The 144179-nt window shown below is 35.4% G+C and overlaps 3 protein-coding genes across 7 annotated transcripts; all 3 read left to right on the top strand.

The window, feature by feature from the left end:
- Positions 1–25363: 25363 nt before the first annotated feature.
- Positions 25364–82084, top strand: CYL1 (alpha-N-acetylglucosaminidase family / NAGLU family). Of its 4 annotated transcripts, none has more exons than XM_088210939.1 (19): positions 25364–25829; positions 25983–26065; positions 26759–26970; positions 27082–27203; positions 29557–29645; positions 29999–30093; positions 46252–46333; positions 49732–49838; positions 50548–50578; positions 51340–51457; positions 55077–55124; positions 55380–55488; positions 70665–70768; positions 78665–78763; positions 79762–79872; positions 80573–80724; positions 80852–81140; positions 81261–81339; positions 81546–82084. In XM_088210939.1, the coding sequence occupies exons 1-19, from the start codon at positions 25611–25613 to the stop codon at positions 81806–81808; spliced, it is 2412 nt and encodes an 803-aa protein (XP_088067065.1). In that variant the 5' UTR covers positions 25364–25610; the 3' UTR covers positions 81809–82084. The 4 variants fall into 4 exon arrangements, with proteins under 4 accessions (XP_088067065.1, XP_088067067.1, XP_088067066.1 ...); XM_088210941.1 differs by having other exon boundaries at positions 25365–25829; positions 80903–81140; XM_088210938.1 differs by having other exon boundaries at positions 25367–25829; positions 80573–80805; positions 80903–81140.
- Positions 82085–100567: 18483 nt separating this feature from the next.
- Positions 100568–101168, top strand: LOC110826036 (CDP-diacylglycerol-glycerol-3-phosphate 3-phosphatidyltransferase). The gene has a single exon (XM_022056618.2). The coding sequence runs from the start codon at positions 100756–100758 to the stop codon at positions 100996–100998; it is 243 nt and encodes an 80-aa protein (XP_021912310.1). The 5' UTR covers positions 100568–100755; the 3' UTR covers positions 100999–101168.
- Positions 101169–127404: 26236 nt separating this feature from the next.
- ALDH10A9 (aldehyde dehydrogenase 10A9) lies at positions 127405–141095 on the top strand. Of its 2 annotated transcripts, XM_088210641.1 has the most exons (16): positions 127405–127638; positions 128155–128297; positions 128447–128527; positions 128603–128751; positions 130410–130502; positions 130587–130710; positions 130843–130908; positions 131007–131073; positions 131273–131349; positions 131423–131503; positions 137634–137747; positions 139714–139791; positions 139877–140028; positions 140181–140241; positions 140367–140473; positions 140746–141095. In XM_088210641.1, exons 1-16 carry the CDS (start codon positions 127530–127532, stop codon positions 140834–140836), a joined length of 1593 nt encoding a protein of 530 aa, XP_088066767.1. In that variant the 5' UTR covers positions 127405–127529; the 3' UTR covers positions 140837–141095. The 2 variants fall into 2 exon arrangements, with proteins under 2 accessions (XP_088066767.1, XP_088066768.1); XM_088210642.1 differs by lacking the exon at positions 131423–131503 and having other exon boundaries at positions 127410–127638.
- Positions 141096–144179: the final 3084 nt, after the last annotated feature.

The raw sequence follows: 144179 nt of genomic DNA on the forward strand, positions 1-144179 counted from the left end.
ATCTACCTATACTACCCCCAATTTATCGGCTTTCTTTATGCAATGTTGAAGCAAGATTATAGAAATATAATTTAAAAATTAAACGTGGATAATGTGTAGAATGAAAACAAAAGTTTTTGCTCGCACCCATTAGGTGAGTTACTCTACCTTCAATTTCTCAAAGGATTTCTAAATACTAATCAGGCAGTTATTCTACTTTTTTCATGCAAAATGCAAACAACATGTCAATTGCTTGTGGGGTATAATTGGGATATTTTTGTAATTTTGATATATATAATTTTTTCAATAATAAACACAAACCACTTGAATTGAACGAATAGATATGAATTCAAAAGGGATGCAGTACGAATTAAAAAATCAAAATTTAATTTGAATTGTTAATTAAAGAACAAAATGTTGGAAGCAATAAAGATAGATTTGGGTTTTAAGAGTCAAGCTTTGATACCAGATGATGTGGGAGGATATGGAGAGGATCGAAATAACTCCTATAACCTACTCAACATTATGCAATATCGAAACTTAACCGCCTAAAAAATTCCTCCCTCTAATTGAATCTATAATCCTAAAAGGAATGCAAAAAAAAAGACTAAGTAAATAAAACAAGGAAAGAAAAAAGCCACTAACTTACAGATAAGTTGATCCCCGTTTTTTAGCTCAACAAAATTTCTGAAGACTCCTGCTCCTCAAAGAACTTGAAGAAGCTAAATTAGCAAAAATACTAATTGAAGAAAAGTCTAAGCTTTCAAAAATTTCTCTCAAATTGATTGTAGTTGGTGTCTTTACAACTTATGGACAAATGTCTATTTATAGCCTTCCCCGGGATAATTCTATATAATTACAATCTCTTGAAGAAATTAATAAAATAATATCCTAGATAAAATTTTATCTAATTCTAAGGATAATTACATAATAAAATCTTTATTTTATCCCATCTAAATACAAAATAATTAATTAAATAATTGTAGGGATAGAATTTACATTAAATAATAATTAAAATAAGATAAGGCTATCCCATGTGATTTTTATTTAAAACACTTGGGGAAATTAAGTTGGACATATGGGAATTTATTTAAAAGCATGGAAAATTAAATGTTGGATCCAAAAGCCTTAAAAATAATAAAATATTAATTAATTAAAAGGTAGAGGATGAGCCTGCCGGGTTCGGGCAACACGAACAAGACAAACTAGCTGGTCTGCATAGGCTGCGAAAAACAGGCCCGTGGGTTGGGCTAGGGGTCGCATGTGCGGCTGTTTCTGCGCATAAGCCTAACAGTCGCGAGCATGGGTGCTACTGTGTGCTCATGCCAGCAGTCCGCACTAGCATGCATGCGTGTGCACGTGCGTGGGGCATGCAAGTTGAGCCACACGCTCGATGCACAAGCGAGTCACCTCAATCGTGCATGGACCTTCGTGTCCATGAGTCGAGGAATTTGCCTGCCTCTGGTTTTCCTATGGGGTATAAGGTCACTTCTTGGTTCATCACAGGACCTTGAAACACTGGTGGACATGGTGGTCAAGTATCCTGTATGTGCATAGCAGCACATGTGTACCCTATGGGCACCTATACCCATACTATATTTAGGCTTTCTTTTTTTTTTTGGAATTTTTGGTTGAGTTGTTCCTTAGTCGTGAGGCCCATTACCCTTCGAGTTTCTAGCACCTTTTGGTGTCTTTTCTTCCTAGGCCGAGATTTCTCTTTGCTGGATTCAATCTTGTTGTTTGATACTTGATCAAGGATAGAGTAACGTGAAGTACTATTACTTCGTAATTATTTCCTTTCGCTTCCTAGAAGTCGTCATTACTAGCCCATTTCTTACCTTCCACTAGTTTAGGTTTGTTATCAGCGATTATTGCATCAGTTAATTTTTAAAAAAAAGTCAAAGCTTTTATTTTATTGATAACTTGAAATGTGATTACACCCTAAGCACTATGACCTTTATATAGATCTTTATTTTCTAATCTGACATGAAGTAGGATCACATAATTCTATTTGAAATCTTATATTTTTTTTACTAATGAAGGATAACAACGATTACTTGAATTAGAATAGATAGTATTAATTCGAGTGGGATGCGAACAAACGAATTAGTAATAGGATGATTTAGTTGTTAATTTATGCAAAAACAAGAATGCTAAAGCAATTTAACATAGTAGGCTCACTAGGAGTTTAGCTCTGATACCAACTAACATGGGAAAGACTTGGAAGGATGGTAATATTCTTGAAACCTTACACCATATATGATCATAAGACTTTACCGCCTAATTAATCCTCCCTACTTGGATTTTACACCCACCTATATGGCATGCAAAAACAAGATAATCGGGAATAAAAATTAATAAATAAAAGATGTTACAATTTACCCGATAAGTAGATTCTTGATTCTCCAACTCAATAAGACTTTTGAAGCTCCCTATCTTGAAGCACTTGAAGAGCTCTCATGAAATTAGCAAAAATAATTTTCAAAGAAAAGCCGAAGTTTAAATTTTATTGATAACTTGAAATGTGATTACAACCTAAGCATTAAGGTCTTTATAAAGACCTTTATTTTCTTATCTGACATGAAGTAGGATTATATAATTCTCCTTGAAATCTTGAATAGGAATCTACCTAAACATTAATTAATTAAAGAATCCTAATCTAAAACTCAAATAAAGTTCAAGAAAAATAATTAAATAATATTTATTTATTTGAAGAAGGCTTCTTCTACTTGTAGCACCTCTCTTCAACTTCTTTTATGCTTGAAATCTCCTAGATTTTGAATGGTAATTAGAGTATAAATTATATTGAAAAAAGGAAAACCAAGAGGAGTCCAAGTCGAACTCAATGGGGAGTAGACAGCCTGTCTACTAAAATATTTGAAGGCTCAATAATATTCTATTAACAAAGGTGAATATTTATACAAGAGTGTCATAGTAGAAGTAGGAAAATATAGATCTAGTATTTTCCAAAAATATATAAATTATCATAATAGAGTTTAACTAAAATACTACAATTATCATTATAGTGTTTTTCTAAAATACTACAACTATCATAATGGAATTACATTCCTTATCACTCTCCCGCAAGTTGAGTGGGTTTAGCCAACACCGTTAACTTGTCACACAACCAACGAAAATGGTCTTTAGCTAATGGCTTGGTAAAAACATCAGTTATCTGATTGTGACAACTGATGTGTTTAACTTGCAACAACTTATTCTACATCTAATCACAAAGTAAAAATCTATCTCCACATGCTTGGTGCGATGATGAAATACAGGATTAACAGTCAGATACATGGCACTCAAATTATCACACCATATAATAGGAGCAACGTGAAGCGATAGGCCAATCTCATGTAACAACAAACGAAGCCATGTGATCTTATAAGTTTGGGGAAGCAAGATCTCTTTATTCAGCTTCAGTAAAGGACTGAGATACAGAGGGTTGCTTGCGAGAGACCTAATAGATTATATTGGAACCCAAATAAATTGTAAAACTAGTAGTAGACTTCTAATCATCAATTGAACCTACCTAATCTACATCATTATATCCATGTAATAGAAAATTTGACTGGCTACTCAAGAAAAATCTATAATTTATAGTGTGGTAAAGATATTGTAAAATTCTTTTAACAGTGCTCCAATAAACATCAGATGGACAATGCATAAATTGAGAGACTTTATTAACAGTAATGACAATATCGGGATGAGCGAAAGTAAAATACTGTAGGCCACCTACAATACTTCTAAATAGTGTTTCATCATAAAAACCTTTCCATCTCGAGCACTAAGTTTATCTGAAATAAACGTTGAGTATTGATAGGACTATAGGTAGACATTTTTGCTAATGCAAATAAATCTTCAATATATTTACATTGAGTAAGCATTAAGCCATTTGGCTTCTAATTTGGCTTAATACCAAGAAAATAAGAGAGTTGGCCTAGATCCTATAGTGCACATTACTTGTGAAGATAGGCAATCAACTGTTGAATAAGAATATCATTCGAACTAATAACAAGAATGTCATCAACATATATCAAACCAAAAATAACATCAGCTCCACGAGAGTAATAAGAAAGAGATGGATCAATTTTGGACCCAAAGAAGCCAAACTGACATAAAATATTTGTGAGCCTTTTAGTCCACATCCTAGGTGTCTGTTTTAAGCCATAAAGAGACTATTTGAGAAAAAGGCATGATCTTTTCATTGTCGATCTACAAAACTTGGAAGTTGAGACATATAAACTTTTTCTTCTAAGAACCCATGGAAAAAATCATTAAAAATATCAATCTGAGTAATTTTTCATCCTCGAGAGACAACAATGGAAAGAAGAAATTGAATTGTAGCGGGCATGACAACTGGACTGAAGGTGTCTGAAAAATTAATGCCATGATGCTAAGTGTACCCTTTGGTAACTAAACGAGCTTTATACCGCTCAACAAAACCATCAAGCTTTCAATTGGTTCTATAAACCCATTTACACCCAACAATATTTTATTTTGGATAAGGAGGAACTAACTACCATGTACCATTTCCCATGAGTGCATTATACTCATTTTGCATTACTTCATGCCAATGAGGATATTTTATTGTCTAAGAGTAAGAAGTAGGATCAGCTATAGAAGTAGTTGTTGCATTAAAAGAAGATGAAATCTTTGGCTTTAAATTTATAGTTTGAGATTGAGTAACCATATAATGGTGACGACCAATATTGTTATCTGAGATGGTCAAATAGAATAAGAGGTAAAGAACTAGGTTGCTCAACATTAATATCATCAGATATCTGTGGAGAATCAGTGTGAGTAGAAGTGTCAACACTATCATGTGTTGAGGAGTCTGTATAGTATTAGTCGTGCCCACATCTTGCTGGCCAGAGTTATAGTCACCCAAATCTCCAGGTGCAGAGATAGTCATGCCCATAGCTTGGACATTAGAGGAATGTTCAGTACCTAGGATCTTATCCATGTAAACTAAACTCGAATGAGGCAAGGCAAAAATGGGAGGTAGATTAGTCATGGAGAATGTAGTGGTATCCACACCATCATACTTGGCAAAAGGAAAAATCTATTCATTGAACACAACATGGTGCGAAATATAAAATTTATTAGACTGGGATCAAAATATTTATAACCTTTATGGCTTCTGCTATAACCCAAAAAAACACAAGGATGAGAGCGAGGGGATAATTTATTGGCGGAATAAGGACACAGCCGTGGATAACACAAGCAACCAAAATTTTGAAGAGCATTATAATCTGGTTTTTCATTGAATAATTTTTGAAAATGAGACATTTTGTTCAAAACTAGAGTTGGTAAATGATTGTGTATATTATATTTTACAAACTTTTAGCCTCAGTAATATAAAATTTGGAACTTAAATTTTATTTTATAAGAGATTTTTAATATTTATTTCACTGCATATAATTATTTTTAATGCACTCGTAATATGTTTTTGTATCTGGCTCCCTTATACTATATTTTAGTATTTGGGTTGTCACAAGAGTCATGCTAGTTTTTATAATATGTCTATGTTTGCATTCAGCACAACAATCTTGTTCAGGGGCATATGAGCAAGAAACACATTGAGATATTCCATTTTCACACAGATATTCGGTTAAAGATTGGAATTCACCACCCTAATCAGCCTGAAAAAATTTAATTGGTCTCCCAAAAAATTTCTCTAGTAGAGTATGAAATTGTTTGAAAATAGAGAGAACTTCATATTTATAATGCAAAAAATAAATCCATGTATATTTAGAATAATGATCATAAAAAATAACATAAAACCAAAATCCATTATTTGAAATGACTGAAAAAGGTTCCCACAAATCCGCACAAACCAAATCAAAAGGCCCAACGACCGAATAAGATGACAAAGTAAAAAGAGTCTTATGACTTTTTGACACTAAACAAGACTGACATAAAGAAGAAAAACTACAAGAACCTGAAATTGATTGATGATCAATTACCGAATAGTTGGTGCATTGACATGTCCTAATGATGCATGCCAGGTAGAAAGAGATGTCGATAGGCTTGAGCAATATAACCCTTGGGCAAGGTAGAGAAAGAATACAGGCCACCATCACTCTCACCTTGGTGCAAGATTTGCTTTATGTCCAAATCCTTGATCAAAAAATGGTCAGCAAAAAATTCCACAGAAATTGGGTTAAAACGTGTAAAGGCATTGGCAAACAAAAAAATTGTTTAGCATTTAGAACTCATAAAATATCATCAAGAGAAAAATTATGATTATTAAGAGTGAAAGAGGAATTTCTTACATTAGATATAAATGATTTAGAACCATTACCTAGAGTAACCTCTTCAAGTCCGATGTACTCAAAATATATTACAAGTTGTCAAGATCAACAGTTAGATGATGTGTGGTACCACTGTTCATCTGTCATACTTTCGTAGGTTGAGATGATGTGTTTACCAGATTCCCAGATGGTTTGGTGGTGGGAGCACAAGTAGCTAAATTATTCACCCTTAGAGAGGGGCATACCCAAAAAATATGACCATTAGCGTTACAATTGTGACACACAATTGTGGAAGTATCCAAAGGCACATATTGAGAATGAACACCATTAAATTGTTGATACCCTCAATTTTGAGAAGGAGAGAAGGAGGATTGATAATTGTTTCAACCACGACAACGAATTCTTCTCCTTCTATCGTGCCTATTATTTGACTGATTGAGAAAAAATTGAGAGAATTGAGCAGATGGTGGGATTATGATTGTCTATTCCTCATGTTTTGTATGTCTTTCTTCTATCAAAAGCATGCCATAAAAATCATCAAAATCATAATCATCAGTATGGAATTCAAGCATTCTAAAGAATAGTTTATAGGGTGGTCCAAGACTAGCAACAATAAATTCAATCAGTTCTTCATTTGAAACATGATATTGTAATGCTACCAATTTATCTGTAATTCCTTTGGCACACATTAAATAGCTCTCTATAAAGGGATTTTCATCCTTCAGGTTGTGCAATTGTGCACGTAACTCTTCGATTTGAGCCTTTAATCTGGAGGCATAGGTGGATACAAGTTTGTTCCACGCTGCTGGAGTTGACAATCAATTGACGCAGGATCCCTTCAGAAACTGAAACAACAGTCTAGCTAAGAACAATCTAATCATGTCATTTCCAAAATTGAAAGGCAGGATTTGGTGTACCATCTTCAAACATTAGTGATGGAATCAGCTCACTTGGATTAAGATGACATTCTAAACCGCAACCAGTTACCATGGGTAAAAACTACATTTTTCATAGTAAGAAATTTGTAGTGGTAAGTTTAACCATTAATTGATGTGAAATATTGGGTGATATTCAAAAAAGAGGAAAAAAAGTTGGCATTGATATAGCTGCAATAGCCATGGAGGCATCACTATTAATGGTTTGGCTTTGAGTGGAAGACATGGTGCGACTAGGGTTTCTACTCTGATACCATAAAAGATTTAGAGGCTCAATAATATTATATTAACAATGGTAAATATTTATAAAAGATTGTCATAGTAGAAATAAAAAAATATAGATATAGGATTTTTCTAAAATATAGAAATTATCATAATAAATTTTACCTAAAATACTATAATTATCGTAATAGTATTTTCCTAAAATACTACAATTATCATAACGAAATCACATTCCTTATCATTCGTGAGTGTCTACCATCTGTGGGCCTCGTGCAAAAGCTTCTTGTGCTTACGCGATGCTTGTGTGCATATAGTAGGAACTTCTAAAACATGTGCGACTGAGTGTAGGGCTTGTTGGGCATGTGGCACATACATATGCCTAGGGTGTGCGGCTATCCAACCTGTACATGCACCCCCACCTGTGCATATCTAGGTGATGCACGCGCATACTACTATGCTCCTTTTGTGCATACAATCGTCCTTCTCTCACACGTTCTCTGTGCTTGCTTGCACAGGTGATCTTCCTACATGTGTGGGTTCCCTTGCTTGCACATGTTGCAGTCCACACATGTGCACTCGATGGGTACCTAAACCCAACATAACATTTTGGGATTCTTCTTGGGCTGGGATTTTGGGCCCGAGCTACTCTTTTGTTGTGAGGCGTGTTATCTTCTGGGTTTCAATTCTCCTTCAGTTTCTTCTTTTTCTAGCTCTTGGCTTCTGTTGGCCCAAGTCCTTTAATGTCCTGTTTTTCTTTCTTTGGGTCCTTAGCCCTAGATAAACTCTTCGTTGCTACTTTCAGTTCATATGTACTTCTTGAAGTGTCCTGCAGATACACTACTATATGGTCGTTTCCTCCCTTCTATTATTGCACAAGTTTCTTGCTTGTTGTTAAATTCTCCTTCACTTATTAACACATCACCCATCATGCTCATTTTAAATTTAACTTGTATGCTTTTTGAAAAATCTATAGATATATTTCCACTAGTAGCACTAAAGATTACATCATCCAAATAGATTCAAACAATAAAAATATCTTCTTTATTAATTTTTATGATTAATATTTTGTCAATTTTTTTGTGAACCCTTTTTCTGTTAAGAATTTACTAAGATGTTCAAATTCAGCTCTTGGAGCTTGTTTTTTCTACTATACAAACCTTTAGTGAGTTTGTAGATATAATTAGGAAAGTGCAGTCTATAAAATTATATGGTTGCTCTTCATATACCTCACTTTTATAAATCTATTTGAAAAGACACTTTTCACTTCCATTTGGAAAAGCTTAATGTCATTTTTACATGTATAAGTTAGTAGACTTCTAATAGCTTTCATTGTAACTAGGAGACAAAAGTTTCACTAAAACCAATTCTTTCTTCTTAATTATACCCATTAGTAACTAGTTTGGCTTTGTTTCTAGTTACAAGTCCATTATCATCTATCTTATTTCTAAATGCCCATTTAGTTTTAATAATAATTTTATTCTTGGGCCTAGCTATTTGAATTCTTTTTCATTTTGGACTTTCTTATAAAAATTAGTGAAAGCATAAACTATCTCATCTTTGTAAGAAATAAAAAATTACTCAAGAGTATCTTGAGTAATCGTCTATTATTACATAGATATATTGATGACCTCCAATACTAATGGTACTAATTAGTCTAAATAAGTACATGTGAAACAACTCTAGTGGTCTAGTGGTAATGACAACATTTTTATATTTAAAAGATGTTCTAGTTTATTTTCTTAGTTGATATGTCTTACAAACTTTTTCTTTCTCAAAGTTTATCTTTGGAAGCCTCCTAATCAATTTATTTTTAGAGAGCTTCTAAATTAGATCCATGTTGACATGAGCTAACCTTCTACAACATAACTAATAATCATCATCCAAATTAATTAAACAAATTATCAAGGCAAATAACATATATATTATCATGTATATGACCAACAAATCTAGTCAAGTTGTCTTTAATTCCAGCAACAAGGCAATTGGATTGAAAGACAACTCTATGCCTTTTTTCACACAACGAATTAATACTTAGTAAATTGTGTTTAAGACATTCCAAAAACAAAAACATTTTCAATACAAGTAGATTTATTACCTACTTATCAGTCTCAATTATCTTGCATTTATTATTGTCCCTAAAAGTTATTTTGCCTCCTTTCTTTGGCCTTAGCTCTTTCAGGGCATCATCATTTTTTACCATGTTATAGATAACAACTTCTTTTTACCTTGGAGGTTTTAAATCATGCTTACAAGAAGGTATATTCATCTTGTGACATCCTAAGTGCTAATCAAGGCAAATGGGTGTCAAATAAAAAAACAGAAGAACGAGTGCATGATAAAAGTTTATGTAGCAGAACCAATTAATACAAATCCCTTATAAATATACGTAAGTTCCAATTATATACATATAACTGAGGGCAGAAGTGGCTACAATTACAAAATCAAAACATAAAAGAAGGTCACTTCTTTCACTATACTATTGGACTCATCAGAGTGCAGGAATAGTCATGCACTTAAGTTTTATGGATCTAGGGATCCTCATAGACTTCTAGAAGTAGGTCAGCCTGTGGTTCCTCATTTTCTTCCTTATCTTGGGGGTGGAGCATAGAAAGAGTGAGTTCCATATACTCAGTAAGGAAAGCAGTATTTAAATAGCATCGTAAGGTTTCAAAGATAAATTATTTTAATAAAAATACTTACTATTTGGCTACTTTGTAGATCTATCTTATACTATGAAAATAATTTATTTATTAAGAAAACAGGATGTTAACATAATTAAAACAGACACACATCAAACCAGATAATAGAAAAAAATCAAATAAATCATGAAATACTCATATTTTTGTGTCATGCTTAGCGAAGTCGTTACCCATGTGGAATGATTAGATCAGATACAGATAACAATAATTTGCTCAGGCACAATTCTGGCTGGCCAAACCATGGTACGATCTATGATCACAGTCGTACCAATCATAGTGGTCCTATTAGATATCTACTGTCACGACAGTATTTAGCCAAACGTGACCCATAATAAATATTCGCGTCACTATTCTCGTCAGAGAGTATTTCGTCATCCACAGTGAGCGGTCCTCTTATGTCTTTTCGGACCAGATGGGGAAGGGAGACACAGATACCCCAGATGAGGCTAGGAAAACAGATAATCCTCAGAGATAAAAAGCTTAACGAGACACTTGATGCATTATGCATGTCAATACAAATACATACTTCGAACCATTCATGCTTCATTCCAATTTTTCTTTTTTTTTTTGTTTTTTATCTCTCCAGATAACAATACTAAGTTCATATTATTTTTATTAAATGCAAAACATCAAATGTCTATAAATCACATAGCATGCTTGAAAACAAGAACAGTTCAGCTTAAAAGACCTACAAACACACAAGCACGCAAAATAGGCAAAGTCATAATTATTATAATTTAATAATTTTTTTCTTTATCTAAAAATACTCCTTAAGACGTCAAAAAAAGTATTAAATTCCTTACTGAAACCTTAATATTTCCTTCCTCACCGTTCTTCTTTTCTTTCCCTTCTTCTCTCTCTTTCTTTCCTTCTAAGTCTTGAAAAATGGAAGCGTGGGGAAGAGTGGAAGAGAAGACCTATTTATAGAAATTTAGAACCATTGGATTTGTGTCAAGTGGTAAAATCTGATAAAAGAGAGAGAAAAAAGATGTTCAACACGAAAAATGAGGAAAAAATGTCTCCTCTGCCGGTGGCAGCGACATGCCGCCCAAGGCAACAACAGCGCACTGCCCGATGTGCCAATGACACGCTCAACGCACTATAGGCTAGTCTGCAAGCGCACAGGCCACTTGTAGCGCAGGGTCTAACCCCGTACCACGCGTGCGAATGGGACATGCGCGTTGTGCGCACATCTCGCGTCTATTGTGCGCACGTGCGCGCGCACACAAAGTGCATAGGGATCCTGCGTGGGCAGCTTTCCTTCCCTGCAGGATTTTCACCCCAGGAATTTTTTCCCATTTTGCTATTTTTTCCTAATTTTTTACTAAAATAAAATAAATAATAGAAATATAATTAAATTAAAATTAAATAAAAATAATTAAAAATGAGTAGTTCTAATCAGATTTGTAATATGAATACCTTTACGCTTTGCGGAGATATAAGGTGCCATTCTAGGATTCCATTTTCTAGTACCATGACCAAAATGAACTCCTGCTTCCATCATCTCTTCCAAATTGATGTTCCAATATCTTTTTTACCATTTCTCCTCACACTTCCTTTGAAAAAAGAGAGACGAGGTACCCTGAAATAAATAATTATTTTAATGGAACCTTCTCTTCTACCGAAGATTGGTCGTTTATACACGACCCAAGCCATTATTTTTATTCGTTATTATCTTTATTACTTTTAATAAATTAACAAATCAAATGACTACAATAAACAAGAAATAGTCAAGTTAAAACGATGAATTCGCTCTTAGGAATCATTTAATCCTATAAAAGATCATTCGGATGTATTATGTAAATTCTTTGAAATGCAAGAGTCAAATAATTCTCTGTGATGGAAGAAAATATCTCTCATTTCCCCCTCGAATAAATATAAATTCTTTTTTTTTGTTTCCAAAAGAATGCTGGTATGTTGCCTTGAACAGTGGACTAATCCTTTGAATCCAGTACCCGCGGGAATCATCCCCCCAGAACAATGTTAGAAATCGAATGGATTCGATCTTATACATACACGAGGAAGGTAATCAAAAAAGAAAGAAGATGAGTTCTTCTAATAATATTAAATAAAATCAAAATAATAAAAAATCAGCATGATTCACTTTTTATGATAAATAATATGTAGAGTAAATTAAATGAGTTCAATATGGCCTAATGGCCTGGATAAATAGGATTTTTCAAATTAATTAAGTACAGTGACGAGCGGGGTGTTACACATCTAGTTGATTTAGTACCAGATCTTTTCAGATCCATGAATATTTGAGGAAATTGTTCCTTTTGGAACACAAATTTTTTCCATACTATAAGATTTATTTTTCTTAATGGAGCATGAATGTGAGATATGCCCTTTTCTACTATAAAAATTTGTAAGTAATAAAGGGACTACTTGAGTTGGTATGTATTATAAAAGAGTTTCTAAAAAAAATTTGTTTTTTAGAGGAATCATATTTAGTTCGACCTTATCATACACACTGCTTTAATTTGCCAACAATATATCTAATATTTCTCTTCCTTGTACAAACTTGACAAGTATGTTATTTAATTCTTTAATTTTTTTTTCAAGGAAAAATTCTCATCCTTTAAGTTTATTATTCAGATTCAACTACTTTTATTTTTAGTTCATTATTTTTCTTTATACAGTTTTCTTCTCTTTAAAAAGGGAGGATACATGTTTCTTTAGCTCAATATTCTTTACCTTAGTTTTACTAATTCATTATTAAGTTCTTAAAATGCATCTTGCAATTCATCATAAGAGTAATAAAGATTATAATATACCTTATCTTTTTTTTTCATTTATGATCATTAGATAGAAGTTTGCAACTCCATTTTCTTCATCATCTTTAAAGTTGTTTTTCTCACTATCACTTCATGTAGCTAAATATAGCCTTATTTTTTAACTTTTGGAGGTTCTCTTAGCTTGACAACAATAAGTTATTATGTGTTCCGATTTGTTACACCCATAGCAAACTGCAAGTTCTTTCTTGCTTGAATCTCCTTTAAGTGATAGCTTCCTTCAACTAAACTTTTTTCTTTTCATGAAGCTTTTGAATTTTTTCATGATAAGCACTAATTCTTTGTCATCTTGATTTTACTCATCATTATTTTCACTTGGAGTAAATGTTTTTAATGTTACAACTTTCTTTTTCTTGTTTTCTTGATCTTCTCTTCTTTTCATTATAAGTTTATATGTGAGAAGTTATCCTATGGGTTCATCAAGACTCAATTTGTTAAGATCCTTACTTTTTGAATGACGATCACCTTGATATCCCATGATATTATTTAGACATTTAGGAAGCTTTCTTACCAATTCATCATTAGCATAAATTTTTTCAAGAGACTCTAAACTATTATTAATGTCATTGAATCTAATAAACATGTCTATGATAGATATTATCATGCATTCTAAGAGATCTATAGTTATATGTTTATATTAAACACCTTTACTTGGTGCGTTCTCTCATAATCTACTTATAATTTGTCCCAATTTTTTTTAGTAGACTTACAAGTTGATATCTTATTATATCATTGACATAAAGTCTACAATATAAAAGGTTCATTGCTTTAGTATTTAATTGGACAAATCTTTTATTATTTTCATCCAACTCATCTTTTAGTTTTACTACTATTTAATCTCCTACATTTCTAGATCGAATATGAAGTCTTTTTATAATGAATTTTTAAAGGCCATAGTTTAAGACTTGAATAAATATCTTCATTTTATTTTTCTAATTGTTGGTACTAACTTCCATTAGATGACAGAGGTCTATTAGAAAATTGATCTTCGCTCAATTGGGTTACTCAATGTGATTTTTACATAGATAATTAAGTTAAGAAAAAGAGACGTGACTCAAATACTAATAATTGGGCCAAATTCTAAGATAACTTAAGGGATGAATTGGCCTTTAAAAATTTTTAAGTTTTACTTTTTTTATATGTAATATTTACCCTAAATTAGAGAGATTTCTTATGAGAATATTTTTATTAATCAATACATGTAGAATATATATGTAATTGCAAAAATCTCACTTTTTAATCAAGTTTTTAAGGATGATAGTGATTATATGAATAAGTAATAATAAAGTGTTCGACTTTGTAAACAAATCCTTAAGTATGTTTGTTGAATGTGAGCTAGAATGAGATATCAAATTATATTAAACAATGTATCAAAAATAGACTATAAAAGGGAAGAGAATAGAGTTCAAACTCTTCTATTAGTTTCGACTATGATACTTATGCCTACATCCTCTCTCTCAAGCCAACTACTTGAGTTTTCACTATTTTTTTAATCTCTTACAATATGCTAATTATTTTTGGTACCTAACTCACCAACTACCTGTATATCTTTAATATAAGAACTTTCAAATGTTTTGTCAAAACTTTCTTATAATATGCAAGTAGTTCTTAGTGCCCAACTAACCAGACACTTTTATATTCTCAAAATAGAAACTCCAAAGAGCTTCTCAAACCTTTATTATAATGTTGCAAAAATATAGGAAAAAAGATTAGAATCTTCTCTCTCAAAGAGTTTATTTATAAGTGAAAAGTATATTTAGAGCTCACTAAATGCAAGATGAGTGAAGAAGATTTTCTTTTGATTTTCAAATTTGATTTTGAGAAAGTTATATAAAATATGTTAAAGGGAAGTATTTATATGCCTGAAGTCAAAAAGGGTAGTTGGAGACTTTTAGAAACCACATCTGACACTTTAAAAAGCTACAAACACATTGTCAAAAAATATAGAATTTTTCATATGTCGTGATTCTACAGATAAGATGTTCTAGAATACTTACTTTAAAAAGGTAGTTTTTTTAGATGTATTTTTTTTTACTTGATTTGCTAAAATTATTTTCTCTAGCATCTTTAACGCCAGTAAAAATAATTTGACTTGAAAGCTCTATAATTTATGATATGATATGAAAAACTTACGTGACCAATTACACCTAACATTAAAACATTATCTCTAGGTGCTTGAGAAGTGTTTTATTTAATCACTTTTCATGACACACTAGCCACTTAAGAAAATATCCTATATGTTCAAGAAGTGATTCTTATAATCACATATGTTAACACATAAATAAATATTTTCCTAAATAAATTCATTTATTTGGAGTTTTTTCCATATATAAATATCATTAAAAATAATTAAAAAAACATCTTTAACAAGTTAGTTATTTTTAAAAAAATGACGAAAAATTATTTTTAAGAACAATAAATTTTTTGAAGAAATTTTCATGAGTAAAATAAAATTTAAGAAAAATATTTTTAAGCCTTTAACGATAAATTATCTAATTTACATAGAAGATGAACAAAGCTAAAGGAAATTTACACTTGGTATTCAATTTGTTTCTCTTCTTGTTAATGCTCTTGCAATCTTTCTTAATTTGTTCTACTTTCTTAAGATTAGTCTTGCCTTTTAACTTAAAAACTTAATTGACATCGTTAGTACAGAAATAAGTTTATACTACTTATCGAAATCAATTATTTTTTTTCAACAGTTAGTAATTGGAGCTTTAAATCTCACTCCACTAATTCAATACTAGTTGAGGATCTAAGCTTCTAAAAGTTCACATTTGTTACTAAATTCTCAGGAATCAAGCTTAACATTGATAACTCATTGCATTCATTATTTAATTATAAAGAACATTTTTAAAAATCCAAAGCAATACCGATTTAAAAAGGGAAAAAAACTACAGTAAAAGCTTTCATTTGCTCTTTCATCTCACCAAAGCTTCCCAAATCATTAACTTCACTCTTAGGCCTTGACATCTAAAGATCATAAATTTTTGTTTCTCCCTCTTTTTTTGTTTGATTCTTAATCTAAAATCACAAAAAAGATCCCAACAACTCCTCTTTTTTACTCACTTTGCCGTTTGCTCTTCAAAATAAAACCCATTTATCTCCAAGCTAAGGCTCTACTTATTTTCTCTTATTCCCTTAAATTAAATGAAAAGATAAGAAACTTCACATTCTATTTTTTGTTTTTGCACTTGACCCATACTTAAAGTCCATAAAAAAGGCCTTTATCCTTCATTATCCTCCCTTATTGCTCAAATGTAAAATATCCCCCCCCTCCTTCCTTTTAAATTATTTCTCTACATTCAATTTCCCAACCCAAAAGCTTTTTTAGGTCTTATATCACTCACATTTGTCTACCACCAAAGAATGATAGTCTAAGGTTTTCTGGTCACAAATATATACTCACACTTTCTTGTACGACATTAATGATGCAAGACATGAGGTATCACAAGCTCTTTTTTCTAGAGGGATCACATTCCTACAATCTCAAATAAATAAAACTAAAGAAAAAATTATAATCCAAATAGAACTCACAGATCCAATATGAATGAGTTTGGAATCGGGTATGGTACTTTTTGAAAATAACAAATCTAGCACAAATTTTCTATCACTCAAAAGTGTTAGCTATTTGGTTCTTTCAAGTTATTTATGTTATATATATGTGCGTGTGAGTGTGTGTGTGACATTTTCCTCAATAACACTACTAATGTAGATATGGATTTTTGTGTAAAGGCCCAAAACTTAAGGAAATAGAAATATTAAATTAAGAAAATATAAGCAGAAACAATTAAAAGTTCAGGGTCGTCCAAAATACCCCAAAAAGGCCAAAATAAGTATTTTTAAATTTTTTGGTTGGTATTATTTGGGGAATCAATCTGGGTCGTTCGATCGAAGATGCGTGGACCGTCTGATCCTGCTTATCTAGGAAATCAATTTGAACTGTTTGTGCATGCAGGAGTAAGCACGAGCCGTTGGATAGCCCAGGCACGCAAATTGCCCGCATGGCTCTTGCGTGGAACCCGTGCCAGTGTGTTCGCTATGCGGCACGTTCTAACTCACCGTGCTGCTGATGTGGTCATCCCACGTGGCCCCTATTTCTCTTTTTTGTGATTTGATCCCTTGTTTTCAACTTTCTTTTAAATACACCCCCTTTTATTCACAGTTTCACCCTGTTTTCGAAAATTAATTTCAATTTCATCCAAAATCCATATTTCTTCAAAAATTAACAAAAAAAATTAAAAACTAAATTATTTTAATTATTATTCTTATTAATATTAAATTATCTTTGGCAAAATTTTCGGGCCTGAGTGTTACAACTCTCTCCCATTTAAGAAGAAATTTGGTCCCTCAAATTTGTCGCTCTCCCACTAATCAAATAATTAAAGGTATTGGGCTTTGAAGTCTGATTTTAGCTCCCAAGTGGCCTTGTCCTTCGAGTGATTTTCTCATAAGACCTTGACATAGGGAATTTCTCTGTTGTGAAGCACTCTGCTCTTTCGGTCCAAAATACCTATCAGTACTTTCTCATAGGATAGATCCTCTTGGAGTAGAAGTGGCTCATGAGATAATACATATGAGGGATCTGAGTTGTACTTGCGTAGCATAGACACATGAAATACATTATGGACCCTAGATAGCTCTGAAGGTAGGGTTAGTCTGTAGGTGGATGTACCAATCTTGTCTAAGATCTCAAACGATCTGATGAACTGGGAATTTAACTTTATCTTCTTTTCAACCTTGCTAATACAGTTAAAAAGGGCGATCTTAAGAAACACTTGATTGCCCTTCTTAAATTCCAAATCTCTCATTTGGGTGTTCGCATAGCTCTTCTGCCTACTCTAGGCTGTTTGAATGTTCTTCTTAATTTTAACTATCTTCACTGTGGTCTCATCTACAAGGTCTGGGCCAATCAATTTCCTATCACCCACCTCTTCCCAATAGATCGACGATCTATAGGGTTAGTCGTATAATGCCTCATACAAAGTCATACCAATACTTTCTTGATAATTGTTATTATAGGTGAACTCTACCAGGGGTAGGTGATCGTCTCAATGCTCTCCGAAGTCTAGAACACAGGACCTGAGCATATTCTTCAGTATGCAAATGGTTCCTTCTGATTGTCCATTTATTTGAGGGTGGAATATTGTGCTAAGGGATAGTTTCGTTCCCATTGTTTGCTGAATACTTGACCAAAATTGAGAGGTGACCTAGGGTCCTTATTTGATACCATTGTCACCAGAACTCCATATAGTCTGACTATCTACCGAATATAGATCCTTGCTGACTTGTCTAAAGGGTTGGTCATTCTAATGGCCAAGAAGTGAGAGGACTTGGTGAGTCGGTCAACAATTACCCAGATTGCATCATGCCTCGAGCGTGCCTTAGACAACCCTGTTATAAAATTCATAGTGATATATTCCCATTTCCACTTTGATATCAGTAATGAATGAAATAGCTCGCCTGGTTGTTGATGCTCTACCTTAACCTGCTGACATACAAGGCACTTAGAGACAAAATTAGCAATTTTTATTTTCATCTTGCTCCACCAAAATTGAGATCGCATGCTTTGATACATTTTAGTACTTTCAGAATATATGGTAAACTTTGAACTGTGAGTCTCTGTAATGATATCGTTTTTTAGTTCACTGTCATTTAGAACACACACTCTGTCCTGGAACTTGAGCAATCCATCAGTAGAGACTCGAAATTCTAAGTTTATGCCTTGTTCTGTATCCTTTCTGAAAGATATTAGGGTGGAATCAACCAGTTAGGCTTCTTTTATTCTCTGAATCAGTTCGAGTTGAACAGTTAGATGGGCCAATCATGCGGCCCTTTTTAAATTTTGAAGCTGTATCTGTTGCGCAACCCTTATTACCCTACATTCAGAAACCATTATGTGAGCTAACATACGTGCACTTTTCTCCATGAGTGTGTTAGCTACCACATTACCCTTACTTAGGTGATACAAGATCTTAAAATTGTAGTCCTTCAGGAGCTCTATCCAATACCTCTTATGCATGTTAAGATCCTTCTGGGTGAATATATGCTTCAAGTTCTTATGGTCTGTATAAATATCAGAAGTCTCTCCATATAAGTAGTGGCGCCAAGTCTTCAAGGCGTGGATAATAGCGGCAAGTTCCAAGTCATGAGTGGGGTCATTCTTTTCATGACTTTTCAACTGCCTGGACCCATAGGCTATGACTTTTTCGTGCTGTGTCAAAACACAACTCAACCCTAGGTAGGAGGCGTCACTGTACACTGTGAATCTACATGTCCTAGCAGAGATAAAACTTGTGCGGTAGTCAATCACTTTTTGAGTTTTGTAAAATTCCTTTCATAGTCATTATTCCACTCAAACTTAACGTTCTTTTCCGTAAGCTAGGTCAAGAGGATGGCTAGGCTCGAAAACCCTTCCACAAACCTATTGTAATAACCTGTCATCCTTAAAAAACTACGAATCTCCTTAACCGAACTCAATTTCTTCCAATCAATTACTGCCTCAACCTTCTTGGGATTCACTAACAACTCATCCTTTGATATTATGTGCCCTAGGAAGGTAGTTTGCTCAAGCCAAAACCCACAGTTGCTCAGTTTTGCATAAAGCTTCTTTTCCCTGCGAACCTGTAAAAGTTGAGTCAGGTGCTGAGTGTGTTCCTCTTTGCTATTTGAATAGACCAGGATATCATCGATAAACACTATAACAAACTAATCTAAGAACTGCCTAAAGACTCTATTCATCAAGTCCATAAAATGGCTAATGCATTGGTTAACCCAAATGGCATGACCAAGAACTCATAGTACTCATGTCGGATTCTGAAGGCCATGTTGGGGATGTCCTCTGTCCTGATTTTTACCTGATGGTAACCTGAACACAAGTAAATCTTAGAGAAAACCTGAGCACCCTGTAACTGATCGAAAAGATCATCAATCCTGGGGAGGGGGTATTTGTTCTTGATTGTGACCATGTTCAATTATCGATAGTCAATACACAACCTTAGAGACTCATTCCCTTTTCTTGCAAACATGACTCCAGCACCCTAGGGAGATATACTGTGTCGGATGAACCCATTATCCTGTAATTTTTTAATCTGTTTCCTCAGTTCTTCCATCTCAATATGACTCATACGATAAGGGGCAACTGAAATGGGCTGGGTGCCAGACTGAAGATCTATGGTAAATTCAACTTTCTTATCCACCGGCAGTTCGGGTAGTTCATTAGGGAATATATCCAGAAATTCTCAAACAACAGGAATCTTTTAAATGGAAATTTCTTTCTTAGGCTTGGATAACATAAAAAGAACAACTGAGTTAAAGCATCATATAAATAATGTAGTTACCATAAGGGAATAACGTCTAAAACTTTTATTAATTTCTAAAAAACTCTTTATAAGGAAGATTGAATATAAGCTTCTTATAAAAATAATCTATGATGGTATGATACGTCGCTAACCAATTCATCCCCAGAATTACATCAAAATCTCCCGTGTTTAGTACTATCAGGTCTACAATCAATTTTTTATATATTATTTTTATGATACAAGCTTTGTGTATGGCATTTTCTAGTAGTGTCCAATTCTTAGGAGTAGACACAAACAGCACAGAATCAAAATTTTTAGGTAACATATTCAATTTTTTTACAAAGGCATGTGAAACAAAAGAATGTGAAACACCAGTATCAATTAAAATATGTGCAAGGTGATTACAGATAGTGTACGTACTCCGTATCACATTCGGGTTGGCTTTAACATTCTACTCGGTGAGGGTGTAGGCTTTACCCTAGATTGGAGGTCTGACCTGATTTTGATTTCACGAACACTCTCTCGTGCAGTGCTGGGTACTTCCACATATGTGATAGGTATTGTTGAGGCGATATTAGGGTCAGTCCCCATGATCCTTGCCACAGTGCTGGCAAGTCCTACCGCATCCTGTTGGCAGAACTTGAGAAGGAGCTTCAGTCGCAGGCTTAAGTCTCTTGTTCTACTAAATCGGTGTAGTAGGTGATGGCCTATGGTGTGGAGCTAGGGGTCTGGAGTTGTCCACTGCTGGAGAAAAGATGTGAAGGTTCTTTTATATTAGTTATGCCTTGGCTAGAACTACTAAGTAAATGTTGAGTTCGAATACATACAGTTGTTGCCTGATATCAAGATGGAGGCCCCACTCAAACTTTCTTACCTTTCTGCCTTCGTCCATCATGCTATCAGGAGAATATCGGTCCAACTCCAGGAATTTTTGGGTATACTCAGACACTGTCATCTCACCCTAGACTAGTTGTGCAAACTCTATCTCCTTCAAATGTCGAAGACACTCTGAGAGGTACTCTACATTGAAGACTACCAGGAACTATTCCCAAGTGACTGGAGTGGGCAAGGTGGCCTACTTCAGCTGCCACCAATGACTTGCCTCACCTACAAATATGTAGGTAGCAAGTATGACTTCTATTCCATAACCACTCTAAGAGTTACGAAAGTCTTATTTGTCTCTGCTAACTAGTACTTGGCCTCTTCCAAAGTGGATACCCATGTAAAGGTAGATGGATTAAGTCTCTTATACCTTTAAATGTAGTCTGAGTCTATCATGGGCGAAATTGGGTCCTGTTGAAGAGGAACTGCATTATGCTGGGGAGGGGTCGGGTAGCCCTGTGGTGGCACCTAGTTATACGGTGGGGGCACCGAATTATACTGTGGTGGCACCTAGTTATACGGTGGGGGCACCGAATTATACTGTGGTGGTGCCAGATGATACAGTGGAGGAGCAGGGTTATATTGGGGTGGCACTAGATCTTCTCGTTGCAGGGTTGGCTCATCCTGTGGCAGTGGTGGATGGTCAGACAGCTCTCCCATCTCTTCCTGAGCCTGCTGGGTAGAGATAAGTCTCTCTAGTATCTCGAAGAGTCGATCGACATCCTCTCGAAGTGATCCATCCCTGGCTGCTCTGTTTAGTGGCAGCCTTCCTCCCCTCATATCTTTGTACCTGCATTTTACGATAAAGGGTTGTGTGTCGGGTTATATTTGAATTATTAAAATCTTTGTGCAAGCAATGGTTCCGAGGAATGCAGCTCTGATACCAACTGTAAATGTCCAAAACTTAAGAAAATAGAAATATTGAATTAAGAAAATAAAAGTGGAAGTAATTAAGGGTTTAGTGTTTACATTCCTTATACAATGATTCGGGATGCCCAATATGACTGTGGGATGTCCCTTTTAGGAAGTTCTCAATAATGGAACAAATAAATAAAAGAAAATACAACTAAAATTTCTAAAAAGTTAACCTCCACTGGGCAACTCTGATGGGATGCAGGAGGTAGCTTTTATTCCCACTCTTCTTACTTCTCAGGATCTGGGTCTTGGTCTTCTTGATTTAAAATAGTTCAATAAAAGGGATAAACTACACTAGTCCAGTAAGAATATCACGCTTAACACTGATACAGAAAACTAAAAGTTGGTAAAATGCACCAGTACCTCTAGGGGTCCATAGGGTTACCTCTTATGCATGGACCTAATACCTAATTTATCAATTAATTGGCCATCCTCATATCCTGTCCAGTAATGGACGTCAAACATACCACCACCTCAATACCCCGTCCGATATGAAAGTATGAGACTTGTCAGCTCCGTTCGACTGAGGTAATGTCCACGGTAGTATTTTTTCTATGCACCGGGTCTATACACCCTTTCTCAGGGTACCCGATGAGCCTTTCATACGTATATTTACATTATCAACGAATCACACTTACATACTAACATTTCATATGTACAGACCAACAGTAAGTCATGCAAATAGACAGTACGCAAATCAATCAATAGGTAGGGACAAAACGGGTAGATAAACTAATAACGAGAAAGTAATTAAAACTAAAAAATTATAGCACATGATGCAATAGTAAGCATTTTAAGCAATATATGAGAAAATAAACAACAAAGCTAGGACAATCATATATTGACCGTTTCCACCTTCATTGATGACCTGTAATTAATTTTAAAAATTTTTAATTTTTATAAAATACACCATTATTAGTTATTAGATTTTAATTTACTGTAATGGGAGAAAATGGTAAGGGATTCTTACCCTGAATCAGTGTTCAAAACACCATCTTTTTTACTGCGCCTTGTGGTGGTTCTTGGGTTTTCTCGATTTTTTTGCGAAAATAAAAAACACGCATTACCTATTTTAAAATACCCCAAAAAGGCTAAAATAAGCATTTTTAAATTTTTTTCGGTCGGTTTAGGGTTTTGGCACAGTGCCGCTACCATGCTTAAGTGCCGGCTCCACCGCCCACGGTGGTGCTTCCTCTCAGTCTGGCCGTTTTTGGCCGATTATTGCCAGTTTTGATCGGTTTTGCATGAAAACCTACAAAAAACAAGGTTAGGGGTCCTTTATTGGCCGAAAAGGAGAAAACTAAGACCCCTATCGGCAGAGGAATTTTTCAATACGGTAGCTCCACCATTCCTCTCTTACAGTCGGGATTTCTGTTCAACTAACCTGTACCAGAAAGAGACTAGGAACACATTGGTCAAAGAATCGGGGGAAACGAGAACCCAGAAGGGACTCATCGGAGGAGTTTTTAGGTTGCGGCTGCGGTGGCTCGGCCAAGCTCCCTCGCAATTTTCAGCTCACCCTTTGGCTTTTTGGCTCTGATATGAGTGTGGGGAGGTGCGAAATCCAATTCCAAGCGTTTGCAGTGGCTATAGTGCGGCGGTGATGGTGGCTAGTCTCCTTCTCTACCGAGTGGTTCTCTTTTTGCCTGCCCCTCTTCTTTTTCTCCGATCTCCTCTCTTGTGGTTAAGGTTGGGGTTCCCTGTGAAGAGGAGTTAAAATATTCCTCTATATTAAATCTAGGTCGTCCTTTTGAGGAGACATGACCCATCCTCAGCTGTTGGATCGCTCTTATTTAAGGAATCAATCTGGGTTGTTCGATTAAAGATGCATGGGTCGTCTGATCATGCTTATCTAGGAAATCAATCTGGATTGTTCGTGCACGCGGAATTAAGCAAGAGCTGTTGGATCGTCCAGACATGCGGATCACTCGCGTGGAACCCATGCCAGCGTGTCCGCTACGCAGCGCGTTCTAACTCGTCGTGCTGTTGATGTGGTCATCCCACGTGTCCCGTATTTCTCAATTTTTACAATTTGATACCCTATTTTCATCTTTTCATTTAAATACATCCTTTTTTTTCACAGTTTCACCTTGTTTTCCAAAATTAATTTCAATTTCATCCAAAATCCATATTTCTTCAAAAATTAACAAAAAAATTAAGAACTAAATTATTTTAATTATTATTCTTATTAATATTAAATTATTTCAAGCTAAATTTTCGAACACAAGTGTTATATTTTGCACGTCTAATCTCTTATATTTTCTTTGTTTCCTCATTTCTTTCCATGCCTTAACTCTTAACTCTATTTATATAATGACTTAACACCTTAGGCCATACTCCCCCTACTTCTTGATCATAACAACTCCATTGAGCCCCTTCTGTTTCCCTTATCTCTTACTCTCAACAATAGTTTTTCCTTCATCTTGAATTTTATTTTCAACATCCTATCTTTTTTAAAAAAAAAATTGCTCAAACTTTATGATTTAGAATGTCTTGAGCATTCCTCTTTTATTTTTCTATTTTGGACTTCTATTACACACCCTAGTTGCCTTTTGTCTCCTAATTTAATTTCTTTTCTTTTCTTTTGACACTTGTCCATCACCAAAGCTCAAAAAGCTCTCATTTTCTTTTTATTTATGTGTATGACAAATTGAACAAAGAACATATAAAAAGCTTTCAAAATAACATTATCTCTAACTTGCTGAAAGCTGAGTTATGATCACAAGTCGTGTCAATTTTTGGGGTTGGTCTTGGAAGTTAATGGATTAGGTTATGATCATGGTTTTTAAGAGTTGAGTTGTGGTTGATTGGAGGTGGGTTTAAAGGAAACAAAATGGGTTAGGTCTTTGGTGTTGTAAATGAATTAAGTAGATTGAGTTAATAAATTATGTTGAAGTTTAAAGGGTATTTGGGTATTAAATCATGTCTCAAATTCTAAGGATCTAACTATTTGATTTATCTTTATCTTTTTATATCTTACAAGTTAGTAAACTGGAAAAATTATTTTATATTTAAAATGATAATATATGAAAAGTTATTTATTTAATTTTTAAATATATTAAAATAAAAATTGTGTAATAATATACATAATATTTATTTATTTATTTATAAAATGTGATAAAATATTATAATTTTTATTTAAATATTATATATATACAAATAGAATATAAATGAGATTATATTACTATTTCCTTAATTTTCAGTTGCACATATTACAAATATCTACATATATAAATATTTGCATATTGCTCGCGCGGAAAGAGGTATGTCTATATGTGTGCATATATATATATATGTATATGAAATATTGTAAGTACAGGCAAAGCCCATATAACATCAACTACACCAGGCCCATACGACTGGCTACCCGCCCTTTCTAGTACAACAAACAGCTCTCCTTTCCCCAAACTTGCTGGTAAAGCACACAACTACCTCCATTTTCAAATCCAGAAAAAGAGCACTTCTCTCGCATCACTCTCTCTCTCCAGCCGGCCGCGAACTTGTCACGTACTGCACAGGGAATCTCCCAGCTTTCTTCTCCTACCATGCCAATCATCTCCGCTATAAACCAACTTTCTTCTTCTATCTCTCCCCTAGGGTTTCTCTATAACTCACCGGTGCGCCCATGGATTCTCTGTTTCCCGCCATTTTCGTTCTCTCGGTTTTCTCCGTGTTCTCTTTGGCTCAATCATCGACGATCGGCGTCCACCACATATCGAGCATACTGGATATTCAAGACCGCGAGAGAGCTTCTCCTGCAGTCCAATTAGCTGCAGCTCGCGGCGTCCTTAAGCGCCTGCTTCCTTCTCATTCCTTTGCTTTTGAGTTCCATCTCATCTCTAAGGTGTTCGAGTCATAGACATAGATTATTGATTAATATGCTTTCTCTTTTCGTTATTGTTTTCTATTTATGAGCGCTAACAAGTAAGAATTCTGTTTATTATGTAAAAGCGAATGATCCTTTGAACCTCAGTCTCTTAAATACTTAATTTGGCAGGAGCAATGCAGGGGAAAAAGTTGCTTTATCATCAGAAATAATCCCTCCTCCTATCCTTATGAGCATGATGAACCAGAAATTTTGTACGTTATGATTTTCTTATTTCCCTTTTTTGTTTATTTATTTGTTCATTTATTTTTGAGAGGGGTGTTGAGCTTTCTTTAATGTCCGTTTGTAGCATTATTAACTATTTTTTCCTTTAGATGGAGATAACTAGTAAGTGATTATTATGTGGAACTCCTCCAGTTTGTTATTCATTTAATGTTGTGTTCTCTGAGTTATACTCCTGCTTTCTGCTTAATGAGTGAACTTACTTGGTCTCCTTTTCATTTGACCCTTCAGATTAGTTTATTATTTTTTGTTAGTAAACTGATAAAAATAGCTTAAAACATTTCAACTTTTGGTTCAACTTGTTCAGAACTAATATTATACTAGATGAATAAGCTGATTTAATAATTGTATATGAACAACGGATTATGTTTGTGATTTAGCAGTTAGAATAGACCAGGAAATAATGATTTCAGTAGCCACTCCACTTAGCTTGTGGGAGAATAACTTAGTCAAAAACTGACTTATTTCAGAAGCCCATGTACAAGAAACCATTTGTTTCTGGATGATGGGTGAGAGGGATTCCCTTTAACTTCTGTTGATTGTTTTCCTCCTAGTTTGTATGCAACTTTAATGCTTCTTAAGTTTGTTTATAGCTCAACATTTTCTCAAGATAGTTTGCTTTGTATTTATACTTACATATGATAGTTTCAACTGAGTGGACATAGAATTGCTGGCGTCACTGCAGTGGAAGTCTTGGCTGGCCTACACTGGTACTTGAAATATTGGTGCGGTGCACATATATCTTGGGAAAAAACAGGGGGTGTACAACTGTTTTCAGTACCTAAATCAGGATCTCTCCCCAGTGTTCAAGATTCTGGGGTCTTGGTTCAGAGACCTGTTCCTTGGAATTACTACCAGAATGCCGTTACATCTAGTTGTAAGCTTCTATTTGAAGAGTAGTTTTCTCTATAAGATCTTTTTCTTTGAAAGGGTTCAAATTTGAAGTTGTGGTAAATTTTAATTTACTTAATTCTTCTGCCTTTCGAAGATTCTTTTGCTTGGTGGGACTGGAAAAGATGGGAAAAAGAAATTGATTGGATGGCTCTCCAAGGAATCAACTTGCCACTTGCATTTACTGGTCAAGAGGCTATTTGGAAAAAGGTTTTCGAGGTACTAATTTTTCTGGTTCATCTAATTATTATTTTCTTTGTATTCTAAAAGTTACAAATTTTTTCTATCTTTTAAGTTTCTAATTCGGTTATTCCATAAACCGTTCCATTTTGAGAAGAAAATTGAATAACAAGTAATTGGCCTTATACTACAATAGCTAGCCTTTCTGAAAGTTAATCCCCCAATATCCAAACTGCTGCATTTGAAGGACCTGTGTGGTTAAAGGAAAAATGGGCCCTCTTTTTATTTTCTCCATGTTATTGATTTCATGAAATAAGATATGCATAAAGCAGACGATAAGTTAGATCAGATTTGCTTATATGGGTTTCAGTTAACTTCTTTCTACTTATATTTACCTACTTACTGGAGGAAATCAATTTCATTTAAGGTTTCGCCATATTTCTAAATAATTTTTTATATTTAAGGTACAATTTTAATACATCTATAGAAATGGTTTTAGTGCATTTCCTGCTTTTTTCTGCTGGTGGTAAAGTGCTTTAGACCTTAAAATGCACAGGCTGTTGTCCAGAGGAAGATGAGTTGACCAATCAATGACTTCAGGGAATCTGTTATATGGTCAATGTTATGTAGGCATATTTGTGCTGAGCCTCAAAATGGCAGTATTCTTGTTCTAAAAAAATTAGTGAACTGGTTTTCATGATTCATATTGTAAATTCCTCTGTTTTAGCACAATCGATTGCTTTCTTATACTAAATTCGTGTTAGAAATTGTTTAAATATATATAATTGGAGAAGTTTTAGGATTCTACTGTTAAAATCAGTTATTTGCATAATGTATTTGTTAGGGTCCCCACTAATGGATCTTGTTATGGAGCAATGAACCACAAAATCAATCAGAAAGACATTCTTTTTATTTTTTCTACATTTACCTATTTTTAAATTAAATTTAGGAGCTCATTGTAAAGAGAGAACCATGCAATCTCGAAAGTAAGAAAGTACTCTTAAATTCCACTTTCATTCATATACTGTCTTCAAAGAGACAACCTTATTTAAGTAGTTTATAGGAGCCATTAAATTTACAAAAGCAATTAATTTTAGAATTCCATCTCCAGAATTACCTCCTCTAGTCTTTGAGATATTCTTTTATTTAAGAATACCGCCTACACTTCCACATTCACATATAAACTTCTATGCACATGATAGAACCTGCATGATTATAACAATATTTTAATTATTAAGAATGGTTTGATATGTATTTTGTTGAATATCAATGTTTTATATATGTAGATTTTCTAAGACGTAAAAAAAAATAAACAATTAATTATAAAAGATGCTATTTACTCTTATACCCTTCAACCTAGTCCACCATCTCTTGAACATTCCTCAAGCTGGTAAGTAGATATTGTCCATCTCCAACATTCTAATAAGAAGTTGAAATACTGGATTGTTTCACTATTTAATTAACATATCTGCTAGTTAAGAATTAGTTGGCATGTACAGAGTACATTATGTTGTAAAATTTTTCTTTAATAAAATATCTATTGATCTCGATATGTTTAGTCTGATCTTGTTGTATTGAATTGTAAGCGATACTTATTATTGACTAATTATCATAGTATAGATGCATGATGTTTTCCTAGTTGATTCTAAGTTCTTACAAAATTCTTTTTATTCATAATAGTTCACATATCCTTTGTGCCATTGTTCAAAATTATGATTTTGCATTTGATTTCACAACTATTTTTTGTTACTTCTTCAGTAACTAGATTACCCCTGAGGAAAGTATACTAGTCTCTAGTAGATCATAATGTACATCAGTATAGAATTTTAGGTATTGTAGTATTCTGTAGTAGGTTTATAGGTGTACTTCTTTTTGATTGTGCATGAATTGACTCATAATACTTATTGTGTAGATGATATCTGGTCTTGTATAGGACATGTAAATCAATTTCCCAACTAATTTTTGATACATTTCTTTATTTATTGGTGCATCTTCTTTTTCTATTCCTAATTTGTGATTATGCTCAATGAGAGTACTATTCCTAATTTGTTATTAAGACATTGACAAACTAACAATGCAAATCGACTAGCAGTCTCATTGATCATTTATCCAATGTCAGTTTGCCAACCTTTTTAGGGGGAGGAGGTTGGGCTGGGAGTTTGGTCCAAATAAAATATATTACTATAGTGATAATTGATAAATGTTATTATCTCATCATTTATCCAATAAGTAGAAGAGAGAATTAGAGTTTTGTCATTGTCTTGCTACTTCTCAATTTGTTCATTTTTTGTTTGAGCATTTTATACCTGCTAGGAACTGTATTTTTAAAAACTTTTTTTTTTTCTTTTTCACCTCTTAATTTCCTTTTACTTGTTGAATATTTATTCTCTAGGAGAAATTCAATATAACAAGTTCAGAATTGGATGACTTCTTTGGAGGACCAGCATTTCTTGCATGGTCACGAATGGCAAATTTGCATGGGTAAGTTTATAGGTTGGCAATAATCTTGAAACAATTATGCCATGTTCTGATTTAGTCATATTCTGTTTGATGTTTACTTCACCTTGTAGTTTATTAACCAAGTTGACGCGCTAGTTTATGCAATTATTTGTTATTCCAATCATGGTTATGGAATTTATTTAATGCTTTCATAGGTTTGCTAACTAGTTGGTGTAGGGGAATCTATAGAATAAAATTGACCACCATGTTTAGCTGTGTTAACCTTTTTATTGAATGATAAAATTTGTTTAGGTAAAGCTTCCAGCAAGAGAACTCTTCTCACAACCTTCATTATTCTTATTTCCCATCTAAGAGATTTATTTTTTCCATCACAGGTGGGGTGGTCCCCTACCACAAAGTTGGTTTGATCAACAATTAGATCTACAGAAGAAGATTCTTTCCAGAATGTATGAATTGGGAATGACGCCAGGTACTAATTTTATTTTATTTAACCCTTTTTTCTTTTCCCTAAGGGTGGGGAGCTAGGGAACATAGTGAAGTACTTCGGATTGGAATGCCCTTCCTCCTTTTGCCATATGTTCCATATTTCAAGACGTGATATTTGTTTAGTGATTGGCTAATTATCTGATCATACAAATAATATTTCAAATCTAATTTTTAAATTAACTCAAATATCATTTCAACATATTGAGCAACTCTGAGTTTGGGTACTATTTAAAGATTGCCACTCAATGATCAGTGTTAGATCATTATTGTTGGCATGAACTCGATGACAGCCCAAGAGGGGGACGAGTTAGGTGAATTGAGTTATAAAATTTTCAAGATTTTAAGCACACTTCCAACTCTTTCTTTCCTACAACTCTTGGATTAGGATAGACAAGTTTCTTAAAATATATTGTCTTCACTATTTAATTGTATAAGAATGAGAAAGACCTAATGAAGTTTGTTTCTGTTTGTTACAAAATTATAATATACTTTCCTTACATAATACCATAATTATAGGTGATTGACTTTCCATTTATATTAATGTAATTATAGGCAGCAAATTAATAAATTAATTTATGTTAGTTACGTTACATAGATCCCTCTGTATGTATATATATCAAACCTATTAGAATAAAATCATCAAAAAAAATATTCCTATACTTTTCTATTCAATTACATGGTATCAAAGCTGGCTTAGAAAGAGAGACACTATCACCGTCCAGATCTGAAGTGGCGGTGGCATTTGGATTGTGGCGGAGTGTTCAAAGAAGAAGACTCGGCCGGATCACAGAGGATGAAGCTTGGGTCCGGCGGATCGTTTGAAACCAGAAAGGAGCAGGACGAAAGCAGAGGCGGCAGCGACCTGAAGAGACACCAAGAGAGAGGTTGCGGTGGCCGAACAAAAGCACGATCAGATCCGATTCAACCAGATTTACGTGCCAGGAGCCAAATTGACTGGTGGTGAGGAAGTTGAGTGCGAGCAACGGTTCTGTTCAGAAAAGCTAAACGGGTTTGCTCGTTGCATTTTCTGGCGCGAAAACCGTCCTGCGGGCAGTGGAAGAAGCTTGGATACATGTGCAACTTGGAGCAACAGAACCATGCAATGGGAAGAAGATGAAGCGGCATTGGCGATCTGTCCCCAGAATGACTAGATCTGTGCAAAGAAGAGGTGCAGCAGCTATCGGTTGCCTGAAGCTAGATCTGCAGCGTTTTCGGCACGATTCAGGAGATCCATTCTGAATCTGAGCGCGCTGCAGTTCTGTGGTGATTTCCAGACAAAACGCGATGACACATGGTGATTCTGGAGGAGGTGCGTGCGGCAACACGTGGTTTGGCGGCGTATAGTGGCTTCTGGTGCTTACGCGCTGTGGTTTTTTGTGCAGTGGTATTTTCTTGTGTGTGGTTGTTTATTTCTGATAGTAGTAATTCTCTTTATTTGTCTTTTATCTACTTCAGGTGTTTTTGGTTGCTAGATGATGCAGAAATCGAGATCAACAATTCAATCCAAAACTCGACATATAACATTAGTATGCTGAGACATAAATTTCTAAATAAATTCTCCATACTTAACCCATAATCAACTATGTGAAGATGAAATAAGGTGATTGAGATAAATTATATTGATTAGAATACCAAAACAAATATCTTGATAAGTTAAAATCAAGTCAAGAAAAGAGATTGACGAAAATACCATAAGTTATCTTGATAAGTAGACACCAATTCCCCATGCACCAAGAAAAGTGAAGAAACCTCCCTAAAAAGCAATTTAGCCAACGGCTAACTAAAGTTAAAAGTTTAATTTTATTGATCTTAAATTTCAATTTCTTTACAATCAAAGCAATAAGGTCTTTATATCAGCATAAGTTTATTAATTCTACTATAATTTAAAAATTAAATTATAAAAAAATTTTAATTACATTTTTATATAGGATTCTAATAAAATATTAATTTAAAAGCATAAACATAATAAAAAAAAAAAAAAAAATTTCTCTTAAAAAGTGGTGTGGCCGAATTCTCCATGCTTTATTTGACTTGAATTTGGACTTCAATATTTAATTAATTCTTGCTGTAAAAGTTGAGTTGAAGTTGCTTTAAAAGGCTTCCCAATTGGACTAGAAAACAATTCTCCTTTCATGAGAAAATCAAGAAGAAAATATAGGAAACAATCAAAGAAAAAAATCTAGAATTTTCTACCATGAGATGAAGAAGATCGTAATCTCGGCCAGAACTTGTAATAATAGGATTTTTCTTATCTTATCTTGATAAGAACTTTAAATTGACGAAAACTCTCAATTTGATGAAGAAGGGCATAATCTCGGCCAAAACTTGTAATAATAGAATTTTTCTTCTTTTATCTTGATAAGAACTCTAAATTGATGAAAACTCTCAGTTTGATGATGTAGGTCTCTTGAAACCTGATTTTATTTAGTTGGATAAGGATCTTGAATTTATATGAGATTTAATTGAAGTTGAAAACCATTCATGAGGAGAGTTATATTTGGTTAAGATTGTGAAAGAACTAATAATTAAGTGTTTAAGATTTTTACGAGTTTTATTATTTATATGATTAATATGCTCTAAAAGATAGGAGTTTTTCAGTTATGACTCTTTCAATAAGAGTAGACAGATCTCTCATATGAAATACCCAAGAGTCCATGATTGGGAGAACTCTTTTAGTCGTTTGCTTGTAATTATCTTTATTATAGGATTTTAGTGTGAGCTGCTCCCCCTTTTTTTGCATCATTGGATTTTTGTGTGTTTCAGGTGGTTTTTGTCTAACAATTGAATACTCGAATTAAAATAAGTAGTAATATTGTCTATTACTATGGCCATGAGTAAGAGTATACAAAACGGTACTATAAGAAATTAAAGAATCGCAATTAGAGAACACGGTCTGCTAATATTATTGTTGTTATTAATAGCTCATCTTTTGAGAGAATTGTTATGATTTCAGCTGACGAGTATACTAAATTTTCTCAGTATCAGGAATTTTTAAAGAAATTATCTTCTTTTACCGAATCAGATAAAAAATATCTTATCTCCTCCTTAAAAAATAAGTGATTGATTCTAGTGTTACAGATCACATAGCAGGTAATTCTAATATTTTTTCTACCTTTCGATCGCATAAAGCACATTTTTCTATAACCATTGGTAATTGGTCAACTTATAACATTGTGGGCTCTAGGACCATAAAACCAACTTCATTTATTACTTTGTCATGTGTATTAAGTTTACATAAATTTACTCTTAATTTGATTTTTGTGAGTAAACTTACTAAACATTTTAATTGTTGTATCACATTTTTTTCCGATCATTGTCTTCTTCAGCATTTTATGATGAAACAAATAATTTGTAAAAGACATGTATTAGATGGTCTCTACATTCTTGATATTTGGATGTCTCGATCGGTTGCCTACTCTAGTGTTGTCTCTCCATTTGGAGCACATTTTCGATTGGAACATTATTCTCTCCCTGTGTTGAAGAAGTTTTATCCTCATTTTCATAATGTATCTTCATGATTGTAAGTTATGTCAGTTTGGAAAACATCATCATAATTCATCATGTCCAAGAATTAATCGATGGGCTGGGTCTATTTTTTAGTTAATTGATTATAATATTTGGGACCCTTATCTTGTTCCATATAAAACATGATTTATATATTTCGTTATCTTTATGAATAAATTTTTTCGAATGATTTGTATATATTTTATAAAAAAATTGTTTAAAATATTTTTTCACTTTTGTACTTTTTGTACTGAAGTCAAAATCCAACTCAATGTTTCTATACATGTATTGAGAAATGGTAATGTCACAACTAAATGACTTAACAAGGGATTCTTCAGCAGTCTTCTTGTGTTAATTCATCATTTCAAAATGGAGTTGCTAAAAGAAAAAACAAACATTTACTTGAGACTGTTCGAGTCTTTTGTTCCAAACATAAGTCCCTATGCAATTATGGTTGATGCTATTTTCACATCTTGTTTTTTTATTAATTTTCTGTCATCTACAGTACTTGGTGAAGATGTTACTTACAATATTTTTTTCCAGATAAGTCATTATTGTCGGTGAAATTTAAGACATTTGGTAGCTATTCGAGATATACAGTCTAATGTTATCAAGTTGGACCCAAAGACTTTGAAGTGTGTTTTTTGAGATATTCTCGCATAAGAAAGGATATCAGTGTTATTCTCAATATCTCAATAAATATGTAGTATTAATTGATTGGTCTTTTTGGAGAATACACTGTTCTTCTCCTCATCGTCTAATTCTATAAGTCAAGAGAAGGACGATAAGTGACTCATCTAAAAGTTCACACCGAGTGCCTGTAAGCAATCAGATAATAGTCTTTCTCCTAATAATGTGCCACTAGCTTTAGTTGAGCAAGCTAATGATGGTGTTGGTGTGTCTCCAGCTCAAGTACAACCGTCAATTTTTCATGTTTATTTCAGAAGATAACAGACAAATGATACATGTTCTGCACCAGCTTTCTTGTCATCTGATTCGACTGCACATGACCTTGATCTTTTTACTAATCTTTGCAAATGTAAAGATTAGTGCACTATTTCTAAATTTATTTATCCCACTATTAATTTTATTTTATATAGTCACCTGTCTCTTTTGTCTATCTCTTTAGTTGCTTTTATAGATTCAATTTCCATACTCAAGATAGTTAAGAAGACTTTGGACCACCCTGGTTGGTATAATGCAACGCTTGAGAAAATAAATGCTTTCGATGAAAATCATATTTGGGATTTGATAGATTTTCAGTCAAAATGAATACAGATAGCTCTTTCTAAGACTTAAAGCAAGAGTTATACCAAAAGGTTATACTCAGACTTATGGAGTGGATTATTTTGATACCCTCTCTTTAGTGGCCAAACTTATATCTGTCCATTTATTCATCTCTATCGCGGCATCTTGAAATTGGCTCTTACACCATTTGAATATCAAGAATGCATTCTTTTATGGTGATCTCTTATAACAAGTGTATATGAAGCAATTACCTGAGTTTGTTGTTCAAGGAGAGTATAGGAAAGTATGTCATTTAAAGAAATTTTTGTATAGTTTGAAGCAAAGTTCTTGTGTATGATTTGACAAATTTAGTGAAATAGTTTTACAATTTTGGCTGAAAAAGAATAAGTGTGATCACTCAGTTTTTTATAGATAATCTACAACTGAAATATACATTTTTTTTATATTGATGATATTGTCATTAAAGGATATGATTGTGCCAGAATATCTTCTCTTAAATCATTCTTGCATACTAAATTTCACAAAAAAACTTGGTGACATGGTCTCGAATAGGCCAAAATTAATCCCAAAGGTCCAAATAGAATCCTAGGAAGAGATGCTCACATGCGAGAAGAAGAAAACCCGCAAATTGACAGATTCCCGCAAAACATCGGGAACCTGCGGGCAAGTGGCAACCCGTGGGGACGTTGCCTGCACGCATGAAGACAAATGGGAACGGAGCGTTGCGCACACAGTGCACGCGCCCGTAACCAAGAAGCCCACACGCACAAACTAGGGCACAAGCGCTTCCACACACGCTAGGTGCGCCAACACAACATGCATCTGTAGGATCCGCCGGTAAGGGAAACTACCCGCGATAAGGGAGATTCCTTGTCGCAGAAGGACTCCGGCATTTCTCGCTCCATGATGGACTTTGTTTCTGATCTAAAAGGGCTTCCTAGCCCAGCCCAACATTAAGGAAAAGGGCTTAAAACCATAAGAGTATGTCATGGGCTTGGCGGATCGTGTGCAAAGGAAAAAGGTCAAGTTTTGACCTAAAAGGAAGGAGGCTTTGGCCCATTCGGCCATAAGGTATCAAGACCTAAGGGAAGGTCCACGGCAGGCACATACTGTGCATGTGAGCAACTTAACTCATGTGTGGGGCAAGGACATGTGGGGAAAGGGGAACCTGGACATGTGGGATCCTCCCATGTGTGAAGAGAGTCCTCAGGCATCTCAATTCAGCTATGAGAGTCCTTTTAGGACTATGAAGTGCGACAAGTAGAGTGTTGGAGACCGATTGCTTCCTAGAGTCCAAAGAGGAATCATTCTTCAAGAATTAATTAAGATAAAGAAGTTGGAATTAAAGAGGAAAAGAGAAACTTCAAAGTCTATCCTACCCGATTTCACATATAGGAATTATCCAAGGATAGGATTTGTTTCCTACTTAAATTAGGATAATTTTTAGGGACATATTCAACTCAACTTCTTCAACAACAATTAATTAAAGTTTGAAGACCAAATTCAAGATAAAGACAACATGGAGAATTCGGTCACAACACTTCTTTGCTTCAAGAGAGGAGAATTTTAATTCTAATTAAAGTATGCATTTTTAATTAATATTTTAATGTAATTTAGATAAAGACTAGTATTTGGATTACCATTTTAATTAAATTTACATAAAGATAAGATAATTATTAGGATAGATTTTTAGTCTTTGATTTTATTTAGAATACACTCGGTGAAAGCCTATATAAAGGGCCCACCTTAGGCTGTAAATATCAACAATTTAAATAATAGAATTTCAATTTATTCGTTACAATTACCCTTGCTAAATTGTGAGAGTGAGAGTTCTTCAAGTGAGGTTACTTCAACCATTTTGTTGACTTGGGGAATTTGAATCGACTTATCTAATAAGTCATTGCGTCTTTTCTATTCATATTTTATTTTTCAAATACTTTTATTTGAATTCAAATTGTTGAATATGGTTCACATAGGGAGGGTTTAATTGGGCATTTGAGTTTCTACATGCTCATGCATATGTGGGATTCATGATCAAGATATTTTGATCCTGCTTTCCCACGTCATTTAGTATCAGAGTTTAAACTCCTAGTGAACCTACTATCTTTAGATTACTTTGCATATTCGTGTTGCAAAGCACTCATCAAATTAAGTGCTCATTCGTTGTGTTACATCTCACTTGAATAAATTTATCTGTTTGTTCAAGTGATTGTTTATCCCATGGTAAAAAAAAAAAATCAGAAAAATCCAAAAAAAAAAGAGAACTGATTGCACATCATAAGACAATCCAACATTGTGTTTTGCATTCACTAAACAAAGAAAGATTAACCATCTATCAGGTGTGCGAAAAAAATTTTTTCCGGCAAAGGAAGATTACCCCACCCACCAAATGCGTGAAAACCTTTGTTTTCATTATTGCATAAAGTAAAGGACGATTACCTCATCCATAAAAAAAGGTGGGCGAACTGTTGCTTCATATTTAAATTCTAGCATTGCATCTTTAGACATTAAGTAAAGCATCACAACTTCTTCATTCATGTGCTTTAATTTATCACCTTTTAGAGTCAATATTCCTCTAGGATGTTTTGTAAGTGTCTTTAAAACTGACGTATAGGTATCGATTTAGAGGATTCGATTCCGATCGCTCAACTTGAGGGAAGAAGATTGAGTGTTGAGAGGTTATGAAGTAAACACAAAAGATTGCGAAGGAGTGTTATTTTCTACTAACATTTCTTTGAGATTTTTTTTACTATGAGTTTTGCAAAGAACTTGTCGAACTACGGTACGGTGTGCAAAAACTACAATATATGGAGGGAAGTAGTGCGAGAAGCATGAGGGAAGAGATGGATTGGTCATGTCATGATATGATAGAGACCCTCCTAGTTAAGAAGAAGTTCATGCTCTTGCAAAAGTCGAGCATCCTATCATGAAAGATACAAAAGGAGAGAAAATCGGTAGCTCAGATGAACCGTGTTTATTTACAAATTTTTTTGTTTCTAGTGATGATATCTTACAGAACTTCGGAAATTACTCATACGAGCAACCTCGGGCTAAAGATAGTTAAGGTTCGATGACGAATCTTTTTGAAGGAGGTGTGATGTGATCCTAAATAGGCCAAAAATAATCTTAAAGGTTCAAACAAAATCCCGGAAAGAGATGTTCACATGTGGGAAAAAAAAAACCTGTAAATTGATAGATTCCACAAAATGCTGAGAATCCGCAAGCAAGTGGCAGCCTGCAGGGAGGTTGCTTGCGCACATGAAGATGCGCGAGAAAGGAGCGTCGCACGCACAGGGCACACTCGCAAGCCAGCATGCAGCCCAACACGCCAGCATAGTGCGCGCGTGCAGGATCCACAGGTAAGGGAAGCTACCTACGGGAAAAGGGATTCCTTCTCTCGAAAGGACTACTGCAATTCCCACTCCATGATGTACTTGGTTTTTTATCTAAGAGGGCTTCCTAGCCTGGCCAAACAACAAGGAAAATGGCTTAAAACCCGAAGAGTATGTCATGGGCTTGGCAAATCACAGGCAAAGGAAAAAGGACAAGTTTCAACCCAAAAGGAAGGAGGCTTTGGCCCATTCGACCATAAGGTATCAAGGCCTAAGGGAAGGTCCATGGTAGGCACATGTTGTGCATGTGAGCAACTGAGCTCATATGCGTGGGGAAAAGGCGTGGGAAAAGGGGAACCCGCACATGTGTGAGCAACTTAGTTCACATGGGCAGGCACATGCCGCACATGTGTGGGGAAAGGACATGTGGGTAAAGGGGAACCTGTACATGCGGGATCCTCCCATGCATGAGGAGAGTCCTCACACGTCTCCTCACTCCAAATTCGGTTATGAGAGTCCTTTTAGAACTATGAAGTGTGTCAAGTATAGTGTTGGAGACTGATTGCTTCTAGAGTCTAAAGAGGAATCATTTTTCAAGAATTAACTAAGATAAAGGAGTTGGAATTAAAGAGGAAAAGGGAAATTTCAAAATCTATCCTATCTAATTTCACACATGGGAATTATCCAAAAATAGGATTCATTTCCTACTTCAATTAAGATACTTTTCAAAGGCACATTCAACTCAATTTATACAATAAAAATTAATTAAATGTTGATGACCAAATTTAAGATAAAGACAACGTGGAGAATTAGGCCGTAACATTTCTTTGCTTCAAGAGAGGAGAATTTTAATTCTAACTAAAGTATGCATTTTTAATTAATATTTTAGTGTCATTTAGATAAGGACTAGTATTTCGATTATTATTTTTAATTAGGTTTAGATGAGGATAAGGTAAGTATTAGGATAGATTTTTTTCTATGATTTTGTTTAGAATACACTTGATGAAAGCCTATATAAAGAGTTTAAATTAGACTGTAAATATCAAGTTCAATTCAGATAATAAAATTATAGTTTACTTTTAACATTTAGCCTTGCTAAATTGTGAGAGTAAGAGTTCTACAAGTGAGATTATTTCAACTATCTTGTTGAATCTGAGAATTTGAACCAACTTATTAGGTAAGCCGTTATATCTTTTCTATTCCTATTTTATTTTCCAGTTATCTTGATTTGCATTCAAATTGTTGAATGTCATTCAACTAGAGAGTGTTTAGTTAGGCATTTGAGTTTCTCCATGCTCATGCATATGTAGAATTCATGATCAAGGTATTTTGATCCCGACTTCTTGCGTCACTTGAGTAAAGTAAAATACTTTTTAGGAGTAAAAGTAATAAAAAATAAGAAAGAGATTTCTTGTCTCAAAGAAAATATGTACTTGATCTACTTGCAGAAATTGGAAAGCTTGAAGTCAAGCCATGCAGCACATTAATGATGCCAAATGTACATTTTACAAAATATGATGGTGATCCCTTTGATGATCTGGAAAAGTACAGGCGATTAGTTGGGAGATTGAGCTATCTCAGAGTGACTCACCCATATATTGGGTATGCTGTTAATATCGTTTTATGTCTACACCTGCAATCAAATACTGGAAGGCTCTGAAACAGATCCTATGCTACCTAAAAAGAGTTTTGGGACTTGGCATATTGTTTAGCAATCATTGGTATATTCACATTAAATGCTTTACAGATGCTGATCGGGCTGTATCTAAATTGGTAAAAGGTTCACTACATTTTTTGTTGGTGGGAACCTAGTTTTATGGAGAAGTAAGAAGCAAACCACTGTGTTGCGCTTCAATGCAGAGTTTGAGTATAGAGTTATGGTCCAATCCACATGTGAAGTTTTATCGATACAATGCATTTTAGCTGAAATGGGTTTGAATCCCATGTCACCCATAAAACTCTGGTGTGATAATCAAACTGCTCTTTATATTGTTTTAAATCCTATATACAATGAAAGAACTAAATATATCGAGATTAATTATCACGTTGTCTGTGAGAAGATTATACTGTGTATATAAAAACAGGAGAACAATTAGGTGATATATTCACAAAAGTTTTAAATGGAACTCAGATTAAATATCTTCGTATAAGCTGACATGATTAATATTTATACTGCATTTTGAGGGGGAGTGTTACAAGATTACGACATACTTTCCTTAATAGAATAATATAATTATAGGTAGTTGACTTTTCATATAAAGTAGCGTAATCATAAATAACAAACTAATAGGTTATTTATGTTGGTTATACATAGATCCCTTATAGAAATATTGTATAGCTAGTCTTTCCCCATCTTTTTACCATGTTACCATTTCTTCTGTTATTCTCCTTTTTTGTCTTTTTGTGCAGGTGTTGAGTATGGCAGCTGGGGATACCCTCTGCCATTTTACATTTATTCCTTCTATTGAAAAATGTTATTTTTGTTTTATTCTCCTCTATCTGCCTATATAATGGCAACTCGATGAATGAAAGAAATAAGAGAAAATTTTGAGAATTTTTCCATTCTAAAAAACTTCATGGTATCAGAGCATACTTGATCCGAAATCATCATCCCGTTCATACAAAATGGCCACGGATGAGCGGACCTCCTCTCCTCCCGAAGTTCTTTTGGGATCCTACCTTTCTGTGCCGGTAAATCACACCCTGGTTGATCAGACTCCTTTGTTCGTCACTGGGCACAAATTAAATGGAAGCATTTATCTACAATGGTCATCGTCTGTGTTGATGTTCATCCGGGGAAAAGGCATATACGAATACCTCATCGGAGAACTCTTAGCACCTCCTGCCAACGACCCAAATGCTCGTTCATGGAAGGTGGAGAACAGTCTCGTCATATTCTGGTTGGTGAATTCCATGACCACTGAGATTGGAGAGAACTTCTTGCTGTATGAGACAGCGCACGACATCTGAGAAGCCGCTCGTGAATTCTACTCCAGCCGCGACAACACGTCTGCCATCTTCAAGATAGAAACTCATCTCCACAACCTGCGATGGAGAAAGTTGACAGTGACCCAATACTACAACACCCTCACCCGAAACTGGCAACAACTCGACGCTTTCGAAGAACGTCAATGGAGTTGTCCCGAAGATGCCCAACTGTTTAAGACCATCACCGAACAAAAGTGCATCTTCAAATTCTTAATGGGTTTGAATAAGAATTTGGACGAAGTGCGCGATTGTGTTCTGGGCACCAAGCCGCTGCCGAGCATTCGAGAGGCGTTCTCCAAAGTTTGCCGTGAAGAAAGCAGGAAGAAGGTCATGCTGGGAGAAGCTCACTTTGACCCGACAGAGATTGTTTAAGCTCTCACGACTTGGAAGAAAGCAGTAATAGGTGAGCCCCAGTTCAGTGCACACCAAACTGAGACTGCCGTTACTCTTACAACTCGGACGACTGATTTTTAGGGGAGGAAAGGAAGACTTTGGTGCGAAGTTTGCAGAAAACCAGGTCACTATCGTAAGAAATGCTGGAAGCTCCACGGAAAACCAAACGACAAAAAGACCTCAAGGCCGAAACCACATCGGGGCAACCTTGTGATGACGGAGGAATCACCTGTCGCTCCCACAAAAGCTTCTCCTTTCAGCCCCGAGCAGATGGAGGTGTTGCAGAAGTTTTTTTTCCAAAAGCCCCTTGGTAATCCCTCCACTGCACACAAAGGTTTTTGTTTAACTATTTTTTCAGCTTATTCCACAGAAGGGCAAATGTGGATTGTAGACTCTAGGGCATCAGACCATATGACAAGAAATATGTCATTCTTTCAAAATTATAATCAGTGTAAGGAGGATTTCACCATCCGATTGCCGATGAGTCAATTTCTAAAGTGGCAAGGACGAGGTTAATTGTTGTGTCACCATGGTTAACTTTGTATGCAGTACTCTATGTCCCAAACTTGAACAGCAATATTTTATCAGTAAGCAAATTATCTCAAGATTTGCATTGTGTTGATAAGTTTAATTCAAATCTATGTGAATTTCAGGACTTGGATTCAGGAAAGACGAATGGCAATGGTAGGATGGATTCTGGGCTATATCTCCTACAAGCTGATAAAACTCCTACAAGTGGATAAACTCACTATGCAGTTTGTATAAATTTTGAATCTATAAGTCATTTGAACAGTGAAAGTTCCATCATGTTATGGCATTATCGGTTAGAACATCCAAATTTTTTGTATCTGAAAAAGTTATTTCCAGTTTTATTTCGGAATAAAAATCCAACTTCATTCCTGTGTAAGGTGTGTCAATTTTCTAAACACATTCGAAATTCATATCCACATTTGATTTACAAACCTTCAAAACCATTTTTATTAATTTATAGTAATGTATGGGATCCCTCGCGGGTTACGAATATCATCGGAACAAAATGGTTTGTATTCTTTATTGATGATTATACTAGAATTATCTGGATTCTTCTCATGAAAGAAATAGCTGAAGTTGGACCAATTTTTTGACAATTCAACACTATGATTCAAAATCAATTTCATACCAATATACAAGTGTTGAAATCTGATAATAGATATGAGTATGTTGAAACCACATTGAGAAAATACCTTTCTGATTAGGGTATTATTCATCAAAATTCTTGTGTAAACACCCCACAACAAAATAGTGTCGCCGAAAGAAAAAATAGACATATCTTTGAAGTAGCCCGATCAATCATGTTCATTACCCATGTCCCAAAATATCCTTGGGAAGAGGCAGTACTCATAGCCACATACTTAATAAACCGAATGTCCTCCCGTATACTCAATTTTCAATCACCCACTCCTGTGTTTTAAATACCCTTCCTATCAGAGTCTATAACTGTTCGGCCTATGTCCACGTTCATAGTCACCTCAGAGGAAAACTTGACCCAAAATCCCTAAAATGTGTCTTTGTTGGATACTCACCCAATAAGAAAGAATATAAATGTTTTTGTCCGGAAATCTGTCGTTTCTTTAATACTATGAATGTTACATTTTTTGAAAATCAACCTTTCTATCTCACTAGTGATATTCAGGGGGAACATTTTACTCAGCAATATCAATTGTGGGATATGAGTACATTTCCTCTCATGTCCCCTAACATATCACCTCCTTCTGTTGTTCTCGAGTTCCCTACTCTTGAGTTGTCTGAATCTATGAGTGAAACCAGTAACAAAGAGTTTGAGTCTGAACCTGTACTACCTGCAATCAATAAAGAGTTACGTATCTACACTATAAAGAATAAAGCTCCAGTTGGTAAAGTGCCCGAATCAATCACGCACTCTCATGAATCTATTCTTGTACCAAGTAGTGAGAATACAGCAGGTAATGATTCTACAATAATTTCTGATACTATTGCAATATCTGGTCATGACACTGAGTTACTTATTGCTATGCGGAAAGATATTTGATCTTGCACTAAACACCCTATGCAAGATTATGTCTCATTTGATAATTTGTTGTCAAAGTATTATGCATTTGTGAGCAAATTAGACAACAGTCCTACCGAACCAAAAATTGTTCATGAGGCACTCACATTACCAGAATGGAGAGATGCTATTCAAGAAGAAATCAAGGTTCTGGAAAAGAATGAGACATGGGAATTGATAGACTTGCCTCTAGGAAAGTGTAAAGTAGGATGCAAGAGGATCTTTACTACAAAATACAATCCAAATGGGAGTGTGAATCGATACAAGGCTCACCTAGTGACTAAAGACTTCACTCAATCCTATGGGATAGACTATCAGGAGACATTTGCTCCTATGGCTAAGTACAATACTATCCGAGTATTACTTTCACTTGCTTCTAACCTTAATTGGCCTTTCTATCAGCTTGATGTGAAAAACACATTTCTCAATGGCAACTTAGAAGAAGAAGTCTACATGCAAATCTCATTGGGTCTTGAGATGTCATATGACTCACACAAAGTAAGTAAACTCAAAAAATCACTCTCTGGATTAAAATAGTCTTCGAGAGCTTGGTTTGATAGATTCACCAAGGCAATGATATATGTGGGCTACGAGCAGTGCTAGTTTGATCACACCCTATTTGTCAAGCATTGTGCCTCTTGTAAGAAAGCTGTCATATTTGTGTATGTGGATGACATCATTTTAACAGGAGATCACATAGAGGAGATTCATAAACTCAAAGCTTTTCTTGCTACAGAATTTGAGATCAAAGACCTTGGAATATTCAAGTATTTTCTTAAAATGGAATTTGCTCGATCTAAAAAGGGAATATCTATGTCACAGCGGAAATATGCTATTGACCTCCTAAAAGAAACAGGGATGTTTGGGTGTAAACCAGTAGAAACACCTATGGAGCCAACTACCAAACTTGGGTACAAAGTAAACCTGTTGATAAAGAAAGGTATCTAAAACTTGTGAGCAAACTCATCTATTTTGCACACACTAAACTTGACATCAGTTTTACAGTAAATACTATAAGTCAATTTATGAATCAACCCACCGAGGATCACATGAATGCAGTATACAGAATCTTGAAATACCTTAAAAAGACTCCAGGGCAAGGATTACTCTGCCAGAAAACCATGAACAGAGATATTGAAGTTTACACAGATGCAGATTGGGCAGGGTCTGTGACTGACAGGAGATCCACTTCTGGGTATTGTACCTATGTTTGGGGGAACTTAGTTACTTAACATGGCAAGAAACAATCTGTTGTATCACGACGTAGTGCAGAAGTTGAATTATGATCACTTGCTCATGGAATATGTGAAGTGAAGATGTTTGGTTGAAAAGGATTTTGATGGAATTAAAAGTTTTAGTTACTACTCCTATGAAAGTATGGTGCGATAACAAATCAACAATCAGTATGGTTAGAAATCTTGTACATCATGATCGAACTAAGCATGTGGAAATAGATAGGCACTTCATCATAAAAAAGATTGAAGATCATTCCATTACTCTGTTACATATTCCTACTGGACAACAAACAATAGATATTCTCACAAAGGCACTACCAAAGGGATCCTCTACTGAATTAATATCCAATTTAAGTTTACTCAACATTTATGGAAACTAGATTGAGGGGGAGTGTAGAAATATTGTATAACCAGTCTCTCCCCATTTTTTACCATTTTACCCTTTCTTCTGTTATTCTCCTTTTTTGTCTTTTTGTGCAGGTGTCAAGTATGGCAGCTGGGGATGCCCTCTGCCATTTTATGTTTATTCTTTCTGTTGAGGAAGGTTGTTATTTTGTTTTATTCTCCTCCATCTGCCTGTATAATAGCAACCCGATGAATGAAAGAAATAAGAGAAAATTTTTTCATTCTCAAAAACTTCATCCCTCTATATGTATATATATCTTAAACCTATTGGAAGAAAATCATCAAAAAATATTCTTATACTTTTCTGTTCAATTACACTGTTAATTGAGTATGCACAGAAAGTAAAGGTGATGTGCACGAGTGAGTATAACGGAGAGTATATGTGATCAATTCAACATATGTATGTATGATTTAAGCAGTAATGCGATTTTGTGTAATGATAAACAATAGTATAAAGTGTTGATGTCTCCAGCTAGCAATAATAAATATATATTCCAAAAATAATTAAGCTGACTGTAATCCTACCAAATAATCATTTCATAATTAGAATTTACTATGCAACTGGACACTGAGTTGATGTCTTAATAGTATAATATGTTTTAATTGAAAGTTCTGCTAATGAAGTGGTGGTTGTTCCTAGCTGCAATTTCAATCAATATCATTATTCTGAGAGGTAGTGATTTGAGCTATTACTATTTTTTTCCCTTTTATATCCCTTACATGGAAACAATAGAACTCCTTATCAGTTGCTGTGCTTGCAAAGTTCTTTTGTGGTGACTATTGCCTGCAATTGGTTTGTTGAATTAACAAACAACATTTTCTCTCTAAAAAGATTATACTTATCTGAAAAGAATATATCTCGATATCTTTTTTAAACAGTAATCTGGGTGGTTATTCGTGGACCATTCTTTCAATTCCTTTCTTATGTGTTTTTGGACATTGACGTCAGTTATTATGGATCTGCTTTTCAGTTCTGCCTGCATTTTCTGGAGACGTTCCTGCAGCATTTAGTTATAAATTCCCATCTGCAAAAATAACGCGTTTAGGAAATTGGTGAGTACTATTTTATACCAAAATTGACACATTGAAGAAGAAAATATTTCTCTGAATTATGGTTCAGACATTTAACTGGTTTCTCAAACACTATTGTCACTCCTTCGGACAATATATACAATTTGAACTTTCTCCTAGTCTTTTCTTTTTTCTTTTTTTTTGTCCTGCAGTTGATAAAACTATGACATGGTGGATCCATGTTATCTAGTATAGAGGCAAATTGCTATATTTCTTGAAGGAACAAGTTATGAATAAATTTTTTCTTGTGTATTGATGCATAATACGGTGCTGCTGAAAAAACAAGTAGAAGTATTTTACAAGTCTATTAACAAGAGCAATTAGGATTTCAAGAAGTTATAGTGTCGCCTACTGTATTGGAAAACAATTTAATTTAAGTAATAACAATGCATCAAGTTTGGCATTTTCTAGATGCACTAGTCTTAAAGGTCAGTATATATTTTCATGCCTACATGTATTAATGCATATGCATATCATTTAGATTCGCATATTATTAATTGTTAGTGTATGTATAATTAAAATGTCACATACATGTGTCATTAGTTGGTATACTCATTCATATGTTTGATTAACTTCGTCTCATAAAACTGAAACAAGAAGCAAAATATAGGAACTTCAGAAGTTCAACTACTTCCTAAATTTTGAGATTTAGTGTTGAGGTTGAGAAGTACTTGGTTCCTACCAGTTGGTGAAAAATGTTAAGGAGTTATTAGAGTTCTTACACAGTGCGAGTCTCCAACTATATGCAAGAAGCATTATCAAGTCACTTTTTGATATTATTTTCATTCTGGTTTCCTAACAATTTGAGTATCCGTCTACTCCAATAACTGTTGTTGCTACTCTTTTCTTTGTTGCTCCTGATCTCTATGTTATGATGGATTTGCTGGGAATAAAAGATGGAATTTCCTTTGAAGCATCTGATGCAATTTTGTGTTATAGTACATCCTTGTTCTGGAATTCCTTTTAGTCGTAGTGCATGTCTAACATAAATTACTGAAGCTATAACATCAGTATAGAAATGGAATGACAGTGATTATCTCTATCATCAAAACATTCTTAATTTTTTTGAAGGATTCACTGTATGATTAATATTTATAGAAAACTAAGCCTGCCTGGGAGTTTTGGTTTGAAGGCTGTTTATGCTGCTGAACAGTCGAAACCAGTAAGTTCTATGTTAGTGATTACTAAGACTTCTAGGTGATTGATGGAACCTATCCTTAATCAGGTTCAAGATCAATGAAAGATAGTCAATTCCATATGTTCTATTGAATAAACACGGACGAAATTCTTTCATGTTAATATATAATCTTCAAGTTCCCCCAATAACGGAGTGATAATTGCACTAAGCTTATACATGGTATGGAAGATGCTCTCTCAATATGGCGCTATATCACTTGAGGGTTGAGAAGAAGAAAGTGGAAAGCAAAAGTGATATCAGCCCCAAGTTTAGGGCAAAAAGCTTAGCTAATTGGTTAAACACCTAGATTTTTAATTATAGTCATGGCTTCAAGTTCCTATCCTGCACCATTCGCTCTCCAATAGGGGAAGAAAAAAAACAACAAAGATGTTTTTTGTCAAAGATGCCTCAAAACAATGTGATGGAGTGTAATTTTGTCAAGGATGATGCTGATTGATGGCTTGACACTGGTGCTAAGCGGCACACCTTTACCAACAGACGGAAGTTTTCAACTGTGTGTTGCTCAAATTCTGGGTGTCAAATACAAGTATAGATCTAATAATTTCACTTGGTGATTTTCATAATCAAAGGTAAAAGGACTCGGTCAAAAAGAGCCCTTTTGGATATAGGTACCTGGTCTCTCACTTTTCCCTCTGCTGGACTCGGTAAAAAAAAATTGACACAATTTTCTGCTTTCGCTGTGGCAGTTGGATTGTCAATCTCCTTCCCTCTGCTGTAAATTTAATGGACAGAAAGCGGAGCCATTGACATGTGAGATAAGATGCCCAAGAAAAACAAGTAAGAATGATGATTTCAAGATCAGGTAATTTTAAAGTCTAAGCGGTCACTGACGTAGTTCTAATATTTAAGAAAAGAAAAAAGAAAGGTGATTGGACCAAGTACATGAAACACTGAGAACAGGCTGATTGACAGAGATGTAAGATTCTGGAGCTTGATCCATACTAAAGGAAGAAGAAAATGTTAAGTAATGTTTTTTTTTTAAAAACTGAAAATAACATTCATAGATAGAGGAGGTAGAAGATAACTTTAAAGAGATGAGAAAAAATGACCTTATTAATGTTAAAGGAAAAGATGTAGAAATATGTTTAATAATGTTATAGAAGAGAGGAGAAAATGATCTAATTTGACTTTGATACCATGAGCAATTTGTGAATAAATTGTTTCTTTTGCATTGATGTATAATATGGTGCTCTTTATAGCACAAGTACAAGAAGTATATTACAAGTCTAATAACAAGCCACATTAGAATTGCAAGAACTAAGTTTTCTTGTTAAGCACTAAAACGTATTGTTAGGATATTCTCCTACCGAATTTATCTTGTTAAGCACTTATTTCAGTATCATTAATATTTTTATCGCCAATTTATAGTCAGGTGCAGACAAAGGAAAAGGTTGCAGGAAAGAGAGAGGGAGCAGATATGGGATGTAATCTTTCAAAAGATGTTTGCCTAATAAGATAAACATTTTAAAAGAAACTTGCCAATCTTTTCGGATCAATTGTTTTAGGAGATGTTTAGTGTAAAACTGAGGGATGATAACTACACAAAATTGAGGAAATTGAGATAGTATACAAGGAGGATGGACTCCTTTTTTCTGACAACTAGCTCTTTTCCTGGGTTGTGAGTGTTGTGGTTGGTGAGAAATGCTAGAACCTTTAGGGACCTTTTTTTAATCTCTTCTACTTCTCTGATAGATGATGTTCTTCTTGGTGACTCTTTCGGCTGAGATACATGAGCTTATAAACGTATTTCTTTAGCGGTTCCATGGAGAGATTGGATGATGATCAAGTATTGATTTTTGTTTTATCTCTTTTTTTTTCCTTTGCTTTGGAAGATTTCTTGTCCTCCTCTAGTATCTTCATTTTATTCCTCTCTGACATTTCTTTCTTCTATCCCAAAAAAAAAAAGTGGAAGTAGCATGGGCAGTCAGAATTATGGAAAATTGTTGTCTTTCCACCCCTTGCATGTTACATATCTTTCATGAATGTGCTTTTAGAATCAAGTTAATAACATAGGAAAAATGTAGGGAGAAGTTTATGATCTCCAAGGACTTGGAGGATTAGAGTCAAATTGGAATATGACAAAAATTCAACTACCATATCCTTTTTTATAGGCTTCAGAAGGTAAGTATTTTCAGCCGTTTCATTGAGTTAGACATGCTATTCATACTTGTTCATCCTTCAGGTTTTCCGTTAGAAGTGATCCTAGATGGTGCTGCACTTACCTCCTGGATGCCACTGATCCTTTGTTCGTTGAGGTTGGAGGAGCATTTATTGAGCAACAACTCGAAGGTCCACCGATCTGAATTCCTTCCCTCTTTATTATTATTTTATTTTTCCATTTTATGCCTGCAAAATTCACCAGGATAGTACTTTATTCTCTGGTTAAATGAAGAATAAAATGATTTCCAGTAACAAGTTCCTCTAGGTAAGCATACAAAGAGACACAATGACTGGGACATGATTATTTTACCAAATCATGTCTTTTCCTGCTTCTTTTTGTATTGCATTGGCACATAACTTTAATTGATATAACAGGGCCCATAAACAAATAGAAAGGTCAAATTTCCCTTGTCTCTCCCTCATTAGTTGTGCTAAGTAATAGATTGCGACCGATTATCTAAAAGTTTAAACTTATAGGAAACTCTAGATTATTTATATACTAATACATCTTTTCAGGAGCAAACCTACTAGGTCTGCTACACATGGATCAAGCACAGGCTACCTTGTGTTGAAACTAATTAATATAAATAAGGCGACTGCTAGGATTCAAATACTAAACTTTTGGCTGTGATACCATATTAAATGATATATTATGACTGATTATTCTAAAAGTTTAAACCAATAGAAAATTAACTTATCTATCATTTATAGATTAATATGATGGACTTCACAATGCACATCCATCCCACACGCATATTTCTAAAATTACATTCTATTGAAAAAAAATATTACAATTTGCTAAATTGTTGTGATGCTTAATTTCCTGCTGTCTTGGCAGAGTATGGAAGGACTAGCCACATATACAACTGGTATAATCTTACATTCTTTTTCTATGCTTACAATATTTATGAGTCAGTCATGGCTTCTGGCATTTTTTTGATAATTTTAAAATTTAAAAGCATCATGAACATTAGTTGTATATCACTAAACCCTTCAAAAAAATCAATAAGTCAACCACCAAAGGATCCTTGGCATTCACTTGCAAATCCTAAATGATTAGGATACAGGTCATTTGGTCATCAGGTTGAGGCCTCAAATAATTTAGGAACGGCAAAGTTTCTAGGGTGGTTAAATTAGAAAGAATGTCAACTACAAAAGAAGAAAAGAAACAGCATAAGGTCTCTCAAGTTCACTTCCTGCTTGAAGCAAGAAATAGATGGAACTATATCCTAAATAAGACACAAAGTTATATAATTTGGAATAGATATTGATGAGCCGCATTTACCAGGGTGTAGACTATAACAGCCTGACTGTTGAAATTACAGATCTCACTGGGACATTTCAATGAGTTAAGTAAAATTCAAGCCTAGAAGAAGATTAAGATTAGGCAGCCAAAACTGGACAGAAAAAATAATTCTTATAATAGTCAGTGGATTCAATTGAAGATTTATGTGCTTTGGCAGCTATGAAACATTTCTCACTGTTTTTGCTTGTCGAGTTATAGAAAATTTGTGCCAATGCAGTTAAAAATTTAACTATTATCTGTCGTATGTTTTAATATCTTTCTGTTCTGTTTCTTGTGTGTTACCTTTGCCTCAATATTATATAATTATTTGTTGAACCATTACAGTGACACATTTGATGAAAATACTCCACCAGTAGATGATCCAAAGTACATCTCCTCGTTAGGTGCAGCAATCTTTAGAGGGATGCAAAGCGGTGATAATGATAGTGTCTGGCTAATGCAGGTTAAAAAAATAGAAGTTTTTATATCTTAACTCTGCGAAACTATATTTTATCAAGAAGTACTGTTTTCATTGCTAATTTAATGAGTGCTTTTTGCATAATGCAATTCTGGGCGATCATTGCTCCATTTACTGCCCTTTATTATTGTTGAATATGATATTTTATTATCTTATTTTATTATTTAATTAATTAATTATTTAATTAGTTACTATTATGTAATTAGAATTTTATAAGAATAATAATCTCATATTATTAAAATTCTAGTAAAATAAAAATTTTCTTATTAGTATATTAAAAATTTTATAAATATTCAAGTGTAACAAACTAAAAGGTGAAATAAAATTATTTATTTTTCTCCTAAAATTCTACATTGTATCAGAGCCAAATAATATTATTTTAGGGTTCTAATTTTAGGATTATTTCTAAATCATAAAATAGCACAATATGCTAAATACCACCCTTTTATCCATATCTACTTTCATCTCCACCCAAGATGGATTTGAACTCGTTGATGTATTCTATGGTGTTTATGGTGATTTTCGGCGGCGGTTTAGGCGCCAGTAAAAAAGGTGGAGCCGCACTCTAGAGATGTTGATAAAAAGTGCAGCCGCATATTCGCAGGCGACGGTAAAAAGCTATAGCCGCACATTCGCAGGCAACGGTAAAAAACTGAAGCTGCACATCCACAGGTACCAATAAAAAAAGTGCAGTCGCACATCCAAAAGCGTCGGTAAAAATATACAAGTGCACAACCGTAAGCACTAGTAAAAAGTTGCAGTCGCACATCTATAATTGTCAATAAAAAAATGCAATTGCACATCACATGCGCTGATAAAAAGTTACAAACGTACATTTACAGGTACCGGTAAAAAAGACTGTCATTCCATTTTTCCACGCACGTTCAAAGATCTGTCCGACTTCGAGCTATTTTTTGAGCCGAGTTCAAGCCGTTTTAGAGTCAAGTCTGAGCTGTTTTAGAGCCAAACCCGAGCCGTCTTAGAGGCGAAGTCGAGCCGTTTTAGAGACGAGCCGTTTTGAGCCATGTTGAGCCCGGCCAAGCCATTTTAAGCCAAGCTGAATTATTTTGAGCCTAGTCGAGCCGTTTGAGCCGAGTCGAGCGCACATACGCTTTTGGTAAATTGCATGATGACTCTTCAGAACTTGTTCTGCAAGTTGGGCATGTATGATATCCCTGCTCAATTTGAGGGGGGTGTTGAATATGATATTTTATTATTTTAGTTTATTATTTAATTAATTAATTATTTAATTGGTTAGTATTATATAATTAAGATTTTATGAGAATAATAATCTTATATTATTAGAATTCTAGTAAAATAAGAATTTTCTTATTAGTAGATTAAGAATTCTATAAATACCCAGATGTAACAAATTAAAAGGTGAGAAATAAAATTATTTATTTTTTCTTCTAAAATTCTACATAGTATCAGAGTCAAATAATATTATTTTAGGGTTCTAATTTTAGGATTATTTCTAAATTCTAGAATGGTACAATATGCTGGGTTGGTACCCTTTTATCCATTTCTACTTTCATCATCACCCAAGATGGATTTGAACTCGTTGATGTATTCTATGGTGTTTATGGTGCTTTTCGGTTGCAGTTTAGGCTCCGGAAAAAAGGTGCAGCCGCACTCTGGAGGCGTTGGTAAAAAGTGCAGCCGCACTCTTGAAACGCTAGTAAAAAGCTGTAGCTGCACATTCGCAGGCGACGGTAAAAAATTGAAACTGCACATCCACAAGTGCCAGTAAAAAAAGTGCAACCGCACATCCAAAAGCGCCGGTAAAAATATACAACTGCACAACCGTAAGCACTAGTAAAAAGTTGCAGTCACACATCTATAATTGCCAATAAAAAGATGTAGTCGCACGTCATATGCACTGGTAAAAAGTTACAGCCGTACATTTACAGATGCCGATAAAAAAGACTGCATCATTCCATTTTTCCGTGCACGTTCAAAGATCTGTCCGACTTCGAGCTTTTTTTTATCCGAGTTCAAGCCGTTTTAGAGTCAAGTCTGAATTGTTTTAGAGACAAACCCGAGCCGTTTTAGAGGCGAAGCCGAGCCGTTTTAGAGATAAGCCGAGTTGTTTTGAGCCGATTCGAGCCGTTTTGAGCCGGGTCGAGCTGTGTTGAGCCCAGCCAAGCCATTTTGAGCCAAGCTGAACTATTTTGAGCCGAGTTGAGCCATTTGAGCCGAGTCAAGCGCGCATACGCTTTTGGTAGATTGCATGATGACTCTTCAGAACTTGTTCTACAACTTGGACATGTGCGATATCCCTGCCCAATTTGAAGGGGGGTGTTGAATATGATATTTTATTATTTTAATTTATTATTTAATTAGTTAGTATTATATAATTAAGATTTTATGAGAATAATAATCTCATATTATTAGAATTCTAGTAAAATAAGAATTTTCTTATTAGTAGATTAGAAATTTTATAAATACCTAAATGTAACAAACTAAAAGGTAAGAAATAAAATTATTTATTTTTTTCTTCTAAAATTCTACATGGTGTCAGAGCCAAATAATATTATTTTAGGGTTCTAATTTTAAGGTTATTTCCACATCCTAAAATAGCACAATATGCTGGATTGGTACCCTTTTATCCATTTATACTTTCATCACCACCCAAGATGGATTTGAACTCGTCGATGTATTCTATGGTGTATAAGGTGATTTTCAGCGGCGGTTTAGGCACCAATAAAAAGTGCAGCCACACATTCGCAGGCGACAGTAAAAAACTGAAGCTGCACATCCACAGGTGCCAGTAAAAAAAGTGCAGCTGCACATTCAAAAGCACCGGTAAAATTATACAACTGCACAACCGTAAACACTAGTAAAAAGTTGCAGTTGCACATCTATAATTGCCAATAAAAAGATGCAGTCGCACGTCACATGTGCTAGTAAAAAGTTATAGCTATACATTTACAGGTGCCAGTAAAAAAGACTGCATCATTCCATTTTTCCGCGCACGTTCAAAGATCTGTCCGACTTTGAGCTGTTTTTTGAGCCGAGTTCAAGTCATTTTAGAGTCAAGTCTGAGCTGTTTCAGAGCCAAACCCGAGCTATTTTAGAGGCGAAACGGAGTCGTTTTAGAGATGAGCCGAGTTGTTTTTAGCCGATTCGAGCCGTGTTGAGTCGTGTCGAGCCGTGCTGAGCCCGGCCAAACCATTTTGAGCCAAGCTGAACTATTTTGAGCCGAGTCAAGCGCGCATACGCCTTTGGTAGATTGCATGATGACTCTTCAGAACTTGTTCTGCAACTTGGGCATGTGCGATATCCCTGCCCAATTTGAGAAGGATGTTGAATATGATATTTTATTATTTTAGTTTATTATTTAATTAGTTAGTATTATGTAATTAAGATTTTATGAGAATAATAATCTTATATTACTAGAATTCTAGTAAAATAAGAATTTTTTTATTAGTAGATTAGTAATTCTATAAATACCCAGATGTAACAAATTAAAAGATGAGAAATAAAATTATTTATTTTTTTCTCCTAAAATTCTACAATTATATATAAGTATCTTATCCAGTTGATTTAGTTGTGGTCTTGACTTCTACTTTGTTCTATTATTACTGGTTTATAACTCTTGTAGGGTTGGCTATTTTCATATGATCCATTCTGGAGGCCTCCACAAATGAAGGTATATTTTATTGATGACAGTTATTTCCATGGCCCCCACCCATTCCCAGTTTTTATGTTATTTTATCCGTCATACATCTACGTTTTATCTTTTATATTCTTTGGATATAAGCATTACCATCTTCAGCTTAAATTGAACTTAGTGTGTAAAAGTTGACATGACTTGAAAACTTGGTAGATACTTTAAAGTTTGTGGAATGCTTTATCTTTGCATTAAAACTTCATTGAAGCACACAATATTTATCATTTTCTGCAGGCACTTCTACATTCTGTTCCCAGAGGGAGGCTGGTGGTCCTTGATCTGTTTGCTGAAGTGAAACCCATATGGGTTACTTCAAATCAGTTTTATGGTGTCCCTTACATCTGGAAAGTCATTTTCTTCCTGAGCTCTCTTCCTTTTGATTATTTTATCATTGTGTATTAAAATCTTATTGCCTTTAACACCTTTACTGAATTAGTTTACTGTCATGCATAGTTTAATTTTAAATGCTAGACAGTATCAATGCCCCAGAACCTTTTATTGGCGGATTGGTTCTTAAAGTGCAGAAAACATTTTTCTTCGTTAAAAGAATATTCTGCCATGGCATAATATTCCTGATATTCACTGTTGCCATCAGCATTCCACTTTTCACGTTTGATAATTCTTCAATCTTCGGTCTTAATATTAGGAAATTAATTTTCTTAAAAGTACGGGATACTAATTAAGGAATCATACCGATAAGAAGATTTTATTCAATTTGTTGTAATCAATTTCTTATTTTCTCTTTCTAACAGCTATATATACTGAAGAATGAAAATTTTGTATTTTGCATTGCCTTCGATAATGATAGGAAGATTGTACTTATGATACATAGTTAGTTACCGTATCTACACGAAAGAATCTTCCCAAGTAGTGAAAGGATTCTGTAGAATAAATGACAGACCAAATCAAAGAGATTTGATCATAATATTTCTAATTGGTGAAAGGATTTTCTACAATAAATGACAAAAAATCAACGAGATTTGGTCAACCTTGGTGCCAAATACTCTAAATTAGGAAGTAAATATTTTTTATATAATTGTACATCTATAATTATTTGATTCTCAAGACTTCCCCTCAAGCTAGACTGTAAAAGATGAGTAAGTCTAGCTTGGATCTCATATCTTCAACTTTTTTCTCTGGTAGCAACTTAGTCAGAATATATGCTCTTTGTTAATTAGTAGGAATGTAGGAGATGTTAATTATACCCAAGTGTATCTTCTCCTTGATGAAGTGCTTAACTATTTCCACATGTTATTTTCTTTCATGGTGAACAAGATTCTTTGTATGCTTATAGCAGTTTGGTTATCGCACATCATATTGATGGTATCACTTGAATATTAAGTTTACTGAGTAAGCATTTTGACCACATTTCTTCACATATCCTGTGAACCAGAGCGCTAAACTCTGCTTCACTACTATGTCGAGCGACCATTGTTTGTTTTTTGCTTTGTTAAGTGACTAAATTTTCCACACCTAAGCATAGTATTCTGAAATGGATCTTTGATCATTGACAGATCTTGCTCAATCTGCATCAGTAAACACTTTGGTATCTTTGTTTTTTTAGTCTTCTTGACGTGAAGACCTTCTCCAAGAGTTTATTTTAAGTACCTTAAGATATGATATAGTCAATTCATGTGTTTTATAGGATTATTGAAAGAATTTGAGGGGAATAATTTTTTAATATTATTTTAATACACACACTCAAATGTTTATAAGATGAGTTATTTATACAGTGGAGAATTAACAAAGAAAGGAAAGAGGAATCTCCAATATTAATACGAAATAGTCTACGGGTATTAATATATAATATTCTGATCATTATTTAGCTCTAAATGATCTATCAATTAATTAAAGGAGAAAAAAAGGAAAGAATAATGATTTTGGCAGACCCAAGATTCACAAATTTCGGAATTTAACACTCCTCAAGCTGAAATGTAAATGTTTGTCATTCCCAGCTTATTTACTATATTCTCAAAATTTGACTTGTAAAGACTCTTTATCAAGATGTGACTTATCTGGTATTTGGTTGGAAATATGTCATGCATATGCCTCCATTATCATTTTTTTGTTTGATAAAATATTTGTCAAGATTCTTTATATACTTGCAACAATCTGGTTATCACACATCATATTGATGGTATCAATTAAATATTAAGTTCACTGAGTAAGCATTTTGACCACATTCCTTCACATACCCTGTGACCGAGAGCTCTAAACTCTGCTTCACCACTATATCGAGCAACCATTGTTTGCTTTTTGTTTCGTTAGGTGACCAAATTTTCCACACTTAGGTATAGTATCCTGAAATGGATCTTTGATCATTAACAGATCCTACTCAATCTGTATTAGTAAACACTTTGATATCTTTGTTTTTTTTGTCTTCTTAGAGTGAAAATCTTCTCCAAGAGTTTTTTTCAAGTTCCTTAAGATATGATATAGTCAATTCATGTGTTCTTCGGTATGATTATTGAAAGAATTTGAAAGAAATAATTTTTTGATATTATTTTAATACACACTCAAATGTTTATAAGATAAGCTATTTATACAGTAGAGAATCAACAAAGAAAGGAAAGAAGAATTTCAGATATTAATACGAAATAGTCTACAGGTATTAATATATAATATTCTGATCATTATTTAGCTGTAAATGACCTATCAATTAGTTAAGGGAAAAAAAGGAAAGAAGAACGATTTTGGTAGACCCAATAAAGAAGAATAATTTTGGCAGACCCAAGATTCACAAATTTTGAAATCTAACATTCCTCCTCAAAGTGGAATGTAAATGTTTGTCATTCCCAGCTTATTTACCATATTCTCAAAACTTTACTTATAAAGACTCTTTGTTAAGACGTCACTTGTCTGTTTCTTAATTGAAAATATGTCTTGCATATGCTTCCATTATCAATTTTTTCTTTGATAAAATGTTTGTCAACATTCTTGGTATGCTCATAACAATCTGGTTATTGCACATCATATTGATGGTATCACTTGAATATTAAGTTCACTGATTAAGCATTTTGACTACATTCCTTCACATACCCTGTGAGCCAGAGCTCTAAACTCTGCTTCACCACTATGTCGAGCAACCATTGTTTGCTGTTTGCTTCGTTAGGTGACCAAAATTTCCACACCTAAGTATAATATCCTGAAATAGATCTTTGATCATTAGCATATCCTACTCAATCTGCATTAGTAAACACTTTGATATCTTTGTTTTTTTTAGTTTTCTTGAAGTGAAGACCTTCTCCAGTAATTTTTTTCAAGTTTCTTAAGATATGATGTAATCAATTCATATGTTCTTCCGTAGGATTATTGTAAGAATTTGAGAGAAATAATTTTCTAATACTATTTCAATACATACATTCAAATGTTTATAAGATGAGTTATTTATACAGTGGAGAATCAACAAAGAAAAGGAAGAAAAATCTCTAATATTAATATGAAATAATCTACTGGTATTAATATATAATATTCTGATCATTATTGAGTTATAAATGACTTATCAATTAGTTAAGGGAAAAAAAAGGAAAGAAAAACGATTCTAGTAGACCCAATAAAGAAAAATGATTTTGGCAGATCCAGGATTCACAAATTTTGAAATCTAATGCTCCTACTCAAGCTGGAATGTAAATATTTGTCATTCCCAGCTTATTTACCATATTCTCAAAACTTTACTTGTAAAAACTCTTTGTCAAGACGTCATTTGTCTATTCTTTAGTTTGTAATATGTCATGCATATGCTTCCATTATCAATTTTTTCTTTAATAACATGTTTGTCAAGATTTTTGGTATGCTTATAACAGTCTGGTTATTGCACATTATATTGATGGTATAACCTGAATATTAAGTTCACTAAGTATTTTGACCACATTCCTTCACATACCCTGTGAGACAGAGCTTTAAATTCTACCTGACCACTATGTCGAGCAACCATTGTTTTCTTTTTGTTTTGTTAGGTGACCAAATTTTTCACACCTAAGTATAGTATCTTGAGATGGATCTTTGATCATTAGCAGATCCTGCTCAATCTGCATTAGTAAGCACTTTAATATCTTTGTTTTTTTAGTTTTCTTGAAGTGAAGACCTTCTCCAAGAATTTTTTTCAAGTTTTTTAAGATATGATGTAGTCAATTCATGTGTTCTTCCGTAGGATTATTGAAAGAATTTGAGAGGAATAATTTTCTAATATTATTTTAATACACACAATCAAATGTTTATAAGATTAGTTATTTATACAGTGGAGAATCAACAAAGAAATGGAAGAGGAATCTCTAATATTAATACGAAATAATCTACTGGTATTAATATATGATATTCTTATCATTATTTAGCTGTAAATTACCTATCAATTAGTTAAGGGAAGAAAAAGAAAAGAAGAATGATTTTGGCAACCCGAATAAAGAAGAATTATTTTGGCATGCCCAAGATTCATAAATTTCATATTCTAATACTCCCCCTCAAGTTAGAATGTAAATATTTGTCATTCTCAGCTTATTTACCATTTTCTCAAAACTTGACGTGTGAAGATTTTTTGTCAAAATGTCACTTGTCTGTTCTTTGGTTGGAAATATGTCATGCATATGCATCCATTATCTTTTTTTTTTTTTTTTGATAAAATGTTTGTCAAGATTCTTGGTATGCTTATAACAGTCTGGTTATTGCACATCATATTGATGGTATCACTTGAATATTAAGTTCATTGAATAAGCATTTTGAATACATTCCTTTACATATCCTGTGAGTCAGAGCTCTAAACTCTGCTTCACCACTGTGTCGAGCAATCATTGTTTGCTTTTTGCTTCGTTAGGTGACCAAATTTTCCACACATAAGTATAGTATCTTGAAATGGATCTTTGATCATTAGCAGATCTAGCTCAATCTGCATCTGTAAATACTTTGATATCTTTGTTTTTTTAGTCTTCTTGAAGTAAAGACCTTCTCTAGGAGTTTGTTTCAAGTTTCTTAAGATATGATTTAGTTAATTTATGTGTTCTTCTGTAGGATTATTGAAAGAATTTGAAAGGAATAATTTTTTGATATTATTTTAATACACACACTCGAATGTTTATAAGATGAGTTATTTATACAGTAGAGAATCAACAAAGAAATGAAGGAAGAATCTCTAATATTACTACGAAATAATCTACTGGTATTAATATATAATATTCTAATCATTATTTACTTGTAAATGACCTATCAATTAGTTAAGGGAAAAAAAAGAAAAGAAGAATGATTCTGGCAGACCGAATAAAGAAGAATGATTTTGGCAGACTCAAGATTCACAAATTTCATATTCTAACACTCCCCCTCAAGCTGGAATATAAATGTTTGTCATTCCTAGCTTATTTACCATATTCTCAAAACTTGACGTGTAGAGACTCTTTGCCAAGATGTCACTTGTCTGTTCTTTGATTGGAAATATGTCATGCATATGCTTCCATTATCATTTTTTTTATAAAATGTTGGTCCATTTCCACGTGTTTTGTCCTGTCATGATGAACAGGGTTGTGAGCAATACTAACTGCAGCCTTGTTATCACAATAAAGCATTATCAGAGCATTGCTTAAAATTTTTAATTCTCTCAGTAATCTTTTAAGCAACACCCTTTTATAAATGCCATGGGATACTGCTCAAAATGCGGCCTTGGCACTACTTGCTATTATTGGTTGCTTCTTACTTCTCTAATTTACTAAGTTACCCTATACATATATACAATACCTAGAAGTTGACCGTCTATCTACAGAGAAACCTGCCCAGTCCGCATCTGTATATACTTGCACCATCCTATTAACTCCTTTTTTGATAATTAGTCCTCTTCCTATAATATTTTTTAGATATCTTAATATTCGGTAAACTGCCTCTAAATGTTTCTCCTTTGGTGGGTGCATGAATTGACTAATTATATTCACAGTGAAGGCAATATCTAAATGTTTCTCTAATTTACTAAGTTACCCTATACATACATACAATACCTAGAAGTTGACCGTCTATCTACAGAGAAACCTGCCCAGTCCACATCTGTATATACTTCCACCATCCTATTAACTCCTTTTTTGATAATTAGTCCTCTTCCTGGAATACTTTTTAGATATCTTAATATTCGGTAAACTGCATCTAAATGTTTCTCCTTTGGTGTGTGCATGAATTGACTAATTATATTCACAGCGAAGGCAATATCTAGACGTGTGTGAACCAAGTAAATTAGTTTACCTACCAGTCTATGGTATTGCTCTTTGTTAACCTCCTTTCCTCCTTCAAGTCCGAGTTTTAAGTTGGGTTCCATGGGAGTTTTCATTGGCTTGCACCCCAACATTCCTATGTTTTGGAAAAGATCCAAGATATACTTTCTCTTCGATACCACTATACCAACCTTACTTCGAGCAACTTTCAATCCCAAGAAGTATTTTAGGGTATCTAGATCTTTCAATTCAAATTCTCCTGCTAAATATTTTTTTAACTGCTCCAATTCACTATGATCATCACCTGTGATGATTATATCATTTATATACACAATCAGGATGGCTCTTTTCCCACTTTTAGAATGCTTGTAGAAGAGAGTGTGGTTTGAATAAATTTTTCAAACTACTTTTTGGAGATTGTTTTAAACCATAGAGAGATTTTTTCAACTTGCAGACCAAGTTTTTCTTTTAGTTTGAACCTTGGTGGTGGGTCTATATATACTTCTTCATATAGGTCTCTATTTAGCAATACATTCTTTTCATCTAGCTATTGAAGGGGCCAATCAAGATTGGCCACTAGTGACAAAAGGACTCTAATAGTGTTAAGCTTGACAACTGAAGTAAATGTCTCCTTATAGTCTATCTCATACGTTTGAGTGAAACCTTAGCGACAAGTCTTGCTTTATATCTACTAACACTGCCATCTGCATTAAACTTGATTGGGAAAAACCATTTGCATCCAATTGTAGTTTTTCCTCTCGATAATCTCCCATGTATGATTTGTTTTCAAGGCATTCATTTCTTCTTGAATGACCCTCTTTCATTTCGGATCTACAAGGGCGTCCTAAATGCTTCTCGGTGTCTAAACACTTGTTAAAGTAGTGGTGAAGGCAGAAAATCCTAGAGATAATTTTTCATATGAAAAAAATTTGGAGATTGGGTGCTGAGTACATGATCTCATGTCTTTCCTAATTGTAATAGGAACATGAAGGTCCTCGTGAACTAGAACTTTGTAGGCTCAATTATTCATCAACCACATCATTAGTAGTCTCAGGACTTAGAGCAAGAACAAGATTAGGTTCAGTGTCTAGACTTTGCTGAGAGTCAGTTTTGTCACTACCATGAGGATGCTTCCTGTGTAAATAAACAATGTTCTTTTATCATCCTTCTCCTATTCTAACATGTGGTGACTCAATAGGCTCAGTGGGTTCAAATACTATAAGAGTAGGAAGTGATGAAAGGGATGATGTAGGATTAGACACTTCCGAATCAAACATTTCTCAAGACTCAGTTTGATCTCGATTCTCCCCTTAAAATGAGGATTTGGAAAAGAATGATTGAGTCTCAAAAAATGTGACATCCATGAAAACAAACATTCGATGAAGAGTGGGAGAGTAACGCTTATAACCTCATTGTGTGGATAAGTACCTAATGAAAACACATTTAATGGATTTTGGATCAAGTTTTGAACGATGGTTCCGATAGTCATGGACAAATGCAGTACATCCAAAGGTCTTTAGAGGGATAAATGAGGGGCAACGAAATGCTAGGTAACTTTGGAGGATAACCGACAAGGGTGTTTGGAAATTGAGAACTTTTGATGGCATACAATTTAGAAGGTGACAAGCAGTGAAGACAACTTCCCTCCAAAGATACTTAGAAACTGACATAGTGAACATTAGAGCTCTGGTAATGTCAAGTGTCAATTTTTTCTCTCTACTGTCCCATTTTGTTGTGGAGTATCAATACAGGAACTTTGATGGAGAATATCATTAGTTGTTAGGAAGTCTCCTATGCATACTTTGAAGTATTTAGTTCAATTATCAGTTCTCAAGACTTTCATTGTAGTTTGGAATTGTTTTTTTTTATCATAGCATGAAAGTTTTGAAAGATCCTTGCAAGCTCAGATTTCTTTTTAAAGAGGTAGACCCAACATACTCTTGTATGATCATCAATGAATGTAATAAACCATCTAGTGCCAGTGATATTGTTAATACAAGATGGTCCTCAGACATCACTATGTACTAGAGAAAAGGGATTTGATTCACTGTAAGGTTTGGCTAGAAAAGATGTTCGTGTATATTTAATTAGTTGGCAGATTTCACACTGAAAAATTTTGAGATCTTTATTGATAAATAAATCAGGAAACAAATATTTGTGATGAAGCCACCAATGAACATCAACCTCAATTCTAGCCTTAGCAGCCAAAAGTGTCTTTAGAAGATGCGCTCGCCCAGCTCACAGTCAATACTAATCAGTTTATGGCAAGAACAGATTCTACACTTCAAAGGCAACAAACTAGTATTCAAAGCCAAACAGCATCTATTTAGAATTTAGAGCTTCAATTGGGCCAACTTTATGAAATTCTCACTCAAAGACCGCAAGGTTCTCTACCGAATAACACTGAAAAGAATCAAAAAGATCAAGTGAAAGCTATTACTCTTCGTAGTGGCAAGGAGTTAACGAAGTTGAGTAAAGCAACAGTTAAAACCACATAGCCAGTTGAATTGCAAATAGAGAGACTTTTGGATGATTCGAAAACAAGTCTAGGAGAAGAGGATAAAAAGCCTAAGTCAAAGCTCTTACTAGACAACCCTCCACTATATGTTCCTCCTATTCCATATCCTTGGAGGTTCCATAAGCAGAAATTGGACAAAGAGTTCTCTAAGTTCCTAGATATTTTTAAGAAACTACATATCAACATTCCATTTGCAGATGCTTTGGAGCAAATGCCTAACTATGTTAAGTTTATGAAGGAGATCCTCTCGAACAAGAGAAAGCTAGAGGAATATGAGATAGTTGCACTTACTGAGGAGTGCAGTGCCATTTTGCAAAATAAATTGCCTCGAAGCTTAAGCATCCTGGAAATTTCACCATTCCTTACACTATTGGGAACTCTTATTTTGAAAAAGCTCTTTGTGATTTTGGAGTAAGTATTAATTCGATGCCTCTTTTGGTATACAAGATGTTGGGTCTTGGAGAAACAAAGGCAATAACAGTCTCTTTACAGTTGGTTGATCGATCTATTAAATATCTACGTAAAAAGTGATGTATTTTGTTTTCAATAATTCTATAAAATTACATGTACACAGTTTGGTGCTGAAGTTAAGATTCTGAGAACTGACAATGGTACAAAATATATGAATAATGGGTTTCGTGCCTACTTGGAGTCAAATGGGATAATTAATCAGATAAGTTGTGCCTACATCAGTAAACAAAATGGAGTTGCTGAAAGGAAACACAGACACATACTGGAGGTAGCTTGGTCATTAATGTTCACAATGAATCTACTGAAAAGTTACTAAGCAGATGCAGTTCTCTCAATTGTCTGTCTTATCAATAGAATATCTTTGCAAGTCCTGGATTTTAAAAGCTTTAAGGAGGTTTTACAAGGAAAAAGTTCTTACATTATTCCCCCCAAAAGTATTTGAATGCGTGTACTTTGTTTATGTTAGAAATGTAAATAAGGTAGAACCTAGAGCTCTCAAGTGTGTATTTGTTGGATATTGTTTTACCCAAAAAGGTTACAAGTATTGTCATCCACTGTGTAAAAAATACTTTGTAACTATGAATGTTATCCTTAAGGAAACTGAGTCTTACTTCAACTCAAACTCAACACTTCTTCAGGAGGAGAGTGAGAAGAAAAAAGTGATACTTAATTGGGTAACTATTAAGGGTCATATTCGGGGGGAGAGTTCTATTGCAGAAGGTCTTAGTCAAGAAGATAATGTTGGACATCTGGATAAATCAGACTTGAAAATGTATTAAATGAGATATAAGTCAGAAAAAGTCATCATGCAATCTGTTCCAGGTGAAGAATCTTCTTTGCTTTCAGAAAATACTGGTAAGTTATTTTTCTCTTGTGATTTATCATAAAAATCTATTGTTATTAGAAAGGGAACGAGAGCTTGTACTAAGTATCCTATATCTCATTTTGTTTCCTATGACTCTCTATCTCTCTTTTATAGAGTTTTTGTCTTGTTATTTTCTCTATATCTATTCCATATGATTGAAGAAAGACTCTAGGAGATCCCAAGTGGAAGGAAGGCATGATTAAAAAAAATGAGAGCATTGACAAAAAATGAAACTTGGGAACTTGTTTCACCTCCACAGAAAAAGAAGATAGTTGGTTGCAAATGGGTATTCACCGTAAAACACTAAACAGACGGATCGATCGAAAGGTACAGAAGTCAATTGGTAGTTAAAGGATTTACTCATACCTATGGAATTGACTATCAGGAGACCTTTGTACCTGTTGCGAATATGAACACAATTAGAATACATTTGTCTTGCACAGCTAACCTTAATTGGGATCTATAACAGTTTGATATAAAAAAAATATTTTTTCATAGAGACTTAGAGAAAAAAGTATACATGCAAAGTCCACCTGCATATGAAGATAAGAGGACGCAAGGAAAAATTTACAAATTAAAAAAGGCCTTATACGGATTAAAGTAGTCTCCAAGAGTATTTTGAATGGTTTAAAAGAGTTATGATCTCATTTGGATATCAATAAAATAATGCTGATCATACCCTGTTTATCAAATATCGTGAGGGTAAGGTCACTTTTCTCATTGTTTATATAGATGATATTGTGGTAACTGAAAATGATACAGAAAAGATGACTTGATTGAAGGAACTACTTGCTCAAGAGTTTGAAATAAAGGATTTAGGAAAATTGCAATACCTCTTGGGAGTTGAAGTTGGCAGGTCGAATAAAGGAATCTTCATTTCTCAAAAAAAATATATCTTACACTTACTAGAAAAGACTGGTATGATGGGCTGTAAGCTAGCAGAATTACCTATTGAAAGCAACCAAAAATTACAAACAAGTAGTGATACATCAGTTGACTTGGAAAGATACCAGAGACTAGTTGGACGACTCATTTATCTCTCACATACCATACCTAATATAGCATATGCAGTTAGTCTAGTGAGCCAGTACATGTATGATTCTCGTGATACTCATTTACATGTTGTCTTCCGCATATTATGATACCTGAAGTCTGCACCAAGAAAAAGTCTGCTCTTTTCTAAGTATGATCATTTTAAAATAGAAACATTCACAAATGCCGATTGGATTAAATCTTTAGATGATTGAAGATCAACTACAGGTTACTGCACACTTGGTAGGAGGCAACTTGGTCACATGGAAAAGTAAGAAGTAAAGTGTAGTTGTCTGTTCTAGTGTAGAGACAGAGTATAGAGCAATGGCTTAAGGAGTTTTTGAATTATTATGGTTGCAAAAACTAATAAAGGAATTAAAACTACTTAAAGAGAAGAGACTATCTCTATTTTGTGACAATAAAGCAGCCATTAACACTGCTCATAATTCAGTTCAATATGACAGGACAAAACACATAGAAATTGATTTTCATAAAAGAGAAGGTTGTTAATGACTCTCTATACTTATATCATATATCTTCTGGTGAGTAGATGGCTGATATTTTCACTAAAGAACTATGCAATAAATTCCTCCAAAACCTAGTTTACAAGTTGGACATGTGTGATATTTTTGCACCAACTTGAGAGAGAGTATTGATAAGTATTGATAAGGATTCTATGTTAAGTAGAGTATTAGATTATAGTTAAAGTTCTAATAGTAAAGATATATCATGTAATTAGAGTTTTCTTAAAATAATAATAATTACTATATATATCTCATAAGTGTAAACACAAAAAATATAAGTAATAAAATTAAAAATTTATTTTCTCCAAAATCTTCAATAAGTGTAGCTGATGTGTAGTTCCATTGAATTGATGAGTCATGCCATGACAAGGGCATTGTTGAGTTCCCAATTGGCATAGGATATGTCCGAGACGTCTGGTTGTTTGATTTCGCTCGTGATGTAGCTGAGTTTTCCCCTTCTGCTGATTACGAGCAAAACTGACTGCGACCATTGGAGGAAGTTTTTTCCATCCAGTTGATGATTCTGAGGATGAAGTCTTTGCCTCCTCTGAACTCAGCCTGTTGGAACGAGGAGTTAATAGGCAGAGGAAAAGAAAAAAAGAAACAAAATGGAGGGAACCAAAGGAATTCTTGTTGCGGAGTTTTACCGCTCTGATACCATGAAAGAATTTGAGAGGAATAATTTTCTAATATTGTAATGAGCCAAACCCGCATTCAGAGTTCTAATCATATCCTACTATCTAATAACAAATAATTTATAAAAATGTCTCGCGCAACAAATATTTAAGGATTTAAAAGTGCATCTCTTACACAACTTTGTTTTGAAATATCCAAAATCCATAAGATGTGTCTAAGTTCTAAAATAAATATTTAGTATAAATAAATAAATAATCTTAATTATTGTATAAATTAAAGTAAGATGGAGTGAAACGGTCTCCTAGCAAATCTCTCATCATTCAGGAGCGGCGTCCTAAACGTCTTGATCTGAAAAGGATAATGAATTGGGTGAACTACACTAACTCAATAAAAATATGAAAACCAAACAACGTAATGATCTATCAAAATGTTGTAAAAAACAGTAAAATAGTCGATGGAGCATTTATTTTTATAAAACCAACTTTAAACTTAGAGACATGTTTAATTTCCTCGCTTCAGACTCCTACTCCTCTAATGTAGAGTTTTCATTATTGTTTTTCGTCACTATTTGATTCCCTCTTATAATCACCATCATATTAAATTAAATTTATATTCAACTAACTTGGTTTACATTTACAAATATTGTCAACCATATCAGATATGATTTAGATAGTTTCCATATCAAGTACACACACAAAATATATTAAGCAGACAACCTCATGCATATATGTACATCAAACACACACAACTTATTATTTATATTTAATTATAAACAATCAAATAGAATTTATTTAATAGGAACTTGATTTATGTATATTATATATACTCTAATTATCTCCATATATATATACACGCATTTATATAACACAGCATGCACTCTTTATTTATACACCTACACTAATGCACACATTCTAAGTAGACATATACACCAAAATACACACTCACCACAATACGGATACATAAACCGACATACACACGCACCCCACTCGCACAAACAGCCATGAACGGCCTTTCCCACCATGACATACAAAACCCCAAACAATTAAAACATATATGCATAATCAATCATATACTAATACTACATAAAATCAGTTAAATAATCACCATCGGCATCTTATACAAGTTAAATTCAAAATCGCTATTGATCTTAGGTGATTTAAAGGTTAAATTTCTATTAAACAGTTACGGAGAGGGTTAAGATATCCTTAACTTAAGTTTGGTTGGTAAAGTACTAGAATCCCCACGCGCCACTGCACGCACCATTACCAGAGTCAGTACGGAGAGGGTTAAGATATCCTTACCTGAAGTTTGGTTGGAAAAGTACCAGAATCCCCACACGCCACTGCACGTACCATTACTAGAGTCAGTAGGCGCCGTTGCGAATGAGCATAAATCACCAAGAAAGTCGTGGCATGCCCAGTCCAAAACAGATTAGCCAAAGCTATCGGGATCTGGCTTCCCCGCGATCCAGCCCCTCCTTCCCTGCCGCACACAGCAGTTTCTAGTTTCTTTCTCCCCCATCGCTCTGCGTGCCAAGAGAGGATCTGCCTTCCCGCGTGCAGATCTGTCTTCCCCTCGCCGCGCCGCGCACCAGGAACAAATCTCCCTATCTTGCTGTAGCGTGATTCCTTCTTCCCAGCCCATCACGCAATGATCGCGCGTGAGTCTCCTTCTCCAACCGCCACTTCTTCGCCTCACGTGGATCGGCTGCTCGTCGTGCCTTGCTTTTTCTCTTTCCTCTTCTTCTTCTTCTTTGCCCCTCTCTTCTCCCCCTTAGGGTTTCTTTCTTTTTTTATTTTCTCTTTTTTTTGTCGTTGCAGATGTTATTTTATTACTCACACTCAAATGTTTACAAGAGAATTATTTATACAGTGGAGGATCAGCAAAGAAAGGAAAGAAAAATCTCTGGTATTAATACAAAATAGTCTACTGATATCAATATCAAATATTCTAACCATTATTTAGTTGTAAATGACCTATCAATTAGTCAAGGGAAAAAAGAAAGAAAGAAACCCAATAAGGAGGAGACCAAAAAAAATAAGGGGGCTTTTAGAATCACATGGCCCATTCTTTACTAAATTTTTTTAAGCACTTATACCTCCAACCCGAGGAATCAAGAGATAAACATTACAAATAGTTCCCATTGCTATGGCTAGTCTATGAGAAATTGGAGACAGGAGGGAGTAGGAAAATAGAGAAAGTTTACATGTAAGTATCTCATATTAATTAGCAAAAATACAAATTAGGAGAGGAAACTAGAGATCCAGTTGTAGGCATAGAGATTGTACGAGAAATTGGTTGTTAAAGTTATATATATTGCTTATACAAGGTGAGACATTCCATAAGTTGTGAGTGTGGTTTACATGTAAGTATCTCATATTAATTAGCAAAAATACAAATTAGGAGAGGAAACTAGAGATCCAGTTGTAGGCATAGAGATTGTACGAGAAATTGGTTGTTAAAGTTATATATATTGCTTATACAAGGTGAGACAATCCATAAGTTGTGAGTGTGGTAGTCAATTTATTCATAGGCCAAGAGAAGTTCTCCTTCATACAGTTTACTGGATACTATATTACTTAAGGCCATTCTTAACAAAACAATTATATTCAAAGGGAATACTGGATTAGTATTGAGGCATTACACGAAACAAATTATGCAGGCTCACCAGTTGATTAGGTCAATTTTGTGACCTAAAGGAGTAAAAAACATAGTATAGTCATTACATCCAGTGTAGTTTCGGAGTTCAAAGCGATGGCACAATGACTGAATTATTATAGCTCAAGATAATTTTGGAAGATTTACAAATCATCTGGGAATGCCAATAAAATTATTTTGCCACAATAAATCTACTATTAACATCATTAACAATTCTATGGTATATGACATAATGAAACATATTGACGTAGATACACTTTATAAAAAGAAAAATGGTTGGATAGTGGATCAATGTATATTCCATTTGTCTCAACTAAATGACACTTGCAAATGTGCTAACGAAGGACTCAGCAGTCTAACATTCTAAAGACTTATCTCCAAGATCATATTTAACAACTTCAGGAGTGCTGAAAAATCCCTCAATCTTCCCTTTGTAATACTAGGAAATTAATCTTCCTAAAATTATGGGATACCGGTTAGTGAATCTCATTTTGTGAAAAATTTGTTTTGATTTACTGTAATTGGTTTCCTATTTTTTTCTTTTTGTAACAACTATATATCCCTGTATATGCTCATTCTGAATATACTAAAAATTCAGTTCCTCTTCATGATTTATTATTATTGTTCTGCACTACAGGTGTATGCTGCACAACTTTGCAGGAAACATTGAGATGTATGGAATTTTAGATGCAATAGCTTCTGGTCCAGTTGAAGCACTTTCAAGTGAAAACTCAACAATGGCAAGTTCGAATCTTTCTTGCTCCAAAACATCATCAAATGCATGTTGAATTATAAAAAGATTTGGTAGCCTATCATGAAAGTGTGTTATTCCCATTCAAGATTGTCATTTTTTTTTATTGCTTGAACATCTTTCCCTCACTATACTTTGGCTGGATAATGCCAAAATCCTCTTAAATGTCTTTCACCTCATGCATTCCAAAACTACTAACAGCAGAATTAAAGATAAATCAGGTTTTTTGATGGTGTTTGTTCAGAATCCGATGCAAAGCAAATTCACCTAATCAGAGTCACTAACAAGTACGGTAATGACTGCACTAATTTAGCTAAGCACTAGGATAAAAAGAGAGGGGTACAGGAGAGAAAGGTAGGACTGAAATAGATTTGTTCGGAATATCATAATAATAGTATTTTAAGTAATAAATCATTTTCTTTAATTCCTATCATTTTCATTTCTTTAATTACTAAAATATGTTTAATATCTAGAGCAATGAATTTTTGGTTTCTACTTGATTAAGTAGGAATCAGAGATCCCCTTTGCTAGAATTGAAAGCCAACATTTTATTCTTATTCTAATTTACACTTTATTTGTATGCCTATTCGATGAAAAAATTATTGTGAATCAAACATAGCCTAACTATCTTATACAGGAAAAATGACTAACAAAAATGGCCCAATAGAAAATTCCCTCAAGTTGGCAAATAAGAAGTTGCCTAACTTTGAACCAAACAATAGTTGTCTTAGGAAATAAAGACTATTAAGAAACAAAGTCTCACTTCATCATGTTGCCATTTCTTTTTCTTTTGAAATAAAAGTATAGTATGTTGTATTAATATGGACACCAAGAGGGTGCCAACCCATATACAAAATTATTTATAAGTCAATCAATTTATCGGTTAAGTTCTCTAAATCCTCCAAAGAAGTAGAACTATGATCCATTAAAAAAACTAAGAATATAAAACCATCTATTCTTAAGAATGTCAAAATCATTCACATCTTCAACCCCGTCAAAAGCCCATTTGTTCCTCTCCTTCCACACCGTCCATATTATAAAAAGTGGTGTTAATTCTGCTAGTTTACTCATCTCTTTGATACCCTTCTATACCCAAATGTCATCTCTAAACAAGGCAGTCATTACCCAACTGATGCCTATTAAACCATACACCATAGCACACAGCTAATGCACCACTAGATATCACAACAAAATATGATTACAACTCCCTTCAGCCTTCTTGCAAAAGTAACAAGCATTCACCAAAATCTTCTCGTTTCCTCATATTATCAATAGTTAAGATACATTCTCTGCATGTCTCCCACCAAAAAAAAACGATACATAAGGAGGCACTTTAGTCTTCCATATTTGTATGACCGGGAATCTCAACTCATTACCATCATATTTAAGTAGCTACTTGTAGAAAAATTTATTTGTGAAAGATCAATTCTTTGTTAAAATCTACTGGGGTTTATTGTTGCTACCATTCATCGACACAAACGAAAGTGTGTTCAACAACTATTTGTACTCCTCAATCTCTCAATCATTCAAATTTCTCAATATCAGAACTTGCCAAACCCTTTGCCCCTTTTCTAATCCATAAAAAGGTCAGATATCATTGTGTCTTTCTGCCGAGCTATAACATAAATCTGGAGATACTAATCTTTGAGAGGATCTCCTTCCATCCATTGATCTTTTCAAAATCTTATTCTATTCCTCAAACCAACCTTTGATCAAATGTGTGCCTGAAACTTATCCTTTTCTGCCCCTACCTTCTTTGATAGACTCTTCCTATGAGGTCTAGACATCATCTCTGTAAACCAACATCCATCTTCTGTAACATATTTGCAACAATGATCCTTCTCCAAAATGCACCCTCCTCATGCATGAACCTCCACAACCATTTATCATGCAACGCCTCGTTTGTTTCCATTAATGACTGTAATCCCAAATCCCCAAAGGGTAGTGGTTGCATAATTTCATTCTATGTAAGCAAATGATTTTTTCTACTATCCTCGATATCACTCCAAAGAAATCTACATTGAATAGTTTTCAACTTCTCGGCCACACTTGCCAGAATGGTCAAGGTGACATATAGTAGACAAGCAAGTTACCAAGTGTGCTTCTAATAAGAGTATCTTCCCCATTTGAAAAGGAGGCTACACTTCCAACCAGCAAATCTCTGTTCAGATATGTCTACCACTGGGTCTCATTTCTTCACATCCTTATAACTTGTGCCCAAAGGTAAACTCAAGTATCTAATGGACAAGGTAGTCATGCTACGCTCTAAAGCTCTTGCAAAACTATCCAAATCTCCATCACATCCCAATCTTACCATCTTTGATTTAGTAAGATTTGATATTGAGTCCTGAGACTGCTTGAAAGCCCATCAGTACACATTCAAGATTGAGGATCATACCCTTATCCGGTTCACAAAACAGCATAGCATCATCAATAAAAAATAAATTGGTAGCTTCTTCTATATAATTCTGCGCACCCACTTTTAAATATCTTAACAAACTATGTTCTCTGGCACAAATCAACATTCTATTCAAGACTTCCATGGCCACTATGAATAGCAGCAGAGAGAGTGTCCACTTGCCATAGCCCTCTACTAGGCTAGAAAAAGCCAGGTCTTCCATTCACAATAACACAAAGGAAGCTATGGTGATACATGACTTAACCAACAGATGCCATTTTTTCCCAAAATCCATCCTCATGAGCATGTAATCCACAAAAATCCAATTTATATGATCGTATATCTTCTCCGTATAAAACGTGCATAGCACCCCTTTCCTTCTCCTGTGCACCAACCTATCAACTAGTTCACTACTTATCAAAGCGGCGTCAAGAAACTGTCTTCCTCTATCCCCTCCTCCCCCCTCCCCCCCAACCCAAAGAAGCATGTTGAGACTTTCCAATCAACTTGCCCATGACTTTAGCCATCCTCGTTGCCTGAATCTTGGCGATCAACTTGTAGATACACCCAACAAGGTTTATGAGTCTAAAATCCTTAATGCACTGTGCTCCTCTAAACTTGGCAATGAGCACTAGGAAAGATGCATTAAGAGATTTTACAAATGCTCCACCTTTATGAAACTCTTAGAAAAGCTCAAAACTTCCCCTTTCATTGTATGCCAAAACTCTAACAAGAAATCCATATTAAAACCATCTAGACTCGGTGCCTTGTCCCTCTTGCATGCTATAAGACTTTCGAGAATCTCCTCTTTCGAAAAGTTTCTTTCTAGTTCCCTCTTGTTGGATTCATCAAGGTCTTTAAAAGTAACGTCATCTAGTTTTGATCTCCAGTCAAACTCTTCCTTATACTACCTATAGAAAAGAGTTGTGGAGCTACATTGATGGGGGTACATTTAAATTTCATTTATATGTCATCAGAAAAGAGTTTCATTGATGGTATTATTCCAGCTTCAACAGATGTTATTCAGTTGGCCAAATGGAAGATCAAAGATGCTAGAGCAAAGTCTTGGGTTATTGCTCATGTGGTTCTCAAATTAGTCTTAATTTACATCCATATAAAATTATTCAAACAATGTGGGAATATTTGAAAAAACTTTATAATCAAACGAGTTCAACTGAGAGATGTAAATTGGAGTATGAGATTGCATGTTATACTCAGGAAATCTATCTATTTAGGATAATTTTTCTAGTTTGTAAACTTTATGGGCTGAATTTTCTGATATAGTTTATGCTATAATGTCGAGAGATTCTATTACTAATGTGTTAGTTATTCATGATATTAGCAAAGATGATCATTTTTTGATGAAGTTACAATCAGATCATGAAAATACTTGTACGAATTTGATAAATCACCATCCTCTTCCTGCCTTAGATGTGTGTTTTAGTGAACTGATTCATGAAGAACATCTTCTTACACATACTACTCCTGCACATGAGAAATTGACGACACTCATGGTATTTGGCTCACAGAAAAGGCAAAGGTAGAGAGAGTAAGGCTCTAATGTTTTAGTTGCAAGAATTATGGGCAGATTTGTACAAATTGTACCAAGAAATTTTGCAGTTACTCCAAAACGTTATGACACATCATCAAAGATTGTCCAATTCACTTGAAAATTGTTAGATCACTACTTTTCAAGCATTTTGGGGAATTCTTCTACTAGTCAAATTCAAGTTGGGATCTCAACTAAATTAGTGATCAATCAAAATGCTCAACCAACTATACTTACTCCTAAAATAGTGAAGCAAATTATAGTTTTAGCCTTATCAACTTTGGAGCTCCAAAGTAATGGTAATTCTTCATCCAAGTTTTGGTTTATTGATTTCGGCGCATCAAATCATATAGCTAACTTGCTGAAAAATGTCCACCCATATCATGGTTCTGAACATATTCAAGTTCCTAATGAAAACAATTTCTCTATTATTGTGATTGGTAGAAAGTAACTATGGTGTGCATTTCTCTTGTTATGATGGTTGTTATGTGTAAGATCAAGTGTTGGGGATGATGATTCTAGAGGGGCCTAGAGTTGGACCTTTTTTTCCACTACATATATTTGTTCATGAAATATTACTTTAGCTTGTCTTATTATTGTTAATAAAAGTGAAGTGTGGCATAAACATTTTGATACCCTAATTCTATTATATTATTCATTTGTTGAACTCCGGTTTCTTGGACAATAATGGTCACTTTGTTTCTTCAGTCTTTCTTTTGATTGTTCAACTTGTAGAGTAGAGAAAATAAAATTCTTCTTTTTTCTCATGTTGGTAGCTGTGCAGAAAATGTTTTTAATATTATTCATAGTGATATATAGGGAATTACACATATCTTTTCTCATGAAAAATACAAGTATTTTATGATATTTATTGATAATTATAGTCGATTTACTTAGACTTATTTTCTTCGTTCCAAATCTGAGATCTTTTCGGTTTTAATACTTTTGTTGCATATGCCAAAACTCAATTTTCTATTGTTAATGAAATTCTTTATTCTGATTCTTGTGGAGAATACATGTCTAATGCATTTTATGATATTTTAAATGCAAAAGGTATTCTCTCACAACATTTTTGTCTATATAAATAAAATGGTGTGGCAAAATAGAAGAATAGTTACTTTTTAGCAGTTGGTCACGCTTTGTTACTTGAATCTTCTGTTCCATCTACTTTTTGGATAGAAGCATTATCTACGGCAGTTTATCTCATCAATTGATTGTCTTCTCAAACTGTAAAGTTTTTAATCCCCTTTTTTTGGCTTTACAATCTACATCTTTACTATAAATATTTTTATACATTTGGTTATGCTTTTTTAATTTATTTTCCTTATCATGAATGTCATAAGTTTTTTGCTCAATCTGTTAAATGTGCATTTATGAAAGATATAACACTTGTCACAAAGGTTTCGTTTGCTATAATCTTTGGTTTAAGAAGCTCTGTGTTTCCCAAAATATTGTTTTCTTCAAAAATAATTGTTTCCAATCTATGATCAATCATTTCCTGATGGTGCTATTCTTTCTAATGTTAGTGAATTGCTTTCCTCTAGTAAACGGTTCAAACCTAGGTTTGTGTAGCAAAAATGCCCTTCACCATCGCTCGTTCCTGATAGAAATCCATCATCTTATCCTGCTCCACCTATCTTGAGGCAACTTACCAAAGTCTCCCGTCTTCCCATTGGTTTGACTCTTATCATACATCATTTAGAGCCACTTTGTCTTCTATTTTGGTCTTATCGTATGCACAGGCAATTAAGCATAAATATTGGTAAAAAGCAACGCAAGAAAAACTTCGGCCTTGTCAGGATAATCATATTCGGGACATCGTTCCATGCCCACCAAAAGTCAAGCTTTTTGGGTGTAGAAACTCTTGTCTGATGGAACTTTAAACTGTTATAAGACTAGATTAGTTGCCCTTGGTAATTGAAAAGAGTATGGGGTGGACTATGAGGGATTATTTGCTCTAGTTGTTAAAATGACTATTCTTCTACCAATTCTTATCATGGTTGGCCACTTTTATAGATGAATGTAAAAAATGTTGTTCTCCATGGAGATCTCAAAAAGGATATATGCATGAATCCTGATCTATTTTTTTCTTTTACTTGTTTGTAACTTGGATCTTTTGTTATATGATTTAAAACAAACTCCCCAAGCATGATTTTCAGACGTTTCGATCCACCTTGCTTTAGTTTTAATTTTTACAAAGTCAATATAACTCTTCATTATTTCTTCATAAACTTCTATTGAATTTGTTCTTTTGGTCAATGTTCATGATATTATTATAATGAGAACAGATTCCTATTGATTACTCAACTTAAGCAACATTTTTAAGATTAATTTCATATGAAGGATCTTGGTCATCTTACTTGTTTCTTGGGTTAGGAAGTTTGCACGAAATCTTCTGGTATATTCTTATACAGGAATAAATACACGCAAGATTTGATTACTTTTACTGATCTTCAGGATTCTTCATCAATTGATACTTCTCTTAGAATGAATGTCAAGTATCAAACTGAAAAACAGAGAGCTACTTTTTGAAATGCTTGTTGTATTTACAATTAGTGGGGAGTCTGAATTACTTGACTATTATTATACCTGATATCTCTGTTGTACAACAAGTTAGTCAATTTCTGCACTCTCCATGTCACCTTCACTTGGTTGCATTTTGTCACATCATTTGGTATTTTGGAGGTACTCTTTATTGTTGTTTATTTATTTTCTGCTGAGTCTTCTATGCAATTTAGTACTTATAGCGATGCAAATTGGACTAGTTGTCCCAATACTTTCGTTGCTACTTGTTAGCGCATGTTTTTTAGGGAATCTTTGATATTATGAAAGAGTAAGAAACAAGATCAAGTCTCCAAATCTTCCACTGAATCTGAATGTCGTGCAATGTTTGCTGCATGTTTTGAGGTTACTTGGCTTACGAGATTGTTGATTGAGTTTGGTTTTCCTCAATCTGATTCCCTCCTCTCCATGCAGATAATATAAGTGCTATTTAAATTGCTATTAATCTAGTTTATCATAAGCAAACCAAATATATTGAAATGGGTTATCATTATGTTCGCGAAGATGTGAATGCTCATATTGTTTCCTGTCCAAATGTTTCAACAATTTTGCAAATTGATATATGTGCTTACCAAATCTCTTACAATGACATCAATTTCTTATTGGCAAATTGATGTTTCTTGATCAACCAGCATCAATTTGATTGGGGGGGTTGTTGCCATATATGGCAAGCATTTATGTTATACAACTTATTTATTGTGTATATATATTACCTTTCAGTAATATGAGTGCAGTTGTAATTAGAGAGAAAACATCCTATTATAATTAGAGAGATCAATCTAGATTCACACTATCATAATTAGAGAGAGAATTCAGACTTATCCTATCATAATTAGTGAGAAATCAGCCCAGCTGTAGTTAGAAAGAAATCAGTCCTAGATTATTGTGTATTATTCTATATATTGAATGAGAATCAGAAATAAAGAGCACTCTTCCATTCAATCAAAATTTCCCCAAATTAAAAGCTTATCACATCCTACCCATTGTAAGAAAGATGCCACCTCATCCTAACAACAAAAACTAAGATGCATACATCATCATGCTAATAAAAGCTGAGGCCATATTATCCTACAATAAGGCAAAAAGTGAAAAATGAAAAAGAGGGAAAAAAACATGAAATTACAAATATCCAACTTCTATTTCTAGGCCTACTGCTAGTTCTTAAAGAAAGTTACTATTTTTTGAATGACAGATTATATGTTCACCCCACCATTTGTTTTAAGGCTAGCAAATATGAGATGCTTCTTTCCCCCTAGATAATTATCAGAAAAAATTGATCTCTTTCACTATATGACTATACCACCAATCATCTTGGCTTATCTGCTTTTTATTTAATTTAGATTGTGAATCTGACAGTTATTTATTACTTATTGAAGGTTGGTGTTGGAATGTCAATGGAAGGAATAGAACAGAATCCAATTGTTTATGATCTAATGTCTGAAATGGCATTTCGACATAAAAACATTGATGTCAAGGTAATATTGACTCTTATTCTTTATGTTAAAATTTGCATATTTTCTTCTTCTCAGATTATAAATAATAAATTATGTCATTTTTTATTAATTTAAGCTTTTTCAATAACTAACAAGAATTAATTTTATCATGGTATGAAAATCAAATGTCTTGACTTCTAGATTCCTGTAGCACCTTTGTTTAATTAAATTTCAACCCTAGGTATGAAGTTCATTCATGTATTAAATTTATATTTTCAATCTAGTAAGTTCTTACATACAAAGAGATACTAAGATAAGTAATAGATTGGTCCTATTAGTTTAAGCTTTTGGAATAATTGGCCATGACCAATTATTTCACACTTCTCGAGCTGCTTGCTGTTGTTTAAAATTTTTCTTAACCAAAAAAGAGTTACTAGGTTTTACCTGGATAAAACTCTCCCAATTGTGACAATTTTGTTTAACCTCTAGACATCAGGAATGTTATGCTACATTGTTAATTTTGAATCCCCTTTGAAAGCCTGTGCTTTCTTGCTGGATCGCCACCTAAATTTAATTAGGACCAAAGGTATCTATAACGTGAAAATAGTTCTCGGGTATCTTTTTTAAATAATATTTATATTTCATATAACTCAAGGAACCCATATTAAACTAGTTTGAATCATGGATATGAGCTCTTCTTGGTAAGTCTGGGAACCTGGGTCTCCTTTGTCTCAAATGCATCACTCACAAAAAAGAAATAATTGAATGTGCTTTAAAATAAATATTTCATGCAGATAAACTGAATGTATAGCATGCTAACAACCCATTCCATTTGTCTATGCGGCATTCTGGTGATGGTTTGAGTTGTATTAATTCACAGCTTCTGGCTTGAACTTTATCTTTTAGATTTACTGAATGTTTTGAATAATTCAACATGTTATGTAACTTGCTAGAACTCTTTCTCTCCTTCTATGTTGTAATTGTGTGATGATGGAGGATTAGTAGGAGCAATGATAACCGGGCTTTGGATTTTCTTTCAGGCATGGGTAGGTCTTTACTCAATGAGACGATATGGAAAATCGATTCCTTTGATACAAGATGCTTGGAATATATTATATCACACTGTTTATAATTGCACTGACGGGTCTTATGTAAGTTCTCTAACTTGGTGTTCTATGCATCTTTGACTAGGAGTAATAATCTTACATATTCCAAGCACTGGCTACATCTTATGTTTTTTTATTCTTTTCTGATGTGAATTAAAGCGATTCAATAGTAACATAATGCATAATCATTTTCATGTGAAAACTATTATGTAGCCTTCATCAATTCTCTAACTTGGTCTGCTAATGCAATGAGCTAGACGGGCAATTAAGACTATATGATCTGTTTCAGAACCGAATATAATGCACAATTATCTGTGCATGAACACTGTTGTGCATCATATTGTGACAATGTTAACTGCACCTATATTTAATTAATTATCCTCTTGGTATCCTCTTAAAAATAAAACAGACGTATAATAAAATAATATAATTTGTAAATATTTGTGATAAATTTATATATTTATATTAATATTTCTTTAGAAAAAAAAAACTACTTATTTTTTGTAATTAGCACTTTGTCTAAAAGCATAATTGTTTTTTTTTTTCAAATAAGAATTTACTTACTTTTAAGTAACTTAAAGTACTCCAGCATTTAAGCATACTTCTTTTCACAATTCCAAATATTCCAATGCTCTGCTTCAGCATTGATAGAAGTTCCATTATGCTCAGAACCCATATGTGGAGCTGCTTTTAACTGAAATATTTCTTTATCATCTGAATCTATATGTCCTTGGTATTGGAACAGGACAAAAACAGGGATGTAATAGTTGCATTTCCTGATGTTGATCCATTTTTTATTTCAAGTCCACACAAAATGCATTACTGTTTTGGCAAGCCAATATCAAGAGGAGCATCACTAAGGGAGCAAAAAGATTCACATGATCAGCCTCATTTATGGTATTCATTGTCTGAAGCAATATACGCATTAGAACTATTTATTGCCTGTGGAGAGGAACTAGCGGAAAGTAGCACTTACAGGTTACCATTGTTGAGCATATAAACTCCTCTTCTTTTCTCATTTCAGCTTCCATCTAATCTTATGTACATTTTGTGGCACTTTCTGCACAATACTCAGGTATGACCTAGTTGACCTAACAAGACAAGCTTTAGCAAAATATGCTAACCAGCTGTTCTTAGATGTAATTGAAGCCTATCAGCTAAATGATGTTCAAGAAGTTGCCCTTCTCAGTGAAAGGTTTTTAGAGCTTGTGGATGATTTAGATCTGCTTCTAGCATGCCATGATGGATTTCTTCTAGGACCTTGGTTGGAAAGTGCCAAGCAGCTTGCTCAGGATGAAGAACAAGAGAAACAGGTTGGAAACTCTTTGAATTTCAATCATAATCACAAAAATAGAACCTTTAAAATGATTTTCAAATAAGAATATACACTCCAATGCTCTAAATTTGAAATTGTTATGCTCAAAAAATTACAGTTTGAATGGAATGCAAGAACTCAAGTAACTATGTGGTTTGACAACACAGAGGAAGAAGCCAGTCTGCTTCGGGACTATGGTACGGACAATGTTTATGTCTTTATTGTTGACCTTATTAAACTTTGATATAGACTTTAATACTTTCTTCGGACATTATTAGGCCTCTCTCATAAATTCCCTGTCTCAAATCCAACATAATTTTTATCATATAGCAGGAACCCTGTACTCTTTTATTGCACTATTGCTGCAGTACAGTTATGAAACATTTCTTTTCCTTTATTTTAGGGAACAAATATTGGAGTGGACTTCTACAAGATTACTATGGTCCCCGAGCTGGTCTGTACTTCAAGTATTTGATAGAGAGTTTGGAGAATGGACATGTTTTTCCTTTGAAAGATTGGAGGAGGGAATGGATAAAGCTTACAAATGATTGGCAGAAGAGGAGGAACACATTTCCTGTGGAAAGCGTTGGAGATGCTTTGAGCTTAGCTTGTTTGCTCTATGAGAAGTACTTGCGAAGTCCTGGCATAAACTATTTGGATCACTGATTGGAGCTGTGGCCATGCTGAATCACGACCTAAATCAACTTCTTGGAATGCATATCATAGCACTGGTAATCAGCAAAATATTTATACTTGTATGAATCAGTTTTAAGGTAACTGTAACTACAATTCCTATAAAATTTTAGTAGATCGTCCGGTAAGAAAAATTATTACAAACTATTTGCCCGAAGTGATCTTTTTTGGAGGTATAACAGAAATTTGGAGCTCACAGGCTTATGAAAACATAATCATGTCATATCTTAACATTACTTTCAATTCCAATTGTTATCTCCGTTTTTTTATCAAAGGCGATACCTCTTATTCCACTGTAATAATATTTCAGGATTTATGACGACAACTTGGTATATTTATTATAAAACTATTAACTAAAATAAGTATATGGTTAACAAATTGGCAGACTTGAAGAATAGTCAAAGCCATACTCATTTGAAAAATGATGTTATCTAAACTCATTTGAATGGGAATCGAACTTGGGATTTTAATCCCACAAAAGAGAGAATTGTCAAGGACTCTTAGTTCCAATTTTATCTTGTTAGGTTCATGTGTTGATGGCCATAAATATGGACAGCAATGGCGAAGGACATAGTTATCTACCCAAACTAGTTGAGAGCAATTTTTAGCTGCACCAAACAAGCAGCTTAATTGCTATAATTAATTTATAATGGATGGTTGCCTAATCTTCCGGTATGTTTGTCATCATAATGTTATATCTGTAAAAACCATATTCATTTGGTTTAGGCCTAATAATGTCCATGGAAAATTGACCATAACCAATCTGAATTGCATAATTAAATACTCTTATATTGATAATTTCATTTTGCTTCATAAATTTAAAATTATAACTGAAAGTATAAAATTCAAATACTTAATTTTAGCTTCAACTTTTTTTAAAATATTTAAATTACATTCTGAAATTTTTTTTTTCCCTGTATAAATCAATCTTCTTTTAAAAATGTTTCACGTCATTCCTTTGTCATTAGTAATGACTAATATTAATTCACGTAGATACCACGTAAAGATGTTTGGCATCCATGTGAGCTCACTCAAAAGCAAGGGGCCCCTTCCCATCTCCCTGGCGACCAAGTTTATCCGATCTCCCACCATCTGCTTTCTCGTTGGAATCACCACTGGTTGTTGTTAGGATCTAGCTTTGACATGTGATTCACCAAAATCAGAATTTAAAAATCTATAGAGTTTAAATAATTTTGGGGTAATTTGATATAATCGAAAAGATTGAGGTAAAGTTTGAAATTAAGAAAATAATGTGGGACATAAATTTCAGAAAAGAAAAAAAGATTTTGAAATGAGAGAAGAGAGAGTGTCAGGGAGAGAAAAGAAGAGAGCTTGAGAGAGAGAGAGAGATCTTTAGAGAGAGAAAGAATTAAAGCGAAAGAGTGAGAACATTTTAGAGAGAGAGTGTGTGTTTTGGAGAAAGAAAGAAAGAACGTTTGGGGGAGAGAGTGTGTGTTGTAGAGAGAGGAATAGACTATAGAGAGAAATAAGTTGTTAGAGAGAGAAAAAGAGAGATTGTAAAAGTCTGGAATCTTAAAAGAAATAAATTTATAATTTAAAATATGGAAGTAAATAATAGAGTTAAGGTTTACATTTCTCACTAAATAATTTAGAATGTTCAATAGAGTTACGGGAATATCCATTCTAAAAAATAAATGGTAATTAAAGAAAATAAAGTGAATAAATAAGCATCCTATGACAATCTTCATTAGCACTTAAAGGGAGTACGGGTGGTAAACTACTCACAACCATTTTACTAATCGGGATCTGAATTGTAGTTTTATTGATCTGAAATGGTTAATGAAATGGTGAGCGACACCAACCCAATAAGAATATCACACTAATCATAGATACGGAAAACTAAAAATTGATAAAAATCAGAAAAATAACTAATGGAGCACTTATTTTAATTAAATACATTTAACTTAAAGACGTTTGTTTGATACTTACTGTTACGTATTTTCAAAAAAATAATATATGAACACTCATATACATACCACTTTTCATTTTCATGCATAAGAGAACAAGTGACGACAATTTTTCTTTCTTACTTAGTTACTTACTAGTACCCTTGGGGTCCATAGGGATGTCTCCCTACTCGTGAACTAAATATCCAATTTTAACAATTAATTGATCGTCTCCATACTCCGTCCAGTAATGGGTACCAAACATTCCATCGCCTCGATACCCCGTCCGATATAAGAGTGAACCATATCTCCCAAACTTTTCCGGTATAAAATTTCACAACCTCATTCGACTGAGGTGATATCCACGGTAGGGTTCTCCAGGTACCGGGCCCGTCCACTCTTTCTTTGCGTACCCAATAAGTCTTTCGCATAAAAACTTTCATCAAGCAAATAATCAACAAACACGTACCAATATCTCATATTATATTTCTAGATCAATTAAACGATATTTATGCAAATAATATAACTTATCATAATAAGGGATTGAGTAATCAAATAACCGAGTAAACCAAATAAATCGATAAGACCATTGATACTATAAAGTTAAGAACATGCACAATACTATAACAAACAAGTAGAACAGTACAGAAAAATAAACATAAAATCAGGATAATTGTGAACTAACTAGTTCTGCCTCCACTAGTGACCTGTAATTATTTTTAGGATTTTCTAAATTTTCACAAAATACAAAAATTATACATATTTAAGCCTCAATTTACCATAACGGAGAATAGGGTGAATAATCTTTACCCGGATTGATGTTTCGAGACATCACACTGTCTACCACGTCTCCTACCTGATATTGAATTTCTTGAATTTTTTACCTGCAGAATCCAAAACATTCGTCACATACCTAAAAATATCCCCAAAAATCTAAAATCAGTCTCCAAAACTCTTTCTGGCTAATTTTTTGGTTCCGGTACGACGTTGGCCCTGCCGCTCACGACAATAGTTTGCCTTAGCCTAGTTAGTTTTGACCGATTTTGGACTAATTTTACACGTATCCTTGCAAAAAATATGTTAGGGGACCTCATTGACTGAAAAATCACAGAAAACCGAACCTACTAATGAGGGGGTCTCCGACTGCAGTGACTCTGTCAGTTATCCTTCCTGGCTAGGGTTCCTTCTTCGATTAATCTGCACAGAAAAGAACAATGAACACAATGATTAGAAAATCGAATAAAACAATAAGTGGGAATGAGCTTATCGAATAGATTTTTTGGTTTTGGCCGCCTCGATTTTGCCAGACTTTGCCCACAGTTTTTGGCTCACCCGCCATCCCTCTTGCTCCAATATGGCCACAAGGATGCTCGAAATTGAATTTCGAGCAGGTAGGGGAAAATTTTATCTTTTTTGGCAGTCGGTGGTCGGCCTTCTTCTCCAGCACCTGGTTCTTCTTCTCCGGCGGGGGCTAGCAGCTAAGGTTTGGGTTCCCCTGCAACGCAAGGTATTTATACCTATCCCACATCGATCTAGATTGTTCATCGCGATTGATCTCGTCCGTTTAATCGCGCCTAAGAAGGGAACTAATCTAAACCGTTCATTGTGATTGATCTCGTCTGTCTGATCGCACTTAAGGAGAAAACGAATATAAGCTGTTCACGCGTGCGGGAGTGAACTTAGGCCATCGGATTGCTGGGCATGCAAATTGCCCACGTGGCCTCCCGTGCGGCCCCGATGTCAGCATTTTTTGACACGCGGCGTGTTCCGGTTCGTCAGGGCTACTAACTGGGTCATCCCACGTGGCCGAATTTTCTCTTTTTGCACTTTGACCCTATTATTTTAATTTTTTTTTCAAAAATACCTTCCGAACTCAAAGTTTCACCCATTTTTTCCTAAAATTATTTTCAATCTCGTCTCCAATCCATTTTTTCTCAAAATTTCAATAAAATAAAACTAAAATACATTAATTAATTATTTTAATAAAATAATTTCATAAGAAAATTTATCCCGAATCGCTTTTTGGGTCCAGGTATTACAACTTTTCCCCCTTAAAAAAATTTAGTCCATCAAATTGGTCACTCTCTTACTTAGTCAAACAGTTGGGGATTACTGAACCCTGAAGCTTGATTCCAGTTCCCAATAGGCTTCTTCCTGCGTATGGTTCTGTCATAAGACCTTGACGAATGGAATTTTTTGGTTGCGAAGTACTCTACTCTTTCATTCTACAATGCCTACCGATACCTCCTCATAGGATAAATCTTCTTGGAGTGAAAAGAACTCGTGGGACAAGATATGTGAGAAGTTCGGGTTGTATTTACGTAATATGGATACGTGGAACACATTATGAATCCTGAATAGCTCTGGAGGTAGTATCAGTCTGTAAGTGGTCGTACAAATCCAGTGTAAGATCTCAAATGGTCCGATGAACCGGGAATTTAATTTCTCCTTCTTGCCAAACCTACTGATCCCCTTAAAATGAGTGACCTTAAGAAATAGTCGATCACTTTTTTTAAATTCCAAATCCCTTCTCCGAGTATCTACATAACTCTTCTGCCTATTCTGAGCTGTCTGGATGTTTTTTCTGATCTTAACTATCTTGATTGTAGTCTCCTCCACAAGATCTAGGCTGAATAATTTTCTATCACCCACCTCTTCCCAATAGATCGACGACTTGCAGGGACGGCCATACAATGCCTCGTACGAAGCCATGCTGATACTTGCATGGTAGCTGTTATTGTAGACAAACTCTATTAAAGGTAGGTAATCATCCCAATGGCCCTTGAACTCTAGAACACAAGCTCGGGACATATCCTTCAGTGTGCGAATCATCCTATTTGATTGTCCATCAGTTTGAGAGTGAAATGTAGTATAAAGGGACAGTTTCATTCCCATTGTTTGCTAAAAACTAGATCAAAACCGAGAAGTGAACCTAGGGTCTCTGTTGGATACCATTGTCACTAGAACTCCATGTAACCTGACTATCTCCCAAATATACATTCTTGCTAACTTTTTTAATGGGTTGGTCATCTTGATAGCCAAGAAATGAGAAGACTTGGTGAGTCGGTCAATAATTACCCAAATGACATCATGTCTTGAGCGTGTCTTAGGCAATCTTGTCATGAAATCCATTATGATATGTTCCCACTTCCACTCCGAAATCGGTAATGGTTGAAATAGCCCGTCTGGGCATTGATGCTCTGCCTTAACATGTTGACATTCTAGAGACCTAGAAACAAAGTCGGGTACCTCTCTTTTCATCCCACTCAACCAAAATCGGGGTCGCATACATTGATTCATTTTAGTACTTCTAAAATGCATTGCAAATTTTGAGCTATGTGTCCCTGTTATGATGTCCTTTTTTAGTTCACTGTCATATAGAATACACATGTTATCCTGGAATCTAAGCAACCCATTGGCAGATACTCAGAATTCTGGATTTACTCCCTATTCTGCATCCTTCCTAAGAGTTGTTAAAGTAGAATCGGTGGATTGGGCTTGCTTTATTCTCTAGATCAATTCAAGTTGAACAGTCAGATGGGTCAAGCATGTAACTCTCTTCAAGTCTTGAAGTCTTATCTGTTGTGCAACCCCTATTACCCTGCATTCAGAAACTATTAGGTGAACTAACATACATGCACTTTTTTTGCTGAGTGCGTCGGCTACCACATTGTCCTTACCCGTGTGATACAAAATATTACAATCGTAGTCATTGAGGAGCTTTATCTAATGCCTCTAACGTATGTTGAGATCATTCTGAGTAAATATGTGCTTCAAGTTTTTATGGTCGGTATAAATCTCAAAAGTCTCCTCATACAGGTAGTGGCGCCAAATCTTTAAGGCGTAGATAATGGTGGCAAGTTTTAAGTCGTAGGTGGAGTAGTTTTTCTCATGACTCTTCAACTGTCTGCACTCATAGGCTCTGACCTTCCCATGCTGCATCAAAACACAACTCAACCCTAGGCAGGAAGCATTACTATGAGCGGCATATCTACTTGTCTCACTCGATAAAGTAAATACGGGTGCAGTAGTCAACCACTTCTTTGATTCTGTAAAGCTCATTTCGCAGTTCTCGTTCCATTCAAACTTAACGTTTTTCTTTGTGAACCGAGTCATAGGAGTGGTTAGGCTAGAACATCATTCTACAAACCTGCGATAATAACCTGTTATTCCTAGAATACTATGAATCTCCTTGGCTAAGGTCAATTTCTCCCAACCAAGCACTGTCTCAACTTTTTTGGGGTTCACTGATACTTCATCCATTGATACGGTGTGCCCTAAAAAAGTAGTCTACTTGAACCAAAACTCACACTTACTCAATTTTGCATACAGTTTTTTCTCCCCAAGGACCTGCAAGACCTGAGTTAGGTGGTGAGCATGTTCCTCTCTACTCTTTGAATAGATCAGGATATCATATACACAATTATTCATGTATTTGTTTTTATTAGTTCTGTTCTCATCAATTAATATCTACATAAAACATACACATACACAATTTATACATATTTATATTTACACATATTATTTATAATTTATAAGCACAATATTATGTCTTCGTGTGAAATACACGTAATTCTTACTTACGATGTGATTATAAAAGCTTTAGGAATCCTTTTTGGCTCGTCTACGATCCTTTCAAAAATCCAGATGCTATTTGGATAGTTTTCCTCATTTATAATAGAAAACATACATTAATTTACGAATAATTTTGAAAACTATACACGCAAAAGGATGAACATATTTTACCTTCGGATACGCGATCCCAGTCGCCAGCTTAACAATGGGCCATCACACTTCTATCACTAAAAAGGTCATGCGCTGATGCTGGGATCTGTGCGCATTACCGCATACAGCGTACCAACAGCAGATTCAGTCGTCTCACTCCCTTTTTTCTTCCCCTTTTTTTTCTCTTATTGTTTTTCTTTTCTTTCTCTTTTTTTTTTTCCTTTTCTTTTCTTTCTCTTTTTTTTTTTTTTTTTTTTTTTTTTTTTTTTTTTTTTTTTTTTTCTTTTTTTTTTTTTTTTTTTTTTTTTTTTTTTTTTTTTTTTTTTTCTTCTTTTTTTTTTTTATCTTTTCTTCTTCTTTTTTTTTTCTTTTCTTCTTCCTTTTTCTTTCCTTCTTCTTCTTCCTCATTTCTCACAACTTTTTTTTCTTTCTTTTTTTTTTTCTTTTCTTCTTATTCTTTTTCTTCTTCTTTTTATTTTTCTTCTTTCTTTTTCCTTTCTTCTTCTTCTCTTTCCTTCTTCCTCTTCTTCTTTCTCTCTACCCAACTGCATCTCTTCTCTCCCCTTTTTCTCTCTATAACTAACGACAATTGCTCTCGTCTTTCTTTCTCTTTCAGTTGCAGCGTCACGCGACACCGCGCGACCCTTCTCTCTCTCTCGGTAGTTGACGCTGCTTAACCCTTTCTCTCTTCTCATAGTCGAGTCTCTCGCCTTGCTCTTTCCTCTCTTTCTTCTTTTTTTTTTCTTTTTTTTCCGCTATTTCATTACATGTATATATACAAATATATATACATATTTATGCTTGATCTTGTTCTCTTACTCTCTACATCCTTCTTTTTGTTATTCTTCTTTATTTTTTTTAATTTATAATTAGTTGCATATATATTTTTTATTATATATATTTGTTTCTTTTGTACCCAGCTAGGCACCAGCTGGGTATTACAGTGCCGTTGCGACCCATCTACTTCCCCGCTTGCGCTGTCTTCCTCCTTTGCTAGTAAACTATTTACAAAGCCAAGCTAAGACAATGCTTCAATCTTGAAGCAGCCTCTGTTGTGAGGATCTCTAGTTAGTCGCTGGAGCCATTGATATTTTATATTTTATTGTATGTGTGTGCGGCTACATATATATATATATATACAACTATGTCTTCTTTCTTCCTTTTCTTTTTTGTTATATAATGTATATATCTATATATATATATAAAGAGAGAGAGAGAGAGAGAGAAAAAAAAAAGCTATATTTATACATAAAGAGAGGCTATATATATAGCATAAAGAAGAGAGGTCATATGTATTAGATAAATTACCTATACAATTTTGTTATACGTAGAGAGAGAGGCTATATATATTCTACAAATATGTATATAAAAACCGATGGTGGATGATGAAGGAAGAAGGTTGAGGATGAACAAGTTGGAGAAGATGAATGGGTTTTTAATTGGGTTCCCGCAGACACCAAACTCTGGTGTACGTGATATCTATGTGAATTAAAATATATAATATTACCGTTTACGTATGGTTATATTAGCAGTGTCAATATAAAAAATAATTTGAATATTTTTAAAAGTTAATAATTGATCAAAAGTATATATTAGAGATTTTAATCATGATCATGGTTTTTTTTTTTTTAATATTTTGTTTAAGTTTAAACATTGGTAAATATTAGAAATTTTAGAAAAAAATTATAATCATGATCTAGAATCTTCAGTATTTTATTATATATTATACATTTAAGAGAAATTATTGTAAATTAATTTATTGTAGGAAGCTATTGGAATCTTGAAATGTAATTGAGTGTTTATGTAACACCCACAATTTTCTTTTTGGTAATTAAAAATTAATAAATATAAATTTTTATTATTTTATTTTGTATTATTGTATTTTGTTTTATTTAATTTAGAGTAAAAAATAAAATAAAATATAATGAGGATTTAATTGAAAATAATTTTAGAAAAAATGGGTGAAAGTTTGGATTTTGAGAGTATTTTTGAAAGAAAATTCGAAAAATAGGGGCCAAAATACAATTTTAAAAAGTTTCGCCACGTCAAACGCTGTCAGTAGTCCTGACCAACCAGGACGCGCCAAGTGGCAGAGGCGCTGATGCGAGAGGCCACGCGGGGGGCCACGTGGGCGATCCGTGTGCGCGCAATTGAATGGCTGAGGTTCGTTCCCGCACGCACGGACGACCTGGATGCGCTCCCTCCCAAACGCAATCAAACGGCCAGATTCAAAAGTGATCGGACGACCCAGAGTGAACCGCGATGGACGGTCCAGATTCACTCCTTATTTAATCACAATCAGACGATCCAGATCAAACGTGATGGACAGCCCAGATCAAAAGCGGATGGATATAAATAACCCCCATCCACACTAATCCATAACCCTAGTCACTAGAACCCCTCGCTGGAGAAGATGACCCAACCACCAGGGAGCCGACTCCGCCACCCCCCGCCGCACCGGAACCCTTTCCGACCGCTAAAAAAGGTAAAAACTTTTTCTTTTGCACGAAATTCAATTTTAAACTCACTCATGGCCAAATCAGAGTGAAAAGATTGACTAATTGGCTAAAAATACTAGCAAAGTCCGGCGACGCAACTACGGGAAATTTCACAAACCACCTCCGATGAGCCCCTTCTCGATTCCCATTTCGTGTAATTTTTTCACTGTTGTGATCAATGTTTTCTTCTCTACAAGTTGACTGAAGCGAAACACCCAACTGCAATGTGAGCTAGAGGAGCCGCCGCACCGGAGAGCCCCACCGTTGGTGAGTTTCGATTTTTCGTATTTTTTTGGGTCAACAGAGTCCCTTTAACATACTTGCTCACAGGAATTGATGCAAAATTGGCCGAATTTAGCCAAAAATGGTCGAAAACTGCCGACCCGAGGTAGGTCGCCGCCGTAGGCAGCGGAGCCGCCATCTCCGGAGCACGGCGGAGCCATTGTCCCTGGATTTTTGAAATTGGCCGAGTGGGTTCTAGGACTGATTTTGAGTGTATTTGGAACATTTGTAGGTACTATAAGTGCGTTTCAGTTCCCAGAGAAAAAAATTCAAAGAACCTAGGAACCGCTCGTAGGCGCAATAAACCATTTACCTTTTTGGTGTCAAATCGAGTAAGGATCCCTCACCCTATTCCCTATCATAGAATTGAAGTCTAAATAAATAATAACGTTGTATTTTGTGCGATTTTAGTAAACATGTGGAGTCCGAACCAAAAATTATTCTCTATTAATCTCTGTGGATGTATTTTACAGTCTAAAAGTATGATAGTGTCTTATTGATTTATTTTATGGTTTGAATGCATAAATTGCTACCTTACGTGACTGCTGTTTGATTTAGAATTTGAGACATGATTGTATTACCTGATGCACGTTCATTGCTTATGTGATTATGTTTGATTTGGAAATGGAGACTAAAGGAAAATGGGAAGGTTGTATGATTAAATAAACAGATGGAACAGCAGCTTTACTAAATATTCTTAGAGATGGTGGACAGACCAGATACATAGAGAATCCTGCCATGAACGTTGTCTCGTACTGGAGGGGATATGGAGACTGAATAATTTGGCGCTCATACCGGACAGGGTATGGGGACAGTCCTATAATTGAGATTGTTATAGGAAAGGGTTCACGTGTAGCGGGGACATCCCTATGAACCCCCATGGATAGTAGTAGGCTGGTGAAAAGAGAAACAATTATGGTTCGGTTTATTATTAATGGATATATATTGGACTAGTGTAGCTCATCATTTATTTAACCATTTCAGATCAAGAGCACCAGGTTCTAGAGCCCAATCCGCAAGAAGATTGCGAGTAGATGCTAGATATTTTCTATTTTCTATTTGTTTCCTTATTTCTCATGTTTCTTTCAAAGAATTAATTCTGTAATGTTATTTAGTACTGTTAAGTTATTATGTAAGGAATCTGAACCTTAACCTTTTATTTCACTTCTGCACTTAAATTATTATATATTTTCTTTTGGATTTTCGGGATCGTTACAGTTAGTATCAGAGCTGCGTTCCTCGGACCCATTCCTTACACAATAATCCTTAGAGAAACACCAAAATAATGAATTATCACTCAGCTATTCCTTGTGAAATGCAGGTACAAAGAGATGAGAAGAGGAAGACCTTCACTAAACCAAGCAACCTGGGATGGTTCGCTTAGGGAAGATGTTGACTGAATATTTGAGATGTTGGAGAGACTCATTGTTGCCCAACAGGGCCGAGAGGAGAGGAGGGAGCTACCTGACCCTCCCCTGCTGCCACAAGTTGAGCCACCCCTGCAGTGAGAGGATCCCGAGCCACCCTGGTACGACCCTGCATCTCCACAGTACCACCCGGCACCACCACTGTATAATCTGGTGCCCCCACTGTATCAGCAAGTGCCACCTCAGGGTCCCCCAGTCTATCCTCAGCATGGCCCAGTCCCTCTTTCATGGGACCCAATTCCTCCCATGATTAACCCAGGCTACATACAGAGGTACAAGAGACTAAAACCATCTACTTTTGCAGGGAGATCCTCTTTTGAAGATGTCGAGTACTGGTTAGCAGAGACAAAGAAGGCTTTCAAGACCCTGTGAGTGACTTTCGAATAGAAAGTCACCCTTGCTATCTACATGCTAGTGGGAGAAGCAGACCGCTGGTGGGAACTCAAACAGATGACACTGCCTGTTCCAGTTACTTGGGAACAGTTCCTAGCAGCATTTCATGCACAGTACCCTCCAGAGCATCTTCGACATATGAAGGAGATGAAGTTTGTACAGTTGGTTCAAGGGAACATGACTACGTCAAAATATGTTCGCAAGTTCCTAGAGTTGGGCCGATACTCCCCTGAGACATTGTTGGATGAAAGTAGGAAGGCTAAGAGGTTTGAGTGGGGCCTTCGCCCAAAGATCAGACATCATTTGTTTTTGTTGGAGCTCAGAACTTATTTGGCCGTTCTGGCCAAGGCACAGCAAGTAGAGAGGAGCTTCCGCACCTTCTCTCAAGCAGCAGGGAACCTCAGCCCCTCAGCTCCACCCCGCAAACCAGCACCTACTGTACCTGTTCAACAGAACAAGAGGCCCAAGTCGGTGATCCAAGCTCCCCCTCAGACTCTAGTGGCAGGACGCGGTAAGATCTATCAGCATTGTGGCAAGGATCATGGGGACCGACCCTGCTACCACCTCAACAACACCTGTTACATATGTGGTAGTGTCCAACATTATGCGAGGGAGTGCCCAAGGAACCAAAATCAGGGCAGATCTCCTATCCAGGGCAGAGCTTACAATCTCACCCAGCAGGATGCAGAAGCCAACCCGGACGTGGTACAGGATATGTACACTATTTGTAACTATCTTGCCCATGTTTTAATTGATACTGGTGCATCGCATTCTTTTGTTTCACATGTTTTTGCATCAAAATTTAATGTATTACCTAATAAACTTGATTCTATATTGTTTGTGTCTACTACTGGGAGTATGACACTATTGGAAGAAGTTGTCTACAGAGTTTGTATCATAGATATATCATATAGAAAATTGAGTGTGGACCTGATAGAATTAGACACGGAGAATTTTGATGTAATCTTAGGAATGAATTGGCTAGCGACGTATCATGCCACCATAGATTGTTTTAGCAAGAAAGTTGTATTCAATCCTCCTAATGAGGAGGCATTTACAAATTAATAAAATCATTTAGCATTTATTCCTTCTTGACAATTTTCTTATTTGTTGAGTACTTTAACTCTACTATTTTCTCTAACTAGGCAAACCCAAAAAAGAGAATTATATTCAAGAGATTCCTATAGTCCGAGACTTTCCAGATGTATTTTTGAATGAACTACCCGAACTGCCAATAGACAGGGAAGTCGAATTCACCATAAATCTTCAGCTAGGCACCCAGCCTATTTCGGTTGCTCCTTACCGCATGAGCCGTGTTGAGATGGAAGAACTGAGAAAACAGATCGTTGAATTGCAGGACAATAATTTTATCCGACATAGTGTGTCCCCTTAGGGTGCTGGAGTAACCTTTGCCAGAAAGGGAGATGGGATATTGAGGTTATGTATTGATTACAGAGGGTTGAACAAAGTTACAATCAAGAACAAGTATCCTCTTTCCAAGATTGATGACTTCTTCGATCAGTTATAGGGTGCCCAAGTCTTCTCCAAAATAAACCTGTATTCAGGTTACCATCACGTGAAAATCAGGACAGAAGATATCCCTAAAACAGCCTTTCGAACCAGGTACGGACACTATGAATTCCTGATCATACCATTTGGACTAACCAACGGCCCAGTCATCTTCATGAACTTGATGAACAGGGTCTTCAAACAATTATTGGATCAGTTTATCATTGTGTTCATCAATGACATCCTGGTTTATTCAAAAAGCAGAGAGGAACATGTTCACCATCTAGCTCAGGTTTTGCAGATTCTCATAGAAAAGAAGCTGTATACAAAGTTGAGTAAGTGTGAATTTTGGCTTTAGCAGACCACCTTCCTAGGACATATCATATCAAAGGATGGAGTGTCAGTGAACCCTGAAAAGGTTGAAGCAGTGCTTGGTTGGAAAAAATTGACATCAGTTAAGGAGATCCGTAGCTTTCTGGGGATGGAGGGTTATTATCACAAGTTTATGAAAGGATTTTCTAGTCTCACTGCTCCCCTGACTCAGCTCACAAAGAAGGATATCAAGTTTGAGTGGAATGAAGATTGTGAAAGAAGTTTCTTAGAGCTATTTTTCAGAGCTAAAGAAGTGGCTGACTACTGCATCTGTGTTGGCCTTGCCAAGTGAATCGGGGGGGTATACAGTTTACAGTGATGATTCCTACCTAGGTCTGGGTTGTGTTTTAATTCAGCATGAGAATGTCATAGCCTATAGGTCCAGACAATTAAAGAGTCATGGAAAAAACTATCTCATCCATGACTTAGAGCTTGCTGCAATTATACACGCCTTGAAGACTTGGTGTCATTATTTATATAGAGAGACCTTTCAGATCTATACAAATCACAAGAGTTTGAAACACATATTCACTCAAAAGGATCTCAACATACGTCAGAGAAGGTGGATAGAACTTTTTAAGGCCTATGATTGCGACATCTTGTATCACCGGGGTAAGGGCAACGTGGTAGTCGATGCACTCAGCAGAAAAAGTGCAGGTACATTAGCCCATTTAATGGTTTCAGAATATAGGCATATTGAGGCCACACAACAGGTACGACTTCAGGACTTGAGGAGAGTCACATGTTTGGGTCACCTGACCATTCAACCTGAGTTAATCCAGAGAATAAGGGAAGCTCAGTCCGCCGATTCTACCTTAGTAGCCCTCAAGAGAGATGCAAAACAGGGAATTAGCTCAAAATTTCAAATCTCCGCCGATGGGTTGCTCAGATTCCAAGACAGAGCATGTGTTGTAGCTGATAGTGAGTTAAAGAGAGACATCATAACAGAAGCCCACAGCTCAAAGTTTGTCATGCATCCCGGAAACACTAAAATGTACCAAAGTATGCGATCACGATTTTGGTGGAACGGGATGAAAAGAGATATAGCTGACTTTGTTTTTAAGTGATTGGTATGTCAGCAAGTCAAGACAGAGCATCAACGCCCAAGCAGGCTACTTCAGCCATTACCGATCCCATAATGGAAATGGGAACATATCACTATAGGCTTCGTGATAGGATTACCGAAGGCACACTCATGACATGATGCCATCTGGGTAATTGTTGATCGGCTTACATAGTCTTCTCACTTCTTGGCCATCAGGATGACTGATCCCTAGAATAAGTTAGCAAGAATGTATATCCAAAAAATAGTCAGATTACATGGAGTGCCAGTGACGGTAGTGTCTGACAGGGACCCCAGGTTCACTTTTCAATTTTGAAATAGCTTTCAGCAAGCCATGAGAACGAAGCTGTCCCTTAGTACTGCATTCCACCCTCAAACCGATGGACAATCAGAAAGGACAATCCGTACACTTGATAATATGCTCCAATCTTGTGTCCTTGACTCCAATTGGGATGACCATCTACCCTTGATAGAGTTTGCCTACAACAACAGTTACCAATCGAGTATTGGTATGGCTCCGTATGAGGTGTTATATGGGCGCCCATGCAGATCGCCGATTTGTTGGGAAGAAGTAAGCAATAGAAAACTGTTCTGCCCAGATCTAGTAGAGGAGACTACATCCAAAATAGTTAAGATCAGGAAGAACATTTAGACGGCTCAAAGCAGGCAGAAGAGTTATGCAGACACCTAGAGGAGAGATTTGGAATTTGAGAAATGTGATCGTGTGTTCTTTAAGGTCACTCCTTTTAAGGGAATCAGTAGGTTCGACAAGAGAGAAAAACTGAACCCTCAATTTATTGGACCATTTGAAGTTTTACACAGAATTGGTACCGCCGCCTACAGACTAACATTGCCTCTAGAACTTTCTAAGATTCACAATGTGTTTCATGTGTTCATGTTATGCAAGTACAACCCGGACCCCTCTCATGTCTTGACCCACGAGCATCTTCTACTCTAGGAGGATCTATCCTACGAAGAAGTACCGGTCGACATTGTGGATCGAAAGAGCATATTACTCCGCAACCGAAAAATTTCCTTTATAAATGTCATATGGCAGAACCACACACCGAGGGAGGCTACATGGGAGCTAGAATCAGACTTTAAAATCTAATATCCCCAGCTGTTCGATTGAGAGTGAGAGATAAATTTGAGGGATCAAATATCTTTTAAGGGGGGAGAGTTGTAATACCCACAATTTTTTTTGGTATTAAAAATTAATAAATATAAATTTTTATTATTTTATTTTGTATTATTGTATTTTATTTTATTTTATTTAGAGTAAAAAAATGAAATAAAATGTAAGGAGGATTTAATTGAAAATAATTTTGGGGAAAATGGGTGAAAATTTAGGTTCTAAGGGTATTTTTGAAAAAAAAAATCAGAAAACATGAGCCAAAACGCAATTTTGGGAAGTTTCACCACGTCAGACGCTAAGTCAGCAGCCCTGACAAAACAGAACACGCCAATTGGTAGAGGCACTGACGCGGGAGGCCACGCAGGGTGGGGGGCACGTGGGCGATCCGCGTGCTCGCAATCGAATGGTTGAGGTCCGTTCCCGCACGCACGGACGGCTTGGATGCGCTCCCTCCCAAATGCAATTGAACGGCCATATTCAAAAGTGATTGGACAGGTCAAAGTGAATCGCGATTAATGGCCCAGATTAGATCGTGATGAACGGTTTAGATTTACTCCTTATTTAATCGAGATCGGACGGTCCAGATCAAACGCGACAGACGGTCCAAATCAAAAACGGATTGATATAAATAACCCCATTCGCACCAAACCCTAACCCTAGCTGCCAGAACCCCTCGCTAGAGAAGACGACCCAGTCGTCGGGGAGCCGATTGTCGCTACCCGCTGTCGCACCGGAATCCTTTCCGACCGCCAAAAAAGGTAAAAACTTTTTCTTTTGCATGAAATTCAATTTTAAGCTTACTCATGTCCAAATCAGAGTGAAAAGACAAATCAATTGACCGAAAAATACTAGCGAAGCCCGGTGGCACCGCCGCAGGGAATTTCACAAACTGTCTCTGATGAGACCCTTCTCGATTCCTGTTTCGCATAATTTTTCTACCATTTTCTTCTCTACATGTTGACTAAAGCGAAACACCCAACCGCACTGTGAGGCGAAGGAGCTGCCACACTGGAGAGCCCCGCCGCCGGTGAGATTTGGTTTTTTATTTTTTTTTAGGCCAACCGAGGCCCTTTAACGTGTTTGCTCATAGAAATCTATGCGAAAACGGCCGACTCAATGCAAACCGCCGCCTCGGGTGGCGGTGGCGTCACCGGAGCACAACGGAGCCGCCGTGCCAGATTTTTGAAATTGACCGAGTGAGCCCTAGAACTGATTTTGGGTTTATTTGGAACATTTGCAGGTACTATAAGCGCGTTTCAGTTTTCGGAGAAAAAAATTCAGGGAACCCAGGGACCACCCGTAGGCGCAATAAATCGTGTAGCTTTTCGGCGTGAAATCGAGTAAGAATCCCTCACCCTATTCCCTATCATAGAATTGAAGTCTAAATAAATAATAACGTAGTATTTTGTGCAATTTTAGTAAACATGCATAATTAAGTACTGATTGCTAATGGAGGCTGAACCGAAAATTGTTCTCTGTTAATCTCTGTGGATATATTTTATAGTCTAAAAGCATGATAGTGTCTTATTGATTTATTTTATGGTTTGAATGTATGAATTGCTGCCTTACGTGACTGCTATTTAATTTGAGATTTGAGACATGATTGCATTACCTTATACACGTTCATTGCTTATGTGATTATGTTTGATTTGAAATTTGAGACATGATTGCATTACCTTATGCACGTTCAATTCTTATATGATTATATTTGATTTGGAAATGGAGACTAAAGAAAAATGGGAAGGTTATGTGATTAAATAAACAGACGAAACGACAGCCTTACTAGATATCCTGAGAGATGGTGGACGGACCGGGTACATAGGGAACCCTATCGTGAATGTTGTCTCGTACCATACGGGGTATGAATACTGAATAATTTGGCGCTCATACCGGACGGGGTATGGAGATGGCCCGCTTCTCCCTCATACCGAATGGGGTATTGAGGTTTAATGATTTGACACTCATACCGGACAGGGTATTAGAACGCCCTTGTAATTGAGATTGTTATAGAAAAGAGTTCACGTGTAGCAGAGATATCCCTATGAATCCTCATAGATACTAGTAGGCTGGTGAAAATAGAAACAGTTATTGTTCGGTTTATTGTTAATAGATATGGATTTATAATATGTTCTAGATTGCTGATTGTTCATGAAATTATTATCTATATGGTATTATTGTTTTTACAAGTTGTTTTCATAAATTCCACTATGGTAAGTGAATGAGAAATAATTTTATGATTGATAAATGAATTTACTAAATTTAATGCTCAATTAGTGGTTTTCGATTTTATATTAACTTTTATTTCTGTGCCGGTGATATAGTGTGATATTCTTACTGCGATAGTGTAATTCATCATTTATTTAATCATTTCAGATCAAGAGAACCAAATTCTAGAGTCCGATCCGCAAGAAGATTGCGAGTATATGCTAGATATTTTCTATTTTTCATTTATTTCCTTATTTTTCGTGTTTCTTTTAAAGAATTAATTATGTAATACTGTTTAGTATTTTTAAATTATTGTATAAAAAATATAAATATTAACTTTTTATTTCGCTTCTACACTTAAATTATTATATATTTTATTTTAGATTTCTGGAGTCGTTACAGTTTACGCTGTAATTTAAATATTTTTCAGTAAAATCAGATATTTTAATCAAAATTATAATAGTATCTAATAATATATCATATTATATATTTAAGAGAGATTTTTTATTTGGAAATATTGTAAATTAATATTCTAGAAAGGTGTTGCAATCCGTGCGATGAATGAAATTGGGAGTTTTGATGGTCATTCCAGAACATTAAATTACGCGGTTCCTTAGTCAACAACAACAATAATAATAATAATAATAATAAATGCTACATACGTTACCCTTCTCCAAACTTCCAATTACACGGAAACAAATATCAACATATATGTGTATATATTTATATTACACGGAAAATATAAATTCATTAATATTAACATATATATAGATTACACAGGAAACAATATCAAGATCTACCAATTTCAAAAAATATATATACATACATGTATATATATATTCCTATTACACGTAATATATATATATATATATATTTTCCACTAAAAAATTAGAATAAAAAGGAAGAGATATTCGAAATTGCCTGGACAGATAAACTTGTATATATATATATATATATGTACACACACACATATATATAACACGGAAAAGAAACTTCTCAGGATAAAAGGAAGCCGCATTCTTGTCAACAAACAAAGTTGAAAATACTAAACGTTGAAAAATAGCCACTAAACTTTCTTTAATTTCAAATTGGACCAACCTCTCCATAAAACCCATTCAAATTTCTTTAATTAATTTCTAGCCCCTCGAATTGGACCGAAGTTCTCTATAAAACCCGTAACCAAACAGATCCCATTCAAATTTCTTTAATTAATTTCTAGCCCCTCGAATTGGACCGAGTTCTCTATAAAACCCGTAACCAAACAGATCCCCATTCAAATTTCTTTAATTAATTTCTAGCCCCTCTCCCTATAAAACCTCGTAACCAAACAAATCTCTAATCAAATTTTCTTCAATTAATTTTCAAACCTTTCGCTTTCTTTCTCCCTCCCTCCTCGGATTCGCCATGGCAGGAAACGGCACATCATGGGCTGATCAATGGGATTACAACTCAGATCCATCGCCTTATACCACCAAGAACACCACCGAATCATCCACCGGCGCCGGCAAGTACAAGCAGAAAGTCGGCGAAGGAATCGGGAAGACCAAAGCCGTCGCCTCTTCTGGCTTCAAAAAAGTCAAGGAAGGTACCTCCGTTGGCTTACAGTGGGTCAAAGACAAGTATCATAAAACTACTCAAAAGCACTAGACAAACACACACATACCGAAAGATTTTTAGGTTTCCTGATTATACTTGGATTTATCGATGGATTATTGATTTGTTTTATGTGTTGAATACTTGTTTTTCTTTATTTATTTATTCCTTTTGTTCTTCTTCTGTACATCGATCGGTTTAGAATGGCTTTTTTTTTTTCTTTCTTTGCTTCTTTCTATTTTTTGAGACGGAATTCTTGTTGCTCATGATTTCTGCGTATGAGTTTCTTGATTTGGTTTGGAATTTTGTTAAACTAACATTAGCTGATTATTTATGAGATTGGATTTAATTTGAATATGACATGAAGAACACAAGTTAATATTGAACTTAATATGTGTGATTTACCGGGCTAAGATCTAAAAAGAAAATTCAAATATTAAGTTCAATTGCAAAGAACAATCTTCTAATCAATCAGCTTTCATCAAATATCGGTCTACACAAGATAATACTAATGTTCTATGCATATTCATTCGATGAAGACTCCTACAAAAGTATATAATATATATATACACACACACACACAAAGGAAGTCTAGTTGGATGGCAATAAAACAATATGAATAGGGCTTTTGATTAGATAGAAGAGTTTTCTTATAATCCAGGTGGACCGCCAATGTATAGTGTAAGACTAGAAATTTTCCCTTCTGCCCCTATAAGTTTTTTGCATGTTATTTGCCTATAACCTCAACCAATTGGCACTAAACCCAACCTAAGAGCTTTCATAGTTATTCTTAACTTCTATAGTCGAAGATGAGGTCGAACCATCAATTGAACCAAGTCCGGTCATCGATTTTTTTAATGGAAAATCATGAAATAATTGTATTAGGTAATACAGACGGCAAAAGAATAGTAAAAATAACAGAAAATTTAGTATATGGTTATGTATAAATACCTAATATTATCTTGTAGATATCATTCTAGAAAATTAATGATTGAATGGATGTTTTCTCTCTCTCTCTCTCTCTCTCTCTCTCTCTCTGTTATTCTTTCATTTTCTCTCTCTTTGAATTTGGTCTCTCTATGATTTGATTTTTTTTATAATTCACACACATACCGATAATATCAGAATTATAATCATAGTGCAAGAATGGTAGTATCCGATAATACAAGTCTTTAAACAAGTCAAAAAAATTGAAGAAATAGAAAAACATATGGCAAACTTGAAACATAAAATGGAATAAGAACAAGCAAGACCATGTGTATATATTGGTCCAACCTTACAATCAAACTTGGCTGACAAAAAGATCCAACCAAAAGTTGGATATAATTTACAAAATTCTCTTTCTAATTTTATAAAAAATTGAAAAAATAGCATATAAGTGGTAGTTACGTAGTGGAATTCCATAAGATTCATCGTACTTTTCACATTTCACAATTTAAAAAAAAACACCCTCTCATGTTCCATTACAAGGAGAATCCATTATATCAATAGACCCTCCACAATAACCATTATGCATTCTAGCTAAATGATTAATCAAACAACAAAATCAACTTATGGTCGAATTGCTTATTAAACAGGACAATTTACATCCTATAGAAGCTATATGGGTGAATTCTACAAGTTTCTAACAAATTTTTGAATTTTTTCCTCGAGGACAAGGAATTTGAAAAGGAGTTATTATAACATAGAATCAAAAATTAATTGTATAAGGTAATACAGATGACAAAAGAACAACAAAAATAATAAAAAATATAGTATTAGATTGTGTATAAGTACCTAATATTTTGCTATACAATTTATTCTGAAAAATAATGATTGAACAATTGTCTTCTCTTTAAATCTCTCTCTCTCTCTCTCTCTATTATTCTCTCATTTTCTCTCCTTTTTTAAACTCTTAATGACTTAATTTCTCTTTTTTTTTTATAATTTCCACAGATATCACTATTTTAGCCCTAAATCCTCTCCTCCTTCCAGTCACATCTACATTATTTTTCTTATATCATAATTTCTCTCGATGCACTTACCTCATGCAAACATACCTAACCATTTTTCTTTGTCCTAAATAACTTAAAACCAAATTGGTTGGTTGGAAGAGTATAGCTTTATCCTATGTTGCACGAGTTGTAATGATACAAGTGGCCATCACAATTATGTCCATATACCTTATGTTAGCCTTCCTATTAGCCTAAACCATTATTCACTAAATCATTAAACTAGTTGATGTTTTTAATGAGGTATCCCAGATCATCAGTAGCATGGATTTAACCCATAAGTTGAAATACAGTAACTCTATCTAAACATTTAAAGGGCTTCATTTTCATAAGCTAAAAAGTATATAATTTGGTTCTCTTAGCCAAGCTTGGTTAGACAGTCCTTATTAATCCTCATACCCCTTGGGTGGAACTATTAAAAGCTAAATACCTTAAAGGCACCAGTTGTTCATTTTATACCCTTAAACCTAAAGATTTATATATCTAAAAATGCATGCTACAAGGCAAGGGTATCTTCCTCTAGATCTTTCTGTTGTAGGGGTGGCTCATATTGTGGCATGGGTGGAGGGTCAGACAACTCCCTCCTATTTTCCCAAGCCTATTAAGTAGAGATGAGTCTCTCCAGCATCTCGATGAGCCGATTGACATCCTCTCAAAGCGACCTATCCCAGGCTGCTCTGACCGGTGGGGGCCTTCCTCTCCTCATGTCTTTGTACTTACATTTCACAATGAATGGTTGAGTTTTGGGTTGTATTGAATGTTCTAACTTTTATACAAGGAATAGCTCTGAGGAATGCAACTCTGATACCAACTGTAAAGGCCCAAAACTTTAATGAAAATGAAAATATTGAATTAGTAAAATAATAACATAAGTAATTATTAGTTTAAGGTTTACATTCATTGCACAGTAAATCAGGATGCCCAATAAGGCTATGAGAATGTCCCTTTTAAGGAACTTAAAACAACATAAATAGAAAAGAAACTAAAATCCTATAGGGTTATCCTCCACTAGGCAACTCTGATGGGATGCGAGAAGCAACTTTTAGTCGTAACCTTCTTACGGTTAAGAATTTGAATCTTGGTCTTCCTTATCTAAAATAGTTAAATAAGGGGGATGAACTACATTAGTCTAGTAGAAATATCAACACATAACACCGATACGAAAAATCAAAGGTTGGTAAACATCACAAAATGACCAATGGAGCCATTTTTCCTTTTTTAAATAAATTCATTTAATATAAAATTATCAATTAACCGGTCGTCCCCATACCTCGTCCGGTAATGGGCACCAAATGTATCACTGCATCAATGCCCTGTCCAGTATGAGGAAAAACTATACCTCCAAACCACTTCTAGTATTAGAGTTCTCAGCCCCGTTCGACTGAGGTAATATTCACGGTAGGGTTTGCCCTATGTATCGGGCCTGTACACCCTTTTCTATGATACCTGATAAGCCTTTTATGCACATATTCACATCATTAAACCAATCACCAATTACACGCAATCATTTCATATTTACAGATCAATAGTACGGTATGTAAGCAGACAATATAAATAATTAAAAAATAATATTAGGGCATTTACTTCAAATCAATTGACAGATGAGAATAACAACTAAGCAATCAATAAGTAAGGAAGCAATTAAAATTAATAAATAATAGCAATTTAGGCAGTACAAGAATAAATAGGCAACACAAGTAGGAAAATTACACACTGACCAGTTACCGGCTCCACTGGTGACTTATATTCAATTAGTTAGGGATTTCTAATATTTACAAAAACACATCATTATAAATTATATAATATTAATTTACCATAATAGAATAAAAAGGTGAGGGGAAAAAATTTTACCTTTCTGACGTCGGTGGTGGCTCCGGTGTGGCAACGATGGCAGTTGGTTTTTTTTCCAACCGCTCTTCTTCTTCTCCTTCTTCGACGAGCTCAGGTGCAGGTAGGGTTAGAATTTTGGGGATGCGATACTTATATACCTTATCTGCATCGATCTGGGCCGTCTGTGCAGGGACACGTAGCCCACTTACCGTCGTTGGATCGCTCTTATTTAGAGAAATAATCTAGGTCGTACGATCTGATCAAATCTAGTTGTTCGATCGTACTTAAAGAGAAAGTGGATCTAGGTCATCCGTGCGCGTGGAAGGAGATCTGGGCCGTTGGATCTGTTGGCTCGCAGATCGCTGATGTGGCTTCCTGTGTGGACAGGTGTCCATATGTATGCCACGTGGCACGCGGTGACTGGTCGCGCTGCTAATGTGGTGGTCCATATGGCCAAATATTTATTATTTTTGCTTTTATCCCAGTTTTCTAGATTTCTTTTTAATTAAGTCCTCCCTTATTTCTATTTTAGCCCTGATTTTTGAAAATATTTTCAAATGCATCTAAAATACAATTTTCTTAAAAAATTCAACAAAAAATTAAAATTAATTTTTTTAATTTATTTCATTATTATGATTAAATTATCCCGAGCCTAAATTTCGGCCCCGAATGTTAAAAAAAGTGTTACAAAATTTTTGCCTAAAGTGCGTAAGACATTACGTATCATGTGTTTTGAAAAAAAATTATATAACGTTGATAGCTAACATTAAAAAATAGTTAATTATGAAAATTTATGATATTTTTGTTAAACATTGCATTTTTCTAACAACACAATTATATTTGACTTACAAGTTGAAATCACTTTTTTTCTAACACTTACAACATTAAAAGAGCATTTTGAGTTTGAAAATTTATGTAATTTATATTGAATATGAAATAAAACATCAATCACAAGTAATATTAAAGATCATTTATGTGAGTTATATATAGTGTTATGCTGAATCATTTCTCAAATTATATCAACTGCTTAAGGCGATATTCTTTGTGTACACCAAAATAATTTTTCGAATCACATCAGTTGATACATAAATAAATATTTTCATAAAATCTTTACTTTTAAAATGTAACATCCGGGCTCGAAAATTGATCCGAAATAATTTTATAAATTATAGAATATATAGATATATATAATTAAAAAAATTTATTTTATTTTAATTTGATTGAAATTTTGAGAAAAAATGAATTATGGACAAAATTAAAAATAGTGTTAGGAAAAATGGGTAAAAATTTGAGTTCGGGGGTGTTTTTGAAAGAAAAATTAAAAACAATGGGTTAAAATACAAATAGAGAAAGTTTGACCACGTAGGACCTGCCAGTCACCAGCCTCGAAGAATCGGAGTGTGTCGCATGGCCAAGCGCGCTGACGTCGGTGCCACGCGGGAGGCCACATTGACGATCCGCATGCCCCACGATCAGACGACCTAGGATAGATCCCGCGCGCGTGGGCAATGTGGATCTATTTTCACTTTAGGCGTGATCGGACGGTCGAGATTAATCGTGATGAATGGTACAGATTCGTTTTCTCCTTAGGCTCTATCGAACGGATGAGATCGATCGCGATGGATGGCCAAAATCAACGCATAATAGTTTTAAATACTTTGTATCACACATAAACATAAACCCTATTCGCTAGCCCCAGCCAGAGAAGAAGAACCAAACGCTGGAGAAGGAGGCTGACCGTCAACCGTCGCCGCACCGGAGCCACCGCTGCTGCCAAAAAATGTAAAATTTCCCATTACTCGCTCGGAATTCGATTCTGAGTACCCCTGTGATCAAATTGGAGCAAGAAGAATGGCGGGTGAGCCGAAAACCACGGGCAAAATCCGACAAAGCACTACGGCTAAAACCCTAAAATATCTCCGATGAGCCCCTTTCCGATTCCTGTTTCACGTAATTTTTTTATCATTATGTTCACCATCCTTTTCTGTGCAGGGTAGCTGAAGAAAAAACCTCAATCGCGAAGGAGGACCGGCGGAGCCGCTGCACCGCCGGTAGGTTCGGAGATTTTCTGACCAACCGAGGCTCCTAACGTGTTTTTCTGCAGGAATAAAGCAAAAAGAGTCAAAACTGACCAAAACTGGCAAAAAATGGGCTAGATCAAAGCGAATCACTGTCGTGGGCGATGGAGCTGGTGCCGAAGCATGACGACACCACTGTGCTAGAACCCCAAAAATTGGCCAGAATGAGTTTTAGACACCAGTTTTGAATTTTTGGGATATTTTTATGTCTGTGACGAGTGTTTTGAATTCTACAAGAAAAATTCAGAAAATCCGGTACCCCTTAGGAGGTGTAGTAGACAGCTCGAGATCTCAAAACACTGATCCAGTTAAGGGTCCCTCGCCCTATTCTCTGTTATGGTAAATCAAGGTTTAACGATATATAATTTCATATTTTGTGAAATTTTGAAAAACTCCAAAAATAATTATAAGTCACTAGTGGAGTCAGAACCGGTTAGTTTTACAATTGTCTTGATTTCCTGTTTACTTTCATGTACTGTCCTCTTTGCTTGATTTTCGTATAGCATATGTTCTTAATTTATAGATTCAATGATTTTATCGACTTATCTGGTTATTTTAGTTATATACCATCAGCATTAATGTAGTTAAATTTATCTGTGAATATGATATGAGATATTGGTATGCGTTGTTGGTTGTTAATTGATGAAAATTTGTATATGAAAGACTTACTAGGTACCTAGGAAAAAGGCAGATGGACTCGGTATATAGGGAATTCTACTGTAAACGTTATCTCAATCGAACGGGGCTGGGAAGTCCCTTACCGAGAAAGGTTTGGGAGATATGATTAACTCTCATACTATAAGGGGTATCGAGGCGATAGAATATTTGTCGCTCATTACCAGACGGGGTATGGGGACGGCCGGTTAATTGTTAAAATTGGTTCTTGGGTTCACGAGTAAGGGAGACACCTCTATGGACCCCTTGGGGTACCAGTAAGCAGGTAAGGAAGAAAAGTTATTGTTTATTATTCTCTTATGTGTGAAAGTGAAGAGTGATATGGATATGGGTCTTTATAGGTTGTTTTGAAAAACTTGTTATGGTAAGTTCAGAATAAACGGTCTCAAATTAAGTGCTCCATTTTTACCAATCTTTAGTTTTCTGTATCTGTGATTAGCATGATATTCTTACTAGGTTAGTGTACCTCACCCTTTCATTAACTATTTCAGATCAAGAGAATTAAAATTCAGATCCCAATCAGTAAAAGGGTTTAGAGTAGTTCACTATCCAGACTCCCTTCAAGTGCTAGTGAAGGTTGTTCTAGGATGTTTTGTTATTCATTTTTTGTTTCATTTCTTTAATTTCTGTTTATCTTTTAGAATGGACATTCTCGTAGTCCTATTGGACATTCTAAATTATTGTGTAAGGAATGTAAACTCTAGCTCTATTAATCGCTTCCACATTAAATTTATGAATTTTTTTTTTTAGTTCCGGGTCTCTACAATTAGTACTAAAGTCGCGTTTCTCGGAACCATTCCTTGCACAATGCTTAAAAAAACACCAAATACAAACTATCAGTCAATTTTTTCTTGTGAAATGTAGGTACAAGGAAATGAGGAGAGAAAGACCCCCACTAAATCGAGCAGCCGGGGATGGCTCATTTCGAGAGGATGTTGACCAATTCTTTGAGATGCTGGAGAGACTCATCTCCACCCAGTAAGCCTGGGAGGAAATGAGGGAGTTGTCTGACCCTCCCCCCCCACCACAATTTGAGTCACCCTTGCAGCGGGAAGAACCGGAGCCACTCCGGTACAACCCTGCTCCTCCACCGTACCATCGGCACCACCACAATATAATTTGGTACCTCCACCGCATCATCCAGTACCGCCACATTACAACTCGGTGCCTTCACTGTATCATCTGGCACCGCCACAGGGTCACATGTTCCCTCCCCAACACAATCCAGTTCCTCTTCCACGGGACCCAGTTCCACCCATGATGGATCCAGACTACATTAAAAGATACAAAAGACTAAACCCATCTACCTTTGCAGGTGCATCCTCTTTTGAAGAGGCTGAGTATTGGTTGATTGAGATAGAGAAGGCCTTTACGACTCTTAGGGTAGTTCCCGAACATAAGGTTGTACTTGCCACCTACATGCTTGTAGGAGAGGCAAGCCGTTAGTGACAACTCAAGCAAGCCACCCTACTCGATCCAGTCACTTAGGAATAGTTTCTGATAGCCTTCAATGCAGAGTACCTCTCAGAGCTGATAGGAACATGCTCACCACCTGACTCAAGTTTTACAAGTTATCAGTGAGAAGAAACTGTATGTAAAATTGAGGAAGTGTAGGTTTTGGCTCGAGTAGACTACCTATTTAGGACGCATCATATCAAGGAATAAAGTATCAGCAAACCCCGAAAAAGTTAAAGCAGTGCTTGGATGGGAGAAATTGACCTCGATTAAGGAGATTCATAACTTTTTAGGAATGGCAGGTTATTACCGTAGGTTTCAGCCTAGCCACTCCTTTGACCCGGCTCACAAAAAAGAATGTTAAGTTTGAATAGAACGTAGACTACGAAAAGAGCTTTACAGAACTCAAGAAGCAGTTGACTGCTGCACCCGTGTTGCCTTTACTGAGTGGACAAGTGGATATGCAATGTACAGTGATGTCTCTTACCAGGGATTAGGTTATGTTCTAACGCAGCATGGCAATGTCATAGCCCATAGATCCAGGCAATTGAATAGTCATGAGAAAAATTACCCCACCCACGACTTAGAACTTGCCACCATTATCCACGCCTTGAAGACCTAGCGCCACTACTTGTATGGGGAGACTTTTGAGATTTTTACTGACCATAAGAGCTTGAAGCACATATTCACTCATAAAGATCTGAACATGCATCAGAGGCATTAGATAGACCTCCTCAAGAATTATGATTGTAATGTTTTATATCACCCGAATAAGGGTAATGTAGTAACTAACACGCTTAGCAGAAAAAGTGCAAGTATATTAGCTCACATTATGGTTTCTGAATGCAAGGTAATAGGGGGCCGCACAACTGATACGACTTCAAGACTTAAAGAGAGTTGCATGCTTCTACCTGACTATCCAACCTGAATTGATCCAAAGAATAAGAGAAGCCCAATTAACCGATTCTACCATAGCTGCCCTCAAGAAAACGTAAAACAAGGAGTACATCTAGAATTTCAAGTCTCTGCTGATGAATTACTCTGGTTTCAGGAAGGGGTGTGTGCTCCAAATGATAGTGAACTAAAAAAGGACATCATGAAAGAGGATCATAACTCTAAATTCGCCATACATCCCAGAAGTACAAAAATGTATCAAAGTATGCGACCTTGAGTTTGGTGGAGCGGGATGAAGAGAGAGGTAGCCGACTTTGTTTCCAAGTTTCTAGTATGCCAACAGGTTAAGGCAGAACATCAACATCCAGGCGGGTTACTTCAGCCATTACCGATCCCAGAGTAGAGACGGGAACATATCACAATAGATTTCATAACAAGGTTGCCTAAGGCACGCTTAGGACATGATGTCATTTGGGTAATTGTTGATTAGCTCACCAAGTCTTCTCACTTCTTGGCTATCAAGATGACCGATCCCTTAGACAAACTAGCAAGAATGTATATCCGAGAGATAGTCAGATTACATGAGGTTCTAATTTCAGTAGTATCCGACAAAGATCCCACGTTCATTTATCAATTTTGGTCTACTTTTCAACAAGCCATGGGAACAAAATTGTCCTTTAATACCGCATTCCACTCTCAAACCGATGGATGGACAATCATAGAGAATGATTCGCACACTAGAGCATATACTCTGAGCTTGTGTTCTAGATTTCGGAGTCCATTGAGATGAGCACCTACCTCTAATAGAATTCGCCTACAATAACAACTATCAGGCAAGTATCGACATGGCTCCGTACGAGGCATTATATGATCGTCTGTGTAGATCGTCGATCTGTTGGGAAGAGGTGGGTGATAGAAAATTATTTAGCCCAAATCTTCTGGAGGAGACTACAGCCAAGATAGTTAAGATCAGGAAGAACATTCAGACAGCTCAGAGCAGACAGAAAAGTTATGCGGACTCCCAGAGGAGGGATTTGGAATTTGAAAAAGGTGATCGAATGTTTCTTAAGGTCACTCCTTTCAAAGGGATCAGTAGGTTTAGTAAGAAGAAAAAATTAAATCTCCGATTTATCGGATCATTTGAGATCTTAGACCATATTGGTACGAGTGCTTACAAACTGACACTACCTCCAAAGCTATCCAGGGTTTATAATGTGTTCCATATATCTATGTTATGCAAGTACAATCCAGACCCCTCACATATCCTGTCCTATGAGCCCCTTTTACTCTAGGAGGATCTATCCTATGAGGAGTTACTAGTATGCATTGTGGACCGAAAAAGTAGAGTACTCCGCAACTGAGAAATTCCATTCATCAAGGTCTGATAGCATAACCATACACAAGAAGAGGTCACTTAGGAACTGGAACCAAGCTTCAGGGCCCAATATCCCCAGCTATTTGACTAGTAAAAAAGCAACAAATTTGATGGATCAAATTTCTTTTAAGAGGGGGAGAGTTGTAACACTTAGGCCCAAAAATTAGCCGGGGATAATTTTACGGATTATGGAATATATATTATTAAAAATGTATTTTATTTTAATTTGATTGAAAGTTTGAGAAAAAATAAATTAGGGACAAAATTAAAATAATTTTGGGAAGAATGAGTGAAAATTTGAGTTCGGGGCGTATTTTTAAAAGAAAAATTGAAAATAGGGGGTCAAAGTACAAATAGAGAAAGTTCAGCCACTTAGGACTGTCCAGTCACCAGCATCGACGAATCAGAGCGTGCCATGTGGACAGGCACACTAACATCAGTGCTACTGAGGAGGCCACACTGGTAATCTACGTGCCCCGCAATCGAACAACCCAGGATCAATCCCGTGCGCGTAGACGGCTTAGATCCATGTTCACCTTAGGTGCAATCGGACGGTCAAGATTATTCAAGATTAATGGTGCAAATTTGTTTCTTCCTTAGATGCGATCAGACGGATGAGATCGATCGCGATGGACGATCAAAATTAATGCAGAATAGTTATAAATACTCCACATCACATAAAAACCTAAACGTTTGTCGTCAACCCCCGCCGGAGAAGAAGAACCAGACGCCGGAGAAGGAGGCCGACCGCCAACCCCTGTCGCGCCAGAGCCGCTGCCGTCGCACCAGAGCCACCGTCGACCGCTAAAAAAGGTAAAAAAATTTCCTACCCACTCGGAATTCAATTTCGAGTACCCCTGCGGCCAAATCAAAGTAAGAAGAACGGTGGGTGAGCCAGAAATTGCGAGCAAGTCCTGCCGAAGCCGCAGCAGGTAAAACCCCAAAACCCATTCCCGACTCCTGTTTTATATGATTTTTCGATCATTGTGTTCATTGTCCTTTTCTATGCAGGATAGCTGAAGAAAGAACCTCAACCACGAAGGAGGACCGACAGAGCAACTGTACCCGAAGGTCCCCCTGCCAGTAGGTTCAGTTTTCTTTGAGATTTTCTGACCAAATGAGGCCCCTAATGTGTTTTTCTGCAAGAATATGGCCAAAACCAATTAAAATCGGCCAAAAACTGGCTAGGCCGAGGCGAACCGCCGCTATGGGTGATGGAGCCGGCAACGGAGCATGGCGATGTCGGAGCAGGACGGCGCCGGAGCATGCTGGCACCGCTATGCTGGAACCCCAAAGATTTTTTAGAATGAGTTTTGGACACTGATTTTGGATTTTTTTGGGTATTTTTAGGTGTGTGACGAGTGTTTTGAATTCTACAGGAAAAATTCAGGGAACTCAGTACCCGTTAGGAGGTGTAGTAGATAACTCGACATCTCGAAACATCGATCCGAGTAAGGATCCCTCACTCTATTCTCCATTACTGTAAATTGAGAGTTAATGATATATAATTTCATGTTTTGTAAAAATTTGAAAAGCTCTAAAAATAATTATACGTCACTAGTGGAGCCGAAACCAGTTAGTTTCACAATTATCTTGATTTTCTATTTATTTTTCTGTACTATCCTACTTGCTTGATTTCGTATAGTACATGTTCTTAATTTATAGTTTCAATGGTTTTATCGACTTATCTAGTTATTTTGGTTATATACCGTCAACATGAATGTAGTTCAATTAATCTGTAAATGTGATATGAGATATTGGTATGTGTTGTTGGTTGTTCATTGATAAAAATTTGTATGTAAAAGACTTACTAGGTACTGAGAAAAAAGGCGGACGGGCCCGGTACTTAGGGAACCCTACTGTGAACGTTACCTTAGTCGAACATGACTAGAAACTCCTTTACCGGGAAAGGTTTGAGAGATATTATTCACGCTCATACTATACGAGATATCGAGGCAATGAAATGTTTGGTGTCCATTACTGAACGGAGTATGGGAACGGCCGGTTAATTGTTAAAATTGGTTATTGAGTTCACGAGTAGGGGAGACACTCCTATGGACCCTCTGCAGTACCAATAAGCAGGTAAGGAAGGAAAGTTATTATTTCTTATTCTCTTATATGTGAAAGTGAAGAGTGATATAAATATAAGTCTTCATAAGTTTTTTTGGAAAACTCGTTACGGTAAGTTCAGAATAAACGGTTTTCTTTATATTAAATGAATTTACTCAAATTAAGTGCTCCATTAGTTATTTTATAATTTTTACCAACATTCGATTTTTTGTATATGTGATTAGCGTGATATTTTTACTGTGATAGTGTAGTTCACAATTTCATTAACTATTTCATATCAAAATGATCAAAATTCAGATCTCGATCAACAAGAGTGTTTAGAGTAGTTCACTATCCAAACTCCTTCAAGTGCTATTGAAAGTTGTTCTAGGATGTTTCGTTATTCGTTTTTCATTTTATTTCTTTAATTTCTGTTTATCTTTTAGAATGAACATTCTCGTAGTCTTATTGGGCATTCTAAATTATTGTGTAAGGAATATAAACTTTAACTCTATTAATCGCTTCCGCATTAAAAATATGAATTTATTTCTCTTTTAGTTCCGGGTCTCTACATAAAATTCTCCTAATATATTATTCATATTTCAAAAATAATTTTAGAAGTTATTTTTCATAAAAATGTATCTTTAAAAATAATAAAAAGTTAATTTTAAATTCAATAATACCTATAAAGAATTTAATATATATATATATATATTCTTGAACTTTAAACCACGAGTTCCCTAATTATATAGAAGATAAGCAAATCTAAGATAATTTTATACTTAATCTTTATTAATTTCTTTTCTTATTGATGTCTTTGTAATCTTTAACAATTTGTTCTTTTTTCTTAAGTTATGTGTATCAAAAACTCAAATAGCATCATTAGTACGAAAATAATAATTTATAGCGTTCATCAACATTAATAAATCACTTTACCTTGTTCAACAATCTTAAACAACCTTCTAAGTACTTCAACTTATTTTTTGACTTCATACAAGCCTAAGAGGAACTAAGTAAACTATACCTTGACCAACTAATATATAATATATCTTATTTTTCAAGAAAAAAGTATTTAAATACGTTACTTTTTTGAGTTTTTATTTCAAATATATACATACTAGAAACTATACTAAATTAACATTTTTGTTTGATTTGAAACTTTATATACAAAAACTCATTTAATTATATAAAAGCTATAATAAAGTAACGACATTAATAAGGAAAAAGTTATATAGCCTTCTTTATTTATAATTTACCAAAAATATGGGGAAAAAACCATTTAATTAGTTGCTATTTTTGTAAATATAAATAAAATTTAGACTCTTCCATTTTTTGTAACTTATATACCTCAACAAGAATTTTAAAACAATGTTCATAAATTATCTATATATATTTTTCTTATTTTTAATATTTTTATTTAAATATATTTACAAACCCTACATCAAATTATATTCTCCTCTTAGGAAACTATGATGCGTAGCAACTATGTTGGACTCACCATATTATATATATATATATATATATATATATTATAAAGTCCTTTTCTCATTTTTCAAAATACATATGTAATTAATTTAATGACATTAAACATATCTATTATAAACTATTTTAAAATTATATTGCATAAAAAATCTCTAATAAAATAAAATAGTTTGTTGAATAAAATAATATAAATTAATCACATATATTTCTGTTGTTATGATTCAATTTACCTATTTCCTATCTTATATAAATCAAAACAGCACTAATTATAACATAAATAAAAGAAAATTATACACATTGTATAGTATTAATAATTATATATTTGAATATACATCATTATAAAAATAAATAAAGTTATATAAATTAAAACATATTAGTTACAATAATTTATAATTATCATTATTAAATATTCTATAATTAAGTAAATATATCGTATAAAATGTAAACAGTAACGACCATAAGTTCGCCTTCCCCCATATAATTAAATTATTATTAATTAAAAGAACTTATTTTAATAATTATTAAATATGTAATAATTAAATATATAATACATATTATTTATTTTAATATATTTTAATTGTTTTAAAATAATAACACACAAATAAATTAAATTAATTAGATTTTATGAATATAAAATATGTATTTATTGAATCATATTAATTAAATTAATATTTCTTGATGATTGGCTTGACGTATAACACCAACACTTGAATCTAGACCTCATATATTGATAAAACTAATAATATATTATTAATTTTATGTCATGCAAAAGTATCTCATTCGAATGACACTATTTTTTTATTAGAAATTAACAACTTAAAATTGGATTAATGATTGTAATTGTGAATTTATGATAATTTCAGTTTAAGATTATTACTTCAATTAATTATAAGTTTGATAAAAAAAATAATAATTATAGATTTATTGTTTGTCTTACTAATTTAAACTATTAGAAAAAAATGAAAATATAAGCACAACTGTAACGGTTCCAGAAATTTTAAGAAAATGTATATATTAAAAATTTTAAGTGCGGAAGCGAAATAAAAATTCTGATTAATATTTCTTACACAATAATCAAAACGTATTAAACGTACGAAAGAATAAACTAACTGAAGTAAACACTAGTAATGAATGCTATAAATAAATCTATAAAATTCTTGGTCATCTACTCGCCGTCTTCCTGCGGGACGGGCTCAGGAACTAAGTCCTCCTGATCTGAAATGGTTAAGTAAGGAATAAACTACACTAACCCAGTAAAAACATCACACTATCTCACTGCCACAGGAGTAAAGGTTGGTAGAAAACAAAAACGAGTAATGAAGCATAATTTATAACAAACTCATTTATCAATAATAAAAACTTTTACTGTCCACTTACCTCGGTGAGATTCATGAAAGACAACTTATGAAACATAATAACATCATAAACATCATAAAATCATGCACACTTTGTAACATAACACATATCAAACTCTCGTTTTTAATCTTCAGACAACAATTTTCCTCCTTTATCAGCCTACTAGTATCCATGGGGATCCATAAGGGGTCTCCGCTATACGTGAACCATTCACATTAATAACTTGATTCAAGGGCCGTCCCCATACCCCGTCTGGTATGGGCGCCAAAAAAAACATAAACCTCAATACCCCGTCCGGTATGAGGGTGAAACGGGTCGTCCCCATACCCTGTCCGGTATGGGCGCCAAAACATATAAGGTCTCCATACCCCGTCCGATATGAGAGACCACGTTCCCGGTAGGGTTCCCTACGAACCCGGTCCGTCTACCATCTCCCAGGATATCTAGTTAGGCTATCGACATTATCCATTTATTAATTCACATACCTTTTTCCATTATTCTTGGTCTCAATCATCCAATCAAATATAAACACGTAAACCAGTGATGAACACAAAACAAGACAACAACAGGTTCACAATAATTCAAACCATAATAAATGAAACCGTGATTCATGCATACGAAAACATAAAATAAATAATTCAAAAATCATACTGCATTTAAAACTGTAAAATAGATCAAATAACAACTGACCGAAAAATACATTAGGTTCGGGCTCCATTAGTAACCTTAATTAATTATACACATCTATTAATTCATAAAATACCTGTTTATCATTTATTAAACTTTAATACCATGATAGAAAATATGGTGAGAGATCCTTACTTGTTTCGGAGTCTGAAATCGGGTTCTCACTGCGCTTATGGGCAGTCCTTAGATTCCCTGAATTTTTTTTTTTTGGAACTGAAATACACTTCTGGTACCTACAATTGGTAACAAATACACATTATAAATCCATATTCAATAAATCAAACAACAACTTTTCTTTTTATCGGCCTACTGGTATCCATGGAGTTCATAGGGATGTCCCTGTACGCGTGAACCATTTCCTTCAACATTCTCAATTAAAGGGTCGTCTCATACCCAGTCTGGTATAAGCACCAAACCACTAAACCTCAATACCCCGTCCGATATGAGGGTGAAACGGGCCATCTCGATACCCCGCTTGGTATGAGACAACGTTCACGATAGGGTTCTCTATTGTACCTGATCCATCCATCATCTCCTAGGATATCCAATAAGGCTGTCGTTTCATCCATTCACTTAATCACATAATTTTTTCGTTTTTCCTTAATCTCCATTTTCCAAATCAACCGTACTCACATAAACAAACAAACATGCATCAGGGAATACAATCATATCTCAGTTTTCTAATTTAACAATAGTCACATAAGGCAGTAATATATGCATTTAAATCATAAAATCGATAAATCAGATACTATCATGTATTTAAACTGTAAAATAAATCAAAAGAAATCAACAGAGAATAATTTCTGGTTCTGGCTCCATTAGTAATCCATAATTAATTATAGATATTTTCTAGATTTCACGAAATACCATATTATTTAAAATTAAACCTCAATTCCATAACAGAGAATAGGGTGAGGAGTTCTTACTCAATTTGATGTCCGAAAGACTAAACTGTTGATTGCGCCTACTAGCGATTCCTGAATTTTTTTTCGGAGATTAAAACGCGCTATAAGTACCTATAAATGTCCCAAAAAATACAAAATCAGTCTCAAGACCCAATTTTGGCCAATTCTGAAATTCTAGCATGGTAGAGCAGCTATGGGTCGCCAATTTTACATCAATTCTGAATTCTACTGATTTTACATCAACTTCTGTGAGAAATATGCTAAGGGACCTCGGTTGGTCGAAAAAATGCAAAAAATCTAAACTCACTAGTGGTGGGGCTCTCCGGTGCGGCGGCTCCTTCAGCTCATGTTGTGGTTGGGTGTTTTGCTCTGGTCAACCTATAGAGAAGGAAACGTTGATCACAATGGTAAAAAATTACACCGAACGGGAATCAAGAAGGGCCTCATTGGAGGCATTTTGTGAAATTCCCCGCGGCAGCGCCACTGGGCTTTGCCCGCGATTTTCGGCCAATCAACCCGTCCTTTTACTCTGATTTGGCCATGGGGGTGTCTAAAATTGAATTTCGAGCAAATTAAATTTTTTTAACCTTTTTAGTGATCAAAAATAGCTCCAGCGTGGCGGCGGGTGGCGACGACTCTCCTTCCCAGCAGTTGGGTCTTCTTCTCCGGCAAGAGTGTCTGGCGGCTAGGGTTAGGGTTTGGTGTAAAGAGGGTTATTTATATCCGTCCTCATTTAATATGGACCGTCCATCGCGTTTGATCTGGACCATCCAATCGCGATTAAATATGGAGTGAATCTGGATCGTTCATTGCGATCTAGTCTGAGCCGTTCATCATAATCTAATCTGGACCGTTTGATCACGTTTAAATCTAGTCATCCGATTGCGTTTGGGGAGGGAACGCATCCAGGTCGTCCGTGCATGCGGGAACAAATTTGGACCATTCGATCGCGGGCACGCGGATTGCCCGCGTGGCCTCCTACAAGGCACCACGTCAACGTCCATTGCCACCTGACGCGTTCTGGTTCGTCGAGGCTACTGACCGGGCATCCTACATGGTAAAATTTTTCTAAATTGTATTTTGACCCTGAATTTTCGATTTTTCAAAAATGCCCCAGAACACAAATTTTTACCTTTTTTTTTTCAAAATTGTATTCAATTTCATCCTCTATCACATTTTCTTCAGCAGCCATGGCGAGTCAGAACACACTGCCTGGCGGACACGCTGATATCAGCTTCATGCGGGAGGCCACGCGGGCAATCCGCATGCCTGGGCAATCCAATAATCCAGATCGCATCTTGCGTGCATGAACGACTCAGATCTGTTTCTTCTTCAAACGCAATTGAACAGATGGGATTGATCATGATGAACGGTCCTGATTTGCACACATAATCGGCCTAAATAGGTAACAATTGGATGGTTCTCCTCGCTCTACGTTGACTTGAACGGACGACCTGAATTGAATGGAGATGAGTATTTAAACTCCTCTTCGCAGGGGACCAAAACCCTAGCCAACAGAGGAGTGACTGGAGAAAAAGAAGAAGTACGGCTAGGGAAAAAATCAGATGTCAAAGAAGGAGACTGGTCACCATCATCGCTGCACCGAAACCATCACCAACGCTGAATATATATTTTCCCCCCCTTCTCACTCGAAATTAAATCCTAAATCTCCCTATTCTCATATCGGAGGAGAAAGGTCGACAGGTGAGTAAAAAAATAATAGGGAAGCTAGGCCGAGCTGCCGCAACCAAAATCCAAAATCTTCTTTGGTGACCCCCTTCTTACTTCCCATTTCGCGTGATTTTTTGACCGTTGTGTTCTCCGTCCTTTTCTGATATAGTTTAGCAAAAGAAGAACCTCAGCTGCCAAGGAAGAACAGCAAAGTTGCCATAGCTGGAGACCCTCCCACTAGTAGGGTTTTGGTTTTTGCCTTTTTCGGCCAATAGAGGCCCTTTAACTTGATTTTTTTGCAGGTTTCCATGTAAAACCAGCTAAAACTAACCTAAAACATTCAAAAATAGCCAAGCCGAGAGGAACCACCGTTTTGGACAGTGGAGCCAGCAAACACAACAACACTACTGTGCCGGAATCCTAAATTGGCCGGAAAAGTTTTAAAATATCTATTTTGGCCTTTTGGGGTATTTTTGTATACACGACAGATCTTTTTAATTTTTGCAGGAAAAATTCTAAAAATCGGGGGACCGTTAGGAGGTGCAATGAAAAGTGCAGTATTTTAAACACCGATCTGGGGTAAGAATCCATCACCATTCTCCCTATTATGGTAAATTGAAGCTTAATAATTAGTAACACTATGTTTTATGAAAATTAGAAAATCCTAAAATTAATTTCAGGTCACTAGTAGAACCAGAACCGATCAGTATATTTTTGTCATAGTTTGTTGTTTATTTTCTTCTATACTGCTTGAAATGTTTATTGTTATATCGTATGCTTTAAATTACTGGTTTTAATTACTTTCTCAGTTATTTGGTTTATTGAACTGAATTGTCCTCATTTGTTGATTTAGTTGCAACAAATGTCCAAATCATTTCTCCTTAATTTATGTGTTGTCTAAATTGCATGACTTACTGTGGATTAGTTTACGTGTTGTCTATTGCATGACTTACTGTTGATTGGTAAAATGTGTTGTTGGTGTGTGGATGGTGAGTGTTAATGATGTAAATCTATATACAAAAAGCTTATCGGGTACTCTGGAAAAAGGTGTACAGATTTGGTACATAGGAAAAACCCTACCATGGGCATTATTTCAGTTAAATACGGCTGAGAAGTCCCATACCAGAAGGAATTGGAAGGATAATTCACCCTTATACTAGACGGGGTATTGAGGCAGCGATATATTTGGCATCCATTACCAAACGGGGTATGGGGACGGCAAGTTAATCAATAACTTGGATTTTAAGTCCACACATAGGAGGGATCTCTATGGACCTCCAGAGGTACTGATAAATAGGTAATGAAGTAAGTTGTTATTGTTGTTTATTTGGATATGAAATTGAATGTTATCCGGGTTTTGGAAATTCGTAAGGGTAAGTATGAAACAATAGTTTTTAAGTTAAATGAATTTATTTAAGAAAGTAAATGGCTCCATTGGTGGTTTTATGATTTTTTTAACCAACATTTGGTTTCCTGTATTAGTTATTAATGTGATATTCTTATTAGGATAGTGTGGTTCATCCTCTTATTTAATCATTTCAGATTAAAAAGACCAAGATCCAGATCCTGAACAACAAGAGGGTTGCGAGTAAACGTTATCTCCTAGACCCTATCAAAGTTGCCCAGTGGAGGTTAATCTTATAGGATTTTTATTTCTTTTTCTTAACCATTTATTATATTACTATGAACTGTTGTAAAATAGACATTTCTGTATCCCTATTGGATATCCTAATTTACTATATAAGGAATGTAAACCCTAAATTCTAAATTGCTTTCGCTTATAGTTGCTATAATGCAATGTTTTTCATTTATTTATGCTTTGGGTCTTTAGAGGTGATATTAGAGCCCCATTCCTTAGAACCATTCCTTATACAGAGATTTAAGATACTAAAATACAACCCGACACTCAACCCTCTCTTATGAAATACATATACAAAGATATGAGGAGAGGAAGCCCCCACTAAACCAAGTAGCCCGAGATGAGTCACTTCGAGAGGATGTCGATCGACTCTTCGAGATACTAGAGAGACTTATCTCCACCCAACAGGCCTAGGAAGAGAGGAGGGAGCTGTCTAACCCTCATCCGCTGCCATAGTATGAGCCACCCCTGCAATAAGAAGATCTAGTGACACCTCAATATAGTCATACTCCTCCACCATATCATCTGACACTACCACAGTATGATCCGGTGCCCCCGTCATACAATCGGGTGCTGCCACAGGGCCACTCAGTCCCTCCCCAGAATAATCCAGTCCTTCTTCCACAGGGTCTAGTTCCACCCATAATGGACCCAAGCTACATTGAGAGATACAAGAGACTAAATCCATATATTTTTGTAGGGGCATCCTCATTCGAAGAGGCTGAGTATTGGTTAGCCGAGATAAAGAAGGCATTCACAATTCTTGTGGTGGTTCTCAAACAAAATGTTGTATTTGCCACCTACATGTTTGTGGGTGAGGCAAGTCGCTAGTGGCAGCTGAAGCAAGTCATCCTGCCTATTCCAGTCACTTGAGAACAGTTTCTAGTAGTCTTTAATGTAGAGCACCTCCTAGAGCGTCTTCGGTATTTGAAGGAAATGGAGATTGTACACTTGATCTAGGGTGAGATGACAGTGTCCGAGTATGCTAGGAAGTTCCTAGAGTTAGCTCAGTATTCTCCTGAGAGTATGATTGATGAAGGTAGAAAGGTAAGAAAGTTTGAGTGGGGCCTCCATCTTGAGATCAGGCAACAGCTGTATGTATTCGAGCTCAGCACCTACTCAGCAGTTATGGCCAAGGCACAGTTAATAAAGAGAAACCTCTGCATTTTTCCTTCAACAATGGGAAATTCTAGACCCTCGGTTCCACATTGCAGGCCAGCACCTGCTGCATTGACTCAGTAGAACAAGAAACCTAGGCCTGTGACTCAAGCTCCTACTTAGGCTCTGACACTAGGATGCAGCAGCACTTACCAACATTATGGCAAGGATCATGGGGATCGACTTTGCTATTGTCTCAACAATACATGTTGTATATGTGGAAGTGCTTAGAACTACACGAGAGAGTGCCCGCGAAATCATAATCAGGCCAGACCTCCCATCTAAGGAAGAGCTTACACCCTCACCCACACCCATCATAATGCTAAAGCCAACTTGGACATGATATAGGGTACGTACACTATTTGTAATCACATTGCGTATGTTTTGATTGATACTGGTATTTCTCATTCTTTTGTCTCACATGTTTTTGCAAAAAATTTGAATGTGCTACCTGAAAATCTCTATTCTATACTATTTGTGTCTACTCTTGGGAATGAGACACTACTAGGGGAGGTCATATACAAAGCTTGTATCGTAGAAATAACAGGTAGAAAATTGAGTGTAGACCCGATAGCGATAGACATGGGGGACTTTGATGTAATTTTGGGGATGAATTGGTTAGCAGCATATTACACCACCATAGATTACTTTCATAAGAAACTTGTATTTAATCTTCCTAACGAAGAATCATTCACCAATTAATAAAAGTTTCAGATATTATTCTCTCATGGTAACTGCATTGTTTATATGATACCTTAATTCAATTGTTTTTTTCTACATTAGGCAAACTTAAGAAAAAAAATTGCATCTAAGAGATCCTTGTGGTCTAAGAATTCCTAGATGTATTTTCTTATGAACTACCCAGACTTCCAATGGATAAAAAAGTTGAGTTTATCATAGATCTTTAGCCTGACACCCAACTCATTTCAGTTGCGCCCTTACCGTATTAATCGTATGGAGGTGGAAGAATTGAGAAAACGTATTTAAGAATTGCAAGATAGTGGGTTCATCTAACACAATGTATCTCCTTGGGGTGCTGGAGTCACATTTGCAAGGAAATAAGATGGGTTCCTGAGGTTGTGTATTGACTACAGGGGATTAAATAGAGTCACAATCAATAATAAGTACCCCCACACCAGGATCCATGATTTTTTCAATTAGTTACAGGGTGTGCTCAGGTTTTCTTCAAGATAGACTTGCATTCGGGTTACCATCAAGTAAAGATCAAGGTAGAGAACATTTCCAAGACGGTCTTCAAAACGAGGTACGGACATTATGAGTTCCTGGTCATGTCATTTGGGTTAACCAATGTGCCAACCATTTTTATGAACTTGATAAACAAAGTTTTTAGGTAATTCCTGGATTAGTTCGTCATTGTGTTTATTGATGATATCTTGGTTTATTCAAGGAGTAGAGAAGAATAAGCTCATCACCTAACTTAGGTTTTATAGATTCTTAGGAAAAAGAAACTGTATGCAAAATTGAGCAAGTGTGGGTTCTGACTCGACCAGACTATCTTCCTATGGCACATAATATCAAAGGATGGGATATCAGTGAATCCTAAGAAGGTTGAGATAGTACTCAGTTGGAAAAAATTAATTTCAGTTAATGAGATTCGTAACTTTTTGAAAATAATTACCGCAGGTTTGTGGAAGAGTTTTTTAGCCTAGCCACTCCTTTGACCAAACTTACAAAGAAGAACGTCAAGTTTGAGTGGAACGATAATTGTGAAAGGAACTTCACAAAACTCAAGAAGTAGTTGACTACCGCACCCGTTTTGGCTCTACCGAGTGAGACAGATGGATACACAGTGTATAGTGATGCCTCCTACTTGTGGTTTGACTGTATTCTGATATAGCATGAAAAGGTTATAACCTATGGGTATAGGCAATTGAAAAGTCATGAAAAGAATTACTCCACCCATGATTTAGAACTTACCGTCATTATCCACGCTTTGAAGACCTAGCGCTACTACTTGTATGGGGAGACTTTTGAGATTTATACAGACCATTAGAGCTTGCAGCATATATTCACTTAGAAAGATCTTAATATGCATCAGAGGCGTTGGATAGAGTTTCTCAAGGATTACAACTGTAAGATTTTGTGTCTCTTAGGCAAAGATAATGTGGTAGTCGATGCGTTCACAGAAAAAATACAAGTATGTTGGCTCACTTAATGGTTTCTGAACGCAAGGTAACAGGGGCTGCGCAAATTAAACATATAGCGCCCGGACCGAGAAGAAAAAAAAAAAAAAAAAAAAAAAAGCTACGTCAGCAGGCCCGGTCAGCAGTCCCGGCCAACCGGGGCCTGCCACGTGGCAAGACCACGTCGCTTCAGAACGGGCCACGTTGGCGATCCGCGTGGGCGCGATCGGACGGCCCAGATCAATCGCGCGATCGGACGGCCCAGATACAATCGCACGGACGGCCCAGTTCAATAAAAAACGAACGGCCCAGATTAAAACAAAATGGACGGCTGAGATCAAAAGGCAATGGGTTATAAATAGAACCCCCACACCAGACGACAAACCCTAGCCGCCTGCCGCTCGCTGGAGAAGACGAACCAGAGGCCAACCGCCGCCACCCGCCGCCGCACCGGGGAAATTTCCGACCGCCGATCGAGGTAAATTTCATACCCCCGACTCGTTTTTCTACGCTGATTCCTCCTGTGGCCAAATCGAAGCCAAAATCCTGGCCAAACGGCCGGAATACGCGGCCGAAGACCAGCGGCGCCGCCGCGCCCCCTCTCGGTTTTTACCTCCGACGAGGCCCTTCCCGGCCTCCGTTTGATGCAATTTTTATATCACCGTGATCACCATTCTTTTCTCTACAGGTTGACCAGAGCCGAATCACCAAACCACGAACCTCGCTGGAGAGCCGCCGCACCCGAGAGCGCCGCCGCCGGTAAGCTCCGCTTCTCCGTGATTTTTTGGCCCCCCGAGGGCCCTAGGGTTGTTTTCTCGTAGGGACCGATGCGAGTGTGGCCGAATTCGGCCGGAAACGACCGAAAACAGCCAACCCGAGGCGAATCGCCGCAGCAAGCGGCGGCGCCGTCGCCGGAGCACGGCGGAGCCGCCGTGCCGGAGTTGCGATATTGGCCAAAAAGGGGCCCTGAGCCTAATTTGAGATTTTTTGGAATACGTGCAGGTACCGTTAGTGTGTTTCAGTTCCCCGGGAAAAAAATTCAGGGAAAATTAGGGACGGCCTGTAGGCGCACTGTGAATCGTATTCGGATCCCGAAAACAAGTAAGGACCCCTCACCCTATTTCCTATCACGGTATTAAAGTTCAAAATGATAAAACGGTATTTCTTGAATTAACGCATGTGTGAAATTGCTTAAGGTTGCTAATGGAGCCCGAGTCTAGTGTGATTGATGATTTACTGTTATTTGGCCTGTTTTACAGCTTTAAATGCATTATGAGGTTTGATGTGTTCGTTTTATAGTTTCGAGTGCATATATTACTGTTTTATTAATTATGGGTTGAAAGACTGAAGAACTGATACTGTATGTTGTCTGTTTGACATGAATTACGATTTGCTTGTTTAAATGTGAATTGATGATGCTTATTGAGGAAAAGGAAAATGAAAGATTGTGTAGACTGATAATTGTATGATGGGGTCAGCCTGACTAGATATCCTGGGAGATGGTGGACGGACCGGGTCCGTAGGGAACCCTACCGGGATTGTGGTCTCACATGCCGGACGGGGTATGGAGATCTTATGGTTTTGGTGCCCATACCGGACGGGGTATGGGGACGGCCCGTTTCACCCTCATACCGGACGGGGTATTGAGGTTTATGGTTTTGGTGCCCATACCCCGTTTCACCCTCATACCGGACGGGGTATTGAAGTTTATGGTTTTGGCGCCCATACCGGACGGGGTATGGGGACGACCCTGGAAACTGATTATGAATGTTAAAGGTTAACGGGTAGCGGGACCCTTAGGGACCCCCATGGATACTAGTAGGCTGGTAAATGAGAAAAGGATATGTAATATAATGATTGAATTACAAAAGGCGTGATAAGTTCTATGTTTTACAGCTTATATATTTTTATGATTGTGATAATGTTATTGTTTTCTTATATTGTTTCATGAATTCCACCGAGGTAAGTGGATGGTAAAGGTTTTATCATAAATAAAAGGATTTGTTGTAAATCATGCTCCATTGGTCTTTTGTGTTTTTCTACCCACCTTTACCTCCGTGACGGTGAGATATCGTGATGTTCTTACTGGGCTAGTGTAGCTCACTCCTTATTTAACCATTTCAGATCAGGAAGACATGGTTTCCGAGCCCGTTCCGCAGGAGGACGACGAAGGGGATGCCTAGAGACTCTGTAGTCATACTCATAGTTTTATTTTCGAGTTTCTCTTTTAGTTAGTTTAATTTTTTATATTTTAACTACGTTTTTGGTTTTCGTGTAAGGGATGTTAACTGAAATTTTGATCTCGCTTCCGCATTTTATATGTTTAAATACTCATTTCATTTTAACAATTTCCGGGGCTGTTACAAAACAAGTTTTTGTTAGATTTTTTTTATAAATTAAATAACTTAATTATAAGTTAAATGAATTTTTGTTAAAAATTAAATTTTTATTCTTTATACCAAATTTATTTTTTGATAATTTAAGAAAAAAATTTATTAAAAATTTTAGTTTAAATAATTTTACAAGTTAAATGATTTAATTATGAGTTAAATGAGTTAATTGAATGTACCTAATTATTTAATTATTTAAAAATTAGCAAAATTAAAAATTATTCTCAATAAAATTTATTTATTTATGTTATAAAAATAATAATAGTAAATATTATATAATAGATAATCTGTTATTTTTTTTAATTTATAATTATAAATAAAGAATTTTATTTTTTATAATAAATTTATTTTTTAATATTTAATAAATAAATTATTAAAAATTATAATTTAAATAATTTTAAAAATTAAATTACTTAATTATAAGTTAAATATTTTTTTTATTTTTTTATTTAATATTATATATAATAAAATAAAAATAAATTATTAGTTTAACCGAGTATACAAACGTATTTTCTCGCGGAAGAAGATTACAGGGAGAAGATGAAGATGGCTGTGTGATTGAGGTAGAAAGAGAAAATAATTTTATTTAAAATAAAAACTGATATAATCAAAGAAGATTTGTGTCGTTGTTGGCTTCTTTTTTAATTAATTTAGAAGATACATGATGACGATGACATGATTGCAGTACTAAGATATATATATATATACACAAATTAGTTCTGGAAGTATAATGAAGTGAAGGAAAAGAATCAAAACATATACTCATCATATCTCATCCACGTTCGACTATCAAAGGCAGACAGAAAATGGAATACCTAATTCCCCCACGTGAGCTGTTCATCGACGGCGAGTGGGTACAGCCTATCTGCAGGAAACGCATCCCCATCATCAACCCCGCAACCGAAGAGGCCATAGGTCATTTCTCTTTCTCTCTCTCTCTATCTTTCTATTCTCTGTTCATGTGGAGCATTAGACAATCATACTGTATATATGCATGTGAAATTTTAGGATTTGCGGAGTTATTCAACCCGATCGTTCATTTTTTATCTTCCGTTTTCCGCTTTTCATCCACTTCTTTTGAGTGTGTTAGTATCAACTTTACCCTTTTTGCTCGGCCATTCTTTTGGTCGTGTGCCGACCAAGATAAAGGAGTGTTATTAGAGGAGAATATTCTCAGTCTACTGAGACAGGGTTTTCATATCCTATCGGTTTAAGGTTGAGAGCCTTCAACTTTTTATGTTACCCTAGCAAGCAAGACGTAATGTCACGGGATAATAAAAGATAATACTGATTTCTGATTTCTGGCTACTGGGATCTTCCTAAATCCGATTATGGAAATGTAGTTGTGGGACCAACGGGTGTGTAGATGTTCAAATTTTTTGGCTGCCTTAAAAATCCAAAGTGTGAAAAGTTTTGAGGATCGTGTTTTAGGTGATATTCCGGCGGCTACTCCGGAAGATGTGGAGGTTGCAGTGGCTGCAGCTCGGAGAGCTTTTATTAGGAATAAAGGAGAGGATTGGTCCAAGGCTTCTGGGGCTGTTCGTGCCAAGTATTTGCGAGCTATTGCTGCCAAGGTACTTCATTCAAATTACTTATATTAATTTCAAAAAAGGAAATCTTGTTACTTCATAATCTTGTAAAAAATGTATGAATGTTCTGTAATCTTTTTTTTACTTTTTCTGACAGTTTTTGTCCATGCTTATTATTTAACGTCTGGATCTAGGTAACGGAGAGAAAATCTCAACTAGCAAAACTTGAAGCAATTGATTGTGGAAAACCGCTTGATGAAGCAGCATGGGACATGGTATGATTTTGACCCTTCCTAAATATTATATTTCACCATCTGAATGCTGCTAACGTGTTTGTTCGTGTTGTGAAGGATGATGTTGCAGGATGTTTTGAGTACTATGCAGACCTTGCTGAAGGTTTGGATGCCAAGCAGAAGGCCCCTATTTCTCTTCCTATGGAGACTTTTAAGAGTTATGTTCTTAAGGAGCCTATTGGGGTTGTGGGTCTGATTACGCCATGGTACATACTGCATCTTGACTATTTATGACATTTCATCCCTCCATTAACGTATTGCTTATTCGGGGATATTGCATTTTTCTTTAAACTTATACTATGGTCAGCTTTCCTTATCAATTTGCGCAAGGTGCATTTTGTTTCTTTACAACTAAAGCTTGAACAATGTCCTCTGCTGCTCGACTTTTACAGAGAGCTTTCAGCTTCAGAATAGTCTGAGGTTGATCTTGCTGTTCCTCCTCACAGCCACTTATCTTGTTGTTCCTCCTCACAGCCACTTACCACGGATACTAACATTTCAAAGCTAGCTGCCTTTCAATGTCTTATCAAAATAACATAATGAACCTTATGATTCTTGAACTTCTAAACTTTCCACACTTACAACTTAGTTTAGAAAATCCCCTATTTTCTGAAACTTAATTTGACTTCTCACGTTTTTTCTGAAAAATCTTTGAGTTCTTACAATTATTAGATCTTTTACGAGAAATTATTATGTATAGTTTTTCTATCATATGCAAAAAATTGCTCAGAACTTATGTATTTGGAGCTCATTGGTCAGAATTGGTTTCTTTACTTGCCGAAGAATATAATAGTTGCTTAATAATTTTTTATATGTCGTCTTTTCCCCTAGATTTCAAAATGAAACTAACTGAATTAGTGCCAACTACTTGGAGTAATACTTTGTCATTTTCTATCAAACCCTATACATATAAGTTTTTAGAATAGAAACCTACTAAGAAAAGATGTATTTTACCCTTGTACACTGTAACTTAAGTTACACTTTCTTTAACACTCCTTATCAAGCTGGGAATATATGTTGTTGATACTCAAATTGCTAATAATAACTTGAAATATTGAATTGCTCAAAGTTTTTAGTCAACACGTCTACTAGTTGAGGATTGGTAGATATGTATGAAATACATGTTAGGCTACTGTCAAGTTTTTCCTTGATAAAATATTTTTCGACTTCAATATATTTAGTTCTGTCATCTTACACAGATTGTGTTCAATTTTATGACTGACTTGCTCTCAAGGAAGGTATAGTATGTTGTAGTAGATCATTTGTCGACAGTTGACTGTGTACAATCCGCATCCGTATAGGCCTGAAAAATCCAAATGAACACTAATTCTTCCCTTTTCTACTTATTGTCAATGATGGCTTTAAGAGTTCATTAGAGAGCGCCATTGAATCTTATTAACAGAAAAGAGAATTAAAAGTGCTAAATACCAAGTAAGCATCTTGTTTTGGTAACGACTAATTCTAAATAGTTTTACATCTGTAGGCTCTTCTTCAAACGTATTCGAACTGTCTATATCCTATTATATAAAAAAACAACCAAAACAGTTATTTGATTACATAAATCCAAGACAACATAATTAAATAAAAGTTAAAGAAAGCCAGAAATGATAAATCATGTTGATTTCTTCCCTTGAACCCTCCTTTGACGCTGGTGAACCAGTGCAAACTCCCTTTTTACTGATTTATAACATGTACTTACTAAATTGTCCTCTTTCTTAAATTTCTTCCCTGGTCTAACTATATGCGGTTTGGAACATTTGATCTTAACCGGTTTTGGATGTTGAAATGATGTTGGCATCTTTTATCTTTGTCAACATTATGTATGTGATTTTGCTGAATTTTCTGCTTTTCCTTTTTGTTGAAGGAATTACCCCTTGTTGATGGCCACATGGAAAGTGGCTCCTGCCCTTGCTGCTGGATGCACTGCAATACTAAAGCCATCTGAATTGGCATCTATGTATGTAAATTTATGTTAACTTGCTTTTTACATCACTTTTGCTATTGATGTGAAGTTGCATGCTCATTATGTTTTCACTTTCAGGACCTGTTTGGAGCTTGCTGATATTTGTCGAGAGGTGGGTCTTCCTCCTGGTGTTCTCAATATTCTGACTGGATTGGGCCCTGAAGCAGGTGCATCTTTGGCTTCTCATCCCGATGTCGCCAAGGTCAAAATTCTTTCTTTGCCATCTTCCATTATGAAGATAAACCTTAATACCTATTTGGAAATTTTTTTATCTCAATATCTTTGTTTAAATAATCATAGTTGCTATAGCAGCTAACATGTTAGTTCTTAGCAGATTGCATTCACTGGAAGCTCAGCCACAGGCAGCAAGGTAATGACTGCTGCAGCTCAATTGGTGAAGGTAGGTTAAAAATACTAATTTTTTTTCGTTCTCTCTGCCCTTCTTTTCTTGATCAAATATGGTATGTGCATGATACATTGTGTGTTGTTTTGTGGTAGCCCGTCTCTTTAGAACTTGGTGGAAAAAGCCCAATTGTTGTTTTTGATGATATTGATCTTGATATTGGTGAGTGCTTTCTGATTCTCTGAAGTTCTATTTTAAGCATTGAACTGCCTTATGTCTCAGAAATTTGAATAACCTTTTAAAAAACAAATTTGTTCATACACTTCCACTCATGTTGCACCAGTCATATCAAAAAGTTAAGCACTTATCTATCCAGTTGTTTTTCTAGTTATATTTTTTTTTGAAATTTATGTTGGAACAGCTGCCGAATGGATCCTCTTTGGCTGCTTCTGGACAAATGGTCAGATTTGCAGTGCAACATCCCGTCTAATTGTGCATGTAAGCATGTAGTTAAAATTATCCATATTTTATTATGTACTTCTGCTTGACTTTAGTTCTTTCCTTGATGTAGGACAAATTTGGGGTAATTTGCCTACTAAGAAGTTGGGAAAAAAAACCTAGATATCACGTCTTGGGTTTTGATGCACCACACGTAAGGGTTGATTGAATCACACAATCAATTATGAGAAAGTTTCAAAAAATTATTATTGAATACTTGGATGATTAATAAGTGAAATTATAAAATTATTTATAGTAATCTCTAAGTAACTTGTTTAAACTAGAATTGAAGTAGGAAAGAGTACTCCAATAGAATTAAGAATGCTAATCCTAATACAACTACATAATAATACAAGTAAAAATAAATTCCTAGCTCTAATAAGAGTATTAAATAGTAAGCTAAAAATATTCCAACAATAAATAAAATCGGGAGTGGGGTGGGGGGGGAGGAGGAGGTGTGGAAAACTCGGCTCCATTAACTTGAAATTATAGAATGTGGCATGCATGACAAGGTGTGGAAAACTCAGCTCCATTGAGTTGGAATCGTAGAATGTGGCATGCATGACAAGGTCTAGCCTCATTTCTGTGATCCAATTGCAATCAATTTGAGGACATCCTTTTCATTTTACTAGAAAATTGTGATAAATACCATTCCTTGTTGCTAACAATATCTTTAATCTTTTCTTTGATATTTGCATTATCTGATGAGCGATTAGTATTCTATCATGAGAAACTGTAAGGTCACCTCCTTGATATGAAGGTCCTCAATATTGAATACCTTACTTATACTCATATCTTCTACTAAATCAATAACGTAAGCATTTGAACTAATCTTCTTGAGAAGACCACTGTTTTTGGAATGAAGTTTCTTGTAGACACCCTTAAGAAACCTTTCGGATTTTAGGCGTACCATAACCATATCTCCCTCATTAAAGTCAGCAAGTTTTCTTTTTATATCAACAAAAGCTTTATATGCTTAATTACTTAAAATAATTCTATTCGTCTAACTTCTGCATTTTATGTCACATAAATGTTTAGCAAAATCTTGTCTCAATGGTAAGATGAGCATTCAATGGGGAAGGAACCAAATTAATAAGTTTCCTTAGTTGTATACCCATAAAGCATTCAAAAAGACCGATTCTGTGCTTCGACTTACTAAACTATTGTTAGCAAATTCCCCAACTGAAAGAACAAGATCCCAATTGGTAACATGATCGCGCGCACAACACCAAATTAGGTTTCCCAAGCTCATGTTAATAACTTAAGTTTGTCTATCAGTTTGTGGATGAAAAAGTGTAGAATATTTTAGTTAAGTATGCTACATCTTCCACAAGGTATGCCAAAAGTAACTTACAAATTTTGTATCACGATCAGAAATAATGGACTTAGGGTAGCCCATGTAAGGGAACTACTTCTATGAAGAACAGTTTGACCATATGAGAAGCATCAAACATCTTCGCACATGGTGTGAAATGAGTCATTTTAGAAAACTTATGTACTACCACAAATATTGAATAGTGGCTCCTTTGTTTTTGGCAACCCAAGCACAAAGTCCATGCTTATATCTGCCCGTGGCTCATGGAGTTCAGGTAGTGGTGTGTATAGACCAGTATTATGCTTCTTTCCTTTGTAGATTTGAAAGATACAATATCTATCAACTGTTCGAGCCACATCTCTTTTTATGCTTGGTTAATAAAATCGATATTTCACCATAGAAATTGTTTTATCTCCTAGCCTTAACTCGGATTTAATAATATTATTCTTCAAATCTATCTTATAAAAATATGCCGAGCCTGTCATGAGATCTAACATAATCATTAAGAAAAGGTATGGGGAATCTATACTTGATGGTAATCTTGTTGATTGCGCAGCTATCAACAACATCTTTTAGGTCCTGTCGTTCTTGAATGTGAATAATGCTATCATAGACTTATTGGAGGGTCCCATTGGCATGCATCTAGTAGGAACAACCTATGAATTTGCCAATTATGAGTTGGACACTTTAACCATTTAGTCATAGATGCTTACAGGGATCATCAAGCACATGGGCTTAAACTTTCTTGTATAAACCTTTTAGATATTAATTTGTCAACTTATTGTTTAAGCTCAACATGTTCACTTGGATTCATACGGTATGCTGGTAAGTTAGCAATTGAGGTCCCGAAACTAAGTCAACCCCATGTTGAATGCTACAAAATGAAGTCAGTCCATTTGGCAAATCTAGTGGAGCAATATCAGAAAAGTTAGGCAGTAGGCTAGTCACTTTTGTTGTTGTTGTTTTTTATTAAACAAGTTATTGGTTCTTTTACACCCTGACTTACTAGAGCATAAACAATTTTTTATTCTTTACCTTCTGCTTCAAACTGCTTTCTTGACAAAAGATGAAGTTCTTTCTTGTAACCAGCTATTGCAATTTTTACAGCCTTTTTGGTTTTGAAGTTTCTGATATCTTTTGTGCTCATGGATTCCAGGAGAACATCTCTTTTTTCCATGGAAAAAGAATATGTATTTCCTTCCATTACGGTGTCCGTTACAATAATATAGCTAAGAGCAACCAAGAAGAATATGAGTTACTTGCATGGGGACAACATCACATTAGATGGCATCTTTGTATTTACTACTTTGGAAGAGACAATACATTATTGAGCTACCAATGTTGTTGTTCGCCAATCTATGCTACTTTGTATGGTTGTGGTTATAGTTTTGTTGAAAATTTGAGACGCTCTAAGGTCGAAGCCGACACTAATTCATGCAATTTCCCTCGTCGATGACAAGCTTTTTGGCTTTTGGTCCACAAATAACAAGGGTTGAAATGTAGTAGTACAACATCAATCTTCTTTAATAGAATTTTACATTACTTCCAATCTAGTATTAAGTCTGAAATGTCTCAAATTTAATATTTAATTCAGCTTTAGTCACCATTGGTGAAGCTAAATGTCTATTTAAAAGTGAGGTAAGAATGATCATAGAAGCTAAAACAAAACAGAATGCACAGGGCTTACTTGCGGCTGGCCACGCATGGGCTTCATGCAGCAGTGATATGGCAGATGGCTCAATTGGAGGTGTTAAACTTAGATTTGAGACTAGTGTAGGACACAACGTTGTAGAAGTGCAGTTCCGCAAGAGGTAATGATTGTAGGAGCTTCTGCAGGCAAGTGGCAGTCTTGTGGAGTTCTGCAACAGGAATATGGGGTTTGGTTGATTGAGTTTTTTTGGAGCTAGTGATGGTGGCAATGTCAACCGCGTCTAGCAAGTGATTGGCGGGCAGCTCACTTTGTGGCTGATTGCACGTGGGTTTTACGCGTCGGCTTCTAGTCACCAGATGGTGATGACCATTTGGCAGGTGACTCAATTGGAGATGCTGAACTCGGATTTGAGACTAGTGTAGGACATGATGGTCCTTGAAATGTGGATTCGCATGAGGCAGCTGCTGTGGTAGCTTCTGCTAGTAAGTGTAGGGGTTCCCGTGGAGTTTTATGGTGGGGCGTTGGGGGTCAGTCAATCGGGCATTTCTGGAACTGGTGGTGGTAGCAGTATTGACCACCTCCAGCATGTAATTGGCAAACATTTCAACTCGTGGTTGGCCGCGTGTGGGCTTCATTCACCTACTTTCGGTGACTAGACGGGAGCCGCCATTTGGCAAACGACTCAACCAAGGGTGCCGAACTCATATTTGAGGTTGGTGTAGGACTCAATGGTATTGAAGTGCAGATTCACGAGAGACAACATGATGCAGAACCCGAGGATCAAAAAAACCCACATCCTCATCACAACGGCTTTAGGAGCTTCTACTAAGGAGTATGGTAGTTTTCAATGGAGTTTTGCGGTGGGGCTTTAGGGTTGGTCGATCGACCTTGTCAAGACCTGGTGGTGGTGGTATTGTTGACAATCTCCAACAGGTGATTGGTTGATGGCTCAGCTCGTGAATGGTCGACCATGAGCTTCACGCACTGCCTTCTAGCCATTGGGATGGTGGTAGTCATTTGGCATATGGCTGAACTGGAGGTGCTAAACTCAGATTTAAGGTCAATGTAGGATGTGACGGTGTGGAAGTACTTATTTGCGAGAGGCAGCAGTGTGATTTTTAGTGGACTTTTTTGCTGTAGGGGCTTCAAGAGTTGATCGACCGACCTTGCCCCTCGAGAGTTGGTGGTGGTGGCAGTGTTGACCACCTCCAATAGGCGATTGGCAGGCAATTCAACTTGCGGTCGCCACACATGGGCTTCACGTGCCAACTTTCGGTCACTGGACGATGGTGATCATTTGGCAAGCAATTCAACTAGAGGTATTGAACTCATATTTGAGGTCGGTTTAGATATTCTGGTTCAATTATTTTGGGGCATAACTTTGATAGTTTAGATGATTTTGACTCCATTATAGATATTTTAATTAATCTATACTTGTTTTTGTACATGGGCGGCGCCCCCTTGGCGCCATTACATCATTACATCACATGCTTTTATCTCAATATATATATATATATATTTGAGGTTGGTGTAAGATGCGATGGTGCAGAAGTGCGAATTCGCAAGTGGTAGCGGCTGTAGGAGTTTCTACCAGCAAGCGTGGCAGTTTCTGGTGGAGTTTTGTGGCGGGGTTTCGGGGGTTGGTCGATCGGGCCTTTTTGGAGTTGGTGGTGGTGATAGTGTCGACCACCTCCAATAAGTGATTGGTAGACGGCTCAACTTGCAGTTGGCCACACGTGGACTTCACGCACTAGCTTCCGATCACTGGATGGTGGTGGCTCAAATATCAGTGGTAAACTCATATTTAAGGCCGGTATAGGATGCAATGGTGCAGAAGTGTGGATTCGCAAGAGACAATAGTTATGGGGCTTTCACTGGCAAGTTTGGTGGTTTCAAGTGGAGTTTTGTGGCAGAGCTTTGGGGGTTGGTCGATTGGGTCTTCTTGGAGTTGGTGGTGGTGGTGTTGAGCACCTCCACCAGGTGATTGGCAGGCTGCTTAACTCGCGGCTGACTGTGTGTACGCTTCACGTGTCGGCTTCCGGTCAGTGAAGGACAGCGGCTATTTGGTAGGCAGCTCAACTGGATGTGTTGAACTCATATTTGAGGCCGGTGTAGGACATGATGATACAATAGTACGAATTTGCGAGAGACAGCAGTTGTGGGAGATTCCATTAGTGAGTATGATGGTTTGGGTTGGAGTTTTGCGGTGGGACTTCAGGGTTTGGTCAATTGGATCTTTCTAAAACTGGTGGCGGCGGCAGTGTCTACTACCTCCAGCAAGTGATTCAAAAAACTATTATTGAATACTTGGATAATTAATAAGTGAAATTACGAGGTATTTATAATAATCTAAGTAATTTTTTCTAAAAAGAATGAAATTAGGAAATAGTAATCCTAATACCAATAAAAAATACTAATAAAAATAACTTCGTAAATCTAATCAGACTCTTAAATAATAAACTAAAAATACTCGAAGAATTAATGAAACCCTATCATGGCTATGTGCCATCACTCCCCTCCCTACTTCCTAGTATATTGTTTAAGAACAGTCCATCGATACTTTTTCACCTGCTGTTTAAGTCTTTCTGGTGTTGTTAAAACTGTCTTTTTATTTGGTATGGGGTTTCAATACTTGAATTCGATTATGATTTTGTGATATTGAGACTGGTTTTGCATCAAACAAGACGCGATAAAACAAGAATAGGTCTTGGTATTCTGTCTATGGTTTTGCTAGTAGAACATTGGAATCACCTTAACTTATGCATGTAATCTAATAAAACTGAAAACAGTCTATAGTAACCTGTCGGTCTAACAAGCTACCTGAAGACAGCATAAGCCTGCAAATCAATTGTGCACAAAAACAGAAGCCAACAGGCTAGCCCTAGCGTACACTTCCTACTACATGCAAGACACCTGACCAAATGCGAATTGAAACTTTAGTGGAGAAAAATGTTCAGTCCCAGAACATTACCTATCCAAAGAGTAACAAAGAAAATGATGAGGTAACCTTTTTGCTTGAACTTAGCAAATTTAGCTGCCAAAATAAACATATATTCACCTGCTAGCCTCTCGAGGTTATCTGCCATAAACAAAGACAACCCAGAAATATTTCAATATTTATTTCTATTGTTCAATGATTCTGATAATCTGGACCTTTGACCCAATAGAAATGTTTGCGACAAATCTTCTCCGTCTTTTTAATTTGCTAATAGATCTCACCACTTAAAATGAACAGAATCAGTGTATTGATCGAGGAGGAATGGTTTTAGTTTAGTCTTTCTCTTAATTCATTCTTCACATTTTCTTGAAAAATATCAGGAAAGTATTGCATCAGAATTGCTTGATAGACTTGTGAAATGGAGCAAAAACATTAAGGTTTCAGATCCCTTGGAAGAAGGTTGCAGGCTTGGTCCTATTGTCAGTCGGGGCCAGGTAAGAATCCTGTTTTAATTTTGGTTTATTGCTGCTTCTTTTTCCCAGGATGCATTAACATTTTAACATCAACCCAAAAAAGGAAAAATCACAATTATGAATGACACTGCAAAGGATTCACTAGAAGTTCGGAGTCAATAGTTATTGTGAAATTGCAGATAGTTAGCCTTAATTTTGCTGCTTGTTTTGGGGCCATATTTTTCACCATCTTGTAATAGTTCAGTTAATTGATAAGATTTTTACTCCAAGAATATTCATGTAGTTTGCTCTTTTTCTTTTTGTTCTTGTGATTACTGACTCTAGTCTCTGGTCTTCTATGCATGAAACAGGAATATGCAAATAAGATTTTCTTAAAATTGAGATTTGTTCATGAATTTGGGTACATTTACGTATATCAACGTGCATGATTTAATGAAGTTGACAAGAACAGCTATTGTTAGAAATTATTGTAGTATCTTCATACATGCTAAAATCTAAATTTGGTTCTTGTACCATTTATTTTTATTCAATTCGATTTTGCATCAAATTTGTTTCTATACATTTAAAAGATTTTTTAGTTCCATTTCTCTTGTTATTAACTGTTAGTGCTATTAATGTCGGTGTTATATGTTAAATTTGTTGATACATGCCGGCTTCTGATTAGTTTGATTGTAAGTTGAATATTACATCAAACGTCACATGGCATCTCATATGAAAAATAATTTAACTTGAACTGGTTTGAATATGTTGAAAATTTTTTTAAAAAAAAGAACCGACAGGGTTTCTCTCTCTCTTCCTTCTCTTCTTCCTCATCTCTCTTCTCGTAATCTGCTTCTCTCTCTTGCTTCCCCAAACAGAAAATTGTTAATTAAAAGAAAGCAAATAAAGCATCCTTTCCAAGATGCCAACGCAAGAAACATAAAGTAGGTCATGGAAATGCAAAGAGAAAGCAAAGGAAAGGGAAGGAAAACAATGTTCTTTTTTTGTAGTGGCAGATTTAGAAAAGCCAGAAAAGGGCGGGGTCGATGGAGATGAGGAGGAGGAGGAGGCAGAGAAGCTGATTGAGGGGATGGCAGTGTTGGATTTCAACATGTTGTACTCAACAGTGGTGTTGCAGACGCAAGGAAAGTGGATGAGACTGGAGAGTATTGATGCAGGAGACAGAGAAAGGAGGAGATTTCAGAGGGGCTTTAAGGATGTGGGAAGGTGAGGTCCTTGGTTGCTTCGAGGGCCATCATATCGCTATTGAATCCGTTTGATGAGTTCTTTGTTCTCTCATTATGTTGCAAAACCCCATGTTTGTTTCCCATAAAAAAATTTTCAAGAAAACAATAGAAAGCTATACTAAGGTCCAAAATAAGAGAGAGAAGCAAATTGAAATGAGGAGAGAGATGAGGAGAAAGAGAGAGAAGCATTCTTTTTTTCTTTTACATTTTGGACCTGATCAAATTGGTCCATAAATAAATTATCTTTTTTACGTTGGATGTCATGTAACATTTGATGTGGCATTCAACATAATTGGACCAATTAGAACCTGTCTCGTGTCAATAAATTTGATACGTGACCCCTAAGCTAACGATGTTTATAGTTAATAATGGAGAGAGATTAAAATAGCAAATTTTATAAATGTACATCGATTAATTTGACGCAAAATCAAGGCAGAGACCAAATTGAACAAAAATAAATAGTTCAGGGATCAAATTTATGTTTTAGCCTTTCCATACTTAACATTATACTAAACTGTAGTTTGCTTCAGGTTCTTTTCTGTAGGGTTGAGTATGTATATGGTCCATTGCTGTATTCTTTTTCTAAGCACAGATTTACCATTACATGTATGGTAATTCAGTTCTCTCTTTGAAGAACATTGCACTTGATTTGGCTATTTTCACCCGATGTAACGGTCCAGTTTTGTGCATCTATCGACCAGAAATTTTAGCTTGCCCTGGAAAACATTTATGGCTTACTCATAACCTGTCTACTGCTACAGTATGAGAAGATACTAAAGTTTATTTCAACTGCAAAAAGTGAAGGAGCAACTATTCAGACTGGTGGCACTCGTCCTGAGGTATGATTTCCTGCATTTCATTGCAGGCATTCTCTCTCTCCAATCTGTTATGATATTGAAGTTTTTTTAAAAAAACATTTTGCAGCATTTGAAGACGGGATTTTTTATTGAACCAACAATCATTACTGATGTAACTAACTCCATGCAAATCTGGAGAGAGGAAGTTTTTGGACCTGTTCTATGTGTTAAGACATTTTCCACTGAAGAAGAAGCCATTCAATTGGCAAATGATACCCAGTAAGTTGATTGTTTTTATCTGGACATGATTATTTTTCTTTCATTCCTTCAATTTGTTTCACTGGGAAGCTCTCCCTTTTAAATTCCCCTTTCCCTTTGGTCTGGTTTTGATGTGGGATGGTCATGCCCGACAACCTATTGGTGTTTGACAGTTATGGGTTAGGTGCTGCTGTGATATCCAAAGATCCTGAGAGGTGTGACCGAGTAAGCAAGGTAGGATTCATTTTTGTTGAAGTTACAACCATTGTTCCGTGCCCCACGCCACCATATAGTGGCATATTTTTGTTGGGGATTATCTAATATTGAAAATGAATTGGCTTTTCTCTTTTCCTGCTCAGGCATTTCAGGCAGGTATTGTATGGATTAATTGCTCACAGCCATGCTTCTGTCAGGCCCCATGGGGTGGCAACAAGCGTAGTGGCTTTGGACGAGAACTAGGTGAATGGTATGTTTCTTATTATCTGGATAACGGATTCAACTAACATTTTTATCTAGATTACTCAAGTAAAAAACAAGTAATTTGGTTCCTTTTTGTCAAGGGTTTCTGAATAGAGAATTCATGTAAACACAAATGAATATTTGACTCACTTATACTTGCAATTGCTTGAACCCAAGATGCTTTTCTTTTTTTTGAGGAACGAGCATGAGATGCTTGAGACATCCAAGATTATGAAAGGACGGTTAACAACAGAATCCAATTTGTGTGTGCTTTTGTAGGGGACTTGAGAATTACTTGAGTGTGAAGCAGGTAACTCAGTATGTCTCCCCTGATCCATGGGGCTGGTACCAGTCTCCTTCGAAGCTGTGATAGTTCCTCTTGAAACCAGAATGTAAAATCTACGATTGCAGCAAGATGTGAGAAATAAAAGAGGGTTTGATATCGGAACTAATGATTAAGAACATTGTGTGATCTATTTGGGTAAATGTTTTAGTTATGTTTGAGCAGAGTTCTTGTAATTGCTGATGCATCGAGGTATCATATTTCGTTCTTCACAAAAATGTGTGCACACTGGTGCAACTCACTCCAATCTATACATATACATGGACGGAAAATCTAATTAGCTTTATTATCGTGCGATGTTCGCATAAATCAATATTATGTTAGAACAATGTTCCAATTTCAAAATTATAATTTAAAAAAAAAAAAAACGTAGGGAAAGCAAAATTATGGAAGTGGAAGAAGAGATGAAATTTTTTAGGTAAAATTGAAACAGTAAATTTTAAATTTAATTAATTTTGATGGAATTGAAGATGTGTAGCTTCCATTCTCTGTGGATTTTTTTTTTTTAAAGAAGATAATTTTTTGTGATCTTTGCAGGATTTTATTATTTATGTATCAATTTGAGATAGCTAACTATTTTACTTAAAATATTAAAAATTAATTTAATATAATTGTGAAAATTCATGAGAGGTTTTATTGTAATTATTGATCCCTGCTGTTACCTTGTTTTAAAAATTAAATTTGTAATGAACAATTATGCAACCGTTCATATATAAAATTTATTATTTTCTCTCACAGAATTCTCTTATGACCCCTTTTTGCAAATAAATTAAATTTTAATTCTATAAAGATGAATTAGCAGACTTACATAAAAGAATGCTATAAATATTTCAGAAAAAAAAAGTTGAAAATTAGATATTAAAATTATTTGAATTTTGATGTAAAAGATTTATAGACCTGAGTTAACAATTTTGATAATATATCAAAATTTATTCCTTTTTTTTTAAAAAAAAATAAATAAATAATAATTCCTATAACTGCAACCATTAAAGTAAATAGCATCAGAACACAATGTATCTGATTCATGGGAATAAGAGAGAAAGTTGTTTTAATAACAAGATTTGTGTTTAATAAATAGAACACAATGTGACTGCATCTCATTTAGAAAGCAATTAACTAAAATTATAAATAAAAAAATTTGAACAGAAGTATAAATAAAGTAGATTAAAGTAAACGCAAATCCATGTGAGTTTTAGAAGTGTGTGTAAATTGAATTTTTCATTTTAGAGACATTAATTAATGTAGCCTTTTTCAAGTTGAAGCAAGTTTTTTTAGATAACTTTGAAGCAAGTATTTTAAATTTTTCTACTCTCTCCAGTACAAATAAAACAAGTAATTCAACATAGATATTTATGCGATTATTGATATAATAAAAATCAAAAATATTTTTAAATTTTTTAAAATAATATTATAATTAATGAATGTCAAATCTGTAATATCCGAACTCTGAAATTTAGTTCGAGATCAATTTTTTCATTCATAAAAATAATTAAAAAATTAATTCTATTAAATTATTTGAGAAAAATAGGTTAATGACATAATAGAAAGCAATTTTTGAGAAAAGATGTGAAAATTTGAGTTCGGATTGTGTTTTTTTTAAAAAAATTAAAAATAGGGAGTCAAAATACAAAAATAAAAAATTTGGCCACGTGGGACGGCCTAGTCAGCAGCTCTGGTAAACCGGAGAACGCTGCGTGACAAAACACGCTGACATCGGGCACCACGAGGGAATCCATGCGAGTGATCTGCGTTCCCAGCGATCTGCGTTCCCAGCGATCTGACGGCTCAGGTTCGATCCTGCGCGCGAAACAACTCAAATTCATTTCTTCCTTAAACGCAATCGGACGAACGAGATCAATTACGATGAACGGTCCAGATTCGTTCACGCAATCGACCTAAATAGGCAATGATCGGACGACTCTCCTCGCTCTACGTCGAAACAGATTGTAACGACCCAGGAAATATGCAAAGGAAATGAATTATAACTTAAGTGCGGAAGCGTAATAAATGTTCAAGGTTTACATTTCCTACACAATAATTTAAAGAACCAAACGGGGTTGCGGAAATCAGTCTTTAAATAAAAATACAAGAAATAAGAAAATAAACGAAAAATAAAGAAAACTAGCATCTACTCGCAATCCTCTTGCTGTTCGGGCTCTAAAACTTGGTCATCTTGATCTGAAATGGTTAAATAAGGAATGAGCTACAATAGCCCAGTAAGGACATCACACTATATTATCGACACAAAAATAAAGATCGGTAGAAAATCAAAAACACTAATGGAGCATTAAATATAGTAAATTCATTTATCAACTATAAAAATCATTTATCGTTTACTTACTGTAGTGGAATTCATAAAAACAATCTATACAGACAATAATATTATACATATCATGATTCCGTGTATAATTAGTAATTATAGCACATATTATAAATCTATATCCATCATCAATAAATCAAACAAAAACTGTCACTCTTTTTACCAGTCTGCTGGTATCCATGGGGGTTTATAGGGATGTCCCCGCTACACGTAAACCATTTTATTTAACATTTTCAATTACGAGCCGTCCCCATACACCGCCCGGTATGAGCCAAAACTCAATACCCCATCCGATATGAGAGTGAAGCATGCCGTCCCCATATCCCGTCCAATATGAGCGCCAAATTATCAAGTCTTCATACCCCGTTCGGTATAAGACAACGTTCACGATAGGGTTTCCTATGTACCCGATCCGTCCACCATCTCCTAGTATATCCAGTAAGGTTGTCGTTTCATCTATTCATTTATCACACAATTTTTACCGTATAACCTTCATTTTTTTTCGATATAGCAGTAAACACAGAATAAACCATACATGCATCAAAGCCATAAAATCAATTAATAAGGTACTATCATGCATGTAAACTGTAAAAAATAATCAACAAACAACAGTAGATAATTCTTAATTCTGGCTCCATTAGCAATCTGTAATTAATTATGCACATTTTTCAAATTCGCTCAAAACACCGGATTATTATTTATTTAGACTTCAATTCTATGATAGGAAATAGGATGAGGGATCCTTACTCGATTTGATGTCCGAAAAGCTAAGCTATTCTACTACGCCTACGGGCGATTTTCGGGTTCCATGAATTTTTCTTCGGGAATTAAAACGCACTAAAAGTACTTGCAAATATCTCAAACAAACCTAAAATCAGTCACAGGGCCCACTTGGCCAATTTCAAAATTCCAGTACGGCAGCTCTGTCGTGCTCTGACAACGGCACCGCCACTCGCAGCGGTGGTCCACCTCAGGTCGGCATCGATCCCTGCGAGAAAATACGTTAAAGGACCTTGGTTGACTAAAAAATACAAAAAATTGAAACTTACC

This window comes from Carica papaya, chromosome 9 (assembly GCF_054855325.1).
Source record: "Carica papaya isolate Zhongbai chromosome 9, ASM5485532v1, whole genome shotgun sequence".
NCBI lineage: Eukaryota > Viridiplantae > Streptophyta > Magnoliopsida > Brassicales > Caricaceae > Carica > Carica papaya.

Bases quoted from the DNA above. Each gene is read 5' to 3' on its own strand.
- LOC110826036 (XM_022056618.2), top strand. From the start codon at position 100,756: ATGGCAGGAAACGGCACATCATGGGCTGATCAATGGGATTACAACTCA.
- ALDH10A9 (XM_088210641.1), top strand. From the start codon at position 127,530: ATGGAATACCTAATTCCCCCACGTGAGCTGTTCATCGACGGCGAGTGG. The intron at 127,639-128,154 runs GTCATTTCTCTT...ATCGTGTTTTAG, and splicing joins CGCAACCGAAGAGGCCATAG to GTGATATTCCGGCGGCTACT. The intron at 131,074-131,272 runs GTGAGTGCTTTC...ATGTTGGAACAG, and splicing joins TGATATTGATCTTGATATTG to CTGCCGAATGGATCCTCTTT.
- CYL1 (XM_088210938.1), top strand. From the start codon at position 25,611: ATGGATTCTCTGTTTCCCGCCATTTTCGTTCTCTCGGTTTTCTCCGTG. The intron at 26,971-27,081 runs GTAAGCTTCTAT...TGCCTTTCGAAG, and splicing joins GAATGCCGTTACATCTAGTT to ATTCTTTTGCTTGGTGGGAC. The intron at 55,489-70,664 runs GGAAAGTCATTT...TTCTGCACTACA, and splicing joins TTATGGTGTCCCTTACATCT to GGTGTATGCTGCACAACTTT.